General features: G+C 39.3%; 5 protein-coding genes and 1 non-coding gene across 9 annotated transcripts in view; 5 read left to right on the plus strand and 1 right to left on the minus strand.

Moving 5' to 3' along the window:
* Nucleotides 1-6,071: 6,071 nt before the first annotated feature.
* On the plus strand, nt 6,072-18,070 carry xbp1.S (X-box binding protein 1 S homeolog). 3 transcript variants are annotated; one of them, XM_041580405.1, is made up of 5 exons: nt 6,072-6,578; nt 11,469-11,565; nt 13,688-13,826; nt 14,743-14,855; nt 16,051-18,070. In XM_041580405.1, exons 1-5 carry the CDS (start codon nt 6,145-6,147, stop codon nt 16,681-16,683), a joined length of 1,416 nt encoding a protein of 471 aa, XP_041436339.1. In that variant the 5' UTR covers nt 6,072-6,144; the 3' UTR covers nt 16,684-18,070. The 3 variants fall into 3 exon arrangements, with proteins under 3 accessions (XP_041436339.1, XP_041436337.1, XP_041436338.1); XM_041580404.1 differs by having other exon boundaries at nt 6,106-6,578; nt 13,688-13,825; nt 14,692-14,855; XM_041580403.1 differs by lacking the exon at nt 14,743-14,855 and having other exon boundaries at nt 6,082-6,578; nt 13,688-13,825.
* A 6,675-nt stretch (nt 18,071-24,745) lies between these two features.
* LOC108707184 (coiled-coil domain-containing protein 117) lies at nt 24,746-51,381 on the minus strand. Of its 2 annotated transcripts, XM_041580407.1 has the most exons (7): nt 51,217-51,381; nt 48,877-49,208; nt 48,691-48,741; nt 45,671-45,931; nt 44,523-44,660; nt 26,250-26,352; nt 24,746-24,902 (listed from the first exon to the last, which is right to left on the minus strand). In XM_041580407.1, exons 2-7 carry the CDS (start codon nt 49,194-49,196, stop codon nt 24,789-24,791), a joined length of 987 nt encoding a protein of 328 aa, XP_041436341.1. In that variant the 5' UTR covers nt 49,197-49,208; nt 51,217-51,381; the 3' UTR covers nt 24,746-24,788. The 2 variants fall into 2 exon arrangements, with proteins under 2 accessions (XP_041436341.1, XP_018099741.1); XM_018244252.2 differs by lacking the exons at nt 24,746-24,902; nt 26,250-26,352 and adding an exon at nt 36,545-37,044 and having other exon boundaries at nt 51,217-51,374.
* A 1,036-nt stretch (nt 51,382-52,417) lies between these two features.
* On the plus strand, nt 52,418-52,602 carry LOC121399601. Its single transcript, XR_005965203.1, has one exon. It is a non-coding gene; the product is annotated as a U2 spliceosomal RNA (small nuclear RNA).
* A 2,880-nt stretch (nt 52,603-55,482) lies between these two features.
* On the plus strand, nt 55,483-64,826 carry tcn2.S (transcobalamin 2 S homeolog). The gene is made up of 10 exons (NM_001366551.1): nt 55,483-55,550; nt 57,513-57,582; nt 58,112-58,301; nt 60,070-60,224; nt 60,823-60,978; nt 61,152-61,327; nt 62,594-62,774; nt 62,976-63,162; nt 64,028-64,149; nt 64,388-64,826. Exons 2-10 carry the CDS (start codon nt 57,516-57,518, stop codon nt 64,447-64,449), a joined length of 1,296 nt encoding a protein of 431 aa, NP_001353480.1. The 5' UTR covers nt 55,483-55,550; nt 57,513-57,515; the 3' UTR covers nt 64,450-64,826.
* Nucleotides 64,827-71,995: 7,169 nt separating this feature from the next.
* LOC108707185 (solute carrier family 35 member E4) lies at nt 71,996-79,469 on the plus strand. Its single transcript, XM_018244254.2, has 3 exons — nt 71,996-72,687; nt 73,586-74,417; nt 78,705-79,469. Exons 2-3 carry the CDS (start codon nt 73,784-73,786, stop codon nt 79,130-79,132), a joined length of 1,062 nt encoding a protein of 353 aa, XP_018099743.1. The 5' UTR covers nt 71,996-72,687; nt 73,586-73,783; the 3' UTR covers nt 79,133-79,469.
* Nucleotides 79,470-97,295: 17,826 nt separating this feature from the next.
* Nucleotides 97,296-144,179, plus strand: part of osbp2.S (oxysterol binding protein 2 S homeolog) — a 60,458-nt gene continuing 13,574 nt past the window's right edge. Inside the window, exons 1-6 of the mRNA XM_018244256.2 lie at nt 97,296-97,480; nt 119,752-120,002; nt 125,157-125,355; nt 131,569-131,686; nt 135,625-135,688; nt 137,844-138,008. Coding sequence (XP_018099745.2) covers nt 97,405-97,480; nt 119,752-120,002; nt 125,157-125,355; nt 131,569-131,686; nt 135,625-135,688; nt 137,844-138,008 — 873 coding nt within the window. The 5' untranslated portion in view covers nt 97,296-97,404. The remainder of the gene's footprint in view (nt 97,481-119,751; nt 120,003-125,156; nt 125,356-131,568; nt 131,687-135,624; nt 135,689-137,843; nt 138,009-144,179) is intronic.

The following is a 144,179-nucleotide window of genomic DNA, read 5'->3' on the forward strand; positions in this document are numbered from 1 at the left end:
ATTAAAAGGCACAATGAAGAATAGCATTGCTGTAGTAATAACAGTAAAATATTGGTCTTAATGTGGGCTGTCCTCCAGGTCTAAAGAGTGCAGCCAGCATTTCCAAAACTAGTCAAATTTGTATGTATACCAAGTGTGCCAGGGTGAGATGCTTTCACAGAAAGTTTTTCCACACAACAGTAGTAGGAGGTTTTGGATTCGGCCGAACCCTTGAATCCTTCGCGAAGGATTTGGCCGAATACCGAACCGAATCCTAATTTGCATATGCAAATTAGGGGTGGGAAGGGGAAAACATTTTTTATTTCCTTGTTTTGTGACAAAAAGTGACGTGATTTCCCGCTCCACCCTAATTTGCATATGCAAATTAGGATCCGGATTCCGTTCGGCCAGGCAGAAGGATTCGGCCAAATCCGAATCCTGCTGAAAAAGGCCAAATCCTGGCCGAATCCCGAACCGAATCCTGGATTCGGTGCATCCCTAGTAGGAGGGTCATCTGAAAGCCATTTAAAGGGGTTATTCACCTTTGAGATAACTTTTAGTAGGATGCAGAGTGATATTCTATTCAAATCAAGGCACAGTTGCTATGGTAATTTGAACCCTAGCAACCAGAATGCCTATATTGCAATTTGGAGAGCTGCTGAATAAAAAGCTTAAAAATTTGCAATTGGTTTTCATTTTTTATTATTCAAGGTTTTTGAGTTATTTAGCTTTTTATTCAGCAACACTTCAATTTTCCTTTTAAGCAATCTGGTTGCTAGGGTGCAAATTCCCCTATCAACCATGCATTGATTTAAATAAAAGACTGAATTATGTATAGGAGAGGGGCTGAATAGAAAGATAAGGAATACCAAGTAGCGATAACAATACATTTGTAGCCTTACAGAGCATTTGTTTTTAAGAAGGGGTCAGCAACGCCCATTTGAAAGCTGAGAGTCAGAATAAAAAGGGAAATAACTATAAAACCATAAAAAATAAATAACCAATTCAAAAGTTGCTTAGAATTGGCCATTCTATACATTCATACTTAAAAGTTACCTTAAAGGTGAACCACCCCTTTAAGAGCAATACATTTACGTGCTAAAAACAATGATTCTCGTATTGTTGTTAGAGTGTGATGAGATTAGGTAAGGTGTGTTACCACACCTAGCAAACAAGTTTTAGGGAATACCTGAACTGGGGTTGAGGTGGCCACAGATAACAATTTGTAGACCTTACCCCAGAATCAGGCAACTACGGGACAATTCCACATAAGATGTAAGAAATAAGCTGCTCGTGATTAAGGACAATTATTATGAGACCACATGTTTGCTTTACACATATGAGCAGGGGTAATATAGGCCTGTTGAAGGATGAATATTTGGGTGAATCTACTCTTAACATTAAATGATACAAGGTTAGGGACTTCTAGGGCTTCCTCTCAGTCCTTGCTATCTAAGTCTGGGATACAGAGTCAATAGCGTCACTAGAGGGGGCGGGCCCTGGTGCGTGCCGAGGCAGCCGCGCATTTGGCCATATTTGTCAGTGGCTCGTGGGCTGCTGGGGGGCCCTGAGGGGGTGCGGGCCCTGGCCCGCTCGCATCCCCTGCTCCCCCGGTAGTTCCGCCACTGTACAGAGTTCCGATTGCTTTCTAAAGTTACCCACAGTATGTTTTCTATTTTTGAGCAGAGTGGAGTAAATCCATGAGAGAGGGTGTGTTCTACATATATTTGCTAAATAGTACAGTATGTTTTCCACTGGTGACTTAGAAATTTGGACAAGCGACAGCATCCAATGAGTTGGTAGAACAAATGTATTTTAAAACAAAATAGACATTACCTTGCTCTACGGGGTTCTGTCAGCCCTCACTGCAGTCATAGCGGAAGATCATATTCTGATGCTCCCACAATGGAACTAATTGTCCCAAATGGGACACCTGGTTGGATTTGAATGTCATGTGCATTAGTACATTGCCCAATCTAAAGAAATATGGAGCAACATTTCTGTATTCTTTTTTAATTAAAAATTCAGCCAGTGTGTACCCACCACAAGGCCAAGTAATCTGAGCCTCAGCCTTCACCAGGGCAGTATGGCCATCAACCCACAATCCTGAATTAATTTTATTGCTCACTTGTGAGAAGTACAAAGCAGATATATTTCCTTTGCTCTTTTTAACATGTACAGTTTCCAATTGCTACAAGATCAGAACCCTTATTACAATAAAATGTTGTTGCCACAGGATGAAGCACATAGAACCCTTGAGCAGACTGCAGCCATAAAATCCCCTGAAGATTTCACACTTGTCTTTCAGTAGGACATCTATGAGCTTCCATATTAGACATCCCTCATGCCATGGTTACTTCTATTATTGCTCAAATGATATTCCGTAATTTAATAGAAGCTGTTGCACACATATGTTCTTTAACATTTACAACATTATAAATTGCTAGGTGATGAAGATATGGCACATCATATTTTGTGCATTACGCAATGCAAAAGATTACACATAAATCTGAAATTATTATTTCTTTCTCTGGGAATCCACCCACTTTTACTGGCATTGCAGGATATGAATTCAAAATTGACTTTTCCCCAAGCTGTGCTGGCATGTTTTCTCTAGTACCACAACATTGTATTACTCTATGATGCAAGACACAGATTGTGTAGGAAGTCACACAGTTTGTTGTTATTCGTAGTTTATCTACATTTAAATATGTTGTACTATACAGTGTAAAAAAAACTCTGAGAAATTAAAACTATACCCTGTACATATAATCATCTATATTAATTTTAACATAAATACAAAAGAAAATAGCAATTTGAGCACTGAATTTTCCATCTCAAGATATACAGAACAAAATAATGCAAGGGAATCGTGACCATCCATAACTAAAAATACTAAAATGCCTAATGAAAGAAAATGTAATTATAACTAATTAATAATGAAACTAAAAAAATGCTGCTTTAAAAAAATTACATTTACAAATAACTAAAAAATTTGAATGAATATTTGAAAGTCGCATTTTCTTTCAATGCCTGTTCTGACACAAGTAGGGTGGCCGCTCCCATTTTTATGTATGAATACAAATATGAATAAATATAATATTCTACGCGTACTAAAGTCAGGCCCTAAAATAATACCATCTGACTAAAGCAGTGTTAACATATAAAAGCATTCACACCAGTCTGTTTGTTTTTCTGTGCAGCTGTGAGCGCTTACTGCTGCAAATGTCAGGAAAGAATGGAGATATTGTATGTCTAAAGGTGGCCATACACGGCCCGATAAAAGCTGCCGACAGGATCCCGTCGGATCGAGGCCGCATCTATTCGTTGATGCGGTCCCGCGATCCGACCACCCGTTAGGCATCATTAGGATCCGATCGTTGGGCCCTAAGGCCCACGATCGGATCAGCCCGATATTGCCCACCACAATCGGAGGTGGGCATATCGGAGGGAGATCGCCAAACGAGTGGATCTCTCCATGTATGGCCACCTTAATGCATAATGGCATTTGTTAAATGCATATTTAGTATGAAATGCAATATGTACTGCGGAAACACTAATCTCTGTTGTAATCAATTGCCCCACACAGATGTAAATGCAATTAAAGGGGAGATATAGGTAATGGAAAAATGAAAATAGTGCTTTTTACTCCACACAGTATATACAGAACCTGCAATAGATATTCACTGTCATGCACAAGCCAGTGGCATCATCATTACAGTGACAAGAGATGAATATGGGTTCCCTGCTCAATTTGTGAATGAATAGTGTGGCCAATCCTTTATCACAATCCAGTGTTTCAGTTTAAGAATCTGTAGAGCACTCTTATTTTGTCATTGGTCTAAACTCCTTCTCCTTCTTTTACCCAATTAGCATGCATTCACTTTATGGTTATGTGACCCTCTCCTAGGTGTGATCACAAGAGCATGATAATTTAGGGATAGGTGCTAAAATGGATTGGCATTTGAGCTTTCTGCCCCCCCCCCCACCCTCCCCATCCACCTTGGCTGTGTTGGTCAAAACGTCCATACCTCAACATTCCCTGTATGTCTAGTTAGAGAAACTTGGAAAATGCCACCAAAAAGTGGCCCTCTTTCTTTGTGTTGTGCACTCTGCAACTGGAAGTGCCACCAAAAAGTGGAGATGGTCATTGGCTTTCTTTCACCCACTTCTAGTTTGCATATAATTCGGCACCTGCCATCAGTGTCTTTAAAGTGGCCAATGAGATGGGGCTCTTGAGATTATTTTATGGGTTCTATGGATAGAAACTTCATACCCTATAACTTATGCCCCTGCTTATAGTAAATGCCCCATTTGACTACAAGATAGTCTTGTGCTGTAAAAAGAGGGTGGGCTTTAATTTAGAGCATTCTAACCATTGAATCTCTAGGTGCTAATCACTATTTCCCCAAGTGTAGAGAACAGTATTTCCTTGTGATAATTGCCTCTGCTTCCTCCCTATTGAAATAAATCTTCAACATCAGCATTTCCGCACAGCCAGAATACTCAGGCCAAGACAAATATCAGTGCTTTTAAATAAAAGAGAAGTGAAATGGATCTTTATGTTAAAAACAAGACAACCTCAGGGTCTAAAAATTATAACTTCGACTTTGTCTTACTATTATGAATAATTGATGTGACTATAATGAGGGGTTTTTTCATAGTGATATCTTTGTCATTTCGAATGGCCCTTAAATGACTTGTTTAAATATTATATATACGTAAGTATTTTCCTCTATTGTGTATATATACTTCCACTAACATTCTCCTCTAACTTTTTTTATTTCTTCACAATAAGCTGTTAATTGGGAATCATCTACTATGTTCTCTTGGATGCTTTTGGATGTATGTCCTTTTATTTGCATATTGTTTTTAATACCCTTTCCCTTTTTTAGTCTGTTGGTTAATTAATGTATTTTGGTGATTGGTGGTTTAGGGCATATAGCTGATATACCGGTATGTGTTCTTGTACAGCCTATGATTAAGTGCCCACTGGCACGAAACACCAAAGGCTATGTATTTATCTATTTTGTGGCCTAAATAAAGTTCTCAGTTCTTTTACAAGCCTGTTTGTGGGATCTGTGAGTGTGTGCCGTTTTTTCTTCATTGGTTGGATACCTCCACCTCGAGCTGTAGGTCTTGAGCACCTAAAGCCCCACACATTACTGGTGAGATAATTTTTTAAGTTCTTACATTGGGACTTCTTTCTAAGTACAAAATAAATACCAGCCGAAAAAATGCAATGCAAAGGCTAAGTAAAAGGCAAGTCGAAGTCTGTTTTTTTGGATGCATTTTTCAAAAACGGACGCCTGCATCAAAAACAGACGCCTGCGTCAAAAATGGACGCTGGTGTCAAAAAGGAGATGCTGGCACCGTTTCGCTAATTTTTCACCATTTCGCTGGAAATTCGATAATTTTTCGGTAAAGCAAAACGGCACAAATTCGCCCATCAATATTCATGATGACATGACAACATAAAGACACTCTAGATGTAACAAATAGCCCCCTATGGGGTAAGGCACTCATCCATGTGTCAAATGAGACAGGTTTTTGTGAATACCCCTCACTGTTACTTCCCTACATCAATTACCCCTCACTGGGGAGACACTGAAAGCACTGATTGCTTAGGTTTGAGTAAATAATTGTCCATCTGTGATTAGGGTAGGACTCCACGAGCGATTTTGTCGCGATCCGATGCGCTGCAACAAAACGTAGGTAATAAGGTAAGAGATAGAATTGTCGCATGGTTGATCACGACAAAATCGCTCGTGGAGTCCTACCCTTAAGACTGAGGAAAATCTTCCCTGGATGCAGTACTTGGGGGCCATTGTGACTACAGCCTCCCTATACATTTCCCAGGGGTAAGAGCTGGGCCTGAGCCACTACAGCAGTGATAATATATTTGGTGACTACAAATAAATGAAATGGAACTCAGTGTGTGTGTGATAAAACAGGAAGCTGACACCCCTATGGATAGTGGAAAGTGGATTAAACCAGTCTACACTTCTGCTCATCTCCGTTTAAAAGCCGCACACCAAGCAGACGGCCACACAGACACGAAGCCAGTACAGTACGGGCACATTTATTGACTAATATGTTAATGAGCCATAAAACATCTGCATTTAATACGCGCCCTGCCCTAAGTCCCTAGTGGGTGCGACCCCCATGCCGGGCAGCAGGGAACAAACACCCCGAGGCAGTCACAGCATCGGCTTCAGCTTTCAACAGCCTCTGGCCAATGGCAACGCAGCAATCACTGACGTATCGAGAACGAACCAATGGGGAGGAGACACGCCGGGTAGATATGAATGGGTCGTGAGTCAGAGAGAAAGTAATTCCTACCCGGCTAACGCTGTGATTCCTCCTCCCTGTCTCCCAATCTGCCCCACGGATTCCCTGCACCCCTTGGAAATGGTGGTCGTGGGAGCCCCCAAAGTGATCTTTATTCCCGGGAATCAGTGCGAGCAGGCCGACGCCTTGGGATCCCTAATGTTACCCGTAAGCAGCCCGGGCAGTCCAGAGTCGGCCAGCAATGAGCAGCCCCCCAGGAAGAGACAGAGACTCACCCACCTCACCCCGGAGGAAAAAGCGCTTAGAAGGTGCGTCCCCCATGGCTTTCTATGCTTCTGCCATTCCCTGCTGAAACCTTCCGCTCTCGGCAGCTGGAGAGCCTCGCTTTGTACATTGCTACTGCCTGCTGCACTGACACTGACTGCTCTGTATCTGTGCTGTTAGTCTATACCAGGGATCCCCAACCTTTAGAACCCGTGAGCAACATTCAGAAGTAAAAGGAGTTGGGGAGCAACACTAGCATGAAAAACGTTCCTGGGGTGCCAAATAGGGGCGGTGATTGGCCATTTGGTAGCCCCTATGTGGATTGTCAACCCACATTGAGACTCTGTTTGGCAGTACAGCTGGTTTTATACAACCAAAACATGCCTCCAAGCCTGAAATTCAAAAATAATCACCTGCTTTGAGGCCACTGGGAGCAACATCCAAGGGGTTGGAGAGCAACATGTTGCTCGCGAGCTACTGGTTGGGGATCACTGGTCTATACTATAGGCTTGTGTTCCCTGCCTGTCCTGTACTATAGACTTGTGTTCCCTGCCTGTCTTATACTATAGGCTTGTGTTCCCTGCCTGTCTTATACTATAGGCTTGTGTTCCCTGCCTGTCTTATACTATAGGCTTGTGTTCCTTGCTTGTCCTGTACTATAGGCTTGTGTTCCCTGCCTGTCCTGTACTAGAGGTTGTATTATGTGATAATATACAAAGGTTGTGTTCCCTGCCCATGATCTGCTATAGGGCTGTCTATATGTAAAAGTTGTGTTTTCTAATTGAATCTATATGTCAGTGAAGGTTATTCCATTCTTAAGGTTTCCCAACTGAAACCCGCTGCTGTATTTCATCATTATCCGAGTGATGGTTTTCTAGAATACATTACTGTATTGATTGTTCTTAGTGGAATAATGGCAGCTGTAAATGGTATACGTATCCCAGGAGGAACATATGGTACAAGACTAAGACCATTTAAACCTTGCTGAGTTCTTTATATTAAAGCTAAATAGGAGGGGGGGGGGGGGCTTGCTACTTCCAACCATATGTCAGTCCAATAAAGTGCATTTTTCTAATGTTCTCATTCAAATTAAGTTGTATTAAGGGCTGTATTCTCAGGGACATGTGTAAACAAAATACTATATTCCATAACAAGCCAATTATGCCCCATCCTATTACCTCTAATGTGCTTTTCTGAAAGGGATTTTCCTATATCCTGATGACATTCTTGCAATGCCTGCTCTGTAGGAGTCTGAGCAATCTGCTACTTAATCCTGCCTGCGTGGCAACAAAGAGTGCTGCCCCCAGTGACGTCAAGCCTCCTACCAGAGTAATTCAGTGCAGAACTGGGTATTTTTTTTTTTTTTTTAAATGTTCCCTTCCTGGAACTTTCTTGCTCAATATGTAATTTCTGCTTGGTGGTGGGGCTGTTTATAACCCTGTTGGACGTTAAGTACAGTTCCTTTAGTTAGAGGATGTGGGTTTTCTTAGAGTTCAGCAACACCTGGAAGATTAAATGCCTTACCCTGAATCAAAGTTCAGTGAGCCATTCCTTCTAGCTGGGGGACAGTGGTTCCTTGTGAGATGTGGGCTGCAACACAATGCTGAGGTTGTAGTTAAGCAATATTAGTTGGAATGTAGGTTAGACATTTTTCATTATATCCTTATAAGGGTAGGGGCACAATGGGCGATTCGGGGAGATTTAGTCGCCTGGCGACTAAACTCCTTGTCTTTGCGGTGATTAATCTCCCCGAACGCCTTCCCTATTACGAAGTCGCCAGAAGTTGCCTCACAAGGAAACTTCGGAATACGAAGTGCGGTGTGTGCCATGCCGCAGGCGACTTTTCATTATAGCCGGTGCAAGACAGAAGGAAGGCATTCGGGGAGAGTGGTCGCCGCAAAGACAAGGCGATTAGTCGCCAGGCGACTAAATCTCCCCGAATCATCCAAGTGTACCCCTACCCTAAAAAGAGAGGCTATTTGAAGTCATTGGGGAGTTCTCTTACCACCGGCCCATGAAACAAATTGAGGGATTTCTAGTATTCTCTTATTTTTAAAAGGGGTACATTTGTACACAAGTTTCAGTGCATCATGGGACATCACTAAGCACCAATCAGTTTTTGTGTATTATAAAATAGAATGCACCTCCATTATAAAGTGAGTATTTTACAAACCAGACGTTCATGACTTTCTATAAAATCCTCTGGCTTTTTTCCTGTATTAATAAAGAACTCCTGCAGTATTATGGGATCAGTTATCTTTAAACCAGGCCCGGACTGGCAATCTGTGGGTTCTGGCAAATGCCAGAGGGGCTGCTATAAGGTCCCATATAAATTCAGTATTTAGTGGGCTGGTGGGGGCTGTTTGGGCCTCTGTGTACCTGAAATGCCAGGGCCTATTTGAATTCTCAGTCCGGGCCTGCTTTAAACCCATTATTCAGAAAGCTCTGAATTACAGAAAGGCCATGTCCCACAGACTCCATTTTATCCCAATTTTTAAAAACAGTTCCCTTTTCTCTGTAATAATAAAACGGTGCCTTGTACTTGATCCAAACTAAGATATACTGAATCCTTATTGGAAGCAGAACCAGCCTGTTGGGTTTATTTAATGTTTACATGATTTTCTAGTAGATTTAAGGTATGAAGATCCAAATTACGCAATGATCAGTTATCCAGAAAGCCCCAGGTCTCAAGCATTCCGGATAACAGGTCCCCTATCTGTACTTTAATCATACCTCTGTGACCATAGATCATACTATAACATTAATGTACAGTAGAATCTGTTACATAAATAACTTTCTCTTAATTTGGCTGTGCTAACTGGCCTTGCAAGTGCCATTTGAGTTCACCGTCATTGCTCAGCAGTAAAGTGACAGCCGTATGACTGGTTAGTGAAAATGAGGTGACAGTTAGACTCGGCTGGGTGGGGAGTGCATCACTAAATTGAAATACAGAAGTGTTTGCAACATCATATTTTTGCTTAGCAGACAAACTATAGCCTTCAAGGAGACTCCTCTTATCCTATTCATTCCTTCTACATTGGCAATGGGCTTGAATTGTTGAAATGACTTCAGCAATATTGAATATGAATATTTCTCCTCCTTGGCCTATAGTTATTTTTCCTTATCTTACACTCAAAATATCTGCCACCGTGGCAATGTCTTATGATCTAAGAATAGTGTCCCATCTTCATATGACAATTATCAGATAACCGACATGAAATTTACATATCACCAATAATTAATTCACAATCATACCCTTTATAGTTCCTCTTTAAAATGCATTGTGGGCCTGCCATATGGTCTCCACAGCTTGTTCTTTATTTATGGACCTGCTTCCCATATTTTAGTATCTGTATCTATGAAAATGTATGAAATCTTCATTAAACACAATAAACTGATCTTAGGGAAGATTGGTGGGGCTAAATCATATCTGGTTGCTGTGGGTCACTGAGCTTTTGCTGACTATTTAAATGCATTGGCAGTATTGGTGCCTACTGTGTGACTGGGATTGCATCTAGCTGTTTGGGTTATATTAGCTTGTTCTTAAGGTGGCCATACACAGGCCGATAAAAGCAGCAGCTTATCGGCCAGTGCCTGGGCCCTCCAACGGACTTCCCCGATCGATAACTGTCCGGGTTAAAAATCCGCATCAGTTGTTCATTGATGCAGTCCCGCAATTCGAACGCCCGTATTGCCTACATTATGATCTGATCGTTGGGTCCTAGGGCCCACGATCATATCAGCTTGATATCGCCCACCTCAATGTGGGCATATTGGAGAGAGATCCGATCATTTGGCGAAATCGCCAGATAAGCGGATCTCTACGTGAATGGCCACCTTTAGACTGGGATGTCCAGCCTGAGGCCCTTCAACTGCCACAAAAAGCTAAAGATAATTGCACTTGTAATTAAACAACTGGAATGTACAAATACAAAGGGCAGACAGATAACTGTTTTTTATGTAACATGAGCATATTATTTTGGGTTTCAGTTTAACCGAGCCAATAAAGTCTCTTTAAAGGGGTCATCGCCTTCCAACACTTTTTTCAGTTCAGTTGGTTTCAGATAGTTCACCAGAAATAAAGACATTTTCCAATTACTTTCTGTGTTCTATGTGTGGCCATTCTTCTAACATTTTCACCTTCTAAAACAGCTCTGGGAGGGGGGGTCGCTGACCCTGTAAACTGTTCTAAATTGATACATTTTAGTTGCTACATTTCCTATCTTTGTCCCTGCTGAGCAGAATCCCTGATTTTCATAAAAGACAGCTGTTAGAATTGATACAATAGTTGCTAATATTCCACAGATGCTGCTGAGAAATGTGTCAACTAAATGTTGCAAAATTGTAACAGTTTAGAGTCTGCACCTAAAACACCAGAGACATGAACATTCTACTTTTAACTTAGATTTTGGAAAAACGGTAAAAAACACAAAAAGTGTTTGGAATACAAACAACTCCTTTAAGTGTGTAAATCTAAATTCTGCTCTCACTATGTCAGGCTTCTAGCTAATAAAAGGTAGCTGGGAGGGAATGTACTGCATATATCACATACTGACACATTGCATACCAGTTGCAGCTTGTTGGTCAGTGACTGGAACCATCTGTTTGTATCTCATTCTGATGCAACATCATGCAATTGTACTCTGTTATCATGCTGTGCTAGCAAGCGTTTATTTTCTATTTATGCATACTTTGTCTCTAAGTATAAGCCATCTCTGTTGCCCATACATTATTTTGAATACAGTGGCTGTCCCACCTGCTGAGACCCTATATCTATCATGTGTTTACAACTCCTGGTATAAACATTGCTAGATGATTCCATTTGTCTGTCTGACTTCCATCCATGGGCAGGTGATTTTCTTATAAACTGAGAATATATCCATATGTGTGCATGCTAACTTTTTCCATTTCTACTTTTTTTTTTTTTTTTCCAGAAAATTAAAAAACAGAGTAGCAGCACAGACTGCACGGGACAGGAAAAAAGCCAAAATGGGTGAACTTGAACAGCAAGTGATAGATTTAGAAATTGAGGTAATTTTTTTTTAATTTCTTATTGCCATTTCAATACATACATTGCAAATATACCATCCATGGCATGGATATAGGCTGTGCATATATGCATTTATATACATACGCGCAAGCTGATATATTGTTCAACTTAGCAGAGGCATTCTCCACATCTCAAGCCAGTAGATCCACTAGAAATGAAAATTATCTGAAACTGTCACTGCCTTATTTCAGTACAAGTATAGGCCGAAAGGTTTATTTATTAGATGTAATAGGCACTTAAGTACCCTTTGTTCTATGTGAACCCAGGGGTGTAAATATAATTTTTCTTCTGGAGAATATCTTGGGTAAGGCATAACTTATTAGATGTGCATGTAAGGAATGTTCTAGACATGTATTATGTGTCTGCTGTGACATAGGGTGAAATAAATAGCTGATAAACGATTCAAAAATGCAAATTTCGCTTTTTGCTCGTATTTGGCTGATACATGGTGCTCCCTGCAATATAAGGCATTTCTGGAATTCAAACTGGAATGTGCATTTTTTTAAACACACTTGAGGCACATATAGCTTAGCCCCAGGCCCCCAACTTTAGGGAGCGGTATGGCATGAATGAAGAAGCAGGGCTGACCGGCACTTGGACGGATCCACAGGAACAGAAAAATATTAGTTAAAAAATATATATTTTATTTGCACAAAGTTAAAAAAAAAAATTATATTTGCATCTCCATACGCGTTTAGTCATGGGCTCTGGTCATGCGTTAATGCTACCCTCTGGTGACAATGGAACAAAAATGTATTTTGGGATTTCATACCTGTTTTACTGGTCCTGTCGTTGCTTTCAAAGGTGTGTAATGCTGCTGGTGTATTTGCATGAGTACTTTCCGTATTCTAGTACTAGCAAGTTTTGTATACTACTTTTTGTTTGTAATGTTAATTCATTACCCCCACCCTGACCCTTGAAAAGAGGGAGGTTGTGACTCATTTGAATAGAAATGGATACGTACGTCTGGCTACCCTGAAAATGCCCCAGGGTGCATCAGTCTAGCATTTAGGGGTGTTGGTAATTTTAGTCTTTTATAATTGCCGGTCTGCTTTCAAGCAAATCAGGACTACCTAGTTGCTGGTGGCAAAAGTTTTTATTGTGGGGCATTTTATCTCTTGTTTTACTTCTGAAACAGGCAGGTTAACACATGCCTCTTTTGTAATGCTGAAATACAAGATACTGGAGAATGTAAAAAACATAGTATCTAGTAATTAGGTATCTGCATAACCTGTCTAGTGTTTATGCAACACGTGTGCCTGCAAGTGCACATCATTCTTTGCTTTGTGGCAAAAGTGCAGTATCTGCACAATCCAGAATTCATACCTGAGCACAATTCAGCGTAAGATGAAGCAATAAGTATAATGTTTTTGCTTTTGTCTAAGGCACTTTTTACATGAATAAATCAGTGACCGTAGTAGAAATGGTTTGTTTTAAAAAGCCACAAGACTGAACTGAAAGCTCAGCACACAGACGTGATTAAAGGGGTTGTTTGAGTTAACTTGTAGTATGACATAGAGAGATATTTTCTGAGACAATATGCAACTGGTTTTCATTTTGTTGTTTGTGGTTTTTGAGTTATTTAGCTTTTTATTCAGCAGTTCTTCAGATTGCAGTTTCATCAATCTGGTTGCTTGGGTTGAAAATCCTCTAGCAACCATGCACTGATTTGAATAAGAACCTGGAATATGAAAAGAATAGGGTCTGAATAGAAAGACGAGTAATAAAAAGTAGCAATAACACAAAATGTATAGCCATACAGAGCAGTTTTTTTAAACTTTTAAGCTGGAAAGAGGCAGAAGAAGAAGGCAAATAATTAAAAGTCTATAATAAATAATTAATGAAGAACAATTGAAAAGTTGCTTAGAATTGGCTATGCTATAACATGGGATTTATTTTATATGTCTGCTTTCCCTGAATTCATGAAGAATATAGCTTATAAATAGTTGTTCTTGAGAACTCTGCCCTTTCTGCACTTGTGTGCTCAGTGGCAAGTCTAAATACTTTTCAGATGAAACTGATATCATGGTTCAAAGTTCCAAGAGCTGACTGGTGGTAAAATCGAGCATTTGTGGCTAATGTCCTGTGTTTGATCTCTTCCAGAATGAGAAACTTTTGCTCGAAAACCAGATCTTAAGAGACAAATCTCACGGCTTGTTGGCTGAAAACCAGGAGCTACGCCAAAGATTGGGCCTTAGCACCCTGGAGTTAAAGAAAGAAGAATCATCATCATCATCACAGGTGATTATCTTGTCCATGAATTTATCAGCAACACACATGTATGTTATGTAAGGCTGTGGAATAGGTGCCATTATATAAACTTCTATTATATTCAGATTTAAACATGTCCTTTTATTAAGTTCCCTGACTGTCTGGAGTCTGTGGCTTTTACCCATTGAAAGTAAGAGTGGAAAAATACCAAACCTAATGTTCATATGATTTTGGGCACAGACTCTAGCTGTAACTTACTTTATTTGCTTACCCCTCCCCTGTCAAACAGGCTGTACTCATACTTGCTTGGCACTTCCTTGTTTGTCCAGGAAGTACTGATCCTTGGTAAACAAAGCAAGTTACAGTGAGAAAGAAGCCAAGCCATCTAATGATTGCTTTTTATTTGCATGCAGTAAATAGATGACTGGAAAGCACATCAGCAGGATAAACTGTTCTGCTGACATTACTCTGCTGCACAGCCTACTAGCATTCTATAAATTATATTGTGATGCCTGAAGGCCACCTGTTCCTTTTGGTTAAAGCTGTCAACCAAACTGCCAGCAGTGAAGAGTGATTGTGGCTCCCCTGGAGGAGTGTCTAAACTTCACACCCCTGCCTGCCATTCTAGTGATTTAAATGAAAATCACTTAGAGGGACATCCAACTTGTGGCCCTATGGATTCTGAACTACAACCTCTAATATGCTCCAGCAACCTCTGTGTTGCCCAAAGGCTAGCTGTTGGCTGTTTCTGCAGTAAAGAGTTGCTTGTTAATCTTTGCATGCCTTGCTTTACCCAACATATTTTGGGTAACAATACAGTGTATTACATACGCCTGTGTTACTGTCCTGGCTTGCACAGTTCTGTAACCTGCCTCCTTTCTGGATTTTTCTTCCAGGAGCTGAATCAGTCCAGAAAAGATAAAGTCAGGCCGGAGACCGGGTCAGCTGAGTCCGCAGCACTCAGACTACGTGCCCCTCTGCAGCAGGAGCAGGCCCAGATGTCTCCGAACCTGACAGTGTCTACATGGATCCTGACAGCCCTGACACTTCAGACTCTGAGGTGAGCAGATGCCTCCGTATCATTCAAACTGTATTCTCTGCTGCTACAATATTTGGAGTTACACACTTAAAGTATTAAATGAATTGGGACTTTTTAGGTGCATGTACCACCCTAAGCTATTCTAAAGAAAGCTATGGTGCAGGGGGTGTTTTCGACAACTGCCGTGCTCTGGTAGAAAACTGCAGTGATCTAAACACCCTTAAATGCTTGTCACCACCAGTAGAGACACATGGGTAAAACATCTATATCTCCAGTTTGTAAAGCCTGTATTTCAAGAGGTTCCTATTTTGAAGGGAAATGTACCACATCAATAGACAGGCTTTTCATTCATTTGGGGCATGATTACTAAAAAGTGAAAGTTGACATTTGTCAAATGATCACCAGAAACAAAAAATTGCAATGCCATTGGCAATTTATTAAAAGATGTGTACCTGAAGTTTTGGCAAATTGACTTGGCAAGATTTCTCCAGTGAGCCAAATTAATTTTCGCCAGAGAAATTGCTCCAGGTTCAGGTTAGCAAACTGCCATTAAAAAACAGAGCAGCCTCTTGTGCATATTATGAGTTACGTCGCATCCTCAATGCTAATTTCCCACATACACCGTTTCTTCACGGCAGGGAAGAATTTTCCCTACTGCAGTTTTATGGGGGAAATACACTGATGAATTTTCACAAAGCAGTCACTCCAGGAGAAAATTTGGCAACTTTCTCTTGTGGCAAACTTTGGTGATGAAGTTTGATGAGGAGAAAATTCACAATGTCCCCATAGTCTTTCTGGCACATTCTGTTTTCCTGCACAGGGAGTCGCATTTATTTTGGAAATTTTATTTATACTTTATAAATGTATCTGTATAATTTCTTTCTCTTTTAAACTGAACTTATTTAAGTTTGGTGGACAGTTGAGTGTAAGCTGGCATATTTTTCTCATGCCTCAGAACACCACTGCTTCAAAGTAATTACCAGAACACACACTTGTGTAGGTGTATTTTAACCCTATGTTCCTGGCCCATACAGATAACTTGTTCCAAGCAAATTACCTTTAGGGTACCAATGAGTGCTCAGGCATTTTTCACTTTGGGATACATGTGTCAGTGCTGTAGTTTTTTCAGTTTATGGCAAGCCATTTTGGGTTCTACAGCTTTATTTCTTCTTCTTCTTCAAGCATATAAATGCCTTTGTATGTCTCTCTCTTACAGTCTGATCTCTTGTTGGGCCTTCTGGAAAGCCTGGACTCAGACTTGTTGCTTGCCTATGAAGGAGCACTTGCTGGAAGCCCAGATGAAGAGATCAAGGGAGACGAATCTGATTCCATATCCTCCTCCCCATCTTCTCCTGTGGGGACCCCATCAGCCAAGCTGGAGGCCATTAATGAACTGATCCGATTCGATCACGTGTACACCAAGCCACTAAGCACAGAGGAAGACTCTGCGCAAAGTGTTGAGACCAGTATAGTAGTTAAAATGGAGGAAGCATCTTTCAGCCCTACCTGTGATGATGGCCTGACCTGTGTGAAACAGGAACCACAAGAAGATGGCCTAGTCCCCATCCTCGGAATGCAAAGCTTTTTGCCCTGTTCTGAAAACAACCTTGAAAAATCAAATATATTGGATACAGGAAGTGACTCTGGCTATGAAGGTAGCTCTTCACCCTTTAGTGACCTGTCCTCTCCTCTGAACTCTGACCGGGTTTGGGAAGATTCATTCAGTACTGAACTTTTTCCTCAGCTTCTCCTCAGTGCCCATATGGACCAGTCCATCTGTCCCTCATCTCCTGTTGATGCCGTTTCTTTCTGGAGTCACAGCTCAGATTTTGATGATGTACATTTTTAAATACATCTGTGTGAGACCTAATACTGCCATACATTGCGCCCTTTTCTTTCAGTATTGCCAGGTTACCAGGCTTTACCAAACAGCTTTCTTTAGCTGAAACCGATATCTGCCAGCATCTTCTCTTTTCTAAAGGGTAATCTATAAATCTTATTGATTAGCAACCTGATTTTTTTTTTTTAATATTGTACCCCAAAACCAAAAGAGGTACATTTCTGCTATCCACAGTGAAATTTCTTATTAACTTAAGGCAAACGGTTATTTATTTATGTATTTTTGTTTCTCTAAGTACAACTTGCTCAGTGGTGGTTTCCCATCTGTAATTGGGCACAGTGTGCCTATCCTTGTCACTGCTTTGGTGTGCAGTGATGGAAGCCATACACAACATTTATCTCCGTAATTATTTTTGTACGGTTTTCCATCAAAATATTTTTTTTTTTTTATAGAAGAAAAACAAATCTATGTCTATGTATTGATGCTGTCACATAGTCTATACAGGTCTGTATGAAAGATTCCGTTCTCATTAAGCCCCAAACAAAGGTTTCATTCCACAGCTTAAACTTGTTTTCCATTCTTATAACATCATTTACAGGTTATTTCCACTGAAAATCCAAGAAACTTTTTTTGACAGGACTGTGGAAGAATCATTCTACATTTTTCCAAGTGTTAATGGAAAACTGAAGGGAAAGTATTAATGGAAACTAAGTATTTCTCAAACGTGTAGCTTACAGAGTTGTTGGGAGACTAGCGTGCAGGGTGGCACCATAATGAACACATGTAGATTAAGGCATTTGTACATTAAAGCAGAGTTTACCATTACTACACATCCATTTAATACCAGGTTTATGGTAGTCTATCCAAGATGGAACTACAGATCTCAGAATATCAGGATTTTTTTAAAAAAGATGATGCTGGAAGATAATGGTAGTTCCCCCACCGTTTCTGGCACCACATAAGTACAAAATGCATTGTGTTGGCCCTCTCTGGTTGACCCAGTGCTACATTTTTTTTTTTTTACATTTTTTAAATTATCTATATAAATACTTTCCCATTCGTTAAACTGTCTTTAATTTCGGCCAGGTTCCAAGACACTGCTGCTGATTTTAAATAAGCATTTTGCTTGTATCTGCAATGACCTATTTTCAGCAAGATTGCCTTTCTGTTAAATTTTTAGTTGTATTCCACAAATGTAGAATATAAATTCTACCCACAGGGGTGTAGAAATGTACAGAACCACAGTATCCTGCAGATCAGACTTGTATTTTAAATTTACTGTGTAAATGAGATGATTATATATTTCCACCATTTTTATTTTAGAGGTTAAGAAATTTGCTTTCTCCATTTAATATTTAAAACTACTATGCCATTAAAGTGCAATAAAAAAAAAAAATCGTTGTTTTGTGCTTTTTTCTGTTGGTGTCCAATGTGTGGTAGCTTTCAAACTCCATAGCGTAAGGGTAGAGCTTCACGAGCGATTTTGGTCGGATCGGCTCTCGTCGACAAAACGCACGCGACAAGTCGGATGGAGTTGCACGTGTGAAGATAGAATTGGAGTGAATAAAAAGTCAGAGTTAACTACACGGTTCGACTGTCTGATGAAGATGCTGCTTTCTGCGAAAGTACGAAGCACAACAGTCGTGTCGGATGTAATGTAGTTCTTACCTCCGTCTTTTCATTCAGTCCAATTATATCTTCACGCGTTTGACTCCACCTGACTTGTCGCGCACGTTTTGACGGCGGGCGTCGATCTGACCGAGCTCTACCCTTAAGGATAACAACACGCTGCTGCCATCCCTCAGAAAACAGAGGCAGACAAAACGCCTCTGTTTCTCGCCACTGCGGGAAATGGGAAAACCTAAAGGGGACTGTCTGGATTTTACATATAATATATATAATCCAGCTAAAGCAGGCCAAACAGAGGTTGATTCCGATCTTTGTCACTCCAGGTATTTTATAAATGGAGGCCCATTATGCCTTGGCATTGATGCTTTGTATGAGTTTAATGCAGAGCTAATGAAATATATAATGTTTATCGGGATTTTTTTTTTTTCTGCTATTGTATTTGCAGCTAAGGGACACCGAAGAACACCTAGCTTTATCCCCAAGGAATATAAGAATTATACTGAGCTGGTTAATGCCACTCTTTCTAAATGCTATTCTATAAATGTGAATACATCTATTTTTCCTAACACACACCAGTGCACTGAAAGAAATGTTGCACAAACTGAATTTCCATTACAATAAGGGGCACATTTACCTAGGGTCGAATATCGAGGGTTAATTAACCCTCGGTATTCGACTGCCGAAGGTTAATCCTTCGACTTCGAACGATTAAATCCTCCTTAGATTTTAATCCATCGATCAAATGGTTTTTCTTCAACCAAAAAAAGCTTACAAAGCCTATGGGGACCTTCCCCATAGGCTAACATTGAGGTTCGGTAGGTTTTAGGTGGCGAAGTAGGGGGTCGAAGTTTTTTTAAAGAGACAGTACTGCGACTATTGAATGGTCGAATAGTCAAACGATTTTTAGTTTGAATCGTTTGATTCGAAGTCGTAGTCGAAGGTCGAAGTAGCCAAAAAAATCATTCGAAATTCAAACTTTTTTTTATTCTATTCCTTCACTCGAACTAAGTAAATGTTCCCCTAAGTATTATGTGCAGGGCAACTAATTTATAATCTGTATGCAAGCAAGCAAGACGGCATGAAGGTGGCAGTGTGCAAAAGCGACCGTAGACTAAACAGGGCTCATTTAGAACTACAATTGTAGCGCAAAGTGCAGTTGTGGCTGCATGAAGAATTGTGTCTGCTGCAAATTGCTGATGCATCAAAACAAATGTGTGATAACAAATTAAGCTGGCCATAGACGTTGAGATTTTTAAAAGATCAGATCCTGAGACCACGATCTTCTCAGAACGATCGTACGATCGTACGAATTTACCATCCACTAAAAAGACCAATTTGCCAGGAAAACAAAGGGGAGCTGCCGGCTTGGCCCTGCAAACATAGATAGATTGCACTGGGGCCGACAAAGATTTTTTGACCTGGCCGATCAATTTCCCGACAGATGTTGGCCGAAAAATCGTAAGATGTACGATCGTTCGAATCCCACTAACCGCACGATAATTTCGAAGGATTGGTCGGGCTTCCCTAAAATCGGTCGTTCGGCAAGAAGAATCGTCGCGTCTATGGGGAGCTTTAGTTGCAAGTTGTGGCTGACCGACGTTCTGTAATAAAATTTGCTTCTAATTCTTCTGGCACAAATCTGCACTTAGAACAACTCGCTGATGGAATCCTGAATTACCACTATGTTCAGGTCGGCAGTAGCTCCAGGGTTCCACTGTATCATTAGGTTGCACTTGTTCAGGATTCAGTAGAATGGATGCAATGGGTGTGTTAGAACTCCAATACCTTTAATGAATGAGCTTTAAAGTAACCCCCAATGTCGGGTAAATGGAAAGGGTACAGTTCAGGGTTACTATGTAGCTAAGTCACAGTAATCGGTGCAAAAATAAACAGGGACAAGCACTTCATGGGTTTTTAACACACCAATGTCTACACTCCTATGCCACATTTTTAACTTTTTTACTCCTCTAACTAAACTCTAACTCCTCTAACTGCATGGTTTTGTTTGGGTGATACCTTTCTTTTCATATGAATATTTGCTCAGCACAACTGCTGGCATCACTTTCAATAAATCTGTATTTATAGAAATTCTATTAATCTGGAATTGTACTACGGTACTACAGTGGGGGAAAAACAACAGAGTTGTTCTGATAAGCCTCTGTGTGACGCAAGGAGCTGCTTCCAGTTTATACAGCAACAGAGGTATCATATACAAAAATACTAAAATATGTGGGTTACTCCATGCACACGTGTTTACAGGGTATCTGTTTCAAATAAACCTGTAATCTAGTGACCTTTGGCTGCTGGCTGATAAGAAGGACAGAGTTCAAGTGAACCTGGGATTCATTTGTGTAATTCTGCAGCCTGAAATGAGGAGTTAATCTGATTTCCACACTAGAGTTACAATGATTATTATTAAATATATTTATAAATCACCAATATATTCCACATACTGTACATACAGAATATAAACACAAAAAAACAAATATAGGGCTTTTTAAACTTTTGAATATAATGTAGTGATGCTCTTATACAGGCCAATTTAAATTGTTTTTATTAACCAAAATGACCCCACTGCGATGGCAATCATATAAAAGTACTCGTGCAATAGCTTTCCAGGTGCTGCCACTTTAAAATGTGCACTGCCCCTTCTCCAAGCTCCTAGAAATTGCTTGTGCTTCGTACTTTCAGACATTGCTATAGCAGGTATGGCGGCAATGTGTGGCAATCCTATGATAAAGTGTGTCCTGTGCTCTACAGAGTTAAATACTCCCACCCAAATTTCACCTTGAGATGAAGGCAGATGCACAGGCAAATGAGTTTAATTACTAAAAACTATTCCGAAATTCTGTGCCCTGTAAAAAGTAGGGTGTTACTGTATTATTAGGCAAATAACTTCCTGTTACAGACCCAGGCTCTTCCTTTATTAGGAAAGTGGAGGCACTCCCACACCCTTCCCAGCTACCAAACCTTCCTTTAGTCAAGTTTGACCTGTTCTCACTTGCACCAGACAATAACCCCACCAGCAACCTGCAATTCAGTAAAGGAGCCACAATATTCCAAAGAAAGGATGCATAGACAAAATAAACACTGTTGGTACAATGGAAGAAGTTCCAAAGCACCTACAATTCACCAAGATCTGTATTGCAAGCTATCAGAGCTCACATTTCAGAAATAGTATTTTTGCAAGAAAATCGCCCTATAGCCGTGCCCCTTGCACCAGAATCGAGCTTTAAGTGTGGGAGGTCATGCTGGGGCACAACCGTGCATGTGGGAGAAACTTTTTTTTTTGTGACTGGTTCCTTAAAACAGCATATTGTAAGAGCAAGCACTGAACTGAAATTTGTAGTGTGTAAAGAAATATTATGGGAGTTAAAAAAAAATTAAATCCACAAAAAAACATGAATCCATTTTGTAGGGTTGCACCAAAACCAATCCTAGGATCAGGCCAAAATCATTCATGAAAGATTCGTCCGAATGCCAAACTGAATCTGAAACCTAATTTGCATATGTGTGCCCCAAATTTTTGTCCTTGTTTTGTGATGAAAAATTGCATGTTTTTTAAGCTTAGGATTGAGTTTAGTCAGGCGCAGGGGCGTTTCGGTAAGTAACGCCGCCTGAGGCAGCGTTCGCAATGCAGCCCCGCTGCCACCCGTCACGCTTTCCTTAATAGCCGACAGGGGGTCCAGTGCAGGCCGCATTGATAGTGTAGAGAGCGAAATTGCGCTCTCTGCACTAGAAAAGCAGAATTTCCGGTTTAAAAACCGGAAATTCGGCTCTTTAAGTTACCAGGCGCGGCTTATTGCCGCCCCTGGTAACGTCTGAGAAGCTGCCGCCTGAAGCAAGGTGCTCACCTTGCCTCATGGCTGAAACGCCCCTGGTCAGACGGCAGGGGTTCGTCCGAATCTGAATCCTGCTGAAAAAGGCTGAATCCTGGCCAAATCCTGAAACGAATCCTAACAGGAATCCTGGATTCTGTGCATCCCTACCATTTTGTGTATAGAGCGCTCTTTTATACTTTGATGTTAGATTGTCAATCCAGAACACCAATTAGTGATATTGGAGTACCAGTTGCTGTACGGTTTTTGGAACTATTAATGTCATTTTGCTGAATTTAAAGTCAACCCCAAAATAAAAAAATGTCTAATTAAAGAACATAAAATTCTAATTTCCAATATACATTTATTTAAAAAAAATCTGTGTTTTAAAAGTTATATGTAAAAACAATTGCTATTGAAAGCAGTATTCGCTTAACTCCTGCTTGTTACTTTTTGAACGATGTTGCAAAAGTTCCCTGCAAAGACAGGTCTGTCCTTGTCTTACCTTTATTCAAATACTGCCAGCACTTACACAGCTCATTACATTCATTTGTAACAAAAGTGGGCTGGCAATAATTTAACCAACAAATTTACAGAATAAGATTACGATTAAAAGGCCCTGCTCACCCAGTTTACAATCTAAAGGATGGGTTTATTATTCCAAGGGTTCTGAAGCTGCAGCTCCCTCCGGCCCAGTTATAATTGTGGCTGGAATAACCTAATGGATATTCAGTTGCAGCTGAGTTCCTTCATAATCCTAATTCAAACAGAACATAGAGGTGAGCTTCCCAAAATACTAGTGTACCATTGCCTTTATGATGATTCTGACTTTTACAAGTTCTTTTAGAATGTTTCTAAAAAATAATTCTTAAGTCAAAGATTATATCAGTGGTGGAACCTCAAGGGGTGGCTGGGGTGGCAGGTTTGGGTATGGCCACAGGTGGGGGGTCCAGGGCAAATTTTTCACCTGGGTCCATACGGCTTTAGTTACATTACTGGTCATATAATCCTGTATGATGAGAACTAGCCCACAGTGCTCTTGTTTCCTCTGAGTAGGCCCTGATCAATGAAAGATCAATGGAATTCATAATATTTAGCTGTCTGGCAAGAAACACTGTTGCATCAGTGTCAGTTACTGCAGCAAATCAAACTAAAACTAGATAATAGACATACTATATTCTAATGGCACAGCTGGAGTTTCAAAAAGGAAACCTTTATTGTGGCTGATACTGAGATTAGCAGCTGCATTTTGTGTAAGAATAACCACAAAAGAAGTGATATGCTAACCCATACATTTCTCTGTTTCAACTCCAAATCCTCTTCTTCCTGAATGGTTTCATTTCCAGGTATTGCTGCCTCTAACCAGTTTATTCAAGAGACAAGTGTTATATTTTCAGAACTTCTTTAAAAGCCCAAATACTATATACAGTATAGGCTGACCGAGGGGCTTGGTCTCAAAATTATACAAGGTAAAAAGTCAGGCAATGACAGGCGAAAGTTTACAGCCAGGCACAGAAGGGGTTAACAGTCTCAGAGCTATTATTCAAGCATATGGCCAGGGAAGGCAGCAAACTAGGCAGGGCCTTGAACAAGAAACAAAACCTTCATTAGACACAATGTCCAACAGGAACCTGGTTCCATTACAGCTTCACAGTACCACCCTGCATGGAGGGCCCAAATACCATGTAGGCTGGCGAGGATCAGGCACAGGTAAAGATTAAAACACTAATTTAAGAATTTTCATGGGGGCAAATATGGGATCAGACAAAGGAAATGACTCTGGAACTGTCAACAGAGAAAGCGGAACTTCAATCAGCAGCACAGGAACACAAAACTGGGGAATGTCAGCACCAGACAACTGGAAAACGGGTACAGGGAAGGGAGCCGGGAAGCCAGTACAGTCACAGGCAGATAAGGTCTTTATGGAAATCTGGCAGAGCACCTTGTCCCCTACCCATTTCATTTTACAAATGCCACCTTTTTCAATAGTTGGTTCTCAGTACTTTGGCTGTGATGGTTTCTGAGGTTAGGACTAAATTTGCTTCAATAATTTTGGGATTTATGCCTGACAAGAACCAATGGTCATTTTACACTGAAGGAGAACCAAAGGTAGGATCACTGGTGGTACAATGTTGTGGTATTTTCTATATTTTCGAAGAAGAGGAGCAGCAGCCAGGGTAGAAAGCAAGCAATAACTTGGCACCCACCCGTGTTTCTACCTTTCCTTCACCTTCAAAAGACACATTTCTGATCTGTGTGGTTTTTCTGTATTGTCAACCCTGGATCTTGAAAATCACTAGATGCTGCTAGCCATTTATGGGCAGTAATGTTAATAGCATGAATAACAGCAGCAGAATATCTAGTCTCATAACCTGTACAAAACGATACTACAACACTATGGTGATGCACGTCACACAATTTAGATGAGAAGTCAGCCTCAAAAGAAATATAATAAATGTGGCACATACAGTATATATATATATATATATATATATATATATATATATATATATATATATATATATATATATATATATATATATATATTCATGTAGAAAGCTGACGCACACTGGGATTTTCTCAAACAAGAAACATATTTATTGGATCGACGTTTCGGTCCTCACATGGACCTTTATCAAGATAGATATAAAGTGCAAGTGTACATAGTTATATAGACTCACCCACCAGTGAAACTTCCCCTGAACACGCCCACATATCAAGTGAATGTTTTAACCCTAGAAGACCCACAAGTCCAGCGAATATGGATGAATAAACATTGGTCTGAAAAACAAAGTGCAAATGGCATTGTAATATATAAGAAAAATCCATAGTCATATTATATATATTTAAAAGCAATAATAAGATATTCATCTTAATAAAGTGACATTACGATAAATATAGTGTTAAAAGTGTCATAAAAATCTCTAAAAACATTAACAAATGTATCCATAAGACATAAGCTGTTGGCATATAAATATTTTAAGAATAAAATGTCCAAAGAATCTAGGCTATGTAGTTACTTACAAAAAACAAGAAAACGAGCAATATTCATTAAGACCCCTGGGAGCAATGGTATTTAGCGTTTTAATCCAGTAGACCTCCTTTTGCAGTAACATGCGATCCCAGTCGCCTCCCCTAGCGGGTTCAGGAACTATGTCAATGCCCATAAATCTAAATGTTGGGAGATTATGGCCCATTTTTAAAAAATGTTGTGGTAGCGGTAAATCTGACCTTCCAGTTTCAAAGGCTTTTTTAATAGAAGACCTATGGTTGCCCATCCTCTCTCGGAGGGTGTTTTGCGTCTTCCCAACGTACGACAGACCACACGGGCATGTTATGATATAGATAACATGTGTGGATGTGCAAGAAATACGGTGTCTAATCATAATCTCTTTTCCAGTATGTGGATGTCTTATTATTGCTTTTAAATATATATAATATGACTATGGATTTTTCTTATATATTACAATGCCATTTGCACTTTGTTTTTCAGACCAATGTTTATTCATCCATATTCGCTGGACTTGTGGGTCTTCTAGGGTTAAAACATTCACTTGATATGTGGGCGTGTTCAGGGGAAGTTTCACTGGTGGGTGAGTCTATATAACTATGTACACTTGCACTTTATATCTATCTTGATAAAGGTCCATGTGAGGACCGAAACGTCGATCCAATAAATATGTTTCTTGTTTGAGAAAATCCCAGTGTGCGTCAGCTTTCTACATGAATATACAATTTCTTTCTGACCAGCACCTGGGTCTCTACTCCAGTAAGTGTGTGCCACAGCCCTTCCACATATATATATATTTGTTTTTGCTGTGAGCACCACAAGGAATTGAAGTTATTTGCTCTTATCCACCATACAAACATGGAGGACTTTATGGAGAAAAGCGGACAAAATTTGCTGTTTGCAGAAACATGGCATATTACTGAATCCGAGATTGAGAAAGTATTGTGGCAGAAAACCAATTCGGATGAACCGACTACTGATTGTCCGAAGGACATCTATAACAAGCTTTTACATTTGAAGAAACGAGAAACAGACCTTGATTTGCATGGACTTTTTCTATCAGATTACTTTAGATCTAAAAGGATACCAAGAGGCTTCCGCATTAAAAATGTACCTACCATTGGTCGCCAAAATCCCGATTTCTGTCGTAAATGGATTGGTGTGCTGAATCGTTGTTCCCTGGACCTCATGGTTCTGGTCATTGAGGAAGCCAGCACTGAACTGGTTAAAGTGAGAAAGGAATTGGTTAAGTTGGAGACAGATTACCACATGTCACTGAATGATGTATCATTCAGTGAATTTCACCACAAGTTAATGAATAACATGGAAGTTTTTAGATAAGATCTATTACGTTTCAAAAGAGAAAAACTACGGAAAGTAGAAGATGATTATCAGCAGCACAGGGTCTACCGCTGGCTCAGTGGAAACAAAGAACCATCGTATTGGCGTGGAAGCGCTCAAAGATGGCGCAAACACAAAGGCCGCGCGGTAAGCACCGTGGATAGCTCCCGCGATTCTGCAGGCGACGATGAGATGACGTCATCAGAGCGCGACGCTCCTTCGATGCAGCCCAGCAGCGCGTCTGTATCTGTAAGCAGCCAACAACAGGCCCATATTCCAAAGGACACCTTACCGACCGATCGGGGGCCAGTGGATACTTTCACCACAATAAGTACCAGGAGCGCAGGCAGAGACACCCGAGGCGCGTCAGGAGGGGGAAGAAGCGGCCGAAGCCGGCCTCCCAGATATCCCAAATGAATCCGGTTTACAATCTATCGCACCATACATTGACGCCAGCGGAGATCTCACTGCTGAACAAAGGTACTTCATTTGTCCCTACTGTGCCATTTAATGGGTTTAAATGGGAAGTGGAAAGTTACAAAATGGGAAGAAAATTATGCTTACTAGATCAATTTGGTGATACGAATAAGCCTGCATTGAGCTCAAAATGGAAAAATAAAAGCTCATATGACCCTGTTTCAACCAACACCAACATTAATGTCTTTTTACAGACTGTGTCACATGAAGTTAACTCTCTCCCGTCATCTGTTTTTAAGAGTCACCCCAACTTAACGGTTTCAGAAAGACAAGCCTTGAAAACACTAAGTAATGACAACACGATTATAATCAGACCTGCTGATAAGGGAGGTGGTATAGTCCTTATGGACTATACAGATTACCAGAAAGAGGTTAAGAGTCAACTTAATGATACCACTGTCTATATGAAACTGAGCACTAACCCTGTGAACAAATTTAAATAAGAAATTAACTTAGTGTTGGAACATGCTGTTGAACAGAATTGGATTACAGTAAACGAGAAACAATTTCTTCTTCCTGTGTACCCAATCTGCCCAATTTTGTACTGTTTACCCAAAATCCACAAAAATCTATGTAACCCTCCGGGTAGACCAATCGTTTCATCAAGGGGCAGCTTACTACACCCCATTGGTCTATATCTTGATCATCACCTACAGAGCACAGTTCAGTCCTTACCTTACTTTTTAAAAGATACACAACAGCTTTTGGAAATTCTAAAAAATACGACACTTCCTGATGGCCCTATCGTACTGGCAACCTTAGATGTTTGCAGTCTATATACAATAATTCCCCACCAGGAAGGCATAGAAGCGGTGCATTGGGCTCTCTCCAATTCCGCTACATACGGTGGTCCACCAATTGATTTCATTTGCCAACTTCTGGAATTAACACTGAAATTGAACTATTTTCGTTTTGAGAAACAATACTACTTACAGAAGGAAGGCACGTAGATGGGTGCAGCGATGGCTCCTGCTTACGCTAATTGTTTTATGGCCCACTATGAACAACACAATTTTGTACCTATGTTTGGCGAATCTCTATTGTTGTATTTACGCTATATAGATGATATTCTGCTTATTTGGCGTGGTGAGGTACTAGACTTGCTGAAAATGGTTGAACATTTAAATGCTTTAAATTCTCCAGTCAAGTTGACGGTTACACATAATATGCAGAGTATCCAATTTTTGGACGTTGAAATTTTTAGACAGAGCAGTGGATTAGGATACAAATTATATCGTAAACCAACGGATAGAAATACCCTTCTGTACTCCACAAGTTTTCATCCACCTAGTTCTAAAAAATCAGTTCCTTTTTCGCAATTTTTGCGTACCATGCGCAACAATTCTAACAAGGACATCCGTGAAAGGCAAATAGCTGATACAGCAGATAGATTTAAGCAAAGGGGTTATAATCAGCATGTTATATCTAGGTCCATTACAAAAGCCCGCGAACATTTAACGCAGACACAGGACACCCAGCAGAATATAAGTCCTAATGAACAGAATCGTTTCATTTTAACATCTAGTTTCACTACGGGGTCCAAGGCAGTTAGAAACATAGTAGAAAATAGTTGGTCAATTTTGAAATGTGATAAAAAACTATCCCAATCACTTACCCAAAAACCTCTGTGGGGTTATAAACGAGGACCAAACCTGAGAGACTTACTTATGCAGACAGATCCAACTAAATGCTATGAGACCAGTGGCAACATTTTAAGTAAATTGAATAAAGGTTGTTACAAATGTGCAGGCTGCATTACATGTCGATACATGATATCAGGTAAATCTTTCAAACATCCACATACTGGAAAAGAGATTATGATTAGACACCGTATTTCTTGCACATCCACACATGTTATCTATATCATAACATGCCCGTGTGGTCTGTCGTACGTTGGGAAGACGCAAAACACCCTCCGAGAGAGGATGGGCAACCATAGGTCTTCTATTAAAAAAGCCTTTGAAACTGGAAGGTCAGATTTACCGCTACCACAACATTTTTTAAAAATGGGCCATAATCTCCCAACATTTAGATTTATGGGCATTGACATAGTTCCTGAACCCGCTAGGGGAGGCGACTGGGATCGCATGTTACTGCAAAAGGAGGTCTACTGGATTAAAACGCTAAATACCATTGCTCCCAGGGGTCTTAATGAATATTGCTCGTTTTCTTGTTTTTTGTAAGTAACTACATAGCCTAGATTCTTTGGACATTTTATTCTTAAAATATTTATATGCCAACAGCTTATGTCTTATGGATACATTTGTTAATGTTTTTAGAGATTTTTATGACACTTTTAACACTATATTTATCGTAATGTCACTTTATTAAGATGAATATCTTATTATTGCTTTTAAATATATATAATATGACTATGGATTTTTCTTATATATTACAATGCCATTTGCACTTTGTTTTTCAGACCAATGTTTATTCATCCATATTCGCTGGACTTGTGGGTCTTCTAGGGTTAAAACATTCACTTGATATGTGGGCGTGTTCAGGGGAAGTTTCACTGGTGGGTGAGTCTATATAACTATGTACACTTGCACTTTATATCTATCTTGATAAAGGTCCATGTGAGGACCGAAACGTCGATCCAATAAATATGTTTCTTGTTTGAGAAAATCCCAGTGTGCGTCAGCTTTCTACATGAATATACAATTTCTTTCTGACCAGCACCTGGGTCTCTACTCCAGTAAGTGTGTGCCACAGCCCTTCCACATATATATATATATATATATATATATATATATATATATATATATATATATAATAAAATACAAACTGAAATATTGTCAGCTATTGAATACATATTAAAATATGTGCAGTCTGGGCAAAAGTGTACCCAAATCTGCTATTAATTAATTTCTTCCAGCTTGTTTTCCATTACTCATGTGTGTGTTGGTTACTGCGATTAAGGTAACACAAGAAATTCTTTTGTACTTCATTGAAAGGGAGGCATCTCTGCAACTTGAGTTGATCATGTGCAGTCATTATAGAGGCAGTAGTTGTTACAGAGCGGCTGCTGATTCACAATGTGACCGGCCAGACGCTTATTATACTGCTCACACACTTGCAGCTTTGTGTTTTCATCCAGCTGTCCTTCATCTGATAATGAGGGTTGGCAAATCTTGTGTCATTTGCTAAATTAGATTTTTGGCACCAGAGCAAGTTATTTTTCCTGTCTACCCATGAGTTTTTGCGCTTTAATTAGAAAATCATGTGGTAGCCATTTTAAGCCAGCAATTAGGTGGTTACTTGGGGTTCCGCTGGTATCAGTTAATCACAGGGCCTAGAATACCCCATTACATGGGCAGCCATGTGGGTAAATGTTGGCAGTCTTTTTTGCTCTTCTGGTGTCTTTCTGGTTATTCCTTACCAGAAAACATCAAAAGGAGGCTGGCACGGGCCTGGACCCACAAAGTAGTAAAGCTGGAGTCAGATTGTAAAAGATTAAAAAACTTACATTTTATTCTCCATAATTAAGAACCAAGGCCTGGTTATTCCTTAACCAGATGAGATGAAAATTTTGTAATTTACTCCTCGTGCTTCCTGGCCTTTCATCTGCTTCATCCATATAATGTGAATGAGAAGGGGCAGTTTCTCTCAATATTTCCTGTTGCTCCTATGGACAGTGGGAATTATCTCTCCATCCTACCCTAAAACTACAGGTATGGGATCCATTATCCGAAAACCCGATATCCAGAAAGTTCCGAATTACGGAAAGGCCATCTCCCATAGACTCCATTATAATCAAATAATCCAATTTTTTAAAAATTCCCTTTTCTCTGTAATAATAAAACAGTACTTTGTACTTGATCCCATCTAAGATATAATTAATCCTTATTGGAAGGAGAACCAGTCTATTGGGGTTAATTAATGTTTAAATGATTTTCTAGTAGAATTAAGGTAAAAAGATTCAAATTACGGAAAGATCCGTTATCCGGAACATTCAGGTCCCGAGCATTCTGGATAATGGGTCCCATACCTGTACCAGATGGCATAATCCTAGTCAAAATGTCATTCAAGCTGGATATACACATAGATGGTCAAATTCCCCTAATTTGATTAGCTCTTGGGACCTGGGTGTTGTAGTTTGTCATATTTTAGTAGGTGTCCATTTATGCCATCCATTTGCTGACTTTGCCATGTAAATGTGGTAATAGCAGTAAGGAGAAGAAAAAAGAAGAAGTGAAATCAAAAAACTGTTAGTCTATACACACTCACTTCAAAGCAAACTAGATCAGTGTGGCGCCTATATGGTATGATTGGCAAAACTGCCTTATATAAAACGTAACTTTTAATAAAATTAGGCTAAAAAGAGGAGCGCCCACAAAAAACAAACCCACTGCCAGTAGCCCATAAGGCCGCAGTGCAGGACCAATGTCCTTAAAAAACATTCATTTAAAAACCAGCAAATGGTGGAAACAGTGGTATATTAATCAGCCAACAAAAAACACTTCGCCGGTAGTAGTCTAAACGAACTGGTTACAGTGCAAACACTACCCGCTCCCACCCTTCCAAATAGTACCCCAAGTTTCTCAAACTGCCTGTCTGCCTAGGGACAAAGTGGGAGTTAGACTGCCACCGTCCACCTATGCCGCCCAACGCGTTTCGCTGACTACTTCAGCTTCCTCAGGGGCATAAGTGGTGGGCGCTCATCTTTACAAAGTTTAAATAGGCATTGGCGCCGCGTGTTCACACTAGTCACGCGAGATTACGCTGGGTGCGATTTCCGGGTATTGCGCATGACATCATCAAAAAAGGTCGTAGAGACGTTGGTGTGTCTTTTCGCTGGTGTATTTTCGCACAATCATATTGCGCCTGCCCAACATGCAGGCGTTTTTTTGACCAATAGGAATGTAAAAAGCGTTGGCGAATAAAATGAGAGGGACAGCTATATATTTAACCCCTTGTGAACTCAACAAAGTGTACCTAGGTTCAAACCTTATTAAAGGTGAAGTCACCTACAAGAATTAGAAATTGGAAAAATTAGAGACATTAGGATATCAGAAAACGGTCACATAAATGCGGGAAAAAGGGGAAGATTACCAAGCGAACTTTTCTTGAAATATTTAGAGAAAAGGTTTGAAGGTAAAACCTTCATTGAGACCAGCGGGGGACCGACTGTTAAGCCAGTAAATCCACTTGGCCTCACATTTTAGTCATTTGTTGTCAATGTCACCCACTCTCGTGGTGGGTGCAGTAAGGACTAGAAAACCCCACACAGTTAAAAATCTAAAATGCTTGTGCCCAGTGCTGCCAGGAGCAGTAACTCATAGCAACCAATTATTATTATTAACATGTATTTATATAGCGCCAACATACTGCGTAGCATTTACTGGTCACCTGTTTAAAAGCAAACATCTTATTGGCTGCTATGGGTGACTGCTCCTGGGCAAACTTAGTGCCTTTTATTATATATAGGGGTTTATTTTTTGTGCACACCTATTAAAATGCCTTCTGTGCAGAGATGTAGGTAGGACTGAATCAATACTAAATGATGTGTTTGCACACAATATGTGTATTCCCACTAACGCACAAAGTTTAGCAGTAACATTGATCATCAGTAATGATACCTTGTACTAGCAGTGATCTCAGGAAATCAGTGCAATTCCATAGATCGAAGCCATTCTGCTGGTAAGAAGATTTGGTTGGCTGGAGTAGATCAAAGGATTCTTTTGGCCTTTCACCTCAAGTATCTGAGGGACAATCTACCAGTATCCCACCAGCCTTCTTTGCAAGTCACATGTGCTGACCACATGTCTATTATACAACACAAAACAGCCTTAGGAATTCATATAATGGTTAGTGGTGAACCATAAATAAGTTGTACAATAAGTTGTATATATGTCTTTATCTATAAATCACTAGTTGTAAATGAAGCTCTGTACATATTACTATATATTAAGGGGGTTGTTTATTATGCTCCGAATAATTCGTAGTTTTTGGACTAAAAAAAAAAAACTACAAATTTTTCAGAATTTATTAAAGCCTGATGGTCTTAAAAGTCTGTCTCTGTAAATCTGGCTTCTTAAAGCTCTCGAGGTCCTGTGTAAGTCATTGGGGAAGGTCCCGGTGTCTGCGCTTCTGTCTGTACCGATATCCAATCATTTCAGGGATTTTGGACCGAAAAGTCGGAAAACTCAGAAAAATTTGTAATATTTTGAGGAAAAGTACGAAAAATTCATACTTTTCGTATATATATATATTTAAAGATTACATAGCAGAGGTTTGACACAATGGAGGAAGGAGTTCTCTTCCCTTATTGCAGGTATAAAAAAAGAGGGTGATAAGTGTAGCCATTCACTAAATCAAATCAAATGAAAATATTTATTGGCAGCACAGAATTCCACTCATTATTGCCAAAATCACCTTTTCACTGGGTTGGGTTCATGCATTAAAACCCTTTCAAGGGAGTCATTTATTTTGCAGTTTTAGGCCCGATTAGTTGTGTTTGGTCAGCTTTAGTGGCACTCTAACTCTGTTTATCATGATTTTCTCCAGCCAAGCCTAAATAACAAATGTATGTATCTGCACTTGACATTTAGCAGATATATAATAGAACAGGAACCAGGAACATAGAGATAGCATTTGCAAGCTGAACCAGGAAATGTTGAACAAGTAAAGGATTTTGCAAGATGAGGAAGTGTCTTTGATATCGGATATACAATATGTATATTGTTGATATATAGTTGATCCAGAGGAAGGCAAAAACCCATCTGAAGCCTCACCAATTTGCCTCAGAGGGGGAAAAAATTCCTTCCTGACTCCAAAATTGGACTAGTCCCTGGATCAACTTGTACTGAGCTATCTCCCATAACCCTGTATTCGCTCACTTGCTAAAACCAACCCCTTCTTAAAGCTATCTAATGTATCAGCCTGTACCACTGATTCAGGGAGAGAATTCCACATCTTCACAGCTCTCACTGTAAAAAACCCCTTCCGAATATTTAGGCAGAACCTCTTTTCTTCTAATCGGAATGGGTGACCTTGTGTCAGCTGGAAAGACCTACTGGTAAATAAAGCATTAGAGAGACTATTATATGATCCCCTTATATATTTATACATAGTAATCATATCACCCCTTAAGCGCTGATGGGTGACAAAATGCTGTGCGCCGTTACCCTTATTTCGGTAGCTTAGGCTTCTTGACTACATAGAGCGTAATTTTAATGGACAGTTATTTTATGACTGGTAATAGGCAGTTATATGATAAGCTCTGCTTAGGATAGCATTTAGTGATATAAATATAATACAGAGACAATGATTTAGGTTCATATTTATTTCTTTTTGTGTTTTCATTGTATTTCTTTCTCCTTTTTTTTCCATATATAGATATGGGATCTGTTATCCAGAATGCTTGGGACCTGGATCTTTCCATAATTTGGATCTTCATACCTTAAGTCTACTAGAAAATTATGTAAACATTAAATAAACCAAAAAGGATTAATCATATCTTAGTTTGGATCAAGTACAAGCTACTGTTTTATTATTACAGAGAAAAAGGAAATATTTTTAAAAATTTGGATTATTTGGATAAAATTGAGTATATGGAAGACGGCAATTCCGGTTTCCAGATAATGAATCCCATATCGGTACTCCCTGTATGAATCTGATGTACATGCTTGTACTAGCAAAATTATGATTTTCTATTTTTCTGTTTTTTGGATAAAGAGTATACAAAAAAAAAAAAAAAAACAGGCAGTGCCAATTATGAAAATGAAGTGCACAAAAACATTTTGGGATCACTGCATGCCCTATAATTGTGTAATTTGATGCATATCGGACTACAAACTTTTTAGAAGACCCCTGTAAATCATGTTTTATCTTTGTACGGACCATGTGGAAGCTAAAAGTTGTATATATTAGTAGTTTTAAATTCAGCAGTGCCACCTTCTGGCCATTCCAGCAGACTGGCTACGGCAGTGAGGAAAAGGCCATCTTTGATTCTATTGTTAAATAAAATTGCAGTTGTATTGATACTAAACATCAGTTTTATTAAAATGAAGTATACAAAACATTGAGGTGCAGGATTTAAATCCAAGAAGCACAGTACAACTTTTTTTTATTGTTTATACAGGATCTATTATCTGGAATGTTTGGGGATTTGGTTTTAGATGTCTAATAAAAAAAATTGTAGATCAAATAAACCAAATTTAATTGCTTTACCAGCAATATGGATTCATGCTAGAGTCCTGCAGCGGGTTACCCAAAAAAACCTGCGGTACCCTGCGGGTTGCAGGTAGAAGTTTCGGGAGCAGGTATAGATGCGGTTCCCCGGGTTTGTGATTCTTCTCAATAGCAAGTTTTACTCCTTTTTTTTCTGATCACGCCAACTTCCAATGATGTCACTTCCGGTTTACGAAAGCACTTCCCGTTTCTTGATGGTCAGCAGATCGGGTTGCGTATGAGGTACTTGCGGGTCAGGTAGCAGGTCCGCTTTAACAAATTGGTTCTGTGCAGGATTCTAATTCATGCAGCTTGGTTATCATAAAGTACATGGTACTGTTTTATTATTACAGAGACAAAAAAAATATTTAGAATTATTTGCTTAATATGCTATCTATGGGAGATGGTCTTCCCATAAATTCGGCACTTTCTGGATATAAGATCCTATGCCTGTAGTTCCTGGAGCACGTATCTGGTATTACAAATGCATGAAATGAAAAAAGCCTTAAATAAGGGCATTTTACTGATCTATTCCTCAAGATAGTATCTCATTGTTTTTGTTTATAACACAAAAGATTACAAAAGACAATACATACAATTCCTGATTTTTGGCACTAAAACTAAATAACATACACATCTCATATATAAGAATTTTGCTCCAGTCCATAGGTAGGGAATGCGCACATCATTTCTATCCCCAGGTTTGGTAAAAACAAAAAGAATCTGTAACATTGTTTATTATGAAATATACCCATCCTCGCACTGCCACAGATCTGCAATATGGTTGACATTGGCAGCTGGGTATGTCTGTGAGCTTTTTGTAGTTTTAACATAAAACATACTCACTGTAATGTTCCCTTCTGCACAATACACATTAACATCAAAAACACTCATCACACTACTTTACAAAAAAAATCATTTACCTTTGTAACAAAGTTGTATGATTAAAGGGGAACTATCTCAAATATGAAAATGTTATATAAGCTTCCTCATACTGAAGAAAGAAACGTTTTAAATACACTCAATTAAATATTCTGCATTGTTTCTAAAATAATCAAGTTTTTATTTACTATTCCTCTCTCATCATCTGTTTCTCTTTATTCTGTTGGGTGTCAAATGAATGATCCAATATATATTATGGGGGGGGGGGCTCTTCCTTTCCTGGCAGATGAATTAGAGCTCACTTGATTCCAGTACAAACTAAATCTAACAAAATAACTGCCTTTTGCACAAATTCTGCATGTAGAGAGACATGATGTCTGGTGATTTTAATAGAGTGAGCTCTAATACATCTTCTAGGCAAAAGGAGCCCCCCCTATAAGATATATTGGATCAGTCATCTGACACCCAACTCCTGAATGAAGACAGAATGAAGAGAGACGGATGCCGAGAGAGGAATAGTGAACATAAACTTGATTATTTCAGAAACGGTACAGGATTTTTAATTGATTGTATTTATAAAGTTTCTTATTTCAGTATGCTGCAGCTAATATTAAATTTTCATTTTCACGGTAGTTGCCCTTTAATAGTCAAGCATTCACATGGCTGATGCTGAAAAGAGGCAGAAAATTTGCTAGTGGTGCATGTTCCCAAAAATGGGTTTAGAAACTGTACAGTTTTAGTTTTGTAATAAAACAAATCCTTGAGTTTGTGGCCAAATAGGTTTTTGTACAAAACATTTATAGTTCCATTTCTTCTTCCTCGTCTCTGCTCCAAGTTCTGTTTGGGGCACTTGTAGTGTTGGAACGGCAAACATCTTCAATTGTTTCTACTTCCTGAATGAAGGAGATTTTAGATGCCGAGTGGGAAGGCTTTTCTGAATCTTTTTCCTTCTTACGGTTTTTAGGCACTGCCTGCAGTCTGTCAATAAGGAACTCTGACTGTGGTTTCCAGAGGACAAGCTCCATAGAAGGACGATTCCTTAAAAGAGGAGTAAAATATAGCTCTTATAAAGCAAAAGCTTCCATCTCTATAATGTTTATTACAGGGCAAATATAGACAAATTATGTCTTTTTTCACATTGAAAAGAACAAAGCAAATTATTATTTACTGTTAAAACGTGCTTTTCCTAATGGTAACATTTGGAATTTGTATTTCTTGAACTAAACAAGGCAAAATGTAAAAAAAACGAGTGAATTTACCTTCCTGATCTCAAAGAGAAAATTCAAACAAACTAGCAGTCCAGTGAGAAGCCTGTGTATAGTGAGCTGCTCTTTAGTTAAAGAGATTGTAGCTGGGGAAGTGGAGTTTTATTTACTCTGATGTCTTCTCAGTGAACTTGGTTAGAACAAAAAAATAACAAAAACCAGATATTTGCTAATTAAAAAAAATAGGTAAAAAGTATGTTCAGCACAATCGCTATTCATTTAATCAATATTGATAAAAGGGGGTATACTGTCCTTTTAAAGAACGTCACTATGCTTAAAACATAGGTGCCGAAACGTAAGCCCTGCCTTCCATCCAGCTCTCTGCTAATCACCAGTGTATCACTGACACAGTCTCAAGCACAGTTAGGGTTGCCAACTTTTCTGGAAAAAAATACCGGCCTTCCTATATATTTATCTTTTTTCCCTATTAATAACATTGGGATCAACCATCATTTTTACTGGCCAGGCCTGTAAAATACTGGCCAGGTGGCAACCCTAAGCACATGGAAGCTGTAACTGGCATTGTTTACATTTATTATCCAGCTTGTTGGTACTTCTCCTAAGGCCAATGTTAAAAGGATTTGATCATGATTTTTTTTTTTTTTTTCAAGTTCTGTTTATTTATTTCCAACAAACAAGAAAATAAAGTTTAATTACATACATAAAAGGAAAATACATAAACAAAATTGCCATATTTACGCTTCCACTGATTACCTAGGTAGGATTACTCATGGTCGATGTCCGTCAGTAATATAGAGGAGGTAGGAGAAACAAGTGCAAGGTGACATTGCTATCAGCCCTTTAGAACCCACGCCAGAACCTCAAACATCACAGTTAGACTATCAGTCCAGCCTCGGACCTACTAATCACCATTATCTAGCTCAAGTATGTACCAAATTATCTAACGCCATCCATGTGCCCCAAATCAGATCAAATTTAGTCGGGCAATTTCTAGAGGTATATACTGCCTTTATATGTGGCAAATTAGAATTAACAAGCTGCTTCCACTCCCCGATCCGGGGGGCCTGAGTGTCCTTCCAGTGGAGGAGAATGAGTTTCTTGGCAAAGAATAAGAGTTGGAGGAGTAAAAGTCTGTTCCTGGTGTTTAAGGGTAGGTCCTCTGTAAGACCCAAAAAACTTAGTGTCGGCGTGGCAACATGTGGAAGGCCCAAGTGGATATGCAAAAAGTCCCAAACATCTTTCCAGTACTTCTGTATATGAGAGCATTGCCAAAACATGTGATAGTAAGTGCCCTCCTCCGAACAGCCTCTGAAGCAGGTGTCCGTTGAATTTGGAAAGATTCTCACCAATCTTACAGGCGTGTAGTAAATGCGGTTAAGAAACTTTATTTGAATAAGCCGGTCCCTGGCAGGTATTGAAATGTCCCTCACTTGACTGAGAATATCCGACCAAGCATCCTGTGGAAATTCTCCCAGGTCCTGAGCCCATTGAGATTTAGCTCTAGCCAGTGGATCTGACCTCCATAGAGGTTAGAGGTCAGGTGACGGAGCCCTTCCAGTTTAAGAAGTTTCTCTATTCGAGGCTCTCTAAGGTGCACCGTGTTGCCAGGGAATTGTGCCGAAAAGGCGTGCTTAAGCTGCAGATATCTAAATAAATAGTGATTCGGCAAGTCAAAGTCACTTTTGAGCTGGTCAAATGTTTTAAGTGCATTCCCAATAAGAATATGGCAAAGTTCTGTAACTCCTTTATTCGCCCAAATGCTCGGATCAGGGACCTGGAGAAATTGACCCAGTAGTTTGTTGTGCCACAATGGCATTGCTCGGGACCATTGATTGGTGTTTAGATATGCCTTCTTTGACACAATCTGCAAGCATTTGAAAGTGGATAGGGTCGTATCAGGTAAGTCGTGACCTGGCCTGGGGCCGGCAAAGGGAAGAGTTTGTAGTCCATCTTCGGAGCCCATGATGTGCCTCTCAAGGGTCAACGCACGATTGTCCAGATTGGGGTGCCACCATTGATGCAAATTGGATAGTTGAGCAGCTAGATAATAGTTCCTAAAATTAGGTAGTGCCAAACCACCTTGGTTCCACGATGCCTGCATAATTGCCCTTGCCAGTCTCGGTTTAGAGTTGGGCCACAGTAGTTTCTGAAGCAGCTTGTCAATGTCATTGAACCAGCAGAAAGGTACATAGGTTGGAGCATTAGCCAACACATAAAGCAATTAAACAGACATAACATTTTAATGAGATTCACACGGCCCACCAAGGACAGGGGCAACATCGCCCACGTAGGGATTCTGGCTTTGAGAGTCGCTAAAATAGGCTGCAAGTTTAATCTAGTATAGCTAGATTTGTCAAGGGAGACCGTTATGCCAAGATACTTCATTTCCGTAACCCATTTCAGTGGCAGATCTATTCTAGGGCACGGGTTAGGGTCTATAGGAAAGATGCTGGACTTATTCCAGTTATAACACGTAAACCGGAGTACTCCCCAAATTGCTTCACCAATTGTAAGACATTATCAAGGGAGTGATTGGTATCCGCTAGGTAAATCAAAGTGTCGTCCGCATAAAGGGATATCTTCTCTTCTCTATTGCCCACTCGGAGCCCTTGTACCCGGGGGGCATCCCTAATCATGGCAGCAAGGGGTTCAACTGCCATTGCGAACAATAAGGGGGAAAGGGGGCACCCCTGTCTAGTACCCCGAGTCAGACGAAAGGGTTTGGATAGTAGCCCATTAGCCAGCACCGAGGCCTGGGGAGAGTCATAAATAATTTTAACCCAGGAGATAAAGTTAGCACCCAAGCCAAATTTAGATAACACCTCGAAAAGATATGCCCATTCCACAGTATCGAAAGCCTTTTCTGTGTCCAGAGAGGCTATCGCCCTCATGTTGGAGTTGTCATGTGTGATGGATAGATTGTGGTACAGGCGTCTAACATTAGTATAGGTGGATCTATTGGGGATGAATCCCGCCTGGTCTGGGTGTATAAGGTGATTGATTACCCGCTGAAGGCAGTTAGCCAGCAATTTGGTGAGTATTTTCGCATCCATGTTAAGAAGTGATATGGGCCTATAGGAGCTGTGATGGGTCCTTATCCTGTTTAAGAATCAGCGTTATCGTTGCCTGGTAGAATGAGGGTGGAAGAATTTTTGATCGTGAGGCAGATTGGAGCAGGTCCAATAGTTTTGGGGCTAACAGTTTAACATGGGTTTTGTACCATTCTGCGCGCAGTCCGTCAGGGCCAGGGGCTTTCATATTCGGAAATTATGACATCCTCTACTTCCTCTAGAGTAAAGTCAGCATTAAGATCTATACGTTGGTCATCGTCTAAAGTGGGGAGAGTAACTAGGTGTAGGTATTGTCTGATTTCAACCTCCGATTTATTGAGTTTGGAGGAGTACAGTTGAGTATAGTACTCTGCAAGGAGAGCAGTTATTGCAGACGGATCAGTAAGATCCGAGCCATCCGCCGCTGTTAAGTGTGGGATGGAGGTAGACGGACGCAGCTCTTTAGTTAGGAAAGCTATGTGTCGTGCGTTGGTATCTCCGTGTTCATACATCTGATGTGCTCTGTTAGTGAAATATCTTTTAGTGGCATCTACAAGTAGAAGTCTAAGGTTACGTTGAGTCGAGTCTAAGCGAGCTTGTGTATCTGGTGTGGGGCTATTCGCATGAGCTTGTTCCGCTTGAGCAAGATCCGTCTCCGCCACCCCTATATTATGCCTATACCTAGTCCGGTATGTCTTGATCATCGAAATGTATGCACCACTAGTGTATGCATCCCACGTTATGTTCGAGTTACATTCAGTCGTGTTATGAAGCCAAAATTCAGCATGATGTATGGGAGGTCTGGAGTTGCAACCCAGCGCCCTCCCAATCTCCATTGACTCTGTGAGGGGGGTCGGCCCAGCTGAAGTGTAATCTGTATGGCGAGTGGTCTGACAGGGTCGGGGGAGAAAATCTGCTCCCACGACCCTGCCCAGAAGATCATCAGTGGAGTAAATAAGATCAATCCGGGACATAGCTGATTTAGCCGGGGTATAACAAGAGTATTGTGTGTCTCTAGGGTGCTTCCACCTCCAGAGGTCAGTGAGACCCAGAGCCTCAGACCACGCCTGTAGCCCAGAGGCTCGTCTCTTTTCAGGGGGTGGCAATCAAGCCGTGTGTCAGGCACTGCGTTAAAGTCGCCCGCGAGAATGATAGGTCTGGGGTCAGGGCTCTGTATCTTGGCTGCAATTTGATTGAGTAATCCTATGTCAAATGGAGGTGGGTTATAAATACAGACTATAGTAATTGGACAGTGTGCTAAGATACAATGCAGAACAAGATAGCGACCCTTTCGGTCTGACTGCACTGCCTCAAACGTAAACGGGATTCCCTTTCGTATAAGAATAGCTACGCCAGACGAATAGGAGGAGTAGTGAGCATGATAGTGATGAGCCACCCATGGCTTCCTAAGGGACATAATTTTGCTACCAGTGAGGTGGGTCTCTTGCAACAGGGCTACGTCAGTGTTGTGATCTTTAAGATATTTGAGTATAACTGTCCTCTTTATTCTGTCATTGAGACCCCTCACGTTCCATGAAGTTAGCTTAAGTCGCCCTTCCATGTTAAATTGGGGGAGCAGTCAACACCAGGGAACCAATTGGGAAGTTCGGGGGGACAGAAGTGCAACCAAGTCTCAGTCACCAGTGAAATTACAATCCTCCTTGTCAGACACCTGTCTGTGGAAGCTATAGCAGTAAGAGTACATATGGCAATTACATTCAATAAAAAAAACATAGTAAAACAATCTAACGAAACACCCCATAAGTAACCCAATCCCACCCGGTATCATCAAAATAGAGATACTACCCTTAACTTTAACAATATATATCCCCTTCAATATATCCTATAGGCAGGCCAAACCTTCCCTATGGGAACAGACATGTCCTGGCTCCTTCCGGGATATCCTCCTGGGCTGAACAAGACCAAAGCCGTACGAGAAAAGGTATCTGAGTGGTTACTGTGCGGGGAACAAAAGAAACAAGAGACCCCACTCCGAGCAAGCCAAATGCGTAGCATACCGCGGCAATACAATCATGAGGGTGGCACCCCTATTTCAGGCCTTTCCCATCCATCCAGTCGTTTATTTCTTGTGGCTCAGTGAAAAAAAGGTTTTTCCCATCTGCCTGTATCCGCAGCTTGGCAGGGTAAAGCATTGCATATGGAACGTTATCATCTCTGAGTCGCTTCTTGGCGCCAACAAAAGTTGCCCTCTTTTTCTGTATTCCAGTAGAAAAGTCTGGGTAGAGTGAGATTTTATTGCCTTGGTATTGTATATCACCAATGCGCCTCGCCGCCGATAGGGCTCCATCACGGTCCTTATAATTCAATAATTTGGCCAGGAAAGGGCGCGGGGGGGCCACCGGAGGTGCCGGCTTAGTTGGGACCCTATGGGCTCTTTCAACCACCAGAAATGAGGAGAAGGTGGAGAAGGTGGACTCACCCAAGTGCTGTTTCAGCCATTCCGTAAAGAATGCCTCAGGATCTTGGCCCTCGACTCCTTCCGGTAGGCCCACCACTCCCACATTGTTGCGCCTGTGCCGGTTCTCCAAATCCTCCATGTGTGCAACTGCTTGTTTAATTTGGGTACGAAGTTGTGAAACTTCCTCCCGCAGTGGGGCACAGGAGTCTTCCAGAATGCTGATGCGGGATTCTGCCTCCGCCGTGCGTTCTCTGATGTTTTGAGTGTCTTGACGTAGTATGGAGAACTCTGTGCGCAACTCGTCTATTTTGTTGGTAAACGTGGCCATCAGGGTTGCCTGGCATTCCGCTATCGCGGTAAGTACCTGAGTAAGCGGCAAATCTGGTGCAGGTTGCTGCGAGGCTTGCGATTGCTCTTTAGGCGTGGTAGGCCGCACCGGCTCCTCACCGCCATCTTGCTTTCTTGCGTACACACTGAGTTTTTGTGCGATTTCGGTCTTGTTGCGTGGACCGCTTTTGCCTCCCATCAGCTCCGGTGGTACAGTACGGCAATGCCAACAATACCCCAAGCGACAATTGGCCCAGTCGAGGATATCAGGGTAATATCAGAATGAGTTACCAGCGGAGCTCTATCTGCACACGTCTGCTCTCTTAGGCTGCCATGCCACGCACCCCCTGATCATGATTTTTATGGTGTAGTTTTTATTTCTAAATTACACGGTTTACTGTTTGCAAATAATTCACTCTACAATATAAAATTTCATTTCTGAACCAACAAGTGTAGTTTTTTTTAGTAGTAATATTGGGGTGTAGGCAGCCATCTCAGGTCATTTTGCCTGGTCATGTGCTTTCAGAAAGAGCCAGCACTTTAGCATGGAACTGCTTTCTGGCAGGCTGTTATTTCTCCTACTCAATGTAACTAAAGGGGTCACAGTGGGACCTGGATTTTATTATTGAGTGTTCTTAGATCTACCGGCAGCTGTTATTTTGTGTTAGGGAGCTGCTATCTCATTGCATTCCCAGTGATCTGTTGTTTGGCTGCTGGGGGGGGAAGGGCACGGTTGATATCACTCCAACTTGCAGTACAGCAGTAAAGAGTGACTGAAGCTTATCACATGACTGGGGACACCTGGAAAACTGACAATATGTCTAGCCCCATGTCGGATTTCAAAATGAAATATAAATAAATCGGTTTGCTCTTTTCAGAAATGGATTTCAGTGCAGAATTCTGCTGGAGCAACACTGTTAACTGATGCATTTAAAATAACATGTTTTCCCATGACAGTATCCCTTTAATTTCAACTTCCTATTGTTTGAAGCCATGTCAACATAACTTTCAAATGCGGGAGGAGTGCTAGGCACCTTTTACCTGAAGTATTAGCTATGAGAATGTACCATTTACCTGTTGTGATTTCGACAACTTTCATATCTTGGATTTTTACCTTTTAACATGCGGCAGAGAGAGAGAGATAAAAAAAAAAGCAGCATGTAAGGGCCGCACACCCTGATAAATGGACGAAACCTGGGTGCACATACATCAGAAGTTCATAGAGGGTTATAGAGTGATGGCACTCAAAGGATTTTTGAAAAATAACAAATGAAGGTAAAAAAGAAAGAGGTTTATTAATCCAACGTTTCAGTCCCACACAAGGACCTTTGTTATTTTTCAAAAATCCTGTGAGTGCCATTGCCATCTCTCTCGGCTATTTGAAGAGGTAACTACACATACAATTGTGGCATACTGATCCCCTTCATAACATCACTCATGACAAAAAAGACATTTTAAATTTCCTCCTTAATCTTTACAACAAATATCACTTACATTGAATCCACAATCTTCTTTGTGAGGGACTCTTCAAAACCTCGCTTTAAACCTTCTTTAAGAACATCAGACAAGATAAGCGAAGGCAAACAGTCAGCTTTTTTGTCAGTTTCCAATTCTTCATTAGCGCTACTTAACCTGTTAAAATTTCAAAACAAAAGTTCATTTAGACAACTGTGCATGTTAAAACCTAGGGAATACCTTTTCTTAACATGAAGCTTTTTATAAAACACTGGAAGGGACTAAAAACAATGCCTCATTGTTGGTACAGATGCTGAATTACAATAAATAGACCAGCTCATAGACCACAACTGCAGAATAGCAGTTCAGCCGTGTGATGCTGGGAGATGTGGGTTAAAGGACAAGTAATTGCACAATTGGTGGGGGTGCCAATTTGCTGGGTAACTTCTAAGTGATTTTAGTTGCATATTTCAGAGCACGGGTTGGCATTCCACGTCTTACAAATATACACCAGCCTAACTACATGATTCACCCCAATGATTCTACCTTTCTTTAGCTTCTAACTATAACTTTCTAACAGTCACAAGATGGAAAGACTTCATAAATATGAAACACTTCCTCGCATATTTCTTTAAATTCATACAAAGCCACCATCAGCTGACAAGCAAAATCCTCAGATGACTGGTTTAAACCAATTTAAAAGTAATAGTCAGTAACAAGCTGTGACACAGCACATAGAGTTCATACCACTTGAACATATAGGGGCAGATTTATTCAAATTCAAAAAGACCAACCGAAATTGAATTTTTTTTTTGTCGAATAGGTCCATTTTCGATCGAATTCGAATCGTACGAATCAAAGTAATGGCGCATTCAAATCTTAAGATTCAACGTTTTTTCAAAGTCCTCCAATTGACTCCAAATGGGTTCTAGGAGGCCCCCCATAGGCTAAAATAGCAATTTGCCAGGTTTTAGATGGCGAATTTTTAAATAGACAGTACATGATAAATTTCGAAATTCTAATCGAATTAGGACTATTCCCTAGTTGAAGTATACAAAAATTTGCTTGAATTTCAAATTTTTTTAATTCAACTTTTCACTTTCGGCCTTTGATAAACCTGCCCCATACTGTATACCTCTTATATTTGTCATCAAACTCTTACAGGTGTTGAGAAGTAAGTGCCTTACCTGTGATCATTTCCACATGCAGGAGAGAAAAATTCACTGGATGCTTCTTCCATTTCTTCACTCTGGGCCAAATGCATTTCTGATAATACATCAGACTCAGAATATTGAATGGCAGCGGTTATTTCCGCCTTACAATTAGAATCCCAGCAACTCCTTGATATTTCTCCCTTTAAAATATCTGCGGAGGAATGGCATGCAGTAGGTTCAGGAAATACAGAGACTTTGGCATGTTCCGAAATTCTCCTTTTTTTCAACGGACACCTGGACACAAAATGTACAAGTTATATTCAGCATTATTGAAACATAATAGATACTGAAGGGGTTGCAGTTTTGCAAGGCTCAGCAGCTCTCTCATATAAAAAGGTCTGATTGCTGCACAATGTGTAGAATGTTTTTATTATTGTTAATAGGGGCTTGTGACCCCCCCACCCTCATAGTAGTGACAAAGTAGATGTTTAATACAAACGTTTCACAAATAACCTTATTTTTTTTCTCTTACAAAGATTTTTTTAAAAATGTATGAGTTTCTCAACCCAGCATTTCATTCTGGCTGCAAAAACACTGGCTGGCTGTGAGTTGCTGCTCACACATTTTACCTGCTCCATGAACTGCTTTTTTCTAAGCTTTCTAGATCTTCCTTTATATAGTTCTTCACTACAGGGCTATTGGGCATACTAGAACACTTGCCAATGTAACTGTATCTCTGCTCAGCCCTACCCTGAAATTGCTACAGTGCTTTTCCAATCAAGGAAGACTTAAAGGAGATGAAAAGCTACAGAAGCAATTTATTGCTAATAGATTAGCCACAATAGTGCCAGCTAGTACACTATATTTATTCTGCAGAATGCATTAGCATACCTGAGTAAACAGCTATAGAAGCTCTCAGTTTATTTAGGATAGCAGCTGCCATATTAGCTTGGTGAGATGTTACTTCCTGCCTGAGTCTCTCCCTGCTCACTATTAGCGCTGGGCTCAGATTAGAGCAGGGAACAATACAATATGCTGAAAACAGGAAGTCTGATACAGAAGCCCATGTGTACACAACAGAAGGAAAGACATGCTGGGTTTCTTTTGACAGAGGACTTAGAGCAGCATTACTTTGAGGGTTTACTGGTGTATTTATATAGACCTTTCTGATAACGCTTAATTTTATCCTTGCCTTCTCCTTTAAAACAAGCAACTGGAAAGCCGGCGCAAGGAGTAAAGCTGGCCATAGACTCAAAGATCTATGCTACATCGCCAAACGAGCGGATCTTTCCCCGATATGCCACTAACGGCATGGCCATATCGGGGGTAATTCGAACGTTCGGCTGAACGATCGAATTACGATACGCCAAGGGGCTCAGACGGGTCGGTCGGTTAAAAATCAAACCTTCCCGAACGATATCGTGGCCAGATATTGATCAGGAAGACCCGTCGGAAGCCCCCATACACGGGCAGATAAGATGTCAAATTGGTCCAAACGACCGATATCGGCAGCTTTATCTGCCTTTGTATGGCCACCTTAAGGGCAAGGTGGCCGGCCGAATTGCATTGGGCCCCCAGCTGGCTGGGCCCTGCGTACAAGGGTGAAATGGCAATAATGGATGAATTACAGAATAGCTACTGCACTTATCTCCATGCCCTCACTATGATAATACATTGTGATATGTAACAAGCTAAAACGTTACAATACTATGTCACTCTGTACACAGTACTTTTAATGCTGTACCTTGAAATATTGTTTGATATGCTATGCCAATACAGTACATTTTTGGTCTACAAATAAACCACTTCCAAGAGAAAACAAAAATTCCCAGTACATGAGATTTTAGGACATAAAGCACTGCAAAATTGGCCGTTTCTCAGGCTGGCTATCCGCATATTACTGCTTCAGCTAAGGACTAGACTACTGCAATAAAAACTGAGTTTTCAGCTTATAAGAAAAGAACTTAAGTACTGGGTAGCAAATGTAGGATGTCAATGTTTTAAGACTATAACTCCTGGCATAACTGTGCAATTTAGTTTATACTGGCATGGGGGACCAAGTATCCAGAATGCTAAACATTTTACTCTGTAATAATAAAACAGTACCTTATACTTGATCCCAACTACAATAAAATTAATCCTTATTGCAGGCAAAACAATCCTATTGGGTTTAATTAATGTTTAAATAATTTTTTAGTAGACAAAGTATGGATGTCCAAATTATAGAAAAATCCATTATACAGAAAACATCTGGTACTGGTCCCGATCCCAAGCATTCTGGATAACAGGTCCCATACCTATACTAACAAATATTAGGGTGAAGACACGCGGAGTTATTAGTAGAAGCTACTTTTGTGGCTACAAAATACCCTGCCATAGACAATACTGAGAATTGCCTTTACTAAAACACACATAGGGGCAGTTTTACATAGGGTCGAATATCGAGGGATAATTAACCCTCGATATTCGACTGCCGAATGTAAAAAGGATTTACCGCAAATATTTCGATCGAACGAAAAATCGTTCTATTGAACGATTAAATCCTTCGAATCGTTCAATTCGAAGGTTTTTAATCCATCGATGGAACGATTTTTCTTCGACCTAAAAATTGATAGAAAGCCTATGGGGACCTTCCCCATAGGCTAACATGGCACCTCGGTAGGTTTTAGGTGGCGAAGTATAGGGTCGAAATTTTTTTAAAGAGACAGTACTTCGACCATGGAATGGTTGAATAGTCGAACGGTTTTTAGTTCTAATCGTTCATTTCAAAGTCGTAGTCGAAAGTCGAAGTAGCCAATTCGATGGTCGAAGTAGCCGAAAAAATCATTCGAAGTTTTTTTTTTATTCTATTCCTTCAGTCGAGCAAAGTAAATGGGCCCCCTAGTGTCTTAGTAAAGCCAATTATCTCGGTCTATTTTGTAGCCATGACAAGTAGCTGCTACTAGTAGTTCTGTGTCTCTTTACCTTTATACATACTGGATCCTTTAATATCCCTCACTTACAAACTAACCTGTTCAGTGGCAAAGTTTGTAAATTAAAAAGGTCTGACTTACTCAGTGATATCCTCCTCTCTTTTATGTTTATTTCTTGTGGAATGTGAGAACCTAAAAAATAAAATAAATTTAAAAATTTGAATGACCAGGATTATTTAAAAGAAAGTCTGATGCTATACAGAAGTAGTATTAAAAGAACACAATACTCATTGATGTATCTTATCATTGATTATCACAGGATCTTACCCAGAGCAAGAGGCGAAGTATCCCACACCGCTTTCTGAGTTTGCAGATAGTAAAGCATTTCGCATAAATGGAGTTAGGCCTCCACCAATCAAGCTGGGAGATGAATTGCAGAGACTGTACTTATTATAATATGTATTATCAAAGTTAACAGAACTTCCCATTGGAGCAGGATTTACTGGGTTATCATTGTTCATATTAGCAGAAAGAAATGGGTTGTCCATTGGGCTCTGGAGACTTGCACTTTGATAGAATGAGTCTGAAGACTGCCCAAAATCCATTCTAAACAGCATGCCATTAAACGGTGAGCCAACTGCAGCCATTCCAGCTTCCCTCTGCAATATAAAAAGATAATATTTTCCGAATAATGGATCTTTTCATAGTTTGGATCTTCATACATTCAGTCTACAAGAAAATCATTTAAACATTAAATAAACCCAATAGGATTGTTTAGCTTCCAATAAGGATTAATTATATCTTAGTTTGGATCAAGTAAAAGTTACGGTTTTATCATTACATAGAAAAAAGGAAATCATTTTTAAAAATCTGGATTATTTGGATAAAATGGAGTGTATGGGAGTCCATTTGGAGCTTTCTGGAGAACAGGTTTCCGGATATAGACCCCTCGTTTTCTGTTCTTGTATGGAACAGACTGCAGTGTGACCCATGAAATATATCACAGTCAGTCGTGCAAACTATCCAGACTCTCGTTTTGTCTGTCTGTGACATCATAGGGGTTGTGCTGCTAAAGGTCCCCATAGACGCAAAGAATTTTCTTTGACGAAAAACCGATTTTAGTGCAATCCAACCAATCTGTCAAATTATTAGGAGGTTAGTGGGAATAAAACGACATAAGCCGACATCTGTCAGAAAATTGATCGGGCAGGTTAGAAAATTTTCATCGGTCCCAGTGAAATGTATCTATGTTTGCAAGGCCAAGCAGGCAGCTCCCCTCAGGTTTCCTGGCTTCAACTAGACAACATCACTTGAAATAGTCTTTTTAGTTGATGGACAAATCGTACATTTAAACAATGGTTTCAAGATAAGCTTGGGCTAACGATAACGAATAGATCTTGTAAAAATCTTTACATCTATGGCCAGTTTAAAGGGGATGTAAAGGCAAAAATATAAAATCCCATTTTTACTTTCGTTAATGAAAAATAAATCTGTATCCAATATACTTTAATTAAAAAATGTCTACTGTTTTTATAATAAACCTGACTGTATGCAGTGAAATTCCCCCTTCTTTTACTGCTGTGAATAGGAATTGTCAGACGGTCCCCAACTGCTGTGCAGGTAAATGATCATACTTTCAAATGGCAGGGGAGCACCCCCACCTTACTTCCCAGAACTCGAGCAGCAATGTTGGATTCCCTATAGAGATTTGTATCCAGAGACTCAGTGCAGTCTTTATAATCTGATTATTAATCAGTCTTGCTTCTATGGCAGATATTATTTGACTTGTGCTGTTTTGATAATTTATGACGATACCTAAGCTTAGCCTCCCAACTGAAGCCCAGACCACACTGAGCATGTGCGAGTCTTGATATTGCAGAAATGTCTAACAAAGTTACAAGATGACAGCCCCCTGCGCCAACTTTGAAAGCATAAATCATTTGTCTTATTAGGCTGCTGGTGCAGTAAGTTCATGTTTATATTTAGTATACAAAATACAGCATTTGTAACATTGTTGTATTTTAGACTTTAGTTGCCCTTTAAGGCAGGCAGGGGCTCTAACATGGCGTCTATAAATAACCCCCAGAGAGTCTCTGTCATTATACATTAAACATGGGGCTAATTTGCACCTGGGCAGTAACCCATGGCAACCAGATGATTGCTTTCAGTGTTCAACCTACAGCTGGCTGAAAAAAGCTAATCACTGATTGGTTGCTATGGGTTACTGCCCAGGTGCAAATTTGCTCCATGTTTATAAATAACCCCCTCAGTGCTCTATGTAAAGTTCTAGCAGAGGCAGCAGGGAGAGCTAATGGCTGGCTCATACCAAGTGGCAGGGGTGGCCGCTGAGAATAAGTTAGGGGTAGATTTTGTGAGAATGGGTATTTATGGTGAAGGTCATGAAAGGTGAGATGTGGGTGAAGTCCTATTTGGGAGGAGGGCTGTTAGCTGTGTGAGTATGAAGAAATGAGGGAAAAATAATGGAGCAGTAAGATCAGTGCAGTAGACAGGAGCATGCAACTTGCTGCCAGACACGGTGTCACTGTGTTTATTCCAGCTGGAAGCTGCGCCTCCTCCACTGATATCGAAGTATAGAAACTATAGAGACATAAGGCCAAACCAGCAGACAGTCCAGTGCAACGTTAAATGTGCCACCCCAACACCTACCTTCTCTTGCCGCCTTCGCTCACTCTCACGACCCCTACTACTAACTCTGCAGCTCCCGCAACCCCGTTTTCTTGAACTGGTCCCGTGACACAAATGTCGCGCCGTTCTTTGCCAGCTCCAGCTGATTAGCAGCCAGAGGGCGGGGATTGAGGGCCACGTGACGCGCGGCACTTTTCTAGAAAGCTCTCAATGTTTCTGCCTGCGGAGCTAGAGTGGGGGCGGGGACAGTGTGCCGCTGTAGTAATCGCCTCATAATGGGAGCGGTTGTACGAAGGGCATTTTTATCTGTATTGTTATAGTTCGTGTTGACAACAGTAGTCCCATGGGGTAGCTAGAGCTTCAGTTTATAGCTAGTGAACTCTATAGAAAGACGTGATACAGACGTAAGCTTGTCTTTAACTTTTCCTGTGCCAGGTGCTCTCAACATTAATAGTCATTCAAGCACAGGACACACAATAGATACTGATCCGTTCTGAATAATCCTATTGTATACTACAGAATTTATCTGTTCTCTACTGTGTATCCTGTGCTGGAATGGCTATGCTTTTTGAAAAGTAAACATAATATCAATCAACTTTGCAATATACATCAATTAAAAAATATGCAGACTTTTCATGATTTTTAATGGTTTCTGACAGTTCCCTAAGCCTAGCCCCCTGCTCTCCCGCTGATCTGTCGGACTACTTTGCTGAGCTGACTGACTACTGTTATTTTGTATCAGCAGCCCTTAGCCTGCATCCTCCAAACCCCACAATTCCCTGCACACGTAATTTCAATAAGGAACAGAACATCATAGTGCAATGCATTGTGGGTTATGTAGTTCCTGCATGCTGTATATAAGCCGCGGAGAAGTTGTTACAATGTGTAACATCACTGTTTAGTCCCTCCTTCCCTGCCAGGAATTAAAATGATGCAGAAAGAGAAGAACTGTTAAACAGCTGTATTTCAGCATAGAAAATTAAATTTATTCATACTTTTTAAGAAACCGGTAATGGTGCTGGATATACAGTATTAGGGGTTTCTGTGTTTTGTGGGCCTCTTTATCACATTTTGGTTTGGAAGCCGGAGTTCCCCTCTAATCATCTTTCTATCAGTTGCAACACTTTCAATGTCCACTTCTAATCACACAGATCACAAATCATTAGGAAGAAAGTTTTCCACGTCTACATAAGACAATTTTTTGAATGACTACAACACCATTGTCACTTCTCTGCCGTTTGGCTAAGATCAAGTGTAGTATCTGTTCTTATTAGTTTACCGTTGGGGAGCATGCAACCCACTGAGTGAACAGAGAATCACTTGATCATTACCATGGGCCATGAGGCTTTGCTTTAAAGCCCAAGTTTTTTGCGCCCCAGCCTTGCACACCTGGGGTGCCTTACCTTACACTACTACAGTATCTGTGAGCACAGTACTAGCACCCTTTATTCCAGCACTTTCACTGCAACATCTTGCTCTTAATCCCAGCCTTTCGGCACTGGTATAGGCAAGAATTCCCTGGGCCAGAAGAAGCGCAAAGTTACTGGGTTCTCCTTTGAGCACTATTGTGGCTCCCAACTCCTTGTAAGCCTTTTGGCTGGAGAAGGAAGTATTAAAGTGACCCTGTAGAGGGGGTTCAAAGACCCTTATCTTCCATTTGTGCCTTTTGGCCGGGGAGGTCGTCCCTTAGCTTCAGTAAAGGGGAGCCCAAAGACTTCTTGGTTATTTTTGTGTCCTTTGGTGAGGTGCCCTTTGGACTTACCATTTATAAGGCTATGTCACTTGCACTCTTTGCACTTTGTGTTTTTGCACTTTTGGTAACTGAGTGATTTGAAGCATGTTTGGGCTTCAATAAAAAAAAACCCATTGCACTCAAATAAAAAGGCTAATAAATCATATAACAAGGACAATGGTGCTATATTATTATATATATTAAAATGTAGCTCTTTAAGTTACCAAGAACCCCTGGTAAACTGAACCTGAGTCAACTTTTTACTTTGCCTCATGGCTGAAACTGCACTTGATTGGCTTCCTGTTAACTACAGCAGGCAACTGTTATAATCTTCTAGTTACATAAATCCTGTGCCCAAATACAAAGATGCCAAAAAGCACTCCAAGCCCCTTTACAATCATTGTCACCAGGAAGTCCAGAAAGAGTGTGCAAAAACACTACATAAATCCACGTGCCCCCCCCCCTTCACGTGCCCCTTCAAGTGGCTGACTAGCAAGAGAGTTGTTGTCTTCTGGCTATTATGTTAGACATCCAGTCACTTCAGCCTTTTTTATTTTTCACAGCCTATCTATTTCCCAGTTTTTATTTAACACTGAACTGTTCCTTTAATACAAGCAATATGAAGATGGTATGCTATTTACATGGGCAGAAGTAATATTAGTTCAGGAAGTGGAAATGCAGAGGAACCAAAATGTGTGCAGGTCTTGAGGCAGGGGCTGCCACTGTGTCTGTCATGTAATTCTTGGGGCCACAGTGGCCAACATATGTAATAAAATGACATTAAATGCTGGTGCACCTTGTGCTTCTTTTTGGGGTATGTTTGGGGTGTAACAACAAAGTGGGTGCAGTCAAATCTGGTTCACTGTGTCCCTCTTTCCATTTTAAAACACTTTTTTTCAGTTCAGTTGGTTTCAGATTGTTTACCAGAAATAAAAACGTATTCCATTAACTTGCTATTTGTGATAGTTTTTCTACTAATAAAGGAGAATTCAACCTGTAGATTTAAAACCCCTCCCCCCACCCTGGGTAGACCCACCTCCTCCTCCTCCCCAGCCTACCTGTCCCCCTTCGTCCGGTTCCTCCCCCCCAGCCTACCTGCCCTCCCTCCCTCTGGGCAAATTGCCCTAATTTTTTACTCGCCCCTCCGTGCGGATTCTAGCCTCAGAGTTCACGGCAGCCATCTTCTTTCTTCTGGCTTTTTTGGGGCATGCGCAGTTGGAGTAAATTTCCGGTCCCGAACAACTGCATATACGCGAATGACGCAGAGAAGAAGAAGATGGCTGCCGTGAACTTTGATGCCAGAAGGGGCACGGAGGGGTGAGTAAAAATTTGGGCAATTTGCCCAGAGGGAGGGGGGGCAGGTAGGCTGGGGGGGAGGAACCTGACGAAGGGGGAATGCCCTCCGAAACGTTGTGTGATGCAATAAACGCACCAGGCGTATGACCCCGGTTTAACTCGCTTTGTGTGCCTGCTTGAATTATTGGACAGGGAGGGGGTGTCTACCAAGGGTGGGAGGGGTTTAAACTACGGGTTGCATTCTCCTTTGAAGTTTACATTTTCATTTACACCTTCTTATGTCTTTCTAAAGCAGCTCTGGAAAGGGAGCGGGGGTCATCTGTAAAGGCAGCTGTCAGAATTGATACAATAGTTGCTAATATTCCACAGATACTGCTGAGAAATGTATGAACTAATGTAGCAAATTGTAACAGTTCAGAATCTGCATCTGGATTGTTGAGCTGCCAGACTGAAATCTGAACATGCAATTTAAATTTGGAAAAACGGTAAAAAGTAAAATATGGAAAGCAATTGAAAGAAGTCTTTATTTCTCTAACATTCTGAAAACAACTCAAAAAATTTTGTAAGGCGAACAAACCCTTTGAATATTACCTGTTGCTACATTTACCTTATAAAGAAAATTGTTCGATAAGCTTGTTATAAATCAAGTAGCATTTAGGAAAAAGTTGTCTTAGCAAATGCTTTTTCGAGCCAAAAGGGTTTGTCACTTGACAAAACTGGGTACTGGGCAGCAGGCCAGGACTGACAATCTGTGGGTTTTGGCAAATGCCAGAGGGGCTGCTATAAGGTGCCATAGAAAGTCAGTATTTAGGTGAACAACCCCTGGGGCTGAGGGCTGGTGGGCCTCTGTGTGGGCTGATTGGGCCTCTGTGTACCTGAAATTCCATGGCCTATTTTAATTCTCAGTCCGGACCTGCTGGGCAGCAATTTCAATTCATGTTGAATGGGAGATGACTTTGTCACCCTCTGGTGGTGCTACAAAATCCCTTTCAGGCACTGACAGATGAATATGGTGTATAAAAAATGTCTAAAATATCAAATAAAAAAAAAATGACAAAAATGGTTAAATAAGTATTGTAGAAAGATCTCTTCCTATTGTTTGATTTGTTTTCTTGGTGAATTAGAAGATTTGCTACCCTGTCCCAGGGGAAAGGTCTATCCCAGCTCCCCTCTGCACTTACACCCCCCCCCTTTCAGTGGGAGGGATTTATGCCAGTCGTGATCAGTAAGACACAAAACAAGAGCTAAGGTTAACCCTCGTGCATTATACAATTCATCTGCCAGGGAGAGCACTTTCCACCTAGAGCAGCGCTTGCAACTAAGTGTGGTAAGAAACCTATATTAATTCCTTCCAACTACTAATGAATGTTTATTAAGGAACTCATTCGTACATTCAAACTGCTAATGCCTCAGATATTTTTAGGGCTATTTTAAGTCTGGCAGTGTGTCTAAATTGCAGCCGTCCAGCTGTTTTTCAAATACAGCTTGTAGTTGTACAACAGCTGGAGGGTTCCAGGTTGGGCATTCCTGGTGTATATATTGAATATATATAGGCAACAACTGCTACACAATATAATGTATCCTTTCTTCTTTTATCTGCCTCCACTCAAAAGCTGGTGGTTAATTGCAAATGCGTTGAGTCAATTTTTAGATGGATGTGTATGTATATGTATATAGATATATATGTGTGTATATATGTATGTATGTGTATATATATATAGAGAGAGAGAGAAAGAAAGAGAGACAGAGACAGAGAGAGAGCGCAGGCAACCGGATTGCACACCATTTGCCAACAGTTTAAGCCTGGGTGCCAGTCCAAAAATTGCTAGACATCGAAGGAAGTTTCACAGCACACCAAGAATGACTTTATACAAAAGAGTGCTTGAATAAAGTGAGGGTTTATTTGGACCAATGTTTTATATATATACATATACACACACCAGCTTGCTTTACTCTACCTGCAACAGGTATGTCAGGATCCCATATCAGGATCCACCCTTGTAATGCATTGCTCACCATATGAAGCAGTTCTATACCCTGCGCTATATTGCAGCTGGAGGGAAAATAGTAAACTGACAATTGGCACATTTGCCCCATTCTGTAACCAGGGCATGTATAAAACCTGAGTGCCCACAGCAACAGTTAAAGGCATACCTCCCAACTGTCCCATTTTTAGAGGGACAGTCCCTCTTTTGACAGCTCAACACGCAGTCCCTCGTTTTTACTGGAAAGTCCAGATTTTCTCTGCACTGATCAGGCAGAAAAAGAAACAATGTTTCTAACTTAATTGGCTTTTGGCAGAGAGCCGCAGCTGCAGATAAGATACTTTTGTAACAATTTGGAGATAAGCAAATAAGTAATTGTAACAATATAATATAAACAGGTCTCTTGGGAGAAGTTAGACTCACAGCTTAAAGGGGAATTCACCTTCATTAGCAAAACTGTAATAACTGAAAAAAAAACCATAGAAATATGTTCAAACTTTCATAACCTGAGTGCAGCAACTTTTTTGTCCCTCTTTTTATTTCCAATAAAAACCCATATTAAAATTATTTAACAAAAGAATAGTAATCACATTTACCACTTGTCTTATTTGGTAATGTCAGTGATATTTGCACTGCTTAATCCTGAGTTAGGGATTATAAAAGATTGGACACATCATATGAGCTTGGTTCATTAACTGAAGGCAAAGGCCAGAGCAGATAGTCATTTATTGCATTTGTTGCTGCATTCCTGGACGCTTGCTGCCTGTGACATACTGTAATTTCCCCCTTACATGTGGAAATGCTGATTGTTCTTTTCTCTGTTCTGCTGACTGTGTGTTTTTTTTCCCATGGTTATATTGGGAAACTTATTTGTTCTTAATGAATGAATGAAACAAGGCTTACATGCAATTATGTAACAGGTTTTTGGATTAACTTTTTAACCACACCAGACAAAACATGTAGCAACATGTTAACAGAAAGAAAGGCAGCAAGAATAATGCCAGCAAGATACCACTGTGCCTGCAGTTAGTGAAATACTCAAGTTCAGAAAAACTCAAATTAGAATTTTCAGCCCAGTCTGCCCTGTGTGAGAAATGACAGGTATTTACCATTCATATCACTGCTTCGCATTAGCCTTAGAGGAGCAATGACACATTAGGCCTCTGGATTGCCACTAATTGTAGAACCAACCAAAATGACTCCTACAGGTCACTTTCCATTAATGGGAAGCAGTATGAGTTGCAAAGAAGTTAAAGTTATTGTTATTACCTTACGTGTATTCATTCATTACTTTTCCCTGGCAGATAATGGCTTACGTGTGGCTGGGCCTTGCTGTTATACTGCAAAGTCTTCTTACACCAGTGAAATTATGTGGTAAGTATAATCATTGCTGTACCCAAATTTCACACAGAGAGAAGCAGAACACTGAGTGGGCTATTTATTAAAGTCAGATTTTTTGTGATTTATTAAACCCCTCCAAATAAAAAAGTACTCCATCTCAAACCTGTAGAAGTCAATGGCACATGTCCCGTTTACAGTTGAAAGATATCATGATCTGCGCTGGATTTCGTACAATAATCTGAAAAATCGGAATTTTCGGTTGTCAAATTGGAAAAAAAATCAGGTATCGAGTCTTTTCCTGCACCAGATTTGGGACCAAAAGTTATATTTGCCATACGTTAAAGGAGAAGGAAAGGCACCCCCAAGTGATTGTATTGACTTACCTGAAACCCCGGGCCGGTGCTCCTATCAGCAGAAAATTGCACCAGCCCCGTGTTATACCAGTTAGCACCAATATTTTGTTTTTAGTTTTTGAGGTCTGTCAGAGTAATGAACTGGGGCAAGGCCCGATGCCTACATTTGAATTGTTATATATCCTAATATCCTGTTTTTCTGCATGAAGAAATTCCCGAGGGTCACACCCGCCTGATCCGGTCCTTAAATCTGAAACTACTGAGATCAACAGTTGACAACTCTGGTGAGCCCAATCCAAGCATCTATATTGGACTTCGACTTTCGGAAGATCACAGTCTAGAAAGAGAGGCAGATTATCTCAAAAAACTGAAAACATCACTTGAGACTATTACTGCATGGTAACCCGCTATAGTACATTCTGTCAAATAGTTAAGAAAATTGATTAGCTACATACACGTAATTTCATAACTTTTTATTAAGTCAAGAAAATCATACCACTGATATTTGTCATTCAGGATTTAAGACAACACACACACACAAACACGCATACATATATTGTGAGCTTCAGGTAGGGAAGATAATAGCCACAGCACAGTTTTCAGCACAGAGAATTGAGACTGACTCCACCTATACGTTTAAATGCAGCTTTGCTGGCATTTATTTGTCACAAAATCAATCTTCAGCCCAGTGGCTTCACAAAGGGAATCACATTTGCTTCACATAAGCATTAACAGTCCCAATTCACACCCTCACTGGTGTTCACTTTAACTCACGTTTTTAGCCCTCACTGGACATAAGTTCCAGAATCCTCTCTGGGGCTCGCTCAGTCTCATAAAAGGGGTTTCTCTCTTCCTCTGCAGTCCTTTTGGAGCTCTCTCCAACACAGTGGGCAGGGTCGGACTGGGGGGCCCGGGGCCCAGCGGGACTACTGTTCAGGGCCCCCTCCGACCCTCCTGCCTCCCATTTATGACGCACCGAGCACGTATGCGCTCGGTGCACCTGCGTGTGAAAAGGTGCCGCACGCAGTGAAAGGTGCTGCACGCATGCGCAGATGGCGATGCACGGTGCATAGACAAAACCTTTTTTTATGCCAGGGGGACTGGCCTGGCGGGGGCCCAGTAAGGGTCGGGGACCACCGGGTTTTTTCCCGGTATCCCGCTGGGCCAGTCCGACACTGACAGGGGGAATCACACTTTTTTTCCCAGCTGCACACAAGCACACCTCCTATCTGTACTTGGAGGTGTCCAAAGCCCATCACTCTCCTCCAGCTCCAGGAGGTATCCAGGGGGTAAGAACCTCTTTTTAACTGCAGCTTACCTGCAGCCTAATTGCATTGCTACTACTAACTTGGCAGTTGAAAACCCTTAATGGAGAAAGGAATGGACAAGCCACCCTGCTCTTCTCCATTCACTCCAGGAACCCATTCATCCAGCTTTTCCTGAGCTGGCAAAATACACAGCATTAAATGCTGCAGAAACACACACTTTCCCTTGAGTTTACTATTCACCAGCCTAACACTGGTGAAATACACACAAAATCATTGTCTTTTCATAGACACCTCTTACAATATATATTTCTCCCGTGCAACCATTATGCTTTTGTACAGGCTTGCCTTTTATGCTTACTGAATCCCATGCAGACATAAATAATAAAATAGCTTGTCAAAATAATACCCGAATATAAAAGTAGGCATTTGACTACAGGCTGACTTCTGAGGCTGGTTCATCCATATACAAGTCTACTATCTGACTACGGGTAATGTCTCTACTTATTACATAAAATAGACCACCCAATTGTAATATCAGCAATGGGGAAGAGGAGGCATGTGCCAATGCACATATGTATTAAAAACAACTTGTTCCGCCATCAGAAAATATTCTAGATAGGGATTAACAGGTAATGCATGTTTGAGAACATTAGTTGTAAAAATGTATGTGTATATGTGTTCTCTGGCTCTACTCATCATATACTTTGAAACTTTCTTATGCATCACTTTCTTTACAGCTGTCTTTGGTCTTACTCCTGCCACTGACCAGTAAAGCTCTGACGTACATTCAGGAATAAAAAACAATTGTTGTTTCACTGTGTCGTTTGCCATATGTTTGTTGAAAAATTATTTCTCCAATTTAAACACTGTAGAACTTTAACGACAGTCCTCTGTTGCAGCTCAAAGACAAACAACCAAGAGCAGCCAAGTACCGGAATTCTAGCTCTCTACCTGATGGCTCTGAAAGCATCTTGTGAAGATATGGAGAAGCCTGAAAGGATGAGGTTAATCACACGTCTTAAACATCAGCTCCACAAGGAAAAGAAACAAATCAGTAATAACAAAAAGCTTTACCCTTTACAAATATTTATCTCTACAGCATCACCCAGCCACCAGTAACTAGTCTGGTTATGTCTATTCATAAGCTAGTATTGATGTTGGTGGATAGTGTGATAATTAATCCTACTTCCTTATTATGCAACATTGTTTCATTTATATCCCCACCCATAGGAATTACAAACATGTACAGACACAAACATATTAGCCAATATGTTTGTGTCTGTACATGTTTGAGGCAAGGTTTTGGGCTTAGCATCTTTCTCTCCATTGTAATACGCAACCCACACAAATGAAGTACTGACACAGCAATTTGTCTCCGGTAAACGAGTCCAATTTCCATCCAAATATTTCACAGCTGACCTTCTTACTTTCAGTCTCATTGTTTTCTAGAAGCCCTTGGTCTTACAGTAGGAAAAGTCCCTTTGGTTTCTGGCAGTTGTCATTGCATTTCCACTGCCTTCTGTGATTTTTTTAGGCCCCAAGGTCAAGGTCATTTTCCCTTGTGATTGAAGTATAATCCTTATGTTAGTACTGTGTCTATGCTGTGCCTTTTACTTGCTACTGAAAGAAAATTATTTTTGTGTTTATACCAGTTGAGAAAAATCATCCTCTGACCAACTATTTCCAGTACAGCCTTGGGCTTATAGCTCTGTGTATTCATGGCAAAAAGGTGGACGAGAAAGTGATTCAGAAACTGATAAATGTTGAAAAGAAGGATGGATTTGTCCATGGTGAAACACTCTCTGTAGGTAAGAATATACCTATAATAATGGAGAATTAGTATTGTTACAGAAAGAACAAGGTTACTTGTAAGACTTCCTAAATCAAAACATTTTCCAGAGTAATTGTATATGCCCATAGTGAGGCATTATTAGCTTTTGGTTTGACTCTGCCTCCTCCAGCTACATCTTTGCTTTTGCAGATACAGAAGCCATGGCAGGACTTGCATTCCTGTGCTTGAAGAGCTCTGATCTGTATTTGCCTGCCCTGACTGCAGAAATGAACCTTGCCATCGATAATGTAAAACAAAAGATTATCAAGTCTAAAACGCCAGAGGGTGCCCTTGGGAACATTTACAGCACACCGCTTGCTGTACAGGTACATTTATTATAATTATCACAACTTTCCCAACGACTTTTCTGGCATTTTAAAAAACTTTTGAGCTATTTAATTCTCAAGAAGAAATGCTGCTTGGTTTGTATTAGTAGAAGTCATTCATTTACTACCATCTCAGACAAAGTGCTAATTAACTAAAATGCAATTTTCTGGACCCAGCTCCAGAATGAAAATGAATGTACAAAAAATTGATTTACTCAATTAATTTAATTGACTCCTAAGGTATGGTGACCATTAAGGGTATAGTTTAAATATAAGCACTGTGGAAAAGGAGGACAACCCTTAAAGCACACATGTTCTATATGTAAAGTTAATTTACAAATCAAGTATTATAAAATCATTAATAATTATTAAAGTGTCTGGTGCTGTGTAATAATGTTAAAAAGTGTTTTTTTGATCCAGAGTCCAGATGTTTTGAACCAGAAAACTTTTGTTTGAAAGCCGAATCATTAAAAAGTTAATTAATAGATCAATGATTTCATTAATAATTATTAGTGAAGTGTCTGTTTCTCTATAGCTGTGCTGAAAGGCATTATTTCATCCTAAATTTTGAGTCATAAAAACCATTGTTGGAAAATTGAATAATAAGGAGACAAAAAAAAAAAAACTAATTGAAGGGAGGAGATCTCCAAAAGAGCACTGCAATTAAAGGGTTGTTCATCTTAAAATTTACTTTTAGTTTGATGTAGGTGATATTCTGAGACAATTTGCAATTGGTCTTAATATTTTACTATTTGTGGTTTATGAGTTATTTAGCTTTTTATTTAGCGGCTCTCCAGTTTGCAATTTCAGCAATCTGGTTGCTAGGTTCCAAACTACCCTAGCAACCACGCACTAATTTAATAGACTGGAATATGAATAGGAGAGTCAGCATTTATTTTTTAGATGGGGTCAGTGACCCCCATTTGAAATCTGACACAAGTCAGAAGAAGAAGGCAAATAAAGAAGGCAAGAAGGCAAATAAACTAAAAAAATAAATTATGAAGACCAATTGAAAAGTTGAATTGAATTGGTCATTCTAACATACTAAAAATTAATTTAAAGGTTAACCACCCTTTAATTTCTATATAATACCTAAGGATACCACCAAGTGGTAGACTGGAAATAAATCATACCCTCTCCACTAATGAATACAGTATTGCTGAATAAAAGCAACATGTATTCATTCATACACACACAGTTCTGCAGCAAGTCAGGAAAAGGGCAAATAAATATTTCTGCTTCATTGGTTTTTTTTTCTTGTTCTAGTTCCTTTCTGCTTTGGGAACCACAAAAGGTAATGAAGAATGTCCAAAGGCAATCAATGCCCTGATTGAAGCAATGAAACAGGGAAAATTCTCTAACCCAATGATGATGTCCCAGTTAATGCCTGTTTTGCACCAGAAATCCTATCTGGATGTAGCTAATATAAAATGCACTGGTAACAATGGTGAGTAAGTGAATCGAAAAATATTGGAATTATGGAAATGTATTGTTGCTCTAGCAGGAATATTATTCCGATTAATTTGTTTTTATTGAAAATACAAAATCTTGTTTTGGTGTTTGGTTCAGTTCTGCAGGCATTCTCATGTTTGTAACAACTGACTTATTTTTTTTTAAAATTACATTTTACTTTTTATTCCTGTTGCAGACAACCTTGTTTTAAACCCCAACACTGGGGTGCTCCCTGATGTTATAGTTGGTGAAGACCGGATTAATATTATAATAAGAGTTGAATCACCCTCAAGTCAGACAGTTACATTTGGCGTTGAGGCCCCAGCACGTTCTTCACTTCTGGACATCCTTAAGTCAGCAGAAAAGCAAAATGGGAATTTCATGTGAGTATTCAAAAGAATACTTTTCCTGCAAAAACGACTTGCTTTTTCTGTGGTTTTTAATTTATTTCTACTGTATATGTATTGGTATTGAAAGCAGTGTTGGTCTTTTCCTTTCTATTCTCTGCCCTAATGGCTCAGGCTGTTGATACAATGTAAGGCAAACCAGCTGATTAACAGATGTGTCTTTGCACACATACACATTAAGGATTATAGGAGGATTATAGGAGGCTGCTAAACCACCATGTACATGCTTGCTATCCAGGGCAGCCAGCATGGGGCCACTGCTGGATAAAAGTGTTTCTTCAAGAACAGGAGAACAGACTGTAGGAAAAAAGCTAGAAATAACATGGACGTGAACTAAAAGATACCACCCCTTATTTTTTTAAAATGACAATTTTCTATTTAGGATTACCCAATGGCACATACTACTAAAAACTTGTATTATTATGATAATGGTTTATTTACATATGAGCTGTTTTATGCAATATATTTTTATAGAGACCTACATTGTTCGGGAGGTATAGTTTTCCTTTAAATTAAACGCATGGCTTTGCTCCTGAACTGTGTTGGCCTGGGTGCAGGCATATAGAGTGGATTTTGGCACTGAAATGCATACTCACACATTACAGCGGCAAAATCCAATTCCTGTGCCATGCATCTAGGCCGATACAATCATTCCATCATAGGTGCTGATTCTCTGCCTGCATTTATTTGCATCTAGAAAATGTGACTGTAGCCTTAGGTGCTATGCTGAGTTATCAATACCAGTACCTAGAAATGTTAGTGTTTCTCTTGTCCAGGACTAGAATATCTGTTCCAATTCTATTATACCAGTATATTAATTGTTTGTGTGTTTATATTGCAGGTTTAAGACAAAAGACAGCTTGCATGGACCTTTTCTGACAATGGTAAATGGAGTCACAGCAGCTCTAGAGGAGAGAACCTACTGGCAGCTTTTGAAGGAGCCCAACAATCCCCTTGAAGAAGGTGACTAAACAGAAACGAGATTTGCTTAAATGCAAGTTCAGTACATTCGTTGATGTATTCACATTTGTTCATGATATAACCACACAATAATATGGTATCCGACAAGCTAGTATAACTGTCTGCGATATATATTATTTAATGAGTGTTGTGTTCTCTTTATATCCAAACACTAGGCTTTTCTTTGAATGTCGTATAGTGCTAGTGTCTTTTTGCCTAATTTAATCCAATCTCTCTTTAGGTGTTGCAGATTACAGACCTGAGGATGGAGAAATAATCATTCTTCGGTTGAGTAAATGGTAAAGGGGCTTCTTTCTTGTGCCTTATATCCTTACCATGTGCCTTCCACCTACTGGGACATTATCTAACAAGAGTTCAGACGGGTAGTATAAGTATGATAAAACACTTGTGATACATGTGCTTCTTCATACACAGAGCTCTTTCCAGGGGGACAGCTAGGCACACACTACTGGCAATGCCTCCACCCAAAATCTGTACCCATTGTAATGACTGTTCATATGATGTTTAGGTGGAAAATCCATCGAACATGATTTGCTGGATTGTCTGTATTGTGCTGACATCTATAGGTAATGATTTAACATAAAATTTGAAATGTACTTTAAAAATATAATATTTCTATTGTGTTGTTAATCAGAAATAAATGAAAGATTTTGCTAACAGGAAACAGTTTATATGTTTGTTGTTAACATGTTCCTTTTAATTACAAGAAGTTTCAGTATCACTTAAAGGAGAAGGAAAGGTTAAAACTAAGTAAGCCTTATCAGAAAGGTCCATCTTAATATACCAGTAAACCCCCAAAGTAATGCTGCTCTGAGTCCCCTGTCAAAAGAAACACTGCATTTCTTTCCTTCTATTGTGTACACATGGGCTTCTGTATCAGACTTCCTGCCTTCAGCTTAAACCTCATTGCCCTGGGCAAGAGCATGCTCAGTTTGCTCCTCTCCCCCCCCTCCCTTCTCTACTGTAATCTGAGCCCAGAGCTGGGAGAGACTCAAGCAGGAAGTGATGTCACACCACATTAATACTGCAGCTGCTATCCTAAACAAACAGAGAGTTTCTAGAGCCGTTTACTCAGGTATGGTAACACATTCTACAGAATATATATAGCATTCTAGCTTGCACTATTGCAGCTAATCTAGTGGCAATAAAATGCCTCTGTAGCTTTCCTTCTCCTTTAAGTATCAATCAAAGGAAAACTATACCCTCAAAATGAATACATAATCAACAGTTTATATCAAATTAAGTGGCATATTAAAGAATCTCATCATATATATATATTATATATATATATCTATATATATATATATATATATATATATATATATATATATATCTATATATATATATATATATATATATATATATATATATATATATATATATATATATATATATATATAGTATATATATTTAAGTAAATGTTTCCCTTTTACATCTCTTTTCTTGAACCACCATTTTGTGATGGTCTGTGTGCTGCCTCAGAGATCACCTGACCAGAAATGCTGCAGGTCTAACTGTAACAGGAAGAAATGTGGAAGCAAAAGACAGAATTCTGTTTGGTAATTGGCTCATGTGACCTAACATGTATGGTTTGCTTGGTTCAAAGCCCGACCCGCACCTCACTAATTCCTTGCTATTGTTTTCGTGAATAGTTTGCTGATTTTTGGGTGGCTTAGCCTACAGAAAAGAAGCAATACATATATAATATTAATCAATATAATTTTTTCAAAGAAGGAAATGAAAATGACAATATTTTTTTGGGGGGAAAGCTGGAGTTCCTATGAATGAATTGCAAACCCTTAATCATGGTATTTACTCAAAAGTCTTCTTCATGCGATGTTCTGACTTATGCAATATCTATTATGTGCCTACAGGGAGCAGCAAAAGCCTTGAATTGACCGTCTGCTGCAGTGTGTGTATTTAAGTTACTAAACTGAGCCTGAACAGTCATGATTTTTTTTTAGTATGTAGGCTACAAAAGTAGTTTTGTCTCTGTATAGTGTCTTTGGCTTATGCTAAATGCATTCAACCAACTGTTGAATGCATTTGGGACTGTCATTTAGTGAATACTTTAAAGACTACTAAGTTCATACAATTCTCATAACTCAAACATTAAACGGGCAATGTTCATCATTTTATCAGGCAGAAATGAAATTAGTCCAGCACAATTTAGGTTAAGGTAGTTGTGAAAATATCTAGTACATTGTATGATTTCATATGCCACCCACCTCTTCAAGTATAATAAAATCAGGTCACACAGAAATGTTGCCTGTGGAGAAATAAGTCTAAGTCTAAGTTTAACTGTGAACCTCTGTGCATGGAAAAGCTGTCACCTGACTTAACCTGCAAAGCTAGGTGATATAGGTGATTATATACTGTATATAACAAACATAGCGAATAAAAAATCGCAACCATGCACATTGTGGTTACAACTACTCTAATAGTAGAAGCAAAACTCCCTCATAACAGAGTGGGAGCATTAAAGTGCAGAGATCCTTACCCGAGGAGTGATCTTAACATTTGGATACTGTGTCGAATGTCGCCCTTTTAGTAGGTGACGTACCAACAGAAAATTCCGACATATACCTGGCATGTGCATCAGTGGCACTAAGCTTTGGTGTAACGTGCGGATGCTTAGTGCTGAGTGCCACTGATGCGCATGAGAGGGATATGCCAGCATTTTCCGTCCTGTGAGTGCAGTTCTTTCCTTTTTTGTACATCACCACCCATGATGTTAGGCATGTCAAATCATACTTCATTAGTTCAATTGGTCATTCAAACATTCTTTAAAAAAAGTTTATGTTCTCACCACTGTTGAGTAACGTAAGTGTTCACAAGATAAAAGTCCATTTGCAGAAATCCCTTCAATGCATACCCTGCAAATTTATACAAAGTATATCATCATCATCATCATCATTTATTTATATAGCGCTGTCAAGATACACAGTGCTTTAAAGTTTATACTTTTTGTTAACAGAAGCTACAGATACACACTCATTAAATACTGTTACAATCAATGTACCTATTTTCATTATTATTGCAACACATTTACCAATAGATTAGTCAACATTTCCTATTCTGTCTACTTTTGGCCATACATAATGATCATTTTTTGGATTGTTTTAGGTTAAAAAGCAACTTAACACCAATTGGTTGTTTAACCCCTTTGGTGCCACACAGTCCAGATTGTGAATCCAATAGACTTCCCTTTGCAGTAAAGCCTTATCGAAATCCCCACCATGAGCTTTAATCGGAACATGCTCAATCGGCCTGCATCTAAATGCTACTGGACTGTGCCTGTCTTCTGCCTAATGTTTTGCCACCAATTGTTGTGCAATATCCTGTTTTTTCTTCCCCTTGTCCCTGCCCTCTCTCTCTCTCTCTCTCTCTCTGGTCTGGGTCCAATGCGGCCCTAATACTGGCCCTGTGCATACCAATCTGCTCCTTTAGCTGTCGTGTGATTTTCCCACAATAGATGAGGCCACAGGGACATTTTCTGATATATGTCATTCGCTGCTTAATCACATATTTTTTGCCAGTGCGCAGGTGTGGGAAATTGGAGCCTTAAATCAGACTGCTGCACATTACACAACAGCTGCATTTAAGGGGTTTTGTGTATTTAGCTACCTGGTCTGATGGACTTAAATTTTCTTCTACACTCCTACCCTTCTTGTAGCTAAATTTAGGTCTGGGGGGTAATTTATTATGTATGTCATTTCTTATGTCTCATCACTGGAGACCAATGGCCAGTGCTTCAATACACACTGCCACTTGTAACTTGCTGCTACCCCATATCCTCTTACATAGTACATATCCTCAGTATGTTCTTTATTTGTTTTCACACATTCCTGTTCAAGTACCATTTCTTCCCTATCCAAGTCAAGTGCCCATTCCATAACATCTTGTAGCAGTGCAGAGGGATATCCTCTCTCCAAGAATCTATTGGCCATCATGGTTAAATCTTACTTTCTTTTGTTCCAATTGCTGTCAATGCATACCACCCTCAGCATCTGCGATTTTGGTAGCAGATCTAACAGGTGCCTAGGGAGGTTACTGTGATAATGCAAGATAGTATTCCTGTCAGTGGGTTTCACATAAATACAGAAATTCAGTTTACCATAATTTTTATATATTTTTACATCCAGGAATTCTATACTGTCCACATCATATTTTAGAGTGAACTTAACTGGGCTATTAATTGCATTTAACTGATTCACAAATTTGCAAATCAATACTATTCAATACTACTCAGAAAATCATTGGTATCCCTTAAATAGCTGCCAATTTGTTGTACACAGGGCTGAAGCAGAGAATCTACATACTCCGCAATACCCTAATTTAAGGACCCATTAGAAGAAATTATCGGTCACCCTGGCGGTCTGGACAAAAATGTCCAATTGCAAACCATGCACATGTCTAGCAGAGGACACTCAAGGAAACATGACTTGCAATAATAAAATATGGCTGTGCTAATCAAACGGTGCACACTTCTCACTCACCCAATAATGTAGCATAAAATAGCAAGATGAAGAAAGCAATATAGTACCCTTCATCCTTCAGCAAAGGAAAAGTTGACAACCCTAAGCATAGTCTAGTTATTATTGTGATATAATTGTGGTGTATTTTGTCTTGGCGTGATGAAAATTTACCAGTGTATTTTCCCTATACAATCTCACCCTTACTGCCATTTGGCTGGTCACCCACCCACAATGCTTTTGCCCCACAGTTTGAGAACTGTTGCACTTTGTGGTGGCCAAGACTTGGGTTCACTGTTCCAAAAACATGGGTTTCATGAAATTTCTACTTTGTAATGTTTTAAGTAAAAACCTTAAACATTGGTGGGGACTGATACTGACCAAAGGTGCTATGAGTATATGCCTATCCACTGTTGATGTATGATCCTATTTACTCCGTATGTACACTCCATTGTGAATGCTCTTGTACAATAAATATTTTCATTGGTTATTAGAACCACTGGCACCCAATTATTGCACCCTGCACAAAGTTACAGTTACACTACACCCTGCCTCCACCCCGTTTGCGAGGGCTTACTCCCTAAGAATTAAAGTCTCATCTGGAGCACAGTATTGGGAGTGGAGGTCATAGTCAGAGAACGGTGCGCTCAATTTATTATAGCGCTACACGTCCATTAGTTACCGCAGGGGTATCCAAAAGGTAGATCAGGATCTACCTGTAGACCTTTAGTTGGTGATCAGTAGATCTGAAGATTCTGCCAACAAACAGCTTGACTAAATTACCGTTTTCTGTTAAGGTTTTTTAAATATAGTAATATAGGTTCTCTTATAAATCAATATAAATCAAAGTAATATTTTCTATGGAACAGAATGTGTTACACAGTGATATTTTGGATGTAGATCATAATGGGACAATATCACTAAAAGAAGACCCCACATTAGTAATGTATGGGCATTCCTGAGTTAGCGCCTTTAAAAGAATATTTAGAAAACATTATTATATCAAATACTCCTACCTGGTATGATTTTTGTTAAAAGTCATTTAAAGCCCTCCAACCATTTTCACTATATAGAATGTCCCTTTGACACAGGCTTATAATATTATTGCAGCTGCCAGATTTACAAAAAATCAGTGAATTGCAGCACCAGTAGGGTTAACTCCTATTCTTGTATTATCACACTACACAGCAAATTCATTTTTATAGCTGGTCCTTTCCCCACCCATCACCACTAAAAATGATTCTCTAAATTCCTCAGCCTTTTCCATAGCGCATAACGTTGTCATAGCAACTCCCCAGACATAAGATTACAAGTCTGTCTGTATCACACAGGACACCGCAAACGTGTTTTTATAGCAGTTCCAACTTATCACCACTAATAGACATTCTTCCCAACTGCTCACACTTTCCATAGCAAAGGAATATGTCCTTAGCAATCACGGAACAGTGAGCAGTTTGCTTGAAAAGCTGGCTTCTGCCCATAGTAACACTAGAACCAATATGGAAAGAATGGGGGTTGGTCAGACTCTCTTCCTTAAAGGGATACTGTCATGGAATTTTTTTTTTTAAAAAACACATCAGGTAATAGTGCTGCTCCAGCAGACTTCTGAATTGAAATCTGTTCCTCAGAAGAGTGAACAGATTTTTTTATATTTCATTTTGAAATCTGACATGGGGCTAGACATATTGTCAGTTCCCCTCTGCCCCCAGTCATGTGACTTGTGCTCCCCTCTGCCCCCAGTCATGTGACTTGTGCTCTGATAAACTTCAGTCACTCTTTACTGCTGTACTGCAAGTTGGAGTGATATCACCCCCTCCCTCCCCCCACAGCAGCCTAACAACAGAACAATGGGAAGGTAACCAGATAACAGCTCCCTAACACAAGATAACAGCTGCCTGGTAGATCTAAGAACAGCACTCAATAGTAAAATCCAGATCCCATTGTGACACACTCAGTTACATTGAGTATGAGAAACAACAGCCTGCCAGAAAGCAGTTCCATCCTAAAGTGCTGGCTCTTTCTGAAAGCACACGACCAGGCAAAATGAACTGAAATGGCTGCCTACACACACAAAAAATACACTGCTGGTTCAGGAATTACATTTTATATTGTAGAGTGAATTATTCGCAGTGTAAGCAGTGTAATTTAGAAATAAAAACGACATCATAAAAATCATGACAGAATCCCTTGCCGTACACGATAAGATCCGCTTGTTTGCCAAAGAGCAGATATTAAACCGACAGTGCCGGAACTAGGGGTAAGCAGAGTAGGCACGTGCCTAGGGTGCAAAGCTGGGAGGGCGCCAGGCACGTACCTCCTCTGTCGCCTACCCCAAGTCTTGTTCCCTTCTCTGCCTGACTCTCTGTGTTTCTTCTCACTTTTTGTGCTTCTGCGCATGCGTGCGAACTTCAATTCACGCATGTGCACTATATCGCAATTTCGCGCATGCGCACGCTAGTGCAAATTCATGCATGCACACGCGAGAGCAAGTTTGCGCATTCTCACGCTAAGCCGGCACCGCGACTGCCCGGCTTGCCTAGGGCACCTGCCCAGCGTGGCCCGGCACTGTAAACCGATATGCCCACCAAAGGCAGGGCGATATCGGGTTAATCTGATCATTCGGCCCTAGGGCCAAACAATCGCATTACAATAAAAAAAATTGCCCAATAAGGTCCTCGATCGTAAAAAAAATTAAACCTACCGGATCAATATCAGGCTGATTTTTGGCCTGATATCGATTGGGAAGACCCATCGTTAGCCACCACACAGGGGCAGATAAGCAAAAAAATCAATCTAAAGGGCAATATCGTCAGCTTTAATCTGCCCATGTATGGCCACCTTTAGTTACAGATACCATCATTCCCTTTTCCTTGTCATTACAATTATGGAAATGTGAATGACAACTGCATTAACCAGTCTGACGACACCCTTTCTAAAAGTACATGTGTATGACATGCAACACACAGCTAACTCTTGTATATACTGTAAACACACCCTTATCCTTCACTTTTTAGTGCAAGCAAATTCTTTCTTTGCAAAAGGAAAAATTTCTATGATTTAAAATTTGAAACACAAGTGATTGTTTTCAGAGAAGTGCTCCCCATGTCGAGATTTCGCAAATATCATTTTATATAAACCCTATTACTGCTAACTCTACTTACACAATTTCCCATTCTAAAGATAACAACCTATGTTTTGGTATACAAGCACTATTCTGGGAGTTGTAGTTCATATTGCTCTTTCCTAAGATTCAATTACCACAGTAACCTCATAGCTGTGTTAATGCTGGGATGCACAGGATCATAATACTTGAAAAACAATCTATCTTTAGATTTAAATCAACCTATGGGCAAAGTTCCCCTTTAACCCTGCTACTTAATTGCTTATTTTGTCCTTGGATGACAAGTGTTCATGCTGTAAAAACAATATCGGTGTGATACACAGCTAAGCCAGTTCACTAGTTATAACTCACTCAGTGCCAGCTGCTGTTTACTTTTAGTTTTTCTAGAACAGGGTGGGGGTCTAAATTTGGAAGGCTGACGGAATGGGATGTTCTAGGAAGGGGAGGTGTGCCAGTCCTTTATTTTCTGTCTCCATCTGACGTGACAGCCTGTCATTGCCCATAGTGAAGCACAGACAGCACGCCTGTGTCCTGCCATTACGACTACAGACAGATTGTACACGGTGCGTGTTGGTTGCCATGGGGCAGTGACTAACAGCAGTGTATGTTTTCCTTTTTCTCTATTTAGTATCTGATGAGCTCACAGTGCAGCTCCATCTCTGCAAAATTCTCTCTCTAGCTAGGAGCCCAGCATGGGAGGAGGAATATCAGGGGATGCTGCTTTCATATTCAGCCTTGCTCGGGGATTGCAGATCTCTCCTGAGCTTTGACTGAGGAAGGATAATAAAGCCCATTGATACGTGTTGTACTACCTTCTAAATGAGTCTAGGAATTCCTGGCAAAGCCTGTCTCTTTCAGTCTGAAAGGAGGACACGTGAAGGTGAACAATGGCTCCACGGCAGTGATTTGCAGAACTATACCAAGGTGAGAGGAATGCTTTATTTCTTAGCAAAAATGCTGCACATATATATTGTTTAACTCCAATACACAGAAGCCATAAATAACCTCCTTACAAACAATGTGATTATAGCAATGGCTATGGTGTTTTTTTAGTGATGTCACATGACTCATTCAAACTTCTATTTTATATAATAGGCTGCACCCTCTGTCGTACAATACAAGGATATTGGAAGTCACCCGGGAAGTTCCATGACCTGTATAAATGCTCTCTTGTCAGTGGAACTCCTTAGAAAATGATTAAAGAAAAACTATAACCCCCCCCCCAAACAATGTAGGTCTCTATCAAAATATATTGCATAAAACAGCTCATATGTAAAACCCTGCTTCATATAAATAAACCATTTTTTATTATAATATACTTTTTTAGTAGTATGTGCCATTGGATAATCCTAAATAGAAAATTGCCATTTTAAAAAATAAGGGTCGCCCCCTGGGATCGTAGGATTCACGGTGCACACAAACAAACCATCCATGTTAGGTCACATGAGCCAATTAACAGACAGAGTTGTGTCTTTTGCTTCCACACTTCTTCCTGTTACAGTCAGAGCTGTAGTATTTCTGGTCAGGTGATCTCTGAGGCAGCACACAGACCATCACAAAATGGTGGTTCAAGGCAAGAGATGTAAAAGGCCAATATTTACTTTAATATATATACCAGTTTGGTGATATTCTTTAATACGTCACTGAGTTTGATATAAATATCTGTTGCTTGAGTATTCATTTTGGGGTTATAGTTTTGCTTTAATATTCGTGTAGTTTATAATAAGGGTTGCATTATTACCCATAAACTTTCTGATTTTTTATGGGTATGTTGACAGAAATAAACAACAGAAGTCTAACAATGGCTCTTTGACTTTTATAGCACAATCGCCTCAGGACGAAGAACTAATAAAACACACCAATAAAAGGACACATTATAAAAGATTTTTTTTTTAAAATTCTAACTGAAACTTGACCTTTATTTGAAGGTCACCACGCACTCCTATTATTCATCCTGAAATGTGTGTCTACAGTAGAGAAGGACGCTTGCCTTGTCGCTACAGGATTACCTGAACAACCAATGTGTGTGGCACCAAGCCGTAAAGATGAGGTTGTCATGGAACCTAATGATGGAGCAGCCTCTGCTTCTGTCCTTGAGCCTAAGGTGGTCATACCACGGAATGATAAAAGAGCACCCACAATATACATTATAGCATCGGTAGTCCTCTGGTTAGTAACTGGCACAACCATATCTAGCCTGAACAAATGGATATTTGCAGTGTACAACTTCAAATACCCCTTACTGCTGTCGTCTTTCCATATGCTTACTGCTATTCTGCTGGACTATCCATTGATAAGGTTTGGCTTGCTGAACTTAAAGGCAGAAGAAGAAGTACCACTGAATGCTAATGCCAGATTTAAAGTATTCCTTTTGAGTCTAACTTTCTGCTCCAGCATTGCCTTCGGAAACCTTGGTCTAAGCTGTGTCCAGCTCTCTTTTGCACAGATGATTTATACCACAACACCTATCTTCACACTGGCCCTTTCCAAAGTATTTCTGGGCACCAGACACAACACACTCAAGTACACTGCCATGGTACCCATTTGCCTGGGGGCCTGTTTTAGCATTATTGGAGAGGTGCAGTTTGACCAGACCGGCTGCTTCTACCTTTTTGCTTCAACTTTTCTCAGGGGACTGAAATCTATACAACAAAGTAAGTAAAGTCTTATAATAGATTAACCAAAAATGTGTATGAATGTCATCTCTGAGTTTATTAATACAACGTGATGTCAGTATTTACTCTCAGCTACATTGTAGTGTTGTGTATTCTATATAGTAGTTAAAATTAGGGGTGCACTGAATCCACTATTTTGGATTTGGCTGAACCCCCGAATCCTGCGTGAAAGATTCAGTAGAATAGCCGTAGAATACCATAAAGATCTAGTTGCAACCTTTTGGATAACGTACCATTGAAATCACTTCAAGCAGAAAACCAAATAAGTGATAAGGTCAGGTCACTCATAATGCTTATGTTTTATTAACTCCTCTCTTTTTCATGGGACTTTGGTCATTCACCTGGTGTAATGGTGACCATACACAGGAAGATTTGAGTTGCCAAATGAAGCTTTAGACCAATTCGGCAGCTTATTTGGTCATGTATGGTTCCCTCTTGACCAATATCTGGTCAAAATCAGGTAGATATTGATCAGGCAAGTTTGATTTTGATCTTGGCTAGTTGATACAGTCTTGCTTCGTCGGATCATATTCCTGTGGTTGTAAACTTTAAACCAGTGGAACATAACATGCACAGAATATTTAGAAAAAAAATGATTATATCATTAAGGTAAATTTGAGATTGTCTTAGTGAAGGGACTATGCTATCTTCAAGTGTGAGAACCTAAACCACTGTATTCTACGTATTCTACATATTCTACGTATTCTACGCACCTTGAGAGTTATTTATTAAAGACCGATTTCTTCTGGTTGGAGTTTTAAAGGGGAAGACCACAAATTTTTTATAGAAAAGAACCCAAATTTTTTGTTATTTATTAAACCCGACGGCATTAAAAGCCCGAATAACCACATCACAGTTAAAAGACCACACAGACATCAACGCTAAAAAAGTAACCCTCCACACACACAAGTTATAAAAAGCTATTAATGGTCAGGGCCCCCTTATAAGTTTAAAAAAAAAACACTGGCGCCAGGCCCCCCCCATAAAAGTTTTTTTTTTAAAAAGCATTGGTGCCAAGGCCCCCCTTACAAGTTAAAAAAAATGGCAGGGACTTATAGAATAATAAAATAATACATTGGTGGCCAGGGGATTAAAACAAAAAAAAAAAACACAAAGTGGTGTTCAGTAGAATTGAACTCATGGCTTCAGGACTTAGATTTCGGCTGTTTTCGTGACTTTGAGTCTTTTCGCTGCTTCAGGACTTAGATTTCAGCTGTTTCTGTGACTTCGGGTCCTTTCGCTGCTTCAGGACTTCAATTTTGGCTGTTTTCGTGACTTCGGGTCTTTTCGCTGCTTCAGGACTTAAATTTCGTCTGTTTTCGTGACTTTGGGTCTTTTCGCTGCTTCAGGACTTCAATTTCGGCTGTTTTCGTGACTTTGGGTCTTTTCCCTGCTTCAGGACTTCAATTTCGGCTGTTTTCGTGACTTCGGGTCTTTTTACCACTTTGGGAGTTCGGCTTCAGCTATTTTTGTGGCTTTGGGTCATTTCGCCACTTCGGGAGTTTGGCTGTTCGGCATTTCCGCATTTTCAGCTGGTCGGCTGGCCGCAAATCTTCGGCGCTCGCCGAATCGGAAAAAGTTGCGGATTCTGATTTTTTTTACAATCTTATCAAGACTTTTCTCTCACAAGGATTTTTCTGGAAAATTTTAATCAATTATTTTTTTTATTTAATTGATAAATAGGGGGGAAATGTCGGAGTGGCTTTTCAAAAGAAGTGAGATGAATTAGGATTTTGATAAATAATCCCCCTTATGTTACCTGCTATGTAAACAGTTAGTACAGTACATTATATTAAAATGTATCACTTCTTACATATTTTGCTTTTCATGGTCAGCATTATGGAAACTTCTTTGTTATGACTAAAAGTAAATATGCAAAGATGGCACGTTCTATGTACCCAATAAGTTACATTTATATTGAATAAAGAGAATACCCATAATGAGAAGGGTATTTATCAACCTAAAAATCCCATCATTACATTGATTGGTTAAACATGATTCAATTGTCTCCACTCATATCATATTTCAATGACATGTTATCATCCTAGAACGCTGGCCCTGGCTGGCATAACTTCAGGCTGAGTTTTCCTATCTTACATTTCTAGGGGCACATTCGTTTTTGTAAGGAACATTCTGTGTACATTAAATTATGAAAATAATTTGTTCAGCCCAGTGTAAAGTCACATTGTAGAGGAATAAAAATTCCTGAATAATAAAGTCAAACTTTAATTGCCTATAAGACTTGTAGCTGTGGTGCCAGTGCTCACTAAATCTTTTTTATTGTTGGGAGAACATCTGTCACCCAGTACTTAGTCACCCATGTTACATTGATTGTAAAAAAAAAATACAATTCTTTTATTGTTTTTAGTGCATGCTGGACTTTTTTAGGACTAATTTTATAGCATGGCAGAGCAAATTTGCCCTTTGGACTCTAAAGGGTTCCCATATTAAACTCACAGAATCCCCTGATATCCTGACTGTTGGTGCATGCTGGGAGTTAGTCTATTATTACACAACGTAAAGGAGTTTAAAGGGATACTGTCATGGGAAAAACATTTTTTTTCAAAATGAATCAGTTAATAGTGCTGCTCCAGCAGAATTCTGCACTGAAATCCATTTCTCAAAAGAGCAAACAGATTTTTTTATATTCAATTTTGAAATCTGACATGGGCTAGACATATTGTCAATTTCCCAGCTGCCCCAAGTCATGTGACTTGTGCTCTGATAAACTTCAATCACTCTTTACTGCTGTACTGCAAGTTGGAGTGATATCACCCCCTCCCTTTTCCCCCCAGCAGCCAAACAAAAGAACAATGGGAAGGTAACCAGATAGCAGCTCACTAACACAAGATAACAGCTGCCTGGTAGATCTAAGAACAACACTCAATAGTAAAAACCCATGTCCCACTGAGACACATTCAGTTACATTGAGAAGGAAAAACAGCACCCTGCCAGAAAGCATTTCTCTCCTAAAGTGCAGGCACAAGTCACATGACCAGGGGCAGCTGGGAAATTGACAAAATGTCTAGCCCCATGTCAGATTTCAAAATTGAATATAAAAAAATCTGTTTGCTCTTTTGAGAAATGGATTTCAGTGCAGAATTCTGCTGGAGCAGCGCTATTAACTGATTCATTTTGAAAAAAATGTTTTTTCCCATGACAAAAGGTAATAGTTTTCTCCTTGTCAGTGCAAGCTAATGATGAGAATCATGCCAAACGGGCTGAAACTCAACCTGCTGAAAAATCAAGGCTGAGAATCAGCCCCTACTCTGCATTCTGCCACTGAACTTGCTTGCACCTGTAACCAGCTTGGGTGCAGGCACAGGCAGCAGATTTCTGCGCCAAAATGTGTTTGAGTGCCAAAATCATCCACAAGCTGATGCAATGATTCCAAGCAAAATAAGGGTCAGAATGCAGAGTAGGGGCTGAGTCTCAATCTGCATTTTTCAACCCTGTGTGACAATATTCTTACAGAGGTCAAATCCTGACTTTGGTTATGTCTAGACTACCAAAATAACCCCTTTGTGCTGAATTGGTATTAAAAAGCAGAAAACTGTAGTTACTAGCTGAACCAAGGGAAAGGCTCAATCCTACGGCAGAATGTGTGAATAAAGCCTACTACTGTACTACTACTACTGTACTATTTTGTCTTTCAGCAGTAGCTTTTTATTTAAAGGTGTTTAAAGGTGTTTATTTCCTGAAAGGGTTTCAGAACACAATGCTAGGAACAAAGTAATACACTCTGAAAAAATAATTTTGCACATCCATGGAGGGGGGCAAACAAATCCTGCATACTCCCCCCATATCCAGTGTTATAAACTGAAGCTAATGGTTTAGTACCATATCCCGATGTTCTGTTTATTTATATGCACAGCTCATTTACATGTCTTCAACAAACAAAGTAAACTGTGGGCTACTCAAAAAATTGTAGCCTAGAGGTTGCGCAAAACACTCTCTCAGTTTTCTTCTGCCTCACAGTACTGGCCATGTAGAACACCAACATGTGGATTTCAGCATTTTCAGAAATGTGAAATTACTCATGCTCCAAAATCGACCCTGTCTTTGCACTGACCGGCTAGTGCCCTGCCTGTCAATGAACAGTGATTTTGGGGTAGAAGGAAGCTGATTTGCCAGTGAAGAAAACACTTGTGACATGACCACAAGAGACAGGGAATAAGTGACCTGTTTTAAGATCACAATAGGTGACAAAATCAAACCCATTCTTATAACCAAGCATAATTCTAAATATGTTTTTCTCTTTTTCAGGTTCACTTCTGAAGGAAGAGAAAATTCACTCTGTAACACTTCTATACCTAATGTCCATCCCCAGCTTCTGTATTCTGTTTCTAGCTGCCATAGTGTTGGAGAGTGGAGTGATATGGGAGGTCCCACCTGATTGTGATAACAGACTTTGGCTTTTCATCCTTCTGAGCTGCGTAGGATCCGTTTTGTACAACCTGGCCAGCTTCTGCGTCATCACATTTACATCTGCGGTTACCATACATGTGCTTGGAAATTTAAATATTGTTGGGAACCTGGTGTTGTCTCGTGTCCTCTTCGGAAGTCATCTGACTGTACTTAGCTACATGGGAATAGGCCTTACCTTGGCAGGAATGTTTATGTATCATAACTGTGAACACTTTGCTTATTGGAAACGTCTTTGTGCTACAAAAAAACATACAAAAACTCAGTGAACTCAGTCTCCAGAGATGCCAAAGTAGAAGCTGATTTTTTTAGGCCCCAATATAAATATGGCTGCCAAAGCACAATACTAATGAGATAAACAAGACAGGGAAATCACTGGTCTAGAAGGCATCTGTGACTTAGTGTTTCTTTCAAGAAACGGTATAATCTAGCACTAGTATCTTTTAGATGACTCTGGTTCTTCAGAGGACTAACACATTTTGGTATTGGTTCTGCTGCAATACTGATCATTGTCCATTTGACGTTGTAGAATTGATTAAAAGGTTTAGTACAGTGTAGGTTTTAACAATTCAGTAGTAAAAAAAACACCATGCAATGGATATTTATTAATAAAAAACACAATTACTATTTACTTACAAAGGTACAAAATTGCTCCAGTGCTATTACTGAATGGCAACCATTCAGAGCTTTGCTTGGGTTATTTAAAAGGGAACTATTGCGAAAATAAAAATGTAATATAAGCTTCAGCATATTGAAAAAATAAACGTTCTAAATACATTTAAAAATTCTGTACCACTTCTGAAACAATCAAGTTTATCTTCCCTATCCCTCTCTCAGCTTCTGTTTCTCTTTATTCTGTATTCATGCAAGAGTCAGTGTCAGATATTAATTGACAGTTAGATCCACTATATCTTATAGAGTGGATTCTTTAGCCTAGAAGATGTATTTGAGTTCACTCTATTAAAATAGCCAGACATCCTGTCTCTCTACATGCAGGATTTGTGCAAAAGGCAGTTATTTTCTTAGATTTTGTTTGTATTGGAATCAGTTATTTGATTGAGCTCCTAGATAATAATCTAGGAAAGAAGCCTACCCCTATAAGATATCTTGGATCTAACTGTCAATGAATATCTGACACCCAACTGCTGCATGAAGACAGAATGAAGAGAAACAGAAGCTGAATCGATCAAACTCGATTCGAGTTTTTTTCTCTGAAACAAACTTGAATGTCAGGAAGGCTGCAGACATCTCCAAATTGATCCCTGGACCTCTCCCATTGACTTAAACAGCAATTTGGCAGGTTTTAGGTGGCGAATATTAGAATTCAAGTTCTTAAAGAGCCAGAGTATTATAAATCTCAAAATAAAATTCGAATTTTTAAAAACTTGAATGGAATTTGAATAATTCCCTAGTCGAATTTGACAGTTTTGACCATAAAAAATGTTCAATTCGTATTTGAATTTTCAATTTGACCCTTGATAAATCTGTCCCTTAAAGTATACATCAGAGCAGGATGGATTCCAGATCACCAGTAGTAAGTTCTCAAACAATTCGATATTGGTAACATCATCTAAAGTGAAGGCTTTGGAAGGTGCTTGATACATCTCAATAGTTTATTCTTGTTTTACTGGAAGGATAGCAATAACAGTTATGCATGATGCTGTCAGAAATATAAAGAATATACTGTATATCTCTTTGTAGCTGAATTTATAGTGATAATTAAAACCAGAGTTACAAAGCAAGAGATGGGACAGGAAGTGATAAAGCAGGAGGGAGGCATAAAACCAATCCCAGTCTCACATTTTTAGTTTCATGTCTAACAAACTGTCAGTCTTCTATTTCCTGAACAGTTTGCCCCATATGATGCCTAAATCAAGTTTTGCCACGTTCTTTAAGCTTACCCTGCCAGTCATGGGATATATGAATGTGAATTTTTACTTTTTATTTGCACTATTTTTAATTGCTATTAGACAATGCATGAACGGGACAGTTCCAAAGGTAAGATGCTTATTTTGATCATAGACCATTTTTTGCTTTTGTTGAGTTAAGTACTTTGTACTGAGCGCCCAATTTATGAGTTTCCCATAGCTATATAAGTAGGGACAGAATGGGGATGAGTGCTTACTAGCCAGACAGATTAGCTACTGATTTGCTTAAGTATTTTGGTCAGGGATTTGTATTTATATTTGAAAAACAACAGTACTGCCACTGTCTTGCATTTTCTAGAATATGAAGGGGAGTAATGGGCGGTTTTGGGCCCCTCTCCAGACTGAAATATGCAGAAGGTGAAAAAACTTGTGTGCTACCTGCTTTTATTCATTCAATCCAGCTGTTGTAGATCAGTCAAATCTGTGTACATAAAAATGCAATGATTATTTGTCCAAATTGTACATGGTCTATTATGTCAAGATTTGCAGGTTTTGGACTAAATTGTAGGGAAATTTGTCACTAGAAACGATCTGCTAAGAAAACCTATTCAATCTTTCAGAAATCTGTACCGAATACTGCAAAACAGACCTTTACAAATTAGCATTTCATTTTAAAATAATTACAATAGTGACTTATTAATGATTCACAATGAAAGACAGAAGCTCATGAATGTGTTCCCAGCACATAACAGAAATAATACCTGCCCCAGTTTTTAGGTTAATTAGATCAGGTATACCAGGGGTTTTGATTGTAGATAAATGCATTAGAATGCAGAATGCTGGGGATTGGTGTAGTTTTCAATCCAATTATAACAATGGAGTGTACCCCATACACAGCTGACACATGCTGTCACAAAATGTGCAGGATTGCTGCAATTGTTGCCCAAAAATATGCACCAGATCGAGTAGTGAGGATCCCAAACAAATTCCTGGCAACCCTCATATTTTGATCACTAGAACTTAAAGGGGTTGTTCACCTTTGAGATAACTTTTAGTATGATGTAGAGAGTGATATTCTAAGACAATTTGCAATCGGTTTTCATTATTATAGGTTTTTGAGTTATTTAGCTTTTTATTCAGCAGCTCTTCAATTTGCATCTTAAACAATTTGGTTGCTGGGTCAAAATTAAATAAGAGACTGGAATATGAATAGGAGAGGCCTGAATAGAAGGATCAGTAATAAAAAGTAACAATAACAATACATTTATAGCCTTACAGAGCATTTGTTTTTTAGAAGGGAGTCAGCGACGCCCATTTGAAAGCTGCAAAGAGTCAAAAGAAAAAGGCAAATAACTATAAAACTATATATATAAAAAAAAATGAAAAACAATTGAAAAGTTGCTTAGAATTGGCTATTCTATAACATAATAAAAGTTACCTTAAAGGTAAATCACCACTTAAAAGTTATGATGTAAATGGCCACTTTTTGCAAAGAAAAAAATGCAGCCTGCAAAGTGCCCAAAATCACCCGATGAATCATTGGCCCAATTTCGTTTTTATCTACCTCAGTAAAAGATTAATTATCTGCCGTCCATCACAAATTATTAAATGAAAAGCTAATTTCATAAATTTACACCTATCCCTTAGTATAACTGCTACATTTTAATGTTTTCAAAAAGGGCTACAATTAGGATTGCCACCTGGCTGGTAAAAATGATGCTTGATGCCAATGTTATTAATAGGGAAAAATGGCCAGAATATAGCAAGGCTGGTATTTTTTTCCAGAAAAGGTGGCAACCTTAGTTACAATACATTTCTGTAAAGCAAATAACATAACCTACTCAGTAAGAGCACAAGAAATCTGAAAATGTTGCTATATTGTATGTTATAAGCGGCAACTAGTAACCGAATAGCACATAGTTCTCCAAGTGAAATATACATGCATTTGGGAGTAGTGTCATTTTAAATAAATGGACATGAGTAAGCGTACAAACACATCCATTGTGTGATACTTAAGGAAAGTCAGATTATAATAATCTTTTTATTGTCTTCTATAGTTTTATGTAAATTCAAATGAATAAATAAAGATTATATTGTAAAATACAATGTGTCTGTTTAAATTCGATATAAACATGTTGAGCTTTGCAAGCCTACCCATTTTTGTATAGGGGATATATAATAAACAAATAGGATTAATTTACATTCTTTTTTAGCATACCAAAAGCAGTTGTCAACAAAGCATGGGTTTAGCCCCTGGGGGGGGGGGGGGGCGGTGGAGCACTGGAGGTGGACAAGGTCTTTAGCTCAGCTTAATGCCAGTTGGGTGGAACTTTAAGGGATACTGTCATGGGAAAACATGTTTTTTCAAAATGCATCTCTGCTACAGCAGAATGCTGCACTGAAATCTGCACTTTAATTTTAACCATCCTTTAGTTTTCCTTTGTGTGAAGCAAAAAATCTGTCGGCCCAGAGCACAAGTAACTAAAGCTAGTGGCCATTTGCAGTCCCTGCAGGAATGGTGTCTAAGGGGCCGATTCACTAACTTCGAGTGAAGGATTCGAAGTTAAGAAACTTCGAATTTCGAAGTTTTTTTTTGGGCTACTTCGACCATCGAATGGGCTACTTCGACCTTCGACTACGACTATCGAAGGATTCGAAGTAAAAATCGTTCGACTATTCGACCATTCGATAGGTCGAACGAAAGGTCCCCATAGGCTTGGCTAACTTTTTTTGATCAAAGGATATTCATTCGATCGTTGGATTTAAATCCTTCGAATCGTTCGATTCGAAGGATTTAATCGTTCGATCGAAGGAATTATCGTTTGATCAAACTATCTGCACTAAATCCTTCGACTTTGATTTTCGAAGTCGAAGGATTTTAGTTCCTAGTCGAATATCGAGGGTTAATTGACCCTTTATATTCGACCTTTAGTGAATCGGCCCCTAAGTGTAGCAATAGGAATGGAAGATAAGCTTGCCAAGATTATAATTCTTGTTATCCTATATGTATTGAGCGCCAGTATGTTACACTTTACAGATAATTTTACATTATATAATACTTCAAAAAATTTGCAATACTTCAAAAAACTGTCCTACCTCAAATAGTAAACTTGGTGCAACGCATAAATTCCCAGTGATTTTGAAAACTCCACGTGCACTTTTCATCTTATTTTGTGGGTCAGATTTTAGCTGATCCTGCATGCAACACCTACAATCAGTCCCATCATATATTGACCCATGTGACTACATCCGACATTTTAGATTCTGTCGATTTGACACCATCCTAAAAAAGCGCTTGTGGAGTTTAGCCCTAAAGCTGGCCATAGACGCAAAGATCCAATCGTACAAATCCTCGATTCATAAGATTTTCAGATCGTGTGTGGAGAGTCCCAACATTTTTCGTCCGGCGGAGATCGGTCGTTTGGTCGACAGGTTAAAAGATTTCTGTCGGCTGCCGATAATATCTCTGTGTGTATTGCCGATCGTGCAATTTTCAGTGGGAGACTGTCACTAGCTATTGTTGGAAATAACTTTCGTACAATTGCTGTCAGGGGCAGAACATCGGCTGATCTGTTCTTTTACTACTTTATTTGATCGGAATGATTAGTGGCAGGTCGGGAGATGGGGAAGTCCTCGAACGATTGGATCTTTGCATCTATGGACAGCTTTTGAATGACTGAGGATTCATTGCACATTTCAATAGGAATACTCTTGGCAGAAACTAGGTTGAAACTTGGAAACCGACGTCCCCCCTCAGGACTTCTGAAAAAGGAAATATCACTTAACTTGCCTTACCTTCCAACATTTCCGTGTTTTCTTCTCCAGGATTCTAGTTCTCCCCTCTTCAAGAAGAAAAAGTGTATTTTCCATAAATTTTTTATTTACTGATCATCTGCTTTCCTTCTCTTCACCTCTACTGTACCCTTTCACTATTCCTTAAATGCTATTCTCCCCCTCTTTATGGACCATTTAATCCCCTACACCTCTCATCCTATCCTCTCCCTTAACACCCCCCCATTGGCCATTATCTCCTGGTTTCTTTTTCTGCTTTTTTATATGGCTCATTCTCCTCACCCCTCTCCTTCACTACTGTCCTGAAAGAGAAGTGGCATTGTACGATGCTCCTCGCAACACTGATGCAATCTAGTTGGGCACATTTGGTATGTAAGAAACAATCTTGCTCGGTGCCAGGCCAGAGTCAGGGTTTCAGTGATTCTTGTGAGGCATAAAAACCATGCATTACAAGGACATGTGTTGCCAAGTTCAGCGGACAGTGCTAACAAATTGTCTGTCAGGGCACAATTACTAATTTATGTGATGAATATCACAAGTGCAGTTGCTCACAGCAACTAATCAGCCATTTTTAAACTCAGTCTATTGCCAGGTTGAAATTGAAAGCAAAGATCCGACTGGTTGTCATAGAATTGAAAGCAAAGATCTGGTTGCCATAGGTTTGTGCACTGGTGCAATGTGACAACTGGGTTAACATGTAACAGCTCTGATTTTACAGTTCAGCTCCTGTGTCTCCAATGAAACAATGGAATGTGCCTGGGAGCAGGGGCCGGTGTGGCACACAACAGGGCAGTGACAATCAGGAAATCCCTGGGACTAATAACTCCCCTCAAGCAACGTGTCACTACCCCTCTCCAGGAATCCCGTGCTCCTCTCACTCAATTCACAGCAAGGTTCGTGCCTCAGAGCTGACTCCATACACTTTGTACACACTACCGTCTGATATCTTTAAAGGACTGCGACTGTCTGTGCGACTGCAGAGCTTTGCCTGGTAAGGACTTGCCCCAAAAGCTAAATAAGTGCAAGAGCTTTGAGGTAGCAAAGCGAAACGCTGGAGAAAAGGAGAATATATCACGTGAGCAGTTGACAATTCTGCCTCTCAATTCTCTTCTGTACCATTCGTGATTTAATGCCAAGGGGCTAATGTGACAACCAATGGCACATACTTTTGCCATTTCAGACATGCCTACTCTCTTCGGAAGTCACTTGTCTTTAACCCCTTCACCTATGGTTGCCACCTGGCCGGTGTTTTACCAGCCTGGCCAGTAAAAATGTTGCTTGATGCCAATGTTATTTATAGGGAAAAACCATAAAGACATAGGAAGGCCGGTTTTTTTTTCCAGAAAAGGTGGCAACCCTACCTTCAACCAGTCACCCAATTGTCTATTCTTTTCCTGAACCCATTGCTTCCCCCGCCATCCAAAAGTATTCCCGTATTCCTCAGAAAGGGCCGGACGCAGTGACAGAACTTTGAGGTCGGGTTAGAGACTCTGTTAAATATGTTAGTGAGGGAGGGTTTAGGAATTATTTAGCGGATTTGAACCCTTGAGACTGGATTCCATGAGTGTGGGTGTATGACTATTAAATGATGGGTGCGGGTATTATTTGACCAGTTATTTAGGGTAAAATTACATGTTTGTGAGACTTAATTTTGTCCCTTGTATCTGTATAGAGCTAAGCGATAGTTCCTGTACTCCCTATGACAGCTATTGACACAGGTAGGTTCCTTCCCCTGTGTGTGTATATATATATGTTTATGGAATATATGATTTGGGTGTAGCGTTATACACCTTTGCCAGGACAAAGTGGGTGGGGCAGATAACATTGGGGGTGTGGTAGTGATGTTGGGGTGGGCATACAAAGTTTTGAATGGACAGAAAGTTTTGAAATCCAGTTCAAAACCACACTGTATCTCTATCTATATTCTGCCTGAGTAAGCCCAATATTTTAATTACAGGTATGGGATCTATTATACAGAAATATGTTTTCCAGAAAACTCTGAAATACAGCAATTCTAATAATTTAGAAAAACAATTTCTTATTTTTGATTGATTTGCTTTTTTTTTGTTTCTGTAATAATAAAAAAGTAAATGCACTTGGCAATAACTAAGCCAATACTCACTAAAGTGAGTATCTCAGTATTTCAATGTTTTTCATTTATTGGCCAGAGTATTGTACAGGCTTCGCAAAGGTTAAAAACCGAACAGAAAGTTAAGACCCAAATAGTCCTTAGAGAAACTGAACTGTTTGGGTCAAAAAGGTGGCAACCCTATTTGGGTGTTAACTGTTACTGGATGATTTATTACCCAAAAAGAGGAGCCCAGTTGTCCTTGTGGCCTTTTTTGGAAGGAATGATAGAAGCTGTGAAAGAATGGGGCAGCTGCACACAAATTATTGTGCCTATTCCCAACAGAAGGTAAAACAAGAATGAGGCAGAATGCTTTTTACAGTTGTTGTTTTTTTTATAAAACTTTTATTTCATGTTTTTAAAGTATTCCTAAGTTTGTTTATACTATGTACAAAGGGGATGACATAACAAGTCTAGAATAACTTTTTAATTGTCCAATTCAACCAGAGATTTTTAAGTTGAATGTTCCCTAACTCAGTGTCGGATTGGGACACCAGGGGCCCACCCAAAAACCTTAGACCAGGGGCCCACTCTCAATACTATTATTCTTCCTCTCCTCACTCAACCTCTGTTCTCTTTTCTTTACATACTATAATCTATTATTCCATCTATTTAGCCTTTTTGTTCTCATAGAAATAGGAAATGACCATGAAATAGGCCAAATGTTTAGCAGCAGTAGGGCCCACTGACACCTGGGCTCCCCGGGAGTTTTCCTGGTATCCCGGTGGGCCAGTCCGACACTGCCCTAACTGCTACATCAGTATTCTGAATTATCAGACTGTATTCTAATAAAATAAAGTTATCCTTTTCTTAAAAGATTTTTTACATTTGTTTATGTTAATTTATACCTAAATCCTATAACTTTATTAAAATAGAATTCAGATCATAGAGTCAGGGCTTTTGTTGCATAGACTTTTTAGTACCAATTGTAAGAGAATTTTCATGTTCTTTACATGTGCATGTCCCAGTTCTCTTTAGTATTCTCTTTAGTATTCAATAAGTGAATAATGATGGTAAGCAAAAACAAATGTTGGGACCTGTAGGGTTAATTCCTCTCTGGTCTGGTCCACATGGTTGGGGTTTTAGCTACAGGGTTTCCGAGGGGCTGGTCAGGGGCCAGAGTCCTTGTGCTGGTGCAGCCTGGCAGATATCGGAGGATGCCACAAGGTGTCGCTGCTACACCATGTTACTGTAAAAGGAGATGCCATGTGCTCAGACAAAAATAATCAACAGGCAATTTATCAGGTCAGAAAATTTTACTGCTCAGTAAAACCTTTCTGACTAATTGATCCACACAAAAGTTGCTAGTAAAATCTTTTCTCTTTGTGTGCAGTATGTGTTTTAGAGTCAGGATTCAAATGGGTAGCGCACTGCCGTAATACCCATGGGATTTTTTTATTTTATTCTGACAAACTGACACAAGTATCAGCTTTGATAACTGTAAATTCTTTAAAAACCTGATTGTCAGGAAAATTTTGATATTATGGATTCCCCAGTTTAAACTTTGAATTAGCCCATTACATTTTTAAAAGGCAAGGACTGCCATGTGCAGTGGCTTTTAAAGGATAAGGAAATTAAGTAAGCTTTATAAGAAAGGTCTATATAAATACAGTAAATCCTCAAAGTAATGCTGCTCTGAGTCCTCTGTCAATAGAAACACAGCATTTCTTTCCTTCTATTGTATACACGTGGGCTTCTGTATCAGACTTCCTGTTTTCAGGTTTAACCTCCAGGGCTAGGGCTTGAGCATGCTCAATTTGCTCCTCTCCCCCTCCCTGCTGTAATCTGACCCCAGAGCTATAAGTGAGCAGGGAGAGATTCAGACAGGAATTGATATCACACCAAGCTAATACGGCAGCGTCTATCCTAAACAAACAGAGAGAGTTTCTAGAGCTGTTTACTCAGGTATGGTAAAGCATTCTGTATATGAATAAATATAGTGTTATAGATTGCACTATTGTGGCTAATCTATTGGCAGTAAACTGCTTTGGAAGCTTTCCTTCTCCTTTAAAGATTTACTCACATAATCAGGTTTAATGTTCAGTCTTACTGATCATAAAATATCAAAATAGATTTTTACAGTTCTTGTCATATTTAAGGGGTCATTTAAATGTTGCAAAAAAGGTTACACTTTGCACATTGCATTCTGTTTTATAACCCGTTAAATATGGTAAGATCTGCAGTATAAAATCTATTTTGATGTTTTATAGACAAACCACTTCATTTATTAACCCAAGTCACACTGTTGTCTGCTTACCCTTTTCGAGCAATGGCAAAATGGAATTAGACCAGTAACAAATAACACCTTTAGTTTTAATAGGTATGCAGATATGGCTTTGGTTCCATCAATGGTTCCTGTGCTCTTGAAAGTACAGTACAGTATTATGTGAGATAGTTAAGTTTGGAGTAATACCAAACCTTCTCAGGTTATTGCAGTACTCCAATTTGCATGTGTAACTTGTATTATACTCTGTAATCCTTTTGTATGTTGTGCTATTGCTTTCCAATAAATGTTTTCATGACTAAATGCTCATGTTGTTTTATCATCTGTTATATTTTGTCTGTACAGTGAATAGAAATAAATAAAAACAACTTTGAACTTTTTATACTTTTACTTTTTTTTTTAGCTCCATTCCTTGCAAAAACGATTTTTGTTTACATCTGCATTTGCTTTTAGACTGTCTCATTTACATGTGAACCATTGCTGAACATTTTCACATCAAGTTTTTGAATTTCAGTTTTTGGTCCTACAGCATCAAATATACAAATTGATATAATAAACATTGAGTAGATGTTTATTGCATTTAAAAATACAAGGTTTTAAAGCAGAAGCAAAGCCTGCTCAATACTTTTTGTGTGTAATATACAAATTTAAAGCACACGCCCCCACTTGAATTCCTAGAGCAGTTAAGCTAAAAAAGTTAACATTACCAACTTCTACTAAAAATGCCACTAGCACTGCGATTGTAGAATCCTTCCTCGTTCCCTAGCAGTAATATCTGCACTGCACATTGATTGCATTTTGCAGGCAACAGTGAGAAGCGGATCTGCTCCTTTACACTTCTGGACTGTATAGGGAAGAAGTACGCAAACTTTTTATGGAAATGCCTTTATCTCATTTTATTGCAGAAATTTGAAGCACTTTACACTTCTCAGACTGAATGCAGCTAGGCAGAGATCAGCTCAAAAACATGAAAGCATGCATCTCTGCTCAGGCAAACTAGTGCCTGTCATGCAGCTACACACAGAAGCATATAGGTGCAGATCAAAGCCTATATAGGTGGAGAGAAGCCGGCTGCACACCCATTGTGCCATCACCCTAACTAAGGGAATGTACATGGAAAAAAGTAAGCTTTGATTCTCCTTTAAAATATTTGTATCCCCTCTTTGTCAGACAGATAAATGATGCTACCAAAAATAGCATTGGAGTTGGGCAGTAAAGACAGAGCTGAAGGGACAAATGGGAATTGTAGCCCTATTAGCAGTTATAATTTTTAATGCAAGATGGCTTCCACACTATAGACTCCAGAGAGACTGCTGTGATTTTTATATATCTGATAAAGGCCAATATATCTCAAAATTCTCAGTAGACAGCATGTTCTGGATAAACAACCACAGGTAAAGCATGGAGCAAGATGAGCAAGGAAGACCAAAGGGAAAATGGATTGCTTTTGGTATCCTGTGTAACTGTAGCTCACGTGCAATCAGTCAGTTCTTCACAATGCAGCCAGGTTGCAGGGGGGGCTAAATTCAGGAAACCTTTCAGTTGTCCATCAGGAAAACAAGAAGTAAGCACAAGTTTTTCCAAGGAGGGATTCCATAATGTAATTTCACCAGTATGTGGCTCCCTTTGAAAGCCTTTAAAGGAACAGTAACACCAAAACATGAAAGTGTTTAAAGTAATGAAAATATAATGTTATGTTGCCCTGCACTGGTACAACTGGGGTATTTGTTTCTCAAACTCTGCTATAGCTTATATAAACAAGCTGCTGTGTAGCCATGGGGGCAGCCATTTAGAGCTGAAGAGGGAGAAAAGTTACAGGATACACAGCAGATAACAGATAAGCTCTGTGGTATACAATGGGGTTCTTCAGAACTTATCTGTTATCTACTGTGTATCCTGTGCCTGAATGGCTGCCCCCATGGCTACACAGCAGCTTGTTTATATAACTTTGTAGAGTTTCTGAAGCAAACACACAATTTTTACCAGTGCAGGGCAGGACATTCCTTTAAAACACTTTTATTTTTTGGTGTTACTGTTCCTTTAAGGATCAGGCAGACATTGTAAGCTTTTATAAGCAGGGCCTTTTTGTAACCTCTTGTATCAGTTGTATTGCTTATATTTTCTATGTAATCTGTATGTTCAAAACTCCTCCAATTTTTATGCTTATGATTGTGAAAGCAGGTACTTTCTGTTTGTGCTGTCTTTCAATGCTCATGGTCATTTGACTGGCAATTTGAGACCTCAGTTAGTTTGAGAGAGGAAAGGTTGTTTGCAAAACCTAATACGAGCTGCACTGACAACTGAATGTTCTATTAAGATCCCTAGCTAATGTGACGATAGAAGGGAACTACTTGATCTTGCTTCAAAGCGACTTAAGGCTACAGTGAAATGGCATTTGAGTCCACGATAATTTTGGCAACATTGTATGTTTTATTCTCTACTATATTGAACACAGTTATTGCTTTATACATTTTATCTGACAGGTTCTCAGTTTTCCTTAATTTTCACTATGCATTTCATTGTTTAGGCAATGTAAGGAAGGCACAAGTACAGTTGCAATTTATCCACGTGGTGGCGCTGTTGCACTATTAACTTTAGAAACCCTCAAATTTCAGCTTCATTCAGCAACTTCCACCTTATCAGCTTCACATTGTATAAACATTTTTACAGTTTTATATATGGACAGAGTCACTGGATATACCATTGCCCTGCAGGGAAAATATATTTGGGTATTTGCACAGGATCAAGTAATAATACAGCCCTGGAAATAAGACCTGCCTACTTTTAACTGCAGGATCCACAGTCGGTGTTTCAGCTGATAATATTGGTTAGGTAGGCTGAACAATATGAATTGTAAGTAAATTCAGTATCACAAAAATAGCAACTTCACAGAGAACAATTTCAATGTTTTCTCAGTCACTATTTGCAGCATAGGAGATTGTGAAGCAGTTAAAATTGTTTTATGGGTGGTGAATGAGTAAAATGATTTTTTTGGCATAAAGACATATAAAAGCTTTAACAACATATATATATACTGATATGCAGGGCTGCCATTTGAAATCACAGGGCCCCGTATGCTACCGACTGTATTTCAAATCCATTGTATTAGCAGTTTTGAAAACAAGAGAATCATTAAAATAAATTGCAAACATGCTTAGAAGAACACTCAGATAAAGGAATCAGTATCATAGCAATACTATGGGGCCCATTTATTAAGGGTCGAAGTGAATTTTCGAATTCAAAAACTTAGAATTTCGAAGTAATTTTTTGTGTACTTCGACCATCGAATAGGCCAAAATTCGATTCAAATTGAAAAAACTTCAAATATCCGACCATTCGAAAATTGAAGTACTGTCTCTTTAAAAAACTTCGACACTTCGCTACCTTAAACCTGCCGAATTGCTGTTATCCTATGGGGACCTCCTAGTACCTATAGCCAGTATTTGGCTAAGTTTTTAGAAGTCTAAGGGGTATATTTATCAAAGAGTGAAGTTAATAGTGAAGTTCCGCCACTAGAGTGAAATTCCGCCACTCTCCATTCATTTCTGTGGGATTTTTATAGGCGTATTTATCAAAGGGTGAACTTTCACTTTCACCCATTGATAAATACGCTTTTCAAAATCCCATAGAAATTAATTGAGAGCTGCGGAATTTCACTCTAGTGGCGGAACTTCACTCTTTGATAAATTTACCCCCATGTATTTTTTTAAAAAATTGTTTGAATCGAACGGTTTGATCGATCGATTGATTTTTACTTCGATCGAAAACGGCCGTTTTTCGATCAAAAAAATTCTTCGACTATCAAAGTATCAAATTCGATGGTCGATTTTCGAAATTTTTTAACTTCGAAATTCGACCCTTAGTAAATGTGCCCCTAAAAAATGTGGCTGACCAGACAGAATTCCAAAATCAGCGTAAGTGCTATATGCAGTCTAATGCAGGGGATTAATAATAATATTAGGAAATCAGAAACATTGATTATTATATTGCTAAAAATCAGATTTACCAACAATGGGGATACATGTACGTGGGCAGTAACCCAGTCAGTGATTAGATCTTTTGGCCCAGAGGTATAAAGAACAATAAAAGCAAAAACTATATTGATTGACCCGGGTTACTACTGAGGTGCAGATGTGATAATGTATGATGTTTTGACATCTTTGTAGATTGCACATAAAACACTCATTATCGCTTACTAGGAATCACTGGCATGTTTGTTTTATTGCCTAATTGTATAAGATGCATTGCTGCAGGTACAACAGCTTCACCAAGCACCACTAGAGGGCAGTGACACTTCACCCTTGGGGGCAAATTCATTAAATTCAAAAATGCGCTAGCGACGCCTTCGCCGCACTTTCGCCAGGGCGCAGCTAATTCACTAAAATCTGAAGTTGCGCTCAGGGAGGCGAAAGGTAGCGAAGTTGAACTAGCGTTAATTCGTCAAGCAAAGCTATGCTAGCGATGCCTAATTTGCATACGGCGCCAAGTTAAAGTACAATGGACGTATATGTAGCACCACATACATTACACTACACAAGCCTGGGAAAGCTTCATAAAACAAAATAGAGTTGTTATATTGCCCTATACATGTGCCCACTGAATAGTTTAGGTGCCATATGTTAGGAAATGTAGGGGGGAAGGAGGGTACCCCCAAAAAAATGTACAATCTTTTTCAGCCTATCACCCTTAAAAAAGTAAAAGATGCCAGCGTTTTTTGGGACTTAGAAAAAATGTCAACTTTTTTTGAAGGAAGGCCTATGAAACAAGTACTACATTATATTAATCGTTGTAACTTTGAATATTGTGCAACTGCAGACGTGCAAAATCCCTTACTACTAGCAGATAAGAAATGTCTGATTAAGACTATTTACATCTGAATGAGGCATAAGAATTTGTAATAGATCCAAGAATGGCTGAATCGGTCCGTCCCTGAAGAATCAAGGTGGAATCAAGGGAGCATCAAGGAGACTAGTGGCTTCTGTTAGGATTATTCTGAAGGCTGCTGCCCCATAGCATCAGGATCCTGCAGGGCTTTGGAGATGAAAAATTGCTGAGATTTTTGCTGAGAAGACCTGAGCCTGTATTGAAGTATGAATTCTTTCTCTGATTCCATATGGAAATGCCTGTATGGTTAAGGGGCAACATTCATAATTTATATAACACTCTATTTTTTGGTCTGTTCAATCTCTAAAAGGCTTACAGGATATTCTGTTGGCTTTGTGTCACAAGAGAGCCATTATTTATAGGATTGTATGTATTTTTAAGTGTTTACTAGTTTGTGGCAAGCATCTTTCTGCTTATCTACTTCTGTTTACACCATTGCAGAAGTGAAAAGTCTTCAGTAGATTAAGGTCAAGGGGTATAAAAAATTAGGAAAACTGATTCAGTTTTAAACTTACATATATGTAGTTATAGAATCCTGAAACTGGATATCCAGAAAGCTCCGAATTACTACCATACTACCATAGTTTCCATTTAAATCAAAAAATTATAATTTTTAAATATAGTTTCTTTATTATCAGTAAAAATACAACAGTACCTTGTATAGGTATCTGAATTAAGATATAATTTATCCTACTGGGTTTATTTAATGTTTCAAAGATTTTTTTAATAGACTTGAGATATGGGGATACAGATTATGGAAAACTGATTATCCCTAATCCATAAAACACCAGGTCCTGAGCATTTTGGATAACAGGTCCCAAGTATGAAATATTAATTATGGGACAGAAATAACACTGCAATCATTTAAGCAAATATATGAAATCAAAGTCAGCCTTGGTATGTTTGTTAGATGGCACCAAGCTATAGTGATGTGCGGTTTGATCTGAGTGCCCATGGGTTGACCACCAGTTGGGTGGTTAGGGTTGGATGCATGTCAGACTGGGGAAGTATACACTCCCGAATATTCCATGTCATGAAACTAGAGGCGCACACAGAAATAGTGTACTCACTCTATCAAAATGACCAGACATCATGTCTTTCTACATGCAGACTTTGTGCAAAAGGCAGTTATTTTGTTAGATTTTGTTTGAATGAGCTCTAATTTATCTGCTAGGAAAGGAAGCCCCCCTATAAGATATTAGATCTGCCAATGACTATTTGACACCCAAATGCTGCATGAAGACAGAATGAAGAGAAACAGATGCTGAGAGAGGGATAGTGAAGAGTAACTTGATTATTCCAGAAACAATGCAGATTTTTAGTTTCCCTTTAGGATGAACCATAGTACTTGTCTTCTGTTCGCCTGGTTTGTGACCACTTCTATGCAAGATGTTCTGCACAGGCCAAGGTGGGCACATGCACTCTGATAGTGGCTTACATCCTCACTATGCACCGTAAAAGGAGAAGTTGAGGCAGATGGGCAGGACTCTTCAGCAGCATAAGCTTGCAGTACTTAGGAAAAAGTACATTTGTTCTATGTGACGTATTAGGGGTAGTTTTTGACTGTGGCTCTTCTGAGCACCTTTTCAATTTTGCTTTTCTGGTTTTCAAGATGTTCAGTAGCAGTTTTTACACTGCTAATATAGTAAAATCAAACAATAGCTGGTCTTTCAGGGGAACAACAGATGGCATTGTTGTTCCTAATTCATATATTAGCAGAGTAAAAACAGATAATGTCTTTAAACTAGAAAACCAATTCATGTTAACTGAAGAAGTACTCAGAAGAGGTCTTTGAGCAATTTTATGTTCATTTGTTTCGAGATGTTTCCATTTGCTGTAAGGGTAATGGTAGATGGGATGATAATGTGTGCTTTGTTGTGATGACAAAACACTTCAAATCAGTTTATTCCAATGGGAATTGCCTGAAACCTTGAGTACGTTGGCAGGTCATGGAATTATTGCTGAAATACGATGAATAACGCATTTTCGAATGATAATTGTATGACCTGTGAGTTCCCCCTGCTTGGGCGGGGGAATAGCACCATGTGCCATTACTCTGCTCCACAATAATATAACGATACATGGTAAAGGCAAGAAATTCACAGCCCACACCACAAGAAAAAACACTGCTAAAGGTGCCAGAAACATCCCCCGTGTCAGTGCAAGCAATTACTGGCTATGCAGTTGGCCACTCTGATCCAGTTCAGACTGTACAGAGTTTAACCAAATTATATTATTACATGTTATATAATTATAGTAAACCCTGTGTATAAGGCATCAGAGGGCATCTCTCAGTTACAAAAATCACTAAGTTGTTGAAGTGGGTAACATTTCTCTTTCTACCTATTTGTTAAACCAAGCTGTTAACTATAATGTATAAAATGGACCGCACAGTTCTGCTCTCCCTCTGCCCTAAGTCTGTGCAGAAGAAGGAAAATCACTAGATGAGTAATGAATGCTGCTGATGTTGCCTTTATTCTTAGATGCCTCCAGCAACACGTGGGGCTAGTGACACGTTATACAATGAATAGTTTCCTTTTAAAATTACCCAATTCTTTGCACCTGTCACCACTTCAAGTGCAGAAGTCAAGCATTTATAATGTTCCCCACACTACTAATTAAGGTGGGTAGATATAAGCAGAGAAACTAATATATATTGTAAAACGTGGATAGATGCATGAGAGTTGTGTCTCTCTCCGCACAGTACTGTCAGCTCTCACCATATGGAAAGGCAATACCACGAGTTTAAACTGAGGGTGGCTCTGCTGAGCTGCTTTGTATGACATGAGCTGTTTATAGCTTTTGAAGTGAAACTGGTACTCAAGCAGAAGCAGCTGAGACTGGACAGAGCATTCCCTGCCTCTCCTCTGGAATTCTGTGGGAATCTTACTTCTTCCCATAAGAGATTTCAGCATAAAGCAAGCACAGCTTTCCATCTCGCTTCTTGCATAAATCACCTGCTAGAAAGTAAGTCACTTTCTTCCTGTGTGCCTTGCGAGGCACAGCTATGAGGAAACTCATTCTGGTCATTTCAGTGGATCTTTGCCTTACAATGAGCATTTCATAGGTAATAAAACACTAAAGGACACAAGAACAGGCTTGAACTAAATTCACTGAAGATGGACACTTACGAAGCAGTGGCTCAAGATATAACAAGGTGAATTTATTGCTGTCTTGACAGTATAATTAACCTTATTCTGCTTGTAGAACTAATGCATATTTGTTTATTGGTAACAGCCATCAGTAATAACTTTACAACTGTTTTTTAAATTGTAAATCAGCTTGTAGTTTTGTATCTGTAAAACTTTATGGAGACATAAATACAGCTGAACATACAGGTATTTTGTGTATGTTATTTATGTTTTTCCAAATGGTTCTCTTGTCATTGGGACACAGTTTATTAAATGAAATGGTACATTCCGGATGTGAGTATAACTGTAATACAGTCAGTGCACCAGCAGCTCAAATGAAGGGCCTATAGTTATAGCCAGGGATGCAAATTGTGATTATAACAATGTAAAGTAGCTGAGTGCAAGGAGATGGATGAAACCAGTGCTGGTCAGCGAGTGTTGAGTAAGCAGTCCCTGGTCAGCAGGAGAAGGCTGCTAAAGAAGATGCTGTATTTGGAGCTCTTCCTAAGGAACGATGTGTTTAAAGTTCATCGGTCACCTTTGCCTTATACCCTACAAGAACTCCTTGCCTCTCTCCATCACCTGCCAAGGTCAGATAATTGTGAGGGATGGGGGTTATAAATAATATGTGTATGTAGAGGACTTTGCTTTTCATGTATTAATGGAATAAGTCCTCGTATCAGTGGAATGCTGGGACTAAATAACATCATTGGTCGTTTGATGTGTGATGATGCTGTTTCTTTATACCACAGCAGGAAGGAATTATTTGGGGAGACACAGGATCTTTGTGGCCAGCAAGCAGTTAATCCATATGCTAGCAGCAGTGAATGCTAAATATGGTTAGACTCTCTGTGAGACCGGCTGAATTAATATTATTTCAGAAAGTGTGGTTGTAGGACAATATTTTGTGTATATTTCTATGTGTGTGTGATAGCTGACAAACACACCCTTAACACTATCTCTTTTTAACATTAAAAACATTTTCTTCACATTTAACTGGAGCCCAGATTGCCTTAAATAAATGAAGCATCCTATAAAAGAATGGAGTACTTTCTATATGTTTGAATATGTAAACATGTATATTTATATATTCCCTGTATTATAAGACTATTTCATGCTCCCTGTTATATCTCAACACTGTCATTAACTTTTAAATGGGAGAAAAGGATCTTGGAAGTGATTTGTGATTATTGGTTTTTTTTCTGCAGTGCTGCATGAACTGCTCATAGGCTTTAACATTTTGCTTTCCAGAAGCAAAAATATTGCTAACGAAGCAGCATACTTCCAGCGTGTTTATACTGAATAAAAGGTCGGCTACTATAGACATATAGATTTTAAAAGTTAAAACTGTCCCATTAAACAAACTTATTAAATATATATTAATTTTCTGTAAAAGTATTGCTTCATAATATCAGATGTCAATGACTTGTGTGTTCTACACACATTTACTAAAGCCAGTTGGAGTCTGAGAGCTCCCTAGGAGGAATTCTTTTCAGGACTTACTGCATGAACAGTGCCCTACTTTCTTACTAGGATGAGTAGCAATTTACTGTGTGACCCATGGTCCTCTATTTTCCCTGTCCTTTCTACTGTCAAATAGGGCATTATTAGACATACCTCATTGTATGACTATGATGGCATATCAAGCAGAAAACATAAAGTGCAGAACTGAAGGCAAAATGAATTAATACTGACAATGTATCACAATTGTGGGCTTCAATAAATCTGCATTTGTCCTTCAGTTTCATATATGTTGTTTACAGAGCTATCAACCAACCCCATGTCATAAGGGAGATAATGATCCACTCCAGGTCTTTTTGAAGCCTTCTTTCATGTTATCACTTACGGTGGCCATACACGGGCCAATAAAAGCTGCAGACAGAACATGTCGGCAGATTATTGGCCCATGTATTCCCCGATCATTTTCTGGCCGAGAGTTTGGCAGATGTCGATTGGACAGGGGTAAAAATCCCATTGGATTGCGGACAGAATCTGTTTGTTGATTCGGTCCAGCGATCCAGGCTCTAGGGCCCACGATCGGATCAGCCCGATAATGCCCACCTTGAAGGTGGCCATATCAGGGATAGATCAGCTCGTTTGGGAAACAAGCAGATCCTTATGTGTATGGCCACCTTTAATGTAAAAAGTAATTGAGGTCTAAAACAACCAGAACTGCTAGATTAGGTGATAAAGATGGAATACTTGTAGAACTGTTACTAAAGGACACTCTATTTTCTGTTCTCGGTGTGTTGCCATTTACAAATTGTGGTGGTAAATCGATGGGACTCCGTAATAAAATAATCTGATGAGGATCTGTAAACACAAGCCCAGCATCTATTGCAAGAACTAACTATATATAAATAGACTGAGAAGGTTTAACTTTGGGTTCTGAGTTTCCATTTCTGGCACTGACATTTGGGTTATCATCCCTGTCTTTAAATATAGAAATGAGAAGGAATGACCTAGTTAGTGATTAAGGAAGCTTGGGATTGATTCTGTTGTGACCTTCTTGTCACCTTGGGCAAATAACTTAATCTTCCTTAGCTCATGAACTGGTTATTTTTTCCAGTAGACTTCTGAAATAGGCAACGTCCATATCCTCCTTTTGTGTTACTTTTTACCTTTGCTGCCACTATACTGCACCAGTCATGTGGGGGGTCTGATAGTTATCGGCTCCTGAACCTGATAGGGCACACTAAGCTTGTTATATGTGTTAAACAGATTATTTTGAGTTTATCAGTCTTTTCATCTATTTCCTAGTCTTCTGAACAATTTAGTAATAGTGGCATATTTACCGAAAGATGAAAGTGAGCAGTGGGTGATGAATATGCTTTGAAAAATCCAATACAAATGAAAATGAGAATTTTCCTCTGGTAGACTGTGCCAAACCCTTTTATAGATATACACCCCTTAATATTATCAGTGTTTAGAGAGGCTTTTGAAGCACTGGTTTCAGTGTAAGAATTCTCTTCTAATATGATTTCATGTGGCTAGTGATGGGCGAATTTATTCGCCAGGCGCGAATTTGCGGCGAATTAGCGCGATTCGCCGCCAGCGAATAAATTCGCAAAATGCCCGCAAAAATTCACGGAATTTTTTTTCCGAAAAACGGATGCCGGCGTCAAAAACGGGCGCCGGCGTCGTTTTTGCGAATTTTTCGCAGATTTTTTCGGCGAAGTGAAACGGCTCAAATTCGCCCATCACTACATGTGGCACATAAAGAAGCTATATTTGTTGGAAATAAAACTGATATTGTCTAGTCCTTATTAAATTGTGTTGGTAACAGTAACCATACTCCATACTTACTATGGTATGGTATAAGAACTGGAGAGCTCATTGGTGCAAAATTGCTGTGCTTAGTCCACTATACAGTTCTGTCTGGCAGAGAATTACATGCTGTCACTCACTGAAGAGGGTGGCAAGGGGCATTCTGGTAAAAATTCAATATGGCAACTGTTGGTATTTGAGAATAAAAGTAAATGTGCCTATGCAACTTTAATAATGATAAAGGTTACCTAAAATGTAGTATTTCATGAGGGGCTTGGGTGGCAAGTAATTGGATAAATTAATGTGAAGTTACTAAGTGCATTAAAAGCCATACAGAAAGTGCCTTTAACAATGTGCCGATACACACTGATAAAGGAAAACTATACCCCTCAAACCATGTAGGTCTCTATAAAAAATATATTGACTAAAACAGCTCAAATGTAAAACCCTGTTTCGTGTAAATAAACCATTTTCATAATAATATACTTTTTTAGTAGTATGTGCCATTGGTTAATCATAATTAGAAAACTGCCATTTTAAAAATAAGGGCCGCCCCCTGGGATCGTATGATTCACGGTGCTCACAAACATATCAAACAAACTAGGTCACATGAGCCAATTAACAGACAGAGTTGTGTCTTTTGCTTCCTCACTTCTTCCTGTTACAGTTAGAGTTGTAGTATTTCTGGTCAGGTGATCTCTGAGGCAGCACACAGACCATCACGAAATGGTGGTTCAAGGCAAGAGATGTAAAAGGGCAATATTTAGTAAATAGTTTAATTATTGTGCCATTCTGATGCTGCAAGTTTGTTGTGGCTGTTGACACAATCCTCTGTGGGTAACCTGGAATAGCCAGCAGGTACAGGAGGGGGTAGCACCCCAGAATCCCAGCATTCCCCAGCATCCATAGATGCTCTTATATTCAATTAAACAAAAGAGGCAGGCAGGATGCAAAGCACAAATATATATATGTGCAAGAGCATGAACACGCACAATAATTGTGGCTGTAATAATTATTGTCTTTTGTGTGGGACATAGGTTTGAGACAACTGATTTCATTTTATTCTGCCTGGTTGTACTCACAACTTTTCAGATCTGCCTTGTAGTGCAGTTGAGTTCCATTGCCTTTCTTTTCAAATGTAATGTGCTGCATTTGATGTGCATTAAAATAGAGAAATGCATATTGAACTCACAAAAATGCACTTACTTCCATTAAAAATGTATGCATTTTGATGTATTCACGATGAATTATAATAGGCACATAGTAAAATGCTTTACTGTGAGTAAAGGCCCTAAGTGCTATTTCCAGTGCTCCAGACAACTGCTGTTATTTGTTCCAATTTCTGTAAAGGTTTCTGTATAGATTTAAAAAAAACGCAATAATTCTTTCCTGTGCTTCAATAAATTCCTGTGTTGTGACTTTGCGCTCTTAAAATGGCACAGCAGCTTACAATATAAACACTTACCTTGAAATGGGAATTTAAATAAAAATGCTTTGATTTTTCTTCTGAGGCTTTTTTTTAGTGCTGACCTCCTGTTTCTTTATTGAGCACTTTGTTCTGTCTATTTCCACACACAAAATTGTAATTTGCTGTGAGTGCACATATTTGTGTTTATTAGGCATTGCCCATTAAATTACTCAAGTGCTCACTTTTTTAAAGTGGCCTATATTGTAAATTCTTACACACACACACACACACCTATTAATAAGGTAGATTTCCCAATTAACCTGCAGTTAAGGGTTTGTTCACCTTCCAACACTTTTTTTAAATTCAGTTGGTTTCAGATTTTTCATCAGGAATAACCACTTTTCCAATAAAATTTAAAGTTTATTACTGTATGTCTTTCTAAAGTAGCTCTGGTCAACGACCCTGTTAACTGTACTAAATTAATATATTATTTGCTATATTTGTTATCTTTGTCCCTGCTGGGCAGAATCCCTGAGTCTTATTAAAGGGATTCTGTCATGATTTTTAAAGTGTAGTTTTTATTTCTAAATTACCCTGTTTACACTGCTAATAATTCACTCTACCATATAAAATGTCATTCCTAACCCAACAAGTATATGTTTTTTAGTTGTAATATTGGTGTGTAGGCAGCCATCTCATGTTATTTTGCCTGGCCATGTGCTTTCAGAAAGAGCCAGTTCTGCACTATGGAACTGCTTTCTGACAGTCTGTTGTTTCTCCTACTCAATGTAACTGAAGGAGTCTCAGTGGGACCTGGAATTTTACAATTGAGTGCTATTCTTCCATGACAGTATCCCTTTCAAGGCAGCTGTTAGAATTGAAACAATAGTTGCTCATATTCCCACAGATGCTGATGAGAAATGTATCAGCTAATTGTATCAACTCGTGTAGCAAATTATAACAGTTCAGAATCTGCACCTGGATGTATGTATAACTTTTTGCAAAGCAATGTTAAGGAGCTGCAACAACATACAATGCAGAAAAGTACAATGTAAATAAAAGTACAATATATAAAAGTACACAAAGAGAGAAAAAAGTCACAATAAATCCAATAAATATGCACAGTACACAGAGCTTATATAAGGACCCAGGGCTTAAGTGCTAAGAGACACCGTGGGACAGAGGTCCCTGCCCCGTAGAGCTTACAGTTTAAGTGGATCACTAAGCTGCCAGACTGAAACACCAGAGACAAGAACATTCAATTTTAAACTTCAGTTTTGGGAAAACTGTAAAAAATAAAAGATGGAAAGCAATTGAAAAAAGTCTTTAGTTCTCGTGATCAATCTGAAAATAACTAAACTGAAACAAGTTTTGGAAGGTGAACAACCCCTTTAAAGAAATAGAAGGATTTGATCACATGCCATTACTAACCAATGCTCTGCTGCAAATAGCCAAGTACACACCAACGTAGCCCAAAAACAAATAGAATAGCTCTATTTGTCCCCGTATATGTCCCTAAAATCAGAGTCCCTTAAAATTTAATATTACATTAAGATATATATTTAGTGCAAGCTATAAATTAATTATTATTACTGGGTTGGATCTTGGATTAACAAGCAGAGCTGCACAGGGAGTTGAGAGAAGAATCAAACTTGAGTCTCTAAGGGTAAGGACACACGAGGAGATTCAGTCGCCTGCGCTAATGCACACACGGTGATGTGTTTTCAATAGTTGCCCAAAGTTGCCTCAGTGAGGCAATTTCAGGCAACTATTGAAAACGCATCGCCCTGTGTGCATTAGTGCAGGCGACTTTTCATTGTAGCCTATGGGGAAAAACGCTGAGGCAGTTCAGGGAGATAGTTGCTCAAAAGACAAGGCGATTAGTAGCCAGGCGACAAAATCTCCCTGAATCTCCTCGTGTGTCCTTACCCTAAGAGTCATATATTATTGCAGTTTTTCATTTGTAAGGTATTATCTCTCTTTACTGGACCCTATATAGCAACTGACAGCAGCTACATTAGCAGGAACTGATTAGAGAGAACTGATTAGAGAGAAGCAGATGAGTTTGCAATTGAAACTTGAAAGTAGCTGGAAATGACATTATTAGTTCAGTATCTGCATAATGCTGTTTAGCGAAACCATTTTCCTGTCCTCCAAAAATATACTTTTAAGTCTGCCAAACTGACCTTAGCCTCAAACTCTGAGTTGTATGTTTTCACTTAGAATAATTCTGCATACATCAAATATTTTAATGCACAATAATATGTTTTTCCTATCTCAGAACTGAAATGTGCCTTACCCTTATTGGCCATGGCACATACAGCAATGATCAGTGATGTGATATGCCCCTCTGTGATTAGCTAGAGAAAATATCTTTCTATAACACAAAACTAGTAAACAACATGCAAAATATTCCTTCAGTATGTCACATAACTGACTCTTGTGTAGAAAGAACAGGCCATGCAGATCTTGCCTATAAGAACTATAATCACAGTAAATTTGTCCTTGACCAGTTGGATTTCCATCAGATTTATATTATTATTGTAATTGTTATTATTATTATTGGCTCCAAAATGGGCTCCCCTGTCAGTTGGATGCTAGAAATTGCAGTTCAACGACAGCTATAGAACTGAAGGCTGAACTTCCTAAAATTAAATACTAAAAATAAAGTAAATAAAAAAATAAAATCCTTTAGCTGCTGTATTTCTTCTCAGAATTTGTTCTGCAGAAAAGACTGCAACAAACTGTCAGCATGTTCCAGTGCTGCTCTGCAGCGATATGATACAGGAGAATGCCTGTACTCCTCTTTTCATTGATTGTAGGTGTTCTGTAGGCAGCAGAGAGAGGGTTAAGTGCTGGCTAGTACACTGAAGTGAGCCCTGGTGCATTCTGGTAAGCTTTGGTGATTCCCGTTAACTTATATGACTATGCTGCTTTGATAAGAGCATGTGTCAGGGATTTCCTGTACAATATAGAAGCTTTCATTCCAGCGAGCTTTATATCTGATCATTCATATAGACTATTGCATTTCAACCTCATTTGTTTGCCATTTCCTTTTTTTTTTCTTTATTTAAATCCCTTATCTAAAGCTGCCTATAGAATGAAGCAGTAGCACTCAGCAGTTAAGAAGATTCCTGTGGGAATGAAGGGCAGGGGCTGCTGGGAATCGCCATCCGCTCGTTCCTTCTGCAACACCGGCTGCCTGAATAAGTATAAGAAGGGTTAGTGGCCTCCCTGGCTTCCTGACACAGCATTTTGGTTTGCTGCACTTTGACCAAAAAAAATCTGTTCTCCTATGGGTATTGTTATTGCATGGTTCACTACGTGTTTTGCGTCATTACAATGCAATTTTAAGTTGCATGTGGCTTTTGTGTGCGAGTGATTTATCTTCCCCTGTCTGAATCCCTTGCTGCTAATGTGACAGTGCAGAGGTGCCAGATTCAGCCTCTCTGACATCATGTGGTTTGGTTCATTCTGCTGTGTAGCTGTGTGGGATGCTGTGCAAAATCCTCAGTTCCTGCTGTACAGACAGATGTGGGTTGGTATAGACACAGACATGTCTAAACAACTGTTATTTGTATTTCATTTAACACATTCTGCATCTGCGGTGAGAGGGTTTGCTCATGTTTGGTTAAATTCCACCAATTTTATCAGCGCAGGTGATTTATGAAATATTATACTTGGGATATATCAGCATTGTGTTATCTGCAGGCCACAAATATCAGCCTGAGGCTGCTGGCGCCTTATTACAATGATAAACATTACAAATACAAAATATTAATGTGCCAGGTGACATGAATTCTATTGTGATATGTATTTTTATAAAGCCTCTACATTTCATACAATGTCACTTAATTAGACCTTGGTGAGGTCCAGCTTTTATAAAATGGCCATGTTTTTTTGGCAGAAAACTGATACCGATTATGTATGGGGAGTTTGTGTGCAATCTATATGATGTAGGGTTTACCCACTAATAGATAAAAACAGCAGCGATGGAAAAGCATGTGCAGTGGGTTACACTGAAGTACACATAAGGGGTCATTTAAGAGCCCGGTGGGCTCAAGTGTAAGAGTACTCAAGAGGATACAAAAGCTCGCCCGTTAGTGCACATTCATAAATCACTTGGGTACCTTGTTCTATGCACAGAGTACAGTATCAGGAGACATAGCCTGCCCCTGTCCTTTGGTCAGCAAGGATAGCGCCCAATGCGTGCTGCACCTCTTGCCTTTTCGTACCTTGCACGCCTAATTTGCAGGGTACTTGGGGGGTAGAGGCCCATGTGCCTCCCCTGCCTGCCCTTCACTGATACAGCTCTGACTAACACAGCTATATGTGCACAGCCAGACACAGCATGCTGAGTGCAAGAAAATGGTAAATTGTATCCTTTTTTGCACTTACGAGCTGCTTATGGGTTTGCAAATGAGCCATAAAATCTTGTGGTAAAAAGCAAGGTCTAATAGATAGTGGGCAGGTGTGCACTGAAAATCACTGAGCACATTACTGATGCCCGAGATTCTTCATTATTAACTCTGCATGTGTGTGTGTGTTGCTGATGCTTGTGCCACAATTAAGGCACGTGCTTTTCCTTAGACGAGGTTTAGGTCCTTCATTTAAGAATGTCGGTGGGAGGACAGCATGATGAGAAAGGGCAAGAACGAAATAATGAGAATGTGTGGAATCAAATTCTGATATTTTGTGAAAAAGGAAGAATTAATGGACTAGAATAGGATGATTTTGTGTAACACAATAATAGGAAAATGCCAGATAGAATTTTATGAATGTGCTGAACACAACTGTCGGGCAGGTGGAAAAAGTAAAATAGGCAGGGTAGAATAGTCAAAAAGTGCAAAATAATGGTGAAAAAATCTTGGTGGTGATTCTAGATGATGGAAATAGGAGAAGGTCCTCTCTTTTGTCTAATAGAAATACCAGTGTAGACAGTCTAAGTTAGTGTTCCCCAACCAGTGGCTCATGAGCAGTATGTTGCTCACCAACCCCTTGGCTGTTGCTCCCAATGGCCTCAAAGCAGCTGCTTATTTTTAAATTCCAGGCTTAGATGGAAGTTTTGATTGCATAAAAACCAGGTGTACTGCCAATCATAAACTCTTGTCGCTGCCATTCCACACAGAGGCTACCAAATAGCCAATTATAGCCCTTAAAGTGCACCCCCATGGGTTGGGGCAGGTCCGGACTGAAAATTAAAATAGGCCCTGGCATTTCAGGTACACAGAGGCCCAATCAGCCCCCACCAGCCCACTAAATTCTGACTTTCTATGGGACCTTATAGCAGCCCCTCTGGCATTTGCCAGAACCCACAGATTGCCAGTCCGGGCCTGGGTTGGGGGCCCTAGAGGTTCATGATTGTGAACTTCATGAGTGGCGCAAGATTATTCTGCTCGGGGGGATAGGGAGGGTTTCCTGCCCTCATTCCTAGTTCCCATGACTCTGTAATCAAATACTAAGTATTGGCTTATTCTTACAGGGGGAGTAGCTTCTTTAAATGGGGAATGATGAACAATGGCATTGTATTTAGGAGACTTTTGGATAGCAGTTTTCTGTATACAGTAGCAGATCCGATTACTGAACAGCAGCAACATACAGTATGTCATTGTTCTTTGCTCTTACATAAAAAGGATCTGGGCTGATTAACTTAATGCGGCTGTGCAATAGTTTGGTTGCTAGGGCCAAATTACCATGGCAACCATGGTTTGATTCAAATGAGACTGGAATATGAATAGGAGAGGGCCTGAATAGAAAGATGAGTAAAAAAAAAGTGACAATAACGATACATTTGTAACCTTACAGAGCACTTGTTTTTAGATGGGTTCAATGACCCCCATCTGAAAGCTGGAAAGAGTCAGAAGAAAAAGGTAAATCGTTAAAAAACTATAAAAAAAAAAATAATGAAGACCAAATGAAAAGTTGCATAAAATTGGCCAATCTATAAAATACCAAAAAATAATTTAAAGGTGAACCACCCCTTTTAGTGTCCTGCAAATATTTAGCAGCAATCGGTATTGTTCTTATCAGTCTGTCTACCCCATCAGCCTAGCTGTTACCTTCAGGAAATGCCCCTAACTCTTTAGTTACCTCTCTTTGCAGATTCAGCACAGTGGAGCTCGCGGGCACCATCTTCTGGGGGGTAGAGGTTTTTATAACTAAGGGTTTGGTTCTCCTTTAAGGTATGTAGATCAAATTCACAGAAAGACTCCTTATCTGGAAAACAGAACATTCGGGATAACATACCTGTACCTATACCTGTACCTGCCATTTATCCAAATCCTACATCAGTTATCAGCAACTTTTTTTTATTAGATCCTATTTTTTTGTTCCAGTTGCAATGTTATTTTAATGGAGATTGTGCTATTGTTAAGATGCCTATAAATTGTTCCACAGAGCGGAATATTCCATTTAGAGGTCACCTGCTACTTAGATAACACAGGGAAATGAAATAACAAAAATCCTTTGCCCAGCACTTTTATTTGAATCCAAGATTTACTGCTGTGACCCAAAATGTGGTCTTGATAGTTTTTTTCTAGGTTCCCACAGAGAATCACGGAGACTGTTCCTTTTAAATTGGTGTTTAAATTCACAGGGAGCTTTCCTAAACAGTGATGTATTCAGAAAATTGAAAGTAGAGGTGCTACATAGAATGTTAAGTACCCCTCCCCCCTATTATGTCTGAGTCTCTTGTGAGTCAGCTGAATTGGTGTAATTTGTCGCTTTCTCTCTTGTCCCTGCAAAAACAAGTCCAGTTCCTCAGCAGGAGTTTATCTGCAGAACACATTGTGACTAACAAATGAGAAAAACAAACTAAAAATGTATTAATAAGTAGAGCTTGCTATAATCCACTAAATGAAAATCTGCCGCTTATATTCATTTTAAGAGTCATTATTAGCATGTCTTTATAAATCGCCTACATATTTCACTGCATTGTGCAATAAATGGGTGTATACGTTAAACATACAGATTTACATACAAAATAACAGGTGGAATACAGGTATAGGATCCATTATCCAGAAACCCGTTATCCAGAAGGTTCATCTCCCATAGGGGCAGATTTACTAAAGGGTGAAGTGGCTGTCACTAGCGACAATTCGCCAGAAAGTCCATCCGGAGGGACACCACCAATTTACACCAATTTGCGCCTGCCGAATTTATTCGCCCATCACTATAAATAATGACATAAATCCTTTTCAGTAATTTGAATGAAATGTTATTTTTGTTCACAATTATGAAGCATCAACTTCACTCATAGATAGATATGCCCCATGGCATTTCCACCAATGTGAACAGCACTGGCAATTCACTCAAGGCTAGGGCTGATGTGTGACTATTTGCAGCAGCTTTTATGTTTTATGGCAAGTTCTGTCATTTTTCTGCAAATGCTAACTTTGCATTTTGAGCAGAAAAGCCCTCACATCTGCATTTCAACACAACCCCCCCCCCCTCATTGAAGTCAATGGGATTTTCTCAGGAGTAGAAGGGGAGGCTAACACTCTGGCTGAAAATCACTGGCAGAGACTGTAGCCTGTGTGAAATTAGCCTACAACATTGTGCTGAGTCACTAAAACCTTTATAGAAAAAAAAGAGAAACTAAACAAATATCATTCGACTCTAATATTTGTATTAGGCAAATAAATATTACAATTTGCATAAAAAAGTGATACTGTTGTGTATTAGGAACTGAAGCAATTTAAACAATCAGTTGTTCCTTTTTGTTGAATTCCCTGTCTTGTATGAAACAGAAGGCAAAATGCAATATATCAAATAATCACTGGGATTAAAGATACATTTTTGAGCCTTTGCTTCTCTTGCAGTCAAAAGTATATGTTTTACCATTGGTGTCACAATCATGATAACCCATTTATTTACAATGGCTTAAGTTAAAGGGATTCTGTCATGATTTTTATGGTGTAGTTTTTATTTCTAAATTACACTGTTTACACTGCAAATAATTCACTCTACAATATAAAATGTAATTCCTGAACCAGCAAGTAGATTTTTTTATAGTTGTAATATTGGTGTGTAGCAGCCATCACAGGTCATTTTGCCTGGTCATGTGCTTTCAGAAAGAGCCAGCACTTTAGGATGGAACTGCTTTCTGGCAGGCTGTTGTTTCTCCTACTTATTATAACTGAATGTGTGGCACTGGGACCTGGATTGTGTTGAGGGGTTGAGAGGGGTTGTTCATTTTCCAAACACTTTTTCAGTTCAGTTGTTTTCAGATTGTTCTCCAGAAATAAAGACTTTTTTCAATTACTTTCTATTTTTTATTTTTTACCGTTTTTCCAAAATCTAAGTTTAAAGTTTAATGTTTCAGTCTGGCAGCTCTTTTCCTAGAATCTTAGAGCTAAAATTGTGGATTATACGAATGACTTTACTAAACTATGAAAGGTTCATCGTTTATTACACAAAAAAAAAATGAATACAAACTTCGCCATCTAAAAGCTATTGGTGTCATTTAGTTGTTCAACCTTTATTTAAGCTTTTAGATGTTTGAGGGGTTTTTTTTTGGTTTGTATTTGCTTCAAAAAATGTGAGGATTTCAAGTTTTATGTATTAGTATTCAAATTATCAGCGAGTTTTTATTCATCGTGCTTTTCACATTAAGCTGTTTTAATAAATGAATTGGCATTCATGAAAATGAAAATTAATGAAAATTAACCACTAAGGCTTGCATAATGTATTTGTCCAGAACATGCAAAAAGGACTGCTCTGCTGTGAGACTCTATGGCTCTTCCCTACAGACTCTCTCTCATTGTGAGTCTAGCGCCGTCCAGTACTAATGAGCTATTGGTGTTGCACCAGTGAATCCTCAGATGCCCATTCGAGAGGAAAGAGCCTGCAAATAATATTGTCCCTGTATAATGAAGCCAAGGTTTGGACGGATCCCCGGAGCTCCATGACTTGTTATGTATTCCAATGTGGCTGCTTAGTGTATCACTATGGTAACTCAACCAGACTCACAGTAATAGGGTTAGCAGAGAACTGGAAGTCATTAAAAAGGATGGCCATATCTGTCCCGTTTCCATTTTTTAGTTCATTATCTGCTCTTAATAGTTCATGCTGGCTGAATTTCATCACAGTGTTGTGACTCTGCAACGCTTTCTGTCTCAGAGTTCCTTTGATACAAGGGTTGAAAGCCAGCACTAAAGCATAAATAATATATGTCTCTAAACAACAAATAGTATTAATAGTAATAATAATAATAATTGTGATACCATTGTGCCATACCAATCTTTTTCTGTGTAGCATCACACTATCTTCATCTAAATGTTCATCCACATACACAGTACGCGCTAGAGTGGAAATATTCGGCTAGTGCATAGAAGCTATTTGCTTTTGTGGCACACAGCTTGCAGTGCCCCATTGTTACAACAGTGAACTATATTCTTCTTCTTATTATATTATTATTAGCATGATGGGATAATATGGCATCAATTAATGTCAGTTGGTGTATATTGCTGCCCCAGCCAGTCACAATTGGAGCATTAAAGGGGTTGTCCACCTTCCATACACTTTTTCCAGTTCAGCTGATTTCAGATTGTTCTCTATAAACAAAGACCTTTTTCAATTGTTTTCCATCTTTTATTTTTTTTACCATTTCCACAAATATACGGTTTAAATATTTGATCCCTGTTTGTGTCTCTAGTCTAGTGTTTCAGTCTGGCAGCTCAGTGATCCAAGAGCATTCTGAACTGTTACAATTTGCTACATTTAGTTGCTACAATTACTTGCTACATTTCTCAGCAGCATCTGTGCAATATTAGCAACTACTGTATCGATTCTAACAACCTCTTTAAGTCTATATAGTGTTGGTGCCACATTCTAAGATTGCTGATCTGTACTTATCATCTCACAAAGACCATAGGTAATATTGTTGGTAATATGTGCTCCCTTTGATTGTAAGCTCTTCAGACAGTGTGTGTATTGACTGAATTGTATGTTTGTACGTTTGCTGCACACCCTGCAGTATATATAAATAAATACAGGGAATCTTCACACAGAAAACAGAACATATTCTAAAATATGCAGAATGTTGCTTGTTATTAATTTGCTTGAAGAAATGCTGCCAAACTGCCAGCTGAATAAACAGCATACAGCGGCATCTATATTCTGTGCCATACTTTTAAAAATGCATTAGGATGCATCTGTTACATGGAAGGGGTTTATGAATGAATGGTTTAATCTATTGGAGATTGCCTATTTCCACTAGCGACTCAATGCAGCGATTGCTTGTGGACAGCATTCTACATGAATAATGGGTCTTTAGTGTCAAGCCATACTGGGATTTGTACTGCTTTATATGCAGATGGTTAATTACATTTGTTTTCTCTCTTTCTCTGTATTTTGTGGCATATTTCCTATAGTGACACCATGATTTCCTGGGAGGGGGAGTAGGGTTGCCATCTGTCCAGATTTCACTCGGACAGCCTGTTTTTTTTTCCAAATTAGGAAATCTGGACAGGACATTGAAGTGAATGACATGGCGATCAGCCAATCGCTGATCATCATGTCATCAGCCCTGCTCCTTACACCACTGGCCCGCCCCAACATCACCTGGCTCGCCCCTAATGTCACCGCCCCGCCCCCCTAACGTCACCACCTTGTCCATTGCCCATTTGCTCCAAACAAAAAAGGTGGAGGGGGAGACCATTTTATATGATTTCAGCCAGCCAAACAGAGGCACAGAAAGTTCAATGCAGTATAACCAGGGTCGTACTAGGCCAGTGGGACACCAGGAGAAAACATTCTTGAGTCCCACAGGCCCAGGTCCGCTCCCCCCTCAAAGTATAAAGAAGGAAGGAGGTAAGCTGGACTCAATGTGACATGACGCAAGAACATGGGAAGGGGTTGGACATTGGGAGGAGTTAGGCCCCTGGTGGTTTCAGCCCCGGTGGGCCCGAATGCCCCAGTCCGACACTGAGTATAACTAGCCTATCACCAGCAGGAAAACAAAATAAAGAATTAAAATCCTAAAACTGTCCAGTTCTGCCTAATACACAAGTTATTTCCCTGTGCCCCATGGGATGAAGGCCAGTCACCGTCCTTGTATTGGTGGGTCCTTGCATCATGCAAGCAATTTAGGATAAGAAGCCTTAGCCTACTGTATGTGATTGCTGTGGGAACCACCGATTACCTGCCAACACCCATTGTTGTGTTACACAAAGATTAACTTCTGAATACAGAACTGAACGGACAAATACCTGGTATCCACCAATACATTTTGTTCAGCAAAAGGATTAAACTACGTCAGTGAGCTAAAAATAACCCTGTTGCCATGGTAACTAGCCGTCTACTTCTTTTGCTTCCTCCATGTATATGTATGTATGTAATTCATTCTGTACAAATCATTTTTCAATTACGTTTTCTTTTCACTCTACATTTCCCTCTCAATCATGGCTACAATGTCACCTCCACATGGACATTCTCTACAAGAGAGGGGTTGTCTTCAAGTGTCCCTTTCCTTGGAGGTCCATTTATAGATGAAAGCTAAATGAATTAACAGCTTTAATGTGCCATTCCTTTTATAACAAGAGCAGGATATTTGTTGCAGTTGGAGGGTAATTAATGGTCAAAGAAAGAAAAAGGGCATGGTATTGATGTACCAGTTTAACAATGTACAGATATAAGAGATCGTGTAAATACATCTAATTCCCAGCAGGAGTACAGAACAGTTTAATGGGGGCAACTTTACTCACATGGAGAAGTATTTCATGAGATCCGGCTGATCTGGTGCCCAACTTGAGCCTCAGGCTACATGCTGGTGTCATTGTTATTTGCAGGACTTTGTTTCCTGAAGAGTTATTGCACATAAGGTATTTTCTGGCATTTAGTCAGGGAGACTTCACAGCGACAACTTGAAGATGCAGTTTGTGCAATTACCTTCAGGGTTATGGTACCCTAAGGCTTTTTCACTGTTGCTACATGTGAAGGTGATGAAATTGCTGAAGTATTAAAGCTTATTGTGTCCAGTGTCGGTATGTGACACCAGGGGCCCACCAAAAAACCTTAGACCAGGGGCCCACTCTCAGTACTATTATTCTTCCTCTCCTCACCCAACCTCTATTCTCATATTCTCTTTTCTTTACATACTTTAATCTATTATTCCATCTATTTAGCCTCTTTGTTCTCATACAAATAGGGAATGGCCATGAAATAGGCCAAATGTTTAGCAGCATGAGGGACCACTGACTTCTGATATCCCAGTGGGCCAGTCCGACACTGATTGTGTCAGTTTAAAGGCAACAGAGGGGGAACCCAAGCTGTTTTAGGGTAATGGCACACGGTCAGATTTGGGGAGATTAGTCGCCCCAGTGACAAATCTCCTCTTCTTCAGGGTGACAATCTCCTTGAACTGCCTTGCCCTACCTTCCCACTCCCCAGCAATTTTCGGGAACATAAGGACAACATTTTTATGTAAAATTTGAGAAAACAGTACTTAAAGGGATACTGTCATGGGAAAAAACATTTTTTTCAAAATGAATCAGTTAATAGTGCTGCTCCAGCAGAATTCTGCACTGAAATTCATTTCTCAAAAGAGCAAACAGATTTTTTTATATTCAATTTTGAAATCTGACATGGGGCTAGACATATTGTCAATTTCCCAGCTGCCCCAAGTCATGTGACTTGTGCTCTGATAAACTTCAATCACTCTTTACTGCTGTACTGCAAATTGGAGTGATATCACCCCCTCCCTTTTCCCCCCCAGTAGCCAAACAAAAGAACAATGGGAAGGTAACCAGATAGCAGCTCCCTAACACAAGATAACAGCTGCCTGGTACATCTAAGAACAACACTCAATAGTAAAAACCCATGTCCCACTGAGACACATTCAGTTACATTGAGAAGGAAAAACAGCAGTCTGCCAGAAAGCATTTCTCTCCTAAAGTGCAGGCACAAGTCACATGACCAGGGGCAGCTGGGAAATTGACAAAATGTCTAGCGGCTCTAGCCCCATGTCAGATTTCAAAATTAAATATAAAAAAATCTGTTTGCTCTTTTGAGAAATGGATTTCAGTGCAGAATTCTGCTGAAGCAGCACTATTAACTGATTCATTTTGAAAAAATTTTTTTTTCCCATGACAGTATCCCTTTAAAATCATGGAAACACACCCATTGAAATGCATTATAAATTGGTGGGACCACAAATAAAAAATGTAAAATGCAGGAAAACTTAAAATCAGGGTACTTAAAAACGTGGTTTCACTGTAGTAAGGATAGAAGTTTTTTTTATAGTAAGATGTCTGTAGTTAATCCACATCTATCAGAAAAATGTAGTGGGAATTCCTACATGCCCATGTCATCCAAGGGACTTGATCCAATGTATACCCGTGGCCATGGGTACTTACTCCAGCTAAGGAGAAACTACTCCCTAGAGAGTTTTTGAGGCAGGTATGTGATATGGAGCATAGATTCCTGGAGCATGGCTATAGCCCTCATGTACCAGTTGTGTTGGGCAAACAGGTAGAGATAAAAAAGAGTTTTCTACTACTAGTAAAAAGAGTTTTACCCATATTATATTCTATAAGAATTATTTTAATGTTTTGAATGGAGCCATACAGTATATAGTATCCCGAGATGAGTACACACTGGGAGATTTCTTGTCATCCAGTATATTTGGGGAATAAGTGATGTGTGGGTCAAAAATATTCGGCCTGCACCCAACCTTAACTCTCCCTGTTCCAGACCAGCACCTGACCCTAACCCGCCCAGCACTTAAATTTTTTAGGCCCACGCATGACCTTTCCATCTCTGACATCACGAAAGGGGGCAGGTGCATGGCTATAAATAGACGTTGCCAAAACAAGTAGCCGACACAGGAAGGTCACGAGCGGTGTGTCCTGCAGGCAGTGTGAAGGAGTAGGCCCGAACCTGCCTGACCCGCTGCTAAACCTGCGGGTCCCATGGGTATCGTGCCTAAACGCAGATCACTAGCGGAAATACTGGCTTATAGTGATGGGAGAAAAAATTCACCAGGCGCAAATTCAAGGCAAATTTACGCGTTTAGCCACCAGTTAATAAAATTGCAAAACTGCGACAAAAATACGACATCGAAAAATCCGTTGCATCAAAAAAATTTGACGCACGCATAAAAATTGTCACACGTCAAAATTATTTGGATGCTCATCGGCTTCAATGGGCATCAAAATTGACGCACGTAAAATTGGCATCAAAATTGACGCACGTAAAAATAATTTTGATGCCCATTGACTACAATGCATGTTGCGAATTTTTCTCAGTTTTCACTGTAAATTGACGATCTTTTCGGCAAAGCGAAACAGGACAAATTCACCTATCATTACTGATTTATTTACAAACATATTACAATGTGCAAATTGCAATTTTTGGATGTAAGTTGCCCTGTGTTTTACCCATGATGCTTAATTTTTCCTTTAACATGCCAGAATGATACACCCTCTAAGTAGCGCACCTTTATATGATGCACCCATTTTTGCAAATTTTATGAAAGTTGCAGCTTTATCTTCAATGTGTGCTCATAAAAGTGCTTTGCAATTGTGATTTGTAAATAAGACCTAAGGTGAATAAATATGCATTATTAAATAAATCAGAGAATACCGTGCTCTGCTTTTGCAGATCAGTGGACCGTAGAGAGCTGACTGTTGGGGCAAGAAATCTGGCTGTACATATAATGATGTTATGATCATTACCAGTAACAAAACATTCCCTGTATTCATCAGATACATAAAGCATTTTCTGCACCAACAGACAAAGCCCTCCAGCCATGATGCTGACACTTGCTGAACAGTTATCCAGCCTTGACTGTTCCTTATCTGACTCTGATTGTCAGATAATTGTCTTAAAGATAAGGATAACTCGACTTATTAGACATGATGAAATATTAATGACAAACTGTGCTGCCATGGGCACAACATACTGATAGTACTAGAAATTATCTCTTACTCTCCCGCCATCAGACATTTATGGATTCTGAACACATACTAAAACAAAATAACAGAGACACATTTTGCATTGATTATATTTTGTTCTCTGTTAAATGTTCAGTGAATCGTTAAACATCAGACGTCAAGGGCCGATGAAGTACATGATGTTATTTAGCACATTATTAACACAGCAGCCCTTACTGACTTATCTTGGAACTGCTTTATTATATTCCATTCTGCGCTTCTTCCGTGAAGAATGTATACTCATTTCTAATGGATGAGCAATTCTAAGCCACATGGGTAATCTTGCTGATCCACTGTGACCTTCTGACTTATTTTATATTTAGTGGTCCTGACAAAGCAGCTCTTGGGGTGATGATTGCCTGAGAACTAACAGGTCTGAAAAGGTCTTCAGTCTGCATTTTTTTGGTTAAAATTTGACCACAATTATTTATTTTTATATCTGCTAAATCTCACACATTCAGCCCATTATCCTTTCCATACTAAAACTGACTCTGTCCTCCATAAATCCTGGTACCTACAGCAGACAATTTAGAATTCATTGATGCTTGTCTTTCACTGGGTGCTTACTCCAGCCTGTTTCATATTTCCTTTGGGAGGATATCTGTGCATTTTTGTATTTTTGTCACTTTGTTAGTGGAAGCATTGTATTCACAAAACATCCATAGTTGGACACAGGGTCAGACTGGGCTAGCGGGACACTGGGAAAAAACCCGGTGAGCCCCACCAGCCCCAACCTCCCTGCCCAACACCTTCTTTGCTGCCACAACCTCCCTTCCTGGACCCCGGCACAGCCGCAAGGAGAAAAAGTATGCACGAGGGGGGAGGGGTGTGGAGGGGATTGGGGTTCAGGTCAGGGGGGCCGGAGGGGGCTTTGTGGCTGGCTGTCAGAAACTGGTTGGACAAAATCAGTGTTCCGTTTATTCACCTTTGGTGCCCTATGAACAATGATATGTTTTCCTATAATACTGACCCCATTGACCATGATGTAGATTCTAATATGCACATGGGGTACCTAAGAAGAAGAAAAAAAGTAGACTTACGGAAGTTGGGGGTGAAGCATTAAGAGAGATACCCTAATGCAGAGAAACCTTCCTAATTATCTCTATAGTCTCCAAAGCTGTGTTAGCGATTAAATATTGAACAGAACAATAAATTGTTTTCTAAGTATCTGTTGATTCAGCGTTTCGTGGCTTTCTAAAAGAAAACAGTTTAAAGCTGCATTAGCTGCATTTGAAAGAGGTTAAAAAAATGCTTTGTTTGCTGGGGAATTCATTAATTCTACCATCCTAGAGTCTCCTGTCATTCTGTTCATTACTGGCGCAAAGCAAGAGTCAAGGTTTAGCTAAAGATAATACAAGAAATTTGTAGATAATGCAGACATATATACTGTATCCTGGCCTTGGAGCAAGTCTAACAACTTAGCAAATCTCTCTAATATGCTCCATACATGCACCCGGGATAGAGTCTGTGCCATAACTGCATGTTATTAACCAATTTATCATGATCTCTGTATGTCTCCGATTAAACATAATGTACATTAATATGTAACCCTCTTTGGTTATTTAAAGTATACATTACCTATAAGGATAAATAAGCAAAATGTTCTTGGATTTGTTTCAATCCCAAACTGAATCCTGGCTTTGGTTCATCCCTAGAACCAGGGCTGGTCCTATCAAATGTGGGGCCCAATTGGGACCATGTTGGCGGGGCCCCTAGACAAAGTGTTGCTGGCTACTGACACACCAAGTATTTAGGAAAATAAGGGCATACAGGCACAAAATAGAAAGGAAAGGGGCAGACAAGGTAACATAATAGGGGCACACAGGGTAAGAGAGAGAGGGAGGAAATAGGAGAGTGGACTGGGCCAATTAGTTTGGGGCTGGGCCGATTCAGCTTGGGAGCAGGCTTGGTTGGATTGGGGGCAGGCAGGGCCTATCAAGGTTGGAGGAAAGCTGGGCCTATGAGAGTTGGGGGCAGGCTAGACCTATGGATTTGGGGATGGGCTGGACTCTCAAAGTTGGGGGCAGGCCAGGCAGCATCATGTGCTGAGGGAAATATTATCTGTGCTGCCCTGTGGTGCGGGGCCCCCCAGAGGTGCGGGGCCCAATTGGGCCCAATTGGTCCAATTGGCCTAAGGCCGGCCCTGCCTAGAACATTGCTCCCTCTGGTGAAATTATATGAAAAGAATTAAGATTATATGAAGATGACAAGAATGATATGAATAGGAAAAACAGGCCCTAGTAGCTTATCCAATAGAAATCTTAAATAAAATATTTTTTCACCACTTAGACATGGTGGTAAATTGCTTTTAGCTGGCAAGGACATGGTTACCTTTAGGACTGCACTACAGAAAAAACTGAAAGCTATTGTAGCGGCTACTAATTGTATAAGCTATATAAGCCTAATGGGTAATTAATGCCTTTGAACAGGAGATCGTACATTCCTATTATATTATGCTGAGTTACATTAGATATATATATATTTTTTTTGCTTTATTCATTATATGCCATGTCCTCTGTACACAGTTTTCTCTTGTTTTCCCTTTCTGTATATTATCAGCCTACTTTCCCTTCTCTGCCTTTTATCTTTTCCATCTCCCCTGTCTAATCTGTGGATTGCGGCTACAGGTCACATGGCAAACTATGGCTGTTGTCCTTGAAATTTTCTGGGTTATTAAAGGTGAACTGTTTGCCCAGGTCTAGTTACCCATAGCAACCAATCTGGTCAGGCCCGGACTGGCAATCTGTGGGTTTTGGCAAATGCCAGACGGGCTGCTCTAAGCTCCCATAGACAGTCACTATTTATTGGGCTGGCGGGGGCTGCTTGGGCCTCTGTGAACTTGTAATGCCAGGGCCTATTGTAAATCCCAGTCTGGACCTGAATCTGGTGTTTGGTTTCCAACAGTAAACAGTAAATGCTACCTGCTGACTGGCTAAAGGTGACAAAACCCTTTCAAACTTTGTTCCTGAAGTGCACTAATCACTGAGGAATAATTTCCAGTTTTCACTAATCACAATCCCCCACAAACATTGTATATGACCTGATGCCACAAGCAAGTGACTCCACTGGAGGTTATAAGGACCCAATGCAAGCTCAGTCTAATGTAAGCTAACTATACTTTAATTAAATGTCATATAGTTAATATATGTGGTCAGAAGAATATTTTATATATAACAACAATTGGTTGAACTCAGCGACCACCGCTTTTCATATTTAAACGCATAATAATGTATTGTTCTTTTTACTGAAACAGATGACTCTGGGGATGAAGAGCCAAGTACACAGTCTGATAAGAGTCAGTTACACAGCTCTCTGAAAGCTCTGACTAGTAAGTTGAATGACCTCAGCACTTGCAATGAACTCATCGCTAAGCATGGCGCCGCCCTCCAGCGCTCCCTGAGTGAGCTGGAGAATCTCAAACTGCCTGCAGAGAGTGGGGAGAAGATTAAGTCTGTGAATGAGCGGGCCACCCTCTTCAGGATCACTTCTAATGCAATGATCAATGTAAGTCCGTTTTTTGTACTTTTAATCAAGATAATTAAGTGCAAGATGCAACGCACAACATTATGTGCACTTTGCAGACTTAATGTCTGTTAAAAGCAGGTGGTGATTACATGGCCAACCAGTGTCTTGTGCCAATGGGTGCTTCTACAAATCTCTAGAAATTGGAGGTTTACAGCCTATCACTGAACTGGAAGCACTGTCATCCACTGAGACACGGAAGTACCAGCAATGGAACATGTCAAAAATAGGGTTTACCTTATATCCCTGCTCTTTGCAGCCAAATCACAAGTTATGGATGCCTAAAAAAAAGCAGGTAATAATTCAGTGTGGTAGAGAATTGCTGAGAGAAATGTTGTCATTCTCATGTGTAAATAGACTAGTACAGTGATCCCCAAACAGTAGCTTGTGAGCAAAATGTTGCTCTCCAACCCCTTGGATGTTGCTCTCAGTGGCCTCAAAGCAGGTGCTTGTTTTAAATTCCAGGCTTGGAGGCAAGTTTTAGTTGCATAAAAACCAGGTGCACTGCTAAACAAAACCTCAATGTAGGTTGACAATGCACATAGGTACTACTAAATGGCCAATCACAGTCCTAATTTGTCAGACCAAGAACATTTTTCATGCTTGCGTTGCTCCCAAACTCCTTTTACTTCTGAATGTTGCTCACCGGTTGGAAAGGTTGGGGATCCCTGGACTAGTAGATATCCTTGCTATCATAATGTCTCGCTCTATGAATGACATTTTTTATAACACAACCATCAATCTGTCACAAATACCACAAATCCTATTAGAAGTCCATTATTCACAACACTGTAACCAAAATATCAATGGATTTTTTTATACAATCTAAAGAAACCAAATGATCAGGGAAGCAGATCCTGGGCTGCAGGGGGGGCAGGAGGTATAGGGAGACCAATGAGACCCTAATTTATGAACAATCTCAATATATATTGGTAAAATAGGACAACCTCCTGATATGTTAGGGGCCCTAAAATTAATGTGCTGTGGGGCCCAGTAATATCTAGTTACACCACTGCAAACGATAGTCTGTGTATGTGCCCTCATGTCCTATGAGCTGGCAAGTGCTAATAAGTCAGAACAAGAGAGTGGGCCCATTACTAACAAATGCTCTGTGAGGCCAACTTGAGATCCCATCAAAAGCTGAACTGTTGAAATAAAAAAGAAACAGATCTTTGCACAGGACAATTTTATTGTTCCTAAAATGTTAAATGGAGTTATTGCAAAGGAGATACAGTATCGTGGAATGACTGGATTTTATATGTGATAAGCAGAAATAATACAGAAACTGGTAATGGCTTCTGGACACTAATTGACCAACAGGGTGTCAGTTTATAAATTGATTTTATTCATAAATTTAAAAGTGAACAAAAAGAGATTAAAGACATTATGAGATTAGTACTGTGCCACTTATTTAAGTAACCCTCAAATTGTTTCTGACAGAACCATTAATAAACACTTTTTGCACTTACCAAGCACCTCTTAAATTGCCCCTCTTATGTGTTCATAGAATGACATGAGGGGCTATTTAAAGTTTCCAGCGGTGCAAGTGCTAGAGTGCTAGGTGGAGCAAGAGGATGCCCCTTAGTGCTCACCTAACAAGCACATGCTCCCTGGGGTGCAAGATTGTGCCCTTTTTTTGCACCTTGCACACTTCATTCAGCTCCTGTGATGTTGCCATGTATGAGTATAATAGGCAGGGTTGTATTTAGTGATGGGCAAATCTGTGCCATTTTGCTTCGCTGGGAAATCCGCAAATTTACAGTGAAACGGCAAAAAAAAAAAATTCTACATGGCGGATTTTTCTACGGCGAATTGTCGCCGCAGTTTTGCAAATTGATTTGCTTGCGGCCAAACTCGGAAATTCGCCGCAAATTCATGTCTGGCGAATTTATTCGCCCATCACTATTTGTATTCTATTGGAAAGTTACTGGAGCATAACCAGTACAAAAACAACCACGAAGTGATCTAAAAATGACATCTTATTTGGTTGATTTTTAATCATGAAGATTTTTTAAAGCCTGACTTCCTTTTAAGGCTAATAAGATATTTATGCAGTTTTGCCATTCACATTTTTTATACCCAATATCAGTTTTATAAAGCCAATAAAACATATTCCCATAAAGACATGTAGTTTATGAGTGGCATTACTTATTCATATCTGTTTGACTTGAGGGAAATGAATATATTTCTGTGTGCAAATATAGATCACTATTTCTTTCTACCATCTGCTTATAGCTACAGAAATATACACAATAACATATGATCTTGTCATGCCTTTTACCTTTAATTATTGAAAAAAACTACTAAGAAAATATAAACTGTGAATATTGGTATACTGGACCATTTTTAAAGCCGAAAATCCTGCAGTACTTTTAGTAAATTTAAGGATTGAATTAAAATGATGAGCTCATACAGTGAAGCCTGTGGAGCCCTAAACAAGACTAGTGAGACATAAAACTCCTTTGGAGGGCCACATCTGGCATGTGGTCCTCCAATTGGACAGCCCTGCTTTAGAGCATTTTTTGGGCCTATTGGACTATTGCCCACACACTATCACTATGTTTAATGGTTGAATGAGCCACTGTTTTGTTCTTTCCTTTCCTTCTGTTTTCTAATCTTTCTCTACTGCTTTGCTTCACTTTCTCTCTGTATTTTATCTCCTTGTTGCAGCATTTCATTTCATCTCTGTTATTTTGTTTTGTTTTTTGCTTTTTTTAACCATTGTGCTACCACATTCCTTCCTCTTCCCTACTCACAGGCTTCCCTTTGCCCTTACTTAAATCATCCATTCTCCCCTTTTCTGGTTTTGTGGAACTCGCAGCAGGATTGCACAGTGGCAATTCCATGTATAAATACCCCCAGAACTCACGGCAGATTGTCAAAGTGATAATTCCATGTATAAATACCCCAGAATTCACAGCAGGATGGCACAGTGGCAATTTCATGTATATTAAATGCCCCCAGAACTCACAACAGGATGGCAGAGTGTCAATTCCACGTATAAATACCCCCAGAACTCATTGCACGATGGTACAGTAGCAATTTCATGTAAAAATACCCACATAACTCACAGCAGGATGGCACAGTGTCAATTCCTTATATAATACCACAGAACTCATAGCACAATGGCAAAATAGCAATTCCATGTATAAATACCCCCAGAACTCACAGCAGGAGGGCAAAGGGGCACTTTCATGTATAAATACCCCCAGAACTCATATCAGAATGGCACAATTGCAACTTTACACATTAAGAAAAGGAAAGGCTTAAACATCCCAAGGCAGTGCAACAAATGTGATTTGTATCCTTACCAGGTCTGAGGTCCCACATTCTTTCTACACACATAGTATGGTGGGGGGGATCTGTAGCGCACTGTATGGTTATCACCATCCACGATCCTGCCTGTCAGCCGACACATCAATTTAAACTGGCGCCTATTTCCCTGCCTACCATTGGATGTCAGGCAGCTGAGGCCACACAGGGCACGTAAGTGAATAGGGTCTGATATCAATCTGGACTAAAAGGATCATTGTCTTTAAAAACAACACCTGTATTGGAGAAGACTATTCATCCTCTCTGGTTCCAGTTTGCTATCAAGACTGCCTAACTTCTGATTGGCTGGCACCCTACAATGCAAAGTGCTGAGGGCCACAGACTCACCTACACAGCCTGGGAAAGCAGCCATCAGGAGGTGGGATGGTTGGCTAATACCAGGAAGGTTCTTGTATATATTTTAGTTCAAAAACAAATTACTTCTATTTTAGATGTTCATGACATTATTTGTTTCCTTTAAATAGTTTATCTTGCCAGAAGGAGCATTCACGCAACTGCCATAAATGCTAATTATATACAATCAAGTGTGAGAACCTACACATGAGCTGCCAGAAAACAGTCACAACATAAACTGCCAAATAGAAATAGATACCAGTCCCTCAATTTCAACAGCTAGAGAAAAGAAACAAACACCATTAGGGAGCACATTTACTAAAGGTCGAATTTCGAAGTTAAAAAACTGCAAATTCGATCATCGAATTTGATACTTCGAAAACAGCCGTTTTCAAGCGAAGTAAAAATAGTTCAATTTAATCCTTTGAATCGAACGATTCGAAGGATCGTACAAAAAAAAAATTTTGACTTCTAGGAGGTCCCCCATAGGCTAAACAGCAGTTCAGCAGGTTTAAGGTGGCGAAGTGTCGAAGTCGAAGTTTTTTAAAGAGACAGTACTTATTTTCGAATGGTCGAATTAGTGAAGTATTTTCAATTCTAATCGAATTTTGGCCTATTCAATGGTCGAAGTACCCAAAAATTACTTCGAAATTTGAAGTTTTGGAATTCGAAAATTCACTTCGACCCTTAGTAAACCCTAAGTGTTTCACAAGACAAGTCCAGAACCTCACATAATAATATTATTGCAAGACTGAACCATACGTTATTCTAGTGAAGCCCTCTCTGAACAACCAGATAATGTGTTAAGCTGACCATACGCCAATAAAATAAAGTTTCGTATGATTTTGGGACAACATTCTTTGAGGATTTAAAAACCTGCAGCACAGTCTTCTATAGACCTGCTCTATAAGAGCAGACATCTAAGTTCCTGGTTTAATACTTTGGTATCCTTGAGGTTGTGGAGCAAACCCTGACTATGAAAATGCTGGCCTCTTAATGCATTCAATTTGGTACCATAGCATGTGCAATTGTGTTCAGTGTGATGCATCTGGCATAAATGAAGCAGGCTCAACCTATTACCCTTGAGTTGTGGGGGAAAAAAAGCTGCATTGTGCCTAAAAAACATGGACATTTGTATCTGAAATTGAACTTTGCACACTTCTCTTGCAGAAATAAATAAGCCCCATGATTGCTATTCTTTATTTTCTTCTTTCTCAAATACACATTTATTGGCAAGCTTAAGTAGGGCAAAGCAATTTATATCTGCCGTCATTGTTGCCAGTAGAACTGGTAAATGGGATCAATACATATACACCCATACACAGTTGTAAAATAATAAACTGTAGACAGGGTACACCTGTGCATATCTGATTTGTACCGGATATCTTACTCTGACTGTGGTAAATAAGATTTGTTAGTCCTTGCCAGCTATTCCTATTAATTACTGTATTGTAATTTTCCATTGTTTAGGCATGCCGAGATTTTTTGGATTTAGCTGAAACCCATAGTCGTAAATGGCACCGTTCTTTACAGTATGAGCGTGAACAGAGAGTACGATTGGAAGAGACTATTGAGCAGCTAGCAAAGCAGCATAATAGTTTGGAAGGGGCCTGTTGGGAAGTCCCAGGTCTCACCTCCAACACAACTGGAGTTCCCAACACTCCAAAAGGTTAGTTTTTGGTACATAAATTGTATACTTTGTGTGCAGTTTTATACTTCCCATCCTTCCAATGTTCGTGCAATGGTGTAACAGCTGGACTGCCTGTGAAGACAAGAGATAACCAGAATAATTGACCAAGGACACTTGGAATAACATTTACAGCTTTACTTTATTTAAAGAGATACTGACACCAGAAATTAATTAATTATTTTTTACGTCTATCATTGTGTTTGCCTGCGATCTATAATTTTGCCATAAAAGTATTTGCAGATGCTTTTACATTACACCTCTGATCCCCCATGTTCATCTTTGAGGGTGCTGCCATATTTGAGCTTCAGTAGTCTGTTATCATTAGAAACTCTAAGGGGCCAATTCATTAACTTTGAGTGAAAGATTCGAAGTAAAAAAACTTCGAACTTCTAAGTGTTTTTTTGGCTACTTCGACCATCGAATGGGCTACTTCGACCTTTGACTACGACTTCGACTTCGAATCGAATGAATCGAACTAAAAATCGTTCGACTATTCAACCATTCGATAGTCGAAGTACTGTCTCTTTAAGAAAAAACTTCGACCCCATAGTTCGCCACCTAAAAGCTACCGAACCCAATGCTAGCCTATGGGGAAGGTCCCCATAGGCTTGGCTACGTTTTTTTGGTCGAAGGATAATCCTTCGATCGTTGGATTAAAATCCTTCGAATCGTTCAATTCGAAGGATTTAATCGTTCGATCAAATGATTATTCCTTAGATCGTTCGATCGCAGTATTTGCGCAAAATCCTTCGACTTCGATTTTCGAAGTTGATGGATTTTCATTCCCAGTCGAATATCGAGGGTTAATTAACCCTCGATATTCGACCCTTGATGAATTTGCCCCTAAGTGACATGTTGAGCAAAACTGTCAGGTTGGCAAAACAGTCAGGTTTAGGAACTTCAAGTAGCAATTACTTACAAAAACAGATCTACCAGTGAAAAATGATCAACATGAGTTATGTGTCAGCATCACTTTATGTGGGGTTTCATATTATTTAAGTTTATTTTGGTTGTTGCTTCAGTTGTATAATTTGTGATACATTTCTTTGCTATTTGATTATAGGGCAATTATGACACAAAACAAATGTTTGGAATGATCCCGGGTAGATGATAACAGGTTATCTTCCTAGCCAAAAACAGGCTGTATAAACTGGGCTGTTGTATTATCATACACCCATGGGTGAACAGCAATATTAGAACCACCCCTGTACAAATACTGTTCTCCCCAGACATCTATTACTGCTGTGAACATTGAAATTACACTGCTGTGTATGTGAAACAAATTAGCGCCTAGTTGAGGATATAAGTTTAAATGCGTGACATAATTTGTCATTTATTTCAATATGATGTCAAGAAAGGTGAGAGATATAAGTAAAAATCTTGATGCTAACCACCTACAGTGAGATCAATAACGAAATATGGAGCAAAAAATCAATGAGGTCACAAATAGATCTGCTCCTCATGCCAGGACATCAGATGGCGTGACAAGAATTAGACAAAAAAATCAATTTTGTTGGATAAAGCAGATTAGATATTAATTTCTGACTGATTATAAAATTGTAAATGCAAATATACATGGCGTTAATGTTAATTCCATTCTGTATGAAAAACATATTTTCCTAAAACAAACAGCAGCTTTCACCTGGCAGCCATTTTCCCTCTGACACTTAGGGGCATATTTATCAAAGGTCGAAGTTAAAAAAACTTCGAACTTCAAATCAAAAAGACCAATCGAATGGAGGTCGAAGTTTTTTTGGGGTCGAAGTGGGCCGAATTCGTATCGTACTATCATACTTCGATTCAAAGTTTTTTTTAACTTCGATCTCCCAAACTCCCCCAATAGCCTCCATACAGGTTGTACGAGGTCCCCCATAGGCTAAAACAGCACTTCGGCAGCTTTTAGATGGCGAATGGTCGAAGTCGAAGTTTTAAAGAGACAGTACTTCAAAAAAATTCGACCTTCGAATTTCAAAGTTTTTTCAAATTCGAAGTACACAAAAAATAGCTTGAAATTCGAAGTTTTTCCCTTCGAAACTTCACCTCGACCTTTGATAAATCTGCCCCATAATCACTGAAATTCAGCACCTGTGCACAGTACAAATGAAGAATGCAGGCTTACACATGCACAACTTACTTTGATAAAAAGTACTGCTTGGAATACCCCTGAACAATCTAGGTCTCTATAAACACACAAACAAACCATACATGTTAGGTCACATGAGCCAATTAACAAACAGAATTCTGTCTTTTGCTTCCACGCTTCCTGTTACAGTTAGAGCTGCAGTATTTCTGGTCAGGTGATCTCTGAGGAAGCACAGAGAATATGATAAAATAGGGGCTCAAGGGAAAAGTTGTAAAAGAGCAATCGGAGGCGTAACAAGATTGCGCCGGGCCTCCAGCCAGAAAAATTTCAGAGTGCCCGGCGCACATAGGAACTGCTGTAAGCACTTGTCTACAACTCCCCCGCCGCATGCTCACTCAGGTGTCAGCGCATCATTTAGATGAAGAAGAGTGGGGGGAGGGGGATTTCAATGCTATAGAGGAAGCAGACCCTTGGTCAGGGTTCCCCTTTTCCCCTGGCCCCCCTGCAACCACGAGGCTTGCTTCCTCTATAGTTACACCACTGAGGGCAATATTTACTTAAAGATATATTCCAGTTTGGCAAGTTTCTTTAAAATTCTACTTAATATGATATGTAACTGCCTATTGCTTAAGTATTAATTTTGGGGATATGGTTTTCCTTTAAGTTGAGCTCAGGAGAGGAAGTTAGGAGAAAATATAGTGGCAGACAGCTAGAGCAGAATTTCTATGGAAGCCAGCAATGCCATCTCTTTGTTGGCTACTAGACTGGTGGGTGTGTTTAGTAACCTGAGTTGAGAGAACTGAGCAGGGCCAGTAGCCAATAGCCAAAATAAATTCCTGAGGGAGGGGGGCAAATGAGGAAGAAAAATAAATCTTAAGTGATTAAGTAGATGCTGCATTAAAGATTTCAAAGAGGCTGTTCACTGTTTACATTTTTGTAGGGGGGGTTTACATGACTTTTTAGGGCTTTAGCACATGGGCCTTCCCCCTGCCTTCCGCCTGCTAAAATGAAAAAATGCAGTCACGGTGCTTCGATTTCTGAAGTCACCCAAAGTTGCCTCACGAGGAAACCTAGAGCGACTTCATAAATCGAATCGAAGCGCAGGGGGAAGGCAGTTCGGGGAGATTGTCGCCCGAAGAAGAGGCAATAAGTCGCCAGACGACTAAATCTCCCCAAATCTGCCCATGTGCTAAAGCCCTAAGAGTTACCTCAGGAGGAAACTCGTTTCCCTGTAGCATTTACAACCTATATTTATAACCAAAGCACCAGTTGTGTTATGGCTAGGTACACTGTCAGTGTCATGGCTAACTTTCAGAATGGGGGGATCAGATCAGTAAGTAGGACTTACTATTCTTATGGAAGAGTTATAAAAGAATAGAGTAGAATTACTCATTTACCTTTTGGGGTGGATAGCATAAAACAATTCCAAATACCGGCTCTTTGTTTCCATGCCTTCAACTACCTACCAGTCTATCTAATGACCAAATATTCCTAGTTTTTTTAAGTGCTAGCCTTCAATATACAATTTCTTTACCCCAATACCACAATCCCGTCCATCTGTCTAATCAGACTGTACCATATATCTTTGGGGTTGTTGATGCAGTCCTTTTTTTCACTGGCTGACTTACCCACTTACCTATCTAACCACTAATTTTAGATTTCATTTCAATGTGTAAATGAGCTAAATGATCCACTTTGTCTTCTCCATTCTAATTCAAATATTTTTGTCAAAAAATATATCTGAAATTTCTTTTTCAAATTTACAATTTTCCTTTTGTTATGGAAAACTTATATTACAGTGTTAAAGCTCTAAACTGCAGAGGGTCATTCTGTATGTTATTTGTCATCTGAACCAAACTGTAACATTTTTGTGGGGAAAAGCTCATTTCTTTTAAATGAAACATGAACAGAGTTTTCTCTGGCCTCCTGTGTTCAGACCCTGTGAGTTTCCTGATGCTGAGAGTAGACATGAATCGCCAGCCATTCAGATCGCTTTAAAGGCCTCTCTATATTTGCATGTACACTATGTGCAGAAATAGCTTGCAATATTATTTTGAAACGCTGGAAGCAAGGCTAAAATTGGGCTTACCCACGTTCCTCATCCTTAATCTCTATGCAAAGTCCTGTTGTTTGCTCTGAAGCTGTAATTGAATTCTCTGATTTGGTATCTTTTCTTGGAGATTTTGTTTCTGCCCTTTGTGCCTTTTTCTATCTGGCACTTGGCCATGTTGTGCAGTGAAGCAGATCTTGGGGGTTTAAAGCTGTGGGTGAGTTTTATAAATACATTGATCCCATATATCATTCTACATTTCTTTACCAAGCCACAGAACATATTTATGTTAATTTGGACTGGAGTAAAAGAAATTTGTATCTTAATTAATATCCTATATACATTTAGTGAATTATATGTGCCTAACAGTATTAAACAGAAAAGAAATAGAGAAGTCAATATACTTAACATTGTAAATATGCCAAATATTTGGTGTATTAATTAATAACTGCTAGCAATTAGCATCTATCTTGCATACACAAACACCAAAGAGCTGTGAACATTTTTCCAGTACAGGTCTCTTATAGATAGATAAGGTGGAGTATGCAGGTGTGGGATTCATTGCTAACGTTGATATTTGATAAAGTGGAATGAACACAATTTTTTGCCCCATTGCACTGATACAAACACTATGTCAGGGGGCCAAAGGTAATACTAGAAGCCATGCTTGTTAGACATGGTACTAACCATTAGAAATGCCTAGAAACTTTGCAAGGTTTTCCATATTGTAGCCCCTTACAGCATGTATCTCTGCCTTTCATATTTTATATCTTGACCCTTCTTAGTGCCCTCAAAATATTGGAAGTTATCCATCTTGCTCTCTCTTTATTGTGGCATGTGTCATTGTTTTGCTTGCTCCAGGGTCAGTAAGAAGCTCTCTGTTGTATGCAGTCGATTAAAGGCTGTAACCCTGTCAGTTTGTCACAACTCAGCTACCCTTACTGAATCCTTACAATTTCTTTTCTTTTCAAGCCAAGCCATGCCCTCTATTGTTGTCCCTTTAAGCCTTTGCTTTTTCTTATTTGTCCATTATTCAGTATTTCTTTTTTAAGACATTTCTTTTTGTTTTAAAGAGGGGTTTCTTAAAAGTTTGAACAAGTTTAGCAAATATTTGGGGTGGAATGGTCGCTGGAGGATCATACACCATGGGGAAGTCCAAGGAAACTGTAGCACACTGTTTCAATTTGTAGTGCAAAGAAAAGTGCTTTTATTGGCTCAAAGTAGACATCAAAAAGAGTTTGGCTAAACTCTTTTTGATGTCTATAATTAAGAGTTTGGTTCTCCTTTTAGGTTGAACTTGATGGACGTGTGTCTTTTTTCAACCTAACTTAATATGTTACTATGTAATAGCATATACATTGTCCTAAATTATTAGAGAAGCTCATAGCTGCTGAACTACTACAACAACAACATCAAAAATAGTACCATTTATGGTGTTTGCTGCTGGGAGTATTTTCTTTTTCTGAAGATACAAATCTAATCACATTTATGAAACAAAGTTTGCTGCTGGCAAATTCTAAAATTTTGCCTCAAAACTGTACCAGCCAAAAGAACTAGCTCATCCCATATTTCATAAAGGTCCTCTATATGTGTGCATGTGCTCAGCTTCATTTTGTAAAGTGTCAACGTGAAGAAAGATTTGGAGAGTACTAAATCCTTCCTGTAAAGTTTATTTTTTTTTTTATACGAAAGCCATTAAAAGGTATTACAACTATGGCATCCCTGTTTTTTCACCTGACTGCACACAGCAATTTTTTTGGTTTTCATTCACACTTCTCTGAGTTTATTCTGACACTAAAGGGTTTTAAAAGAGATTATGTTGTTTATTATATTATGTATGAGGAGCTTTTATTATTTGTTCAGGTGTACCAATTATTTGATAGGTTTGTTGTTGTTTAATGAGGTCATTATGGGGTATTTCCTTTCTTGTTGTTTATCCTAATGAATTGGTTTGTTGCTTTAACCACTAGGTTCCTGTAACCTCAGAATAACCTTAGAAATAACGTTTTAATTCATATTATCAATAAAAAATGGTTTAAATACGTTACTTTGCTTATAGGGAATGTCCAGGCTATAAAAGGAGAAGCCACTGAAGAAGATGAAGAGACAGAGTACTTTGATGCCATGGAGGATGCACCAGCTTTTATCACAGTAACAGCTGACCCTAAACAGCACAGGTACTGTTATATCTGTACCAACAATGTGCTATATATTGTACTATTTGAAAGAAAGGTCATGGAACGCATAGGTGGCTTATAACATGGAACCCATTATCCAGAATCCATCCTGTCTATTCCAACTAAATAATTTGTATATGTTTTTGTTCATGTGTTCCAATGAGATCCAAATTACGGAAAGACCTCTTATCTGGAAAACCCTTAGTCCCAAGCATTCCAGATAACAGGTCCTATACCTGTATAACTTGTGCATTGTCTATAATTCTATATTGGGACTGTTTATTTAATATACCCAGTGTTACTAATATGTCCCTGTTGGTCCCAAGGCTCTAGGGTCCCACTTATAACCAGTGGCAAAAAGTACCATTACTTCCTTTTATATATATTTTTTTTTATTGGAAAGTATGTAGTGTTTCCAGAGTAGACGGCAGATTCCTGCTTTATTAGATGTGATTCAGCTCCAGTTAGATCATTCATATAGTAGGCAAGCACTGAGAAGTGTGGTGGCCCTCCTTCATGATTGTTACTAAACCCACATCATTAATGGGTGCAGCGTTAATAATATAGCTTATTGTCAGACATAATTAGCATGCCTACACAGGTCTCTGTAATCTTCTTCTGCCCAATGACAACTAACAGCACAGCATTCTGAATCTGGCATATTGATAATCATATACAGTAGTAGTAGTGCAAGCTGAGTAGTGATGGGTTAACGCGTTTTGCGGCCTGTGAAACTGCCACGAAAATCTGGACGCGTGTCAGAATAGTCGCTCGTGTCAAAACTGTTGCACATCAACATTATTCGGACGACCACTGACTTAAACGCAGGTGTCAAAATTGTTGTGAATTGATGCGGGCGTCAAAATTCAAGTTTTGCACATTTTTCGCCGTTTCGCAAATTTCACTGGAAATTCACAAATTTTTCAGCGAAGCAGGACAAATTCACCCATCACTGCTGGCAAGCTTGGTGTGGTGAGGTGAAGCCCTGTCCTTACCACCTGCTCATAGACACTTGTGCTTTTTGCACTAAGAGAGCCACATATCCAGTTAAAATAAATTCAGCTCTTAAAGTTGCCAGGAATGGCCAGATGCCCTTTGGTCACCCCTGGTAAAATGCTGTCTGAGGCAACTTGCCTCTTGCTAAAAACACGCCCCTGCCTGTATGTAGAGTAATAGAGCAGAGCACAGGGTAGCATGCTGGTACGTATAGATCCCCTAGAGTTCTATTCAAGGAGCCTGTTTTCCACATGTCATCAACTTAAAGGGATTCTGTCATCGGAAAACATGTTTTTTTCAAAACACATCAGTTAATAGTGCTACTCCAGCAGAATTCTGCACTGCAATCCATTTCTCAAAAGAGCAAACAGATTTTTTTATATTCAATTTTGAAATCTGACATGGGGCTAGACATTTTGTCAATTTTCCAGCTGCCCCTGGTCATGTGACTTGTGCCTGCACTTCAGGAGAGAAATGCTTTCTGGCAGGCTGCGGTTTTTCCTTCTCAATGTAACTGAATGTGTCTCAGTAAGACATGGGTTTTTACTATTGAGTGTTGTTCTTAGATCTACCAGACAGCTGTTATCTTGTGTTAGGGAGCTGCTATCTGGTTACCTTCCCATTGTTCTTTTGTTTGGCTGCTGGGGGGGGGAAGGGAGGGGCGTGATATCACTCCAATTTGCAGTACAGCAGTAAAGAGTGATTGAAGTTTATCAGAGCACAAGTCACATGACTTGGGGCAGCTGGGAAATTGACAAAATGTCTAGCCCCATGTCAGATTTCAAAATTGAATATAAAAAAATCTGTTTGCTCTTTTGAGAAATTAATTTCAGTGCAGAATTCTGCTGGAGCAGCACTATTAACTGATTCATTTTGAAAAATTTTTTTTTCCCATGACAGTATCCCTTTAAGTTAGAAGAAGAAACACCTATACCTGAACATGAACCTACAATGCTATGAAAAGTTCAATTACCCTTTAGAAAACTATTGAGTTGTTGAGGTGTTACAACACAGTCTCCTGATTAACTAACCTTCATAAACCCCCAAGAGATAAGGCCAATATACCTCAAAGCGTGTGGATAGTCTCGATTGTAGATATATATTTTATTACTGGCAGCTCAGACTTTGATTCTTGTGATGTCAACAGCAACAGCTGCCCTGGAAAGAGGAGATCAATATGCAATATCTTGGCTTCTAATAAAGCATCAGTCTCAGGGAATATTTAAAGAACCAAAAGACAAACACAAAAGTGATTGCTTAAATGCTTGTGCAGTTAAAGAAAGAGTAAGCATCACAAAACAAAAAAAACTAAATTCTTAGAAATCTTTGCATAGGGTTTAACAAACCTTTTGTTTGGGGATGGAGAATATGCCATGAATGGCTGTTTACTTCCTATGTGCTATGATTTTGGTAGTAAAGTAGACATTAAGGGGCAGATTTACTAAGCTCGAGTGAATGATTACATTATAAAAAATTTTTGGGTACTTCGACCATCGATTTGTCTATATTCGATCGAATCGAATGATTTGAATAAAAAATCATTCAAATATTCGAACATTCAATAGTCGAAGTACTGTCTCTTTAAAAATCCTTCGATTTCAATACTTCGCCAAATTAAAGCTACCGAATTGCTATATTAGCCTATGGGGACCTTCCAGTGCATTTTTTTTTAAAGTTTTTGGCATCGAATAAAAATCGTTCGATCGATCGCTAAAAATCATTGGAATCATTTGATTCAAAGGATTTAATCGTTCGATCGAATGATTTTTATTCAATCGATCGAATGCTATTTTAGCGCTAAATCATCCCTTGATAAATCTGCCCCTAAGGGTTATTTATCAAGATTATTTTAAATAAAAAAGTATGCCCAAACTAGAATCCACGATTGGACCTTATTTATTAATCCAATAAAGGTCAAACACGATAAAATCAAGCGAAAACATGAATCATACGATTTTTTTTCACGAATCATACGATTTTTTATGGCTTTCTCCCAAAAATCCTGAATTTTTTGGGCTAATTCCAGTGCAGACCACAGAAACTTCCAAATAGGATAGGAATCTCTCCCATTTACTTATATACTACCTCGCCAGGTCTGAGGTGCCAGATTTTTGGATTCAGACTTTTTCCATCCTTGGGGTATAATAAATCTCGAGTAGTAAAAAAGACTTACTATAAAAAATATTTTTTTACGTTTTTGGCAATCAGACTTTAATAAATAACCCCCTAATTCTGGGATATTTTTCTATATAAATATAGTGTGTATGTGGAGGTGTAGTAAGCCTGTGAGTATTAAGCATGCATTGCCCGCACACCTATTTCTGCATTACTGAGTCTTATGGGGAATGAATCTGCAGGATCTGAGGAATTGTCACATAAAATTCTGCATCCATTTTAAAGGATTTATACCACTTTTTCAATCTATAATGGGTCTACCATTTTTATGATGCTTCATTTAAATGTAAACCATTTCAGCATCCATGTGATGTGTGGGGTTTGGCACTAACTATTGCATTTAATTGAAGCAATGAGCTATTAGTTACAACAGAGGGCCAGTAGTACTGCAAATGACAGCCTGTCAGGCTATAGATTAGGCAACTTGTAGACAAGCAGACACATGAAAACAAAATAGATATATTTAGATATTCATAAGACTAGATACATCCATTGTAATAAATAACTGTGTTTGTGAATTAAAAAAATTAAGAAATTAACCATATTGAGCATTACTAAAATGTTTATTTATTTGTCTTTTTGCCTTTTAAAATTTCGATTTATTTATCCTACTGGATTTAAAACTGTAGTGTGTTGTGTTATCATTGTAAGACACAGTATACACGTAATGAGACATTCCTTAGCAGAGTATCCTGGTTAATGAGGATTGAAATACTGTGTCTCATCTTGTACAGTTCCCATTTGTAATGCAATACTATATTTTCCAGGCGTTCTGGGAGCAACCTAAGCAGTGCTAGTGGAGGCCTCCCAGATGACTGGCATCTTGAAGATGTGAGTATATTTACCGTCTCTGGGTTGTAGATGCCTGACATATGTCCCTTCTTATCTGTTACACTTACACAATCCCTTTAATGGCTTTTAGAAAGTATCTTTTCATTTTGTAACTTCTATTTTAGATTTATGTGAACATGGAAATCAGTATGTTTTGGTTTGTATTAAATAATTTCCTTCTTGCTAATCCAATGGTGTATTCATAAAATGATTACTATACTTTTTTTCTCTACACAGCAGTGCATTTTGCATTATGCCTATGTAACACTGGCCATTTTGACCTGTAATCGTAGCTGTGCTATAACCCACTCTAGTTACCATGGGGTCGTTCCCATTGATACAGCCAAATAATGAGCTATTGGCAGTAACCTTGGTTTGGAGATAGTGGTGATTTGATCACAGAAGCTGCAGCAATTAGAATACGAGACATGGTTCTAACAAGTGGAGAAGCGCACAACATTTAAAAAGACACAGACAGAGCACCTCATCTTTAATACTACAATTAGGAGAAGTGAATGGGAAGCTGCATTACATATACAATGGGGCCCATTTACTTAGCTCGAGTGAAGGAATAGAGGAAAAAAACTTTGAATTTCGAATGGTTTTTTTGGCTACTTTGACCATCGAATGGGCTACTTCGACCTTCGACTTTGACCTTCGATTCGAACGATTCGAACTAAAAATCGGTCGACTATTCGATCATTCGATCATTCGATAGTCGAAGTACTGTCTCTTTAGAAAATACTTCGACCCCCTAGTTCGCCACCTAAAACCTACCAAGGCCAATGTTAGCCTATGGGGAAGGTCCCCATAGGCTGCCTAACAATTTTCTGATCGAAGGAAAATCCTTCAATCGATGGATTAAAATCCTTCGAATCTTTTGATTCGAAGGATTTAATGGTTCCATCGAACGATTATTCCTCCGATCGTTCGATCGTAGGAATAACGCTAAATCCTTTGACTTCGATCTTCGAAGTCGAAGGATTTCAATTCGGCAGTTGAATATCGAGGGTTAATTAACCCTCGATATTCGACCATAAGTAAATTTGCCCCAATATGTAGCACTGCAAGAAATCATTTTTCCACTTGTTATCAGACACTCCTGTCTATTCAGGTTTAATTTCTGGGCACCATCAAAATGCTTGACACATCTGGAATTAGCTAGCCATTCTAATAAACTGGAACAGGCTACCTATGCCCTACCACTAAGTTAAATTAGCTGACAGCACTTTCAAGTCTCATCATGATTTTTTTTCTACAGTGTAATATTGCCAGTAAATATAGTCTGCATAGGGATGTTTTAGTAGCCCAAAGAGGTGGCTAAACATAAGATATTACTTTCAAATAGAGAAAGAAAGGCAGACAAAGGCAGAGACATATTAGACACAGCAGATAAAGAGTTAAGGATGCCAAGTGAAAGTGTGGGTGGAATAGAGAACAAACAACAAGACATGACCGGGCATTTGGGAGCAAGAGAAAAAAGGATTTTGATGAGTAGGGAATAGTCAACAGACCATCTCTTTGCCATTATATATTTAGCATGAATTCCACAGTGCTTGCTTCATGCTCCATGTATAATTTCATGTCTCCAGACACAATTCATACGTACTCTTAGCTGCTCTTTACAGCTGTCCACAGCATATTACTGTATACATTTAGCAGCTGCCTTATTTTTGTGTTATTATAATTAGGACACAGAACAACACTAAACTAAGAACATCCCATAAAACATAAAACAAGTGTATAAATATCACCCGCAAAATGAGTTCCTAGATTTATTCTGCAAGTATTTGTATTACCTGAAGTCATGGAGAAAAAACAAGTCTGACTTTCAATAGAGACAAGTGTTAAATCTCATTTACCTACCACAAATAGCTTTTTTATTAAACATGGTGACCTCCAAGGCACTCATAGTCTAGGTAGGAATTCATAGGAAATGCATTGTGGTACAGTTAAGGGGGGTCGCCTCATTTATCTTCTAATTTTAAGTTCTGTTTTCCATATAGTGCATGAGAACTAAACAGCCATTAATTATAGCTGTAGACTTGCATTTTGTTTGCATTTTGGGTCACTGCCTTTGCAGGGCTGTCAGGTGAAATATCTTTAGGATGATCATATAATGCTATACTCAAATTATCCCTTGCTTCTCGTTCAGTCATTTCATAGTTCCCAGGAAAGTAATCATGAATCTAAGCACAAGGAACTTATACCTAAGAAAAGGAGAAGATCACGTATCCCTGACAAACCAAACTACAGCCTTAATCTCTGGAGTATAATGAAGAACTGCATTGGCAAAGAATTATCTAAAATCCCTATGCCTGTACGTGAGTGATGTGTTATTTTTAGTACTAGGCTATTTCTTCATTCATATGTGAAAATGATAAGTGACTATTAACAGGAAGCTCTTGTTCAGGGGTCGCCAACCTTTTTTACCCATGAGCCACATTCAAATATAAAAAAGGTTGGGGAGCAACGCAAGCATGCAAAAAGTTCCTGCTAAATATGGGCTGTGATTGACTATTGATAATTCCTATGAAAACATAGTCTGTTTGGAAGTACACCAGGTTTTTTTGTAACTAAAGCTTGCCTTTCAGCCAGAAATTCAAAAATAAGCACCTGTTTTGAAGCCACTTCTGGGAGCAACATCCAAGGGGTTGAAGCGAAACATGTTGCTCACAAGACACTGGTTGGGGATTGCTGCTCTTGTTAATCCAAGGGAAGTCGTAAAAAAACATTTATTAAAACAAAGCTTTTTATTTAAGACTTTAACACTTTTAAAACTAAAAATACTGTAATAACAATCAGTTTTTTTGATTAATTTTCATTTAAAGCCTTACACAATGTTGTGTAAATAAAGTTATTTAGGACATGCAATAGTTTTGGAGGGAGAAAAGGCAATGCCTAAAAGCTACATGCACATTACCAGCACCATCTTATACATCTCATACCTCTTATGTATAAAGAATAGTGAAACGCTTATATGGAACGAAGTTGTACAGAGATTTTATACAGTACATGTTTGTATTTTACAGGATAAAGTCTGAGATATTAAATGCTTTGGATCCATTTATATTTGTATGATTGCTAGCTGTGGAAATAAAAGTAGGATGTAGATTCTAATGCTTTCAGTGGATTGTATTGCCTGTTACACACTGTAAGTTTTCTCCCGATATGTTCAATCAATCTATTATGGCTTCTGTTTAAGGGCTCCATTACAACCATCCTGCTTCTCTGCTGAAGCTAACCTCTAATTCACAAGATTTTATGTTCCCAATATACAAGGTTATTGGCTTGTTCTTTGAAACTGTTTAACTGTTTGCTTTTGTAGGCATAACGGGTTCTCCCATTATTACTTCTTTTAAAGTTCAGATTTCTCCACAGGGCTGTAAAGTGAATTTGTGAGATACCCCTGAGTGTTTTTAAAAAGTCAATTTATTTACAGATTAAACATTTCAGATAAAAATAACAGTGTAAATTCAGCTTGAAGGGTGGCAGAAGTAATTAGCTCAGGGCATGGCAAACTTTAAATTTTATATGAAGCCACATGTCTTAGATAAGGGTATTTTTTAGTCATATACTAGAAATTGCCACATATAATTCACATTTTCCAAATTTACCAACCACCAAATCTCTATATGATTATAGGTAAGGTCAGTAATAATTCAGGGGTTTTGACTGACTCACTACAACTCATTCAGGATAAAACCAATATCAGTTTGGACTTGTGTTAAGTCCCTTGAGGCCTGGAGATGAACAGTCCAGTATAGAGGGTGGCTCTCTGGTGCCTAAAACACCTGGGGCTACATCGGCAAACGGAGATGAAAGTAAGTAGCTGCAAATGGCACATACCTTGACTATACTGCACTTGTATTCATTTGGCAAGGGGAGGGGGGATTCCAGAGTATGGACTGGACTAAAATAGAGCTCTGGTTGGTACATGTCCCACATTACAATTGTTTAATTTTGTTTAGTTGTTCTCTAGCTCAGTTCTCATATTTTTTTTGGTACCTATATATGAAAGGGACTGAGATACTGTTACTTGCTGTATAATAAAGTGTGCCTTTGTGTAAGTATTACATACAGCCAGTCAAAGACTTATTTGCATTATTCTAGCTGTAAAAGAACGAACAGCGAACATAGTGTCTGATTGCTTGCTATGGGTAACGGCACTATGGACGGTTGTGCTTGTGCAAACAAGACCCACTGTCTAGTTCTATCTATAAAGTGCTAGCATAGAATGGCATTGCGGCTTCCCACCAGTAAAAGTAGCAATTTGCAGAAGCATTCAATTGTAGGGACCTATAGGATTGCTATGCCCCTATAGAATTAATTCCCTACCTTTCTGAGACAGTTTTCTTATATCCTTTGTTATTGGGCATAAGCCCTTGTAACAGTTCTTGTGTAACAACGACAGCTATAGGCCAAAGGGTGTAATACCACTTCCTGCCACACTCCTATATTGTGTTGTACAGGGAGTGGCCTCTTCCTCTTTGGCTCCTGGTGTCCTTGAAGCTGGGTGTTCCCATTGAGCCTGGGATCACCAAAGGCCCAGTAAAGCCATTTAACCCTAAGGGACCTGACACCTTTGGTGCTTGATTATGGGACCAGGTTACCCCTTGAGAAAAGAATAGCCAGTCTTGGGAAGCTGTGGTAATAGACTCTCTAGGAGAGTAAGGCTAGTACTTAGCAGCTCCATCAAGGATTGATAGCTGGAAGTAGTTCCCTACAAGGATTCCCTTGTTGTTGACTTTAGTGCAGGGAACTCAGTGATAGGGACCTAGGTTAGCAGAGGACTGTCTGATCTCTACAGTGATTGATCCAGATCCCCACAGAGGTAACATCAGTCTTGTATGAATTGATGTACTCTATGCCTGTTGAGAATTATGGGAGAGACAACCTTCCTGCTGTATCGTGTGATCTGCCTGACTCAATATCATCTGCTATCTCCTGAACTCCTGCGTGAGTAAAACCTGAGGTCAATTGTCCTTGTGCAATAAATTCCATCCTGTTATTTTATCACCTCCTGGCATCCAATTTATCTACTTATGCACTTAATAGCCTGTGTTGTGTAGTTCTGCTACACTTTAAAGGGGAAGCTTCCACCTGGCAAAGGCCCTGGCCCTGTTGTGTAGGTCACATGTAACCCATGCTCACTCCACTAGCTGGACCCCTTAAATCCTTATGGGCTGGATAGCCCAAAAAAGCGTTACTCAATTATGGACCAAACCAAATAGAGAAGGCCCTGCCTATTAAAGCTTACACCCTAAGTAAAGAAACTTTCTGATAACTGCTTTTCATGTATTCTTCCAAGGGCTGTGCAAACTCACAGTTAGGCTATAGAATGGGATGCGTAGGGAATGGGATGCGAAGTGAAAGCCAGCCTGATGCAGTTATAATTCTAAATGTTGCCCAGGCAGGATTCTGCAATGTAACATGAATCCTCAATTGCATACTTGATTACTTCTGTTATGTAGGACATTTTCTCCTCAAAAGGCATGCCTAGAAATATAAAGATCTAATAATGTAATACAGCCAGGAAACTGTAGGTGGTTATCAGTTATGTTCCAGCTGGTATCACAGGAAGGCTTAATGACTCATGCTGCACTTATTAATGTTGGGTGCTGTATATATATACCTGTATATATATATATATATATATATATATATATATATATATATATATATATATATATATATATATATATATATATATATAAATGGTTTTGGCCGGATATATACTGTTTTTTTTTAATTCCTGTCCACATTTTGGACCGATTTATGCCATAGCTGCAAAACGGGATAATGTCCTAAAAGCTTTGTTTTGATCTAGACCATATCACCAGCTGGTGCAAGATTAGTGCTATCACTAAAGCTTTTTCAGAGCAGCTGTTTCTATGCAACTAATGGAAGTGATAATGTACTGGATGTGACCAAAAGCTTTGCAATGGCTGTGCGACTCTTTGCAACTGTACATCAGTTGTTTTCAGTTCCACTGATTTATACACAAAATGGGCAGGGTCCCTGGCAGACCCCATTTTAAAGGAGAACTAAACCCTAAAAATGAATTTTGGTAAAAATGCCATATTTTACATACTGAACCTATTGCACCAACCTAAAGTTTCGGCTTCTCAACTCCAGGATTTAAAACTTGTCACATGTGTCACCATCTTGAAAAGGGTCCGCTCTGAGCAGCAGCTGAGAAGCTAAAAATGATCTGTATTAATTACTAATCAGCTTTATATTGTGACATTTATATTCTATGGGTACTGTATATTGTGAGTGGGTCCCTAAGCTCAGTAAGTGACAGCAGCACAGAGCATGTGCAGTAAATCAACCGAAAAGAAGATGGGGAGCCACTGGGGCATCTTTGGAAACACAGATCTTCCCTACAAAAGGGCTGTGGTTGCCTTGGGCTGGTACAAAAGCCAAAACATAATGTACAACATTTCTAGCTACTTCTTTAGTTAGGCTTTAGTTCTCCTTTAAAGTAGACCACCTCACTTTCAGATATGTCCAACCCTTCTACCATTGTGATGGTTCAAAGTTAATAAGGCTCATTTATCAATGGTAATGGGCAAGTGCTAAAGTGCCAGGGGGTGTAAAATGCTCTTGGCCCATACCTGAACAACTGGCAGGAGGGAGCAACTTTGTAAAAGAGTAAAAAAAGTGTGAAAGCAGAGTCAAAGAACAGTCATTTTAAATGTAACCCCCTGCAAAAGATTGCAGTTAAAAAGCACTGCTTTTTTACTTTGCTTTCACACTTTTTTACTTCTTTAGTACTATATTGTGACTGCACTTAGTGATTGCATGAGCAAAAATCTGTACCAGTTAGAACAGAATAACTGGAAATCCTAGGGAGCAACTTTCTATACTTTGCAGTGGCTTCAGAATGTGCAAGGTGCAAAGTGCAGTTTACACAGGCACAAGGGAACCAAAATGTTAATAGCTGGAACTTTATAAATGATGATAAACCATAAGCAGACATGAAATATGTGGTGTTTATACAAATGGCCTGTAGATTCCACTGTGCCCAGACTTATACTGTGCATACTTCCTGACAGCTTAAAAGTGAAAGTTAATGTTGTGTAATGCCTGCATGAGCCTGCTAATAAAGCACTGCTATACTCATCCTTGGCTACCCAAAACATAACAAAATACACAGTTCTCTTTTTCCCTTAAGCAAAAAAATGCAAAGTTCTAAAGTTACATTTTAAACCATAAAGCGAGTGTGTAATGTGGTTTTAACACAACTTTCATACAGACAAAGACAAAAGGTCCTCTGCACTCACCCATGATCAATATGTGAATCAATATGTGAAGGGCATTAAGGCATTTTTTATGAAAACTGCAGTGGGAACCCTGGAAATACATCTCGCTTGAAAGTGGCAGTAGTTCCAGTGGTTCCCCCGTGTCAATAGTCACTTACAGGTGATTTGTAATAGGAGCCAGGATGGATGCATTGGCTCCAAGTGCAACTATAAGAAAGTGCAAGGAGCATCTTTGGTCTCAAATGCATTTAATAAATGCCATCAATGTGTTCACCAACTGCACCCATTTCTGTGCAACCACAATTGTGGTTTGCGGTGGTAAATCAACCCTCTAATGTGCCAGTTTTTCCTTACAGATAACCCTTCCCTAGTGCAGAGGTTGACATAGAAAATGCCTTTTAGACCATTTTGAATTATTACTATTTGAATACCCTTGAATGAGAGCCAGTGAATCCTTCCAAACAGAGTCGAGACCTTAGAAATTAGTGCTTCCCGCAAAGGCCAGGGCATAAACAAAGGGGTATGTCTAAGTTTTTATCTACTGATTCTTCCATTGTTTTTTTGTTTTTTTTACTCATAAATGATAGAAACAGAAACCCCAGAGAGCTCATTAATTTATATAAATTTTATCTTTGGTTGGTTGTAAATTCCCATGCTCTTATGCTTGTTCATATACAAAATCAAACAGACAACTGCAGAGAGACAAATCCTGAGAGAGTGCTGCTTCCCCATATGTCTGCTGGTTTGGTGATGACTTCTTAATAGCCCTTTGAGAATGAAAATATTACAGCTTAATGGCTCATTTCTGTCACAAATGTAATTTAGATGTCTTTTATTGCTATGTGGTCTACGTATTTCCTTTGCTTTAATCACAGATTTAGTGGCTAGATAATAAATATATTTATAGACGTAAGCACTGCTTGCTGTTAAGCCATTGCTGAAGTTATAAGTGAAGTGTGCTTTATGATGTATATTTCAGCATTCTTGGCATCCAGCAGAATTGCAAACACTGTAAATCACATGGCAAGGGATCATCGAGTTTAAGATCAGCCATTATTTGCATAGTGGGTTGTGAGCAATTGTTTTTAAGATGCACCAATGTCTTTACAATAAATATTTTGTTTCATGACACCTGGAATTTCCTTTAGTTCTTTGTTTTATTTATTACTCTTACTGTAATTGCAGATATCTGTATAGAGATTATTCTGACCATTAGAGAACAA

This window comes from Xenopus laevis, chromosome 1S, assembly GCF_017654675.1.
Source record: "Xenopus laevis strain J_2021 chromosome 1S, Xenopus_laevis_v10.1, whole genome shotgun sequence".
In the NCBI taxonomy this organism is placed as follows: Eukaryota; Metazoa; Chordata; class Amphibia; order Anura; family Pipidae; genus Xenopus; species Xenopus laevis.

Excerpts from the sequence above, each read along its gene's own strand:
- LOC108707185 (XM_018244254.2), top strand. The coding sequence starts at position 73,784 with ATGTGTGTGGCACCAAGCCGTAAAGATGAGGTTGTCATGGAACCTAAT. Across the intron at positions 74,418-78,704 it reads ACTGAAATCTATACAACAAA|GTTCACTTCTGAAGGAAGAG; the intron begins GTAAGTAAAGTC and ends TCTCTTTTTCAG.
- xbp1.S (XM_041580405.1), top strand. The coding sequence starts at position 6,145 with ATGCCGGGCAGCAGGGAACAAACACCCCGAGGCAGTCACAGCATCGGC. Across the intron at positions 6,579-11,468 it reads GAGGAAAAAGCGCTTAGAAG|AAAATTAAAAAACAGAGTAG; the intron begins GTGCGTCCCCCA and ends TTTTTTTTCCAG. Across the intron at positions 13,827-14,742 it reads ATCATCATCATCATCACAGG|GAGTCCGCAGCACTCAGACT; the intron begins TGATTATCTTGT and ends ACCGGGTCAGCT.
- LOC108707184 (XM_018244252.2), bottom strand. The coding sequence starts at position 49,196 with ATGGCTGCAGTTGGCTCACCGTTTAATGGCATGCTGTTTAGAATGGAT. Across the intron at positions 48,742-48,876 it reads TACTTCGCCTCTTGCTCTGG|GTTCTCACATTCCACAAGAA; the intron begins GTAAGATCCTGT and ends TTTATTTTTTAG. Across the intron at positions 37,045-44,522 it reads AAGAAGATTGTGGATTCAAT|GAATCGTCCTTCTATGGAGC; the intron begins GTAAGTGATATT and ends TCCTCTTTTAAG.
- tcn2.S (NM_001366551.1), top strand. The coding sequence starts at position 57,516 with ATGGCTTACGTGTGGCTGGGCCTTGCTGTTATACTGCAAAGTCTTCTT. Across the intron at positions 62,775-62,975 it reads AAAATGCACTGGTAACAATG|ACAACCTTGTTTTAAACCCC; the intron begins GTGAGTAAGTGA and ends TTCCTGTTGCAG. Across the intron at positions 63,163-64,027 it reads AAGCAAAATGGGAATTTCAT|GTTTAAGACAAAAGACAGCT; the intron begins GTGAGTATTCAA and ends TTTATATTGCAG.